Source organism: Ambystoma mexicanum, chromosome 1p, assembly GCF_040938575.1.
Source record: "Ambystoma mexicanum isolate Mex_15411 chromosome 1p, UKY_AmexF1_1, whole genome shotgun sequence".
Taxonomy (NCBI): Eukaryota; Metazoa; Chordata; class Amphibia; order Caudata; family Ambystomatidae; genus Ambystoma; species Ambystoma mexicanum.
Window position 1 is genome coordinate 530,954,527 of NC_090921.1, and position 144,179 is coordinate 531,098,705.

Genomic DNA, 144,179 nt, shown 5'->3' on the forward strand with positions numbered 1-144,179 from the left:
GGATGGCCGGCTCTATTTCCATTCAGCAGTGCTTCATCAGCCCCCTTAAATCTTCATATTCTGACTGTCAGTGAACAATATAACTGGCGTAAACATGTCAGTGAACAAGAAAAGTGGCCCAGATATGTGATGTCATCAATGACATTTGTGATGTCATCTTTGATGTCCTGGGTGTTAGTCGGTGGTGGTGCAAGTTATGGTTGCTTAGCTTACCATAACTGGCAAAATTCTGTGGATTTTTGGTTTTACTTGTAACCATACCTCCCCTTTAACAACGTTTTATTCACAGAATTTCATAGGTTTTTATTAGTGCAACTTAACCATAATGTCCCTTTTATGAGTGAAAATATTTCATGACGTTAAACCACTGTATATAAGTTATTAATAAATACTCTTAACATATATGAAAGAACTGTAAACCTCCTTTAACAAACATTTTTTGCAAGGCATACTGATGTGTGTCGTTATCAGCAGTGCATGCTGGGGTTGCAAATCATGGTTGAAGTGACTAGGGCATGAGGCTCGACCATGACCCCAGTCCCACCAAATCACCTGCGTTATCCACTGCACTTACCCTGCATCCTAGTTCAGTGTCCACTATACCCTCATAATGTGACCGATGGCCAGTGATCATGGCTTGCAGCCATGCCCACTCTCCACAATATATGGGGTACGCTTCGGCCATGCCACACTCCTGAATAGGCAAATCAAAGTATACATTTATCCTTGCTGAGGGCCAGGCCCACTGCCCAGGCAGCAAATTTATATCACTATTTTTAGTACTTACTTGTTGACACTTTGAAAAAATTAAAACACAGGACAGATTTTCAAAAGAATGCTTTCAACTTCTTTCTGATACTCCGTGCGCAGGTTTGCTTCAATCCTGTCCAGCACTTCGGGCTGCAGCCGCAAGCAGAATATATTTTCTGATTCAAACCTAGGGCTTTGGCCATGCTGCACGCCCCAATAAGCAAATTACTTTACACATTTGTCCTTGCACAGGGCTAGGCCCATTGACCAGGAACCAAAGGTATATCAAGATTTTTTATACTTACATTTTGACACTTTAGAAAAAATAAAACACAGGACAGATTTGCAAAATCAAGCTTTGAGGTCCTTGCTGATGCTCCTCGCAAATGTTTGCTGCAATCCTGTCCAGCATTTCGGGCTGTATCCACAAGTAGAATTTCTTTTCCCACACAAACCTAGATTTAGAAAAACTTTACCACATAGCCGGTCCCCAGTGGCGATGCACACTTTAACTCCATTGCTGGTCCCTCTTGGTTATGGCCAGTAGCCAGATGGTCCGGGACCCGGATAATCTTGCCACTGCCTAAGGCCACAGGCTATACCTCAGTCACCAAAGGTTTATCACTATTTTTTGTACCTACATTATGACATTTTAAAAAAAATAAAACACAGACACATTTGCAAAACAATGCTTTTGAGTCTTTGTCAATGCTCCTTGGACAAATTTGCTGCAAATCCGTTGATGTTTTATTTTTTGAAAAGTGTCAAAATATATATACAAAAAATAGTCCTATAACTTAGCCCCCACTTGGCAAAATCAATTCAGACTTTACACAAACATTCAAGGTTGGGTCTACAATATTTCGGAAAACGTTTGTGCAGATTTGTCAAACAGCAAAAAAAGTTATAAGCCATCTAAAAATGTTAAGACCTCCCCCTCTAATTTTGCCCCCTCTTGACAAAATCTCACCACACTTTGCAAAAACATTCAAATCTGGTTCTAAAAGCTTTTTGCAAACCTTTGTGCACATTCATCAAACGGCACCAAAATGTATAAGCCTTTCACATTTCTTGGTTCCCTCCCTCTAATTTTGACCCTCTTGGCGAAACAGCAACAAACTCTGCAGAACCATTCAGGGTGAGGACTAAAATCATATTGCAACATTTCATGCAGTATCATTGAGTGGCGCAAAAGTTATAAGCCATCCAAAAACTGCATTTCACCGACCCTATAACGCAGAAATATTCATGGATGTCCCCGAATATCCGGGAAGTTTGGGGACTTTGTAGAAGAAAAAACACCCAACTTTTGACTTTTTATGGCCAAATTACATCCAATCATCATAACCCCTCACCTCCCCAGAAATAGTTTCATTAGTTTGACAAGTGCAATGTTGTGTTTTTTAATATGTTTTTACTGTGATGTCCATGGACTACGGGCGCTGTTTTTCCGAATCCAACATGCCTTCTGTTTCAAAAATGTTAACGTACCTCATGTTTTTAATTGAGCAAACAGTGAGCACGTATGATGTCTGCGAACATCACGCTGCTCTCTGATTGGTCTAGAGGCCCCAGCGGTCCTTGAATCGGGAAGTGAGTCCACGGATCAGACCCAGATATCACGAATAAACATGCCCCTTCTCCTGGTGCAAATTTGGTAAAAATCCATCCAGAGGTTTGGGCTGTAGGCGTGAGCAACATTTGTTTTCCATTACACCTTTGAGGATTACAACAAATGTTGGGACTCCCCCTGTAACTTTGTCCCCCCCTGTACATAACCACACCAAAGATCATTCTGAGGGGGCTATGTATGTTTTTTGAAAAGTTTGGTTAGGATTTGTCCAAGGAGGGGGGCAAAGTTAAAAGCCACCCAAAAAGCGCTACTTCTATGAGTTGAGTAACTTAACCAAAACTACAGGGCTGCTACCGCAGGCCCTGTAACATATGGATTAAAGTTTAAGCAATGTAAACAATTGACCGTTTTTTGTTAGTTTTTCACAGAGTGGTTGCAAACTTGCCAAATTCTGATTCTTGATATACAACCCCTCCCACATGTTGTTGTTAGCCTAGGGAAGTAAGTAGAAGGGCTTTGCTATTTGTGTTTTCTTGGACATGGCTTCAACATGCAAAAAACTGTGTTACTGTTAGCTAGTATCATGCGCCCTTATCATGTTGGAGAAAAAGAAAGACAACCACTGCCTTATTATTCTCCAAGTTGTAAGCTTTGAGCTTTTAATTGTGCATTGATTCGAAAGGTTGCCCTTTAAGATTACACGTGTTTCGATGTCTGCGTCTTTTTCAAATCTGGCCTAATTAAATTCCATTAACAAAAATATCATATTCATTACAGATGTCAAAAGAAAAAGGAATACACACTAGTCAGTTCGGTTTGCAATTCATAAGTTTAATACTCAGATTGGATAGTCATGGGTTAAATCCCTGTTTTTCAGCGTGTGCCGTTTCAACGAATCCCCGTTTGTTCTGAACTAAATTTTTGTTAATGGAATTAAAAGCTCAAAGCTTACAACTTGGAGAATAATAAGGCAGTGGTTGTCTTTCTGTTTCTCCAACATGATAAGGGTGCATGATACTAGCTAACAGTAACACAGTTTTTTGCATCTTGATTTCAAACGGAGTAAGGGAGCCAGCAATCTCCGTTGTTACTCAGTCATGCGACCGTGACTTTTAAGTCAACAATCATTAAGGAGGGCGGTGAGGTCCACTGGGGTAGTGACCCAACAAAACAGGCTCCTTTATTACAAGAGAATGGCTTCAACATGCACAGGCTCACCGTACAGTGAGTACACTTCAGTCATACATACTGGTGCAGGAAACACCTCTCTCCAGCTGTCTCCCCTTTCGGCGCTACACCCCATAGAATACAGTTGAGTCCCAGGATTCAGTTGGTCCAGTTCTACACATAGCTCCTCCACCTTTTCCTTCTCATGCCTTCTGGAACAGCTTATCCATTCCTCGCCCTCAGCCCAACTATCTTCCCAACTTTGCCCCTCCATAATTCTACTGAATGTTCTATCATACTGCTCCTTTACCAACCTGACAGTTAAAAGCGCTTCAACGCCATAACCGATGGGAGGAGGTGCTATACAAAGGCAAGATAACATAACATAATAACTGGGTACCTATTTATTTATGCAGTGGACCCCCAATACAGTAAGTGCTTCTTGGTTTGGTGGATATTTATCCTGATCATATCTAAGTAAAATATATTGAAAATCAAAGTGACCATAATCAGAGGTTTTTTACCTTGGCGAGAAACACAGGAACATTACATTCAGAGTTTCTTTCTAAAGCTGATAAACACTGGGATAGAAAATGAGTGAAATATGTGGGAGAATTTGCTTAATCACTCCCCATCGTCTGGGTCTTCTTAGAAAGGAACAGAGTTTGCTTACTTTCTTACTGCCAAAAAAGGCAAGGAATGCAGTCCCTTATGCATGCACAGGGTCTCAATTGAGCCATACGGAAGGTCAGATCACATGCCAATCAGATGAGTGAAGCTTCAACGGGAGTGCAGCTGCAGATGCCCTGAAAATGAGTCAAGTCCTGATTAGCCTTTTCCTACCTAGCCTGTATCCCCTCCCTGACACCCTCTATATCCCTTCTTTCCGAGTGTATAGTTAGTAGTCTGTCCTTCTAATGGTATGCATATTATTGTACTGAGTGCTTTAAGTGGTATGAATACTAGAGCAGGGGCTCTGACGGGGGCATGGCCAAAAAGGGTCATGGATGTCAGGGGTCATGGCTGTCAGGGGTCATGCAGCAATTAAGAGGCAACACTTCCCTGACCTGAATGCCACCTGTTATGCTACGCCCCTTTTTGACCACGGGCCGGCTCGATTTTGTAAAAAGGACTCTGTCCTAACAGGCGGAAATGTGTTTCACCTTCATTGTTGCGCCGATCCCCTGCAGGGCACCCCTTTGCTTCGATCAACACCCTTGCACCTGGGGTGTGAGGGAGATGATCCCAGCATCAATATTTAAAGCGGGGGGCACGGGTGAGGGTCTGCTCCACAAAGGATGAAAAGGCTCATTTTTTTTTCTAAAGCCTGAATCTCTAGCATATACACAAGAGCAACAGGCTTTACAAAAAATGGCTTGTGGCTGGCATTACCAGGGGACATAAGGAGGGCCCTGGCAGGGCCCTGTCTCCAGCACAATTTTCACGGACTGCTGGGACTCTCCCCGGGTAGCCCCAGCCCTCTTAAATCCCCTAATACCCTAATACTGCATCCCCTTATTCTGCAGTGCCACACAAAACGAAGCAAGTCTTCTGTAGGGCGTATATAAATGTCATAATAAAGAGCGCTCATGTTGCCATAAGTGCCTAAATATGTACCCTAGAATGGGGTGGAACAGTTGAAATCTGTGTGCCCCTGAGTAACAGGGACCCCCGGAGTTACATTTTGTTTTTACCTGCACCATTGTGGGTGTCCAAGGGCCAGGGCACTGGAAGTGTTATTATATGCCTGCTATTTGCAACATTGGGGCCAGATTCATGGATTATTTGCACGGTTCAAAGTGAATTTGCACTGCTGAAAAGTGACTTTGCACTGCTGACACAAACCCTGTTTCATGGAACTGTGCAAAGTGTATTTTTGCAGTGCAAAGTCCGAGCAAAGTCATTTTGAACTGCAAAAATGACTATGCACCAGTGGTCGAGGTGTACGAAAAGAAGTAGTTGTAGAGTTAGTGCCAAGTAGTTGAATCGGGCCCTAAGTGTGTTCCAGGTTGAAGACAGGTTCCTGGGCGAAGAAGCTGCACGTTCATCCATAGTGCAGACGTGAAAACTCTACATTGTGGTGTTTGGCTATTTCCATTTAGTCACTACTAATACTAGAATTGTGTAAAATTGTTGAACTTCGTCTGGTTAGAAATTCACAAAACTAAGGAATCATTAAATTGAAACAGAGCAAACAGTTTTATAATAGGTTAAAGTAAAGTGCATGACCCCCAATGTGAATTAAACAAATTACTTTAAGTAAAAGTCTCCATCAGATGTAGGAGAGTGGAGGGGGACAGCCCCACAATCGCGGGAATTCAGTTATAATGAAATAAATTGAACCTAAACAATACATTCTTTAGTGTGATACATATTTAGTATCCACTGAAAGGTTTGCATTATTGTAAAACAAATAAGAGGTTCCTTTTAAAACGGCAAAGGAAATTGTAAATTAAAATGTACACGAGAATCAATTGAATTGCTTCTGCCAAGGAACAATTTGGAGATCAGCAGCAAAGAGTAAAAGTTGCACAATAATGTTTTACCTAATACATTATTCTAGTTTTCTGCCCACCAGGTGAGACGTGGTCCACCAAGTTCTGACCAGCTGTTTATGGAGCTTTCCCTGACGCTATGCTGGTGTCACTGCGTGAAACTGACATCAACCATTCATGGAACTGACCTGGTGACCTCTTCTCTAAGAGCATAATTGAAGTGCCGCTCACCCAGAGGTTCTCAACCAGCAACATCACTATACAATAGTCTACGTACGAGGTGGAGTGGCTCCCCACTTTGCTTTGGAGTGAAGGGTCTGTTGCATTGCTGTAAGCACCGAATGGTGTGCCACACGTTGACAAATAACCAGTGGTCGAAGTGTACGAAAAGAAGGAGAGAAACTATGTTCCCTGCTGGTCTGCCCCTGCTCTCCACAAAACCAATCACTCTGCCCCCTCCCACACACAATCCAAACCCCCAAACAAACATCTGCTAATTAAGTGAATGTTCAGTGAAGTGCAAGCTTCAACTTCTTCCTACACTTTCATTTTAAAACAAAACCATTCCAGAACGGTTTCTTTTTAAAATAAAAGTATTGGAACAGTGAAACTTAAAAATAAAAAGTATAGAAGCACCGCTCCCAACCGCTGCCGCCCACTTTGACCTCTGCAAATAACCTTGCCGTGCCATGAGCATTTCCTGGGTGAGCAGTGCCATGATTGGCCATTCTCTGGTTGACTGAGACTGGATCCAGCTCCTGTGCCAGGGAGTCGCGCAGCTGCTTTATTTGCACCAATGTCGTAAATATAGTGGTCTTGGTAGGGCCTGGACGGGCAGCAAAGCAGTGGACTCTGCAGTAAAGGCTGGGATTCGGGCAGTATCCTGGCCCAGTGGCTGGGATGAGTGGGACTGACAGGCTCAGCCAGCCCCAGCCAACCTGGGGGGGCTCTGACAGCACTTCCCTACATGACCTTCTTAATGGCACTCACATTACTCCCATCACTGGGCCAATGAGCGTGTTTCAACTGGTTTTAGTGCTGGTACAGTGAGTGGATTTGCGCTGGTTGCAGTGCCAATACAATGTCTAAATATGCCTGGACCTTGCACAGGTGTTTGGGTTCACACTGTTGGGAGCGCACGAGCATAATTCATGTGTTTCTGAGAGGTACCAAAACAGCACAGATCGGGTCACTGCAACTGCTTTGTTATCTGCAGTTGAAACACGTGGATCAGGAAAGGCAGGTCTTTGCCCTGTTCCACCAGCAATAGCCCTGCAACTAGTACCAGTGAAAATGTGACAGTGCTGCAATTTGAGGCAAATCCTTCCATTGTACCAGACACTGGCTTCTGATGATCTTTTCATCATATTATTATGGCTCGTATGTGACAGCAGGAGGCAGGCATGCATGTGGCATGCTTCACTATAACATAAAATGGATGGCTAGCAACCGTGCTTCCGGTACCACTTGATTTGACATGCAAGTGTCTCCTTATTTGATGCTTTTCTGCACTCCCCCATTCTTCTATTCTTCTCCTAATGACTTGCAGTCCCTTTTCCAGATTCACTGTCAGGGTCTCTACACCATTTATCACCGGCTAAAAGGTATTCACTGTATAAAGTGATTTTAATATGGCTTGAAGGCTCTTCAAATACTGTTCACCAAAATCGTTTGGTCACCTTTACCCACACCTGTATTTTTGACATTTGCCTCTATTGTGGTAGGCACGTGTTAGAGACCACGTGCTGATCTTGGTACCGGGTCGCATCGCCTACCATTTATTTTTATTGTTCAGGCAGTAGACGTAAGGATCACTCCTGGTCATTAGACAATGATAAAATATGCATGATCCTGAATTGATAAATGGCTGAGAACACCTCCCTTCTAATCCTTCTAGGATTAGTTCCAAAAGCATATGGTGCCCGCGGTTAATAGAATCTCTGCAAAATGGTTCTCTGGCATCCTCAGGCATCTTAGGGCTAAATTAATATCTCATGAAAGAGCTTGGCAACATGTAAATAACATCGAGAACAAGAACATTTATTTTGCTAATGTGAAAATCTATGAAATAGCTATTAAATAAATTGAGCAGTGACATTTCTCAGAACACATTGCCAATGCCTCTTACCAGCATGAAGAACTTTCTGAAATAGTTTATGAGCTGAGAAATTCATTGGCACTGGCCCAGGGCATTACTCCATCTCAGACCTCCTGTGATAGATTAGCTTAAGAACTTCACGGCAAAAATACAAAACATTTATAAGCACTTTACTGGTTAGAAAAGCCATTTTATCACTCTTCCATCACTGTAGCCCCTATGTAGACACCCAGAACTAGTCCCATTCCTAGTATTCAGCTTTGCTCACCACTATGTCCTGGTCCACCCAATGTCTTCAGAAAGGTCACACAAGAGCTATCGATCACACCGGCCTTCAGAATGGCAAAAGCCCTATGCAACTATAATGCAGTGGTTTTATCCCTTCTAAAAATTGCTAACCTCTTTGGAGGAGCTTGTCAGTTTTCATCCCACTTCAAACATCCATTACCTAGCCAATCTGACTGAAAGCCCATTGTCCAGAACAGATATACAGAGAGGAACAAGACATTCAAGACCCTCCTGAGGCGTTTCTACGTCCTGGGAGGGAAAAATAACTAATTGTAATGGCTGCACTGGATGACATCTGATAAGAACTGGTTAGTAGGCGAGTGGTCGTCCTGGTTCTATTGGATCTTTCAGCTGCATTCCACACATTGTAACAGGCCACCCTTCTTCCTCAGCTGCAACAAGAAGGATAGAAAAGTTAACAGACACCGCCTTCGCATCGTGGTACAGGGTGTTCTAATCCTAACCCTCTCAATCTGCCACTAACACCATAAAATGTGCAGCCTTATTCATTGACCCGTAGGGCTCTCCTCACCTTTTTAGTTTTTGGTCATCTTTCAGGAGAATGCCGCAGATGTGTAGAGAAGACAGATGGCATATCGGCAGTTGATGTAAATCCTGGGTGTTGTTTGGCTGCACTTTATTGCGTCTCAGCTGCCATTTTAGGGACAGTCATGTTGTGCGTTTCATATTCGCATAGGCCTTTTTTTTTAATCTTTGGGGTTCATTTGAGAAGAAATGGCAACTGCATTAGTGGGGACCACGTCATTAGCATTTCTTTACAGAAGATCCAATATGTGCAATTTTGAACTTTTCCTCCAGGTAGTGGAAATGTGAGATGAAAAGCAGAGCTGGATTACCCTGTACACCTCACCTTTCCACAGCGCTTGTTTTAAAGTGCAAATGCCTTCTGCAATTTACATGCAACCTGCTTGCTTTTACCAGGTATAAATGACAGGTGGGTGCCATAGGTGGGACAAGAGCTAGAACTGGAAGACAACATGATCGCATTGCTTGACCACGTCAGCAATGTAATGACCCTCGCAGTGGAAGAGTCTGGAGAAGCAAACGGGGAAGACATGATCCCAGCAGACGTCTGGGATCTCATGAAGCCTTGGCCTCCAGTGAAGCAGCTTGGGGAGAGCCTCACGCCCTTCCATAGGGTAGCTGATTAACTCGGCACAGATGGACAAACAGTTCTTAGGAACCAGCAATCATTCCTTCCTCCAACTTAGGCAAGATGATCACAGAGGTCCACAAAGGCATGAGACTAACCGACCTAGATCAAGCTTTTGTCTTAACCCCCTCAATAGTGATGGTGTGCCACAAGTAATCCACTTGATGAAAAAAAGAGCTTGCATTTTTCTTCTTTTAACGTTATCCCCCTTTCCTGGAGAATCATGAGCACATTTTTCAGTGTCCGAAGTTCTTCAACAGGCTCCAAGAAGAAACGAATGCCTCTGGGGGAACCAAAATGTCTGCCATTCTAAAATCTAAAAGAGTTTTACCCAACCAATCACTGGAACACCACGGCCATGTTTGCCAACCAGAATGGCATATGAAGATACTCGAAGGTTTGCAATGGTGTTAAATAAGTGGTTTTCTGCTGTCATTCAGTCATGATTCCAATTGGTGGAATGCAGCTTTTAAGACCCGCAAATATACATCCCCTTCACAAATCCACACCCTGAAATGATGTCTCTCCACCATCCCCACCTGGACGGTCAGATCACTCCTTCAAAAAGAGAATGCCCCATCATCTCCCCAACCCCCCAAGGCACAAATGCAACCTCATCCCTTGGATCAATAAACTCACCACAGACAACCCACACATATCCCTCTTCACACCTGTCCAATCCCACGGCTTCACAATGAACCCTTACCTTTCCATCACACACCACATAGCTGCTGTCACCAAAACAACAATCCACAACTACACCTCCTATGCAAGGTCAGACACATGCTTCCCATAATGACTTCCACAACACAGTCCAATCACTGGTTCGATAAGCAACCCTAACCAAACATTCACGCATCGCCCAAGCTCTCACCCTAATCTACTGCCTCTCCGTTACACTGAGAATTGCCTTGAAAGGACTCTACATTGTATTCAAAGTCATGTACCTCAAAGCTACCTCTTCCCTTATGACAACCTCAAACCAAACAACCACACAAACACCAGACATGCAAACCAGCACCTTCTACATATTCCATGCTCCAAAGAAACATGCACACAAAAACAAGCAATTACTCAATTAGTGAGCGGACCATGACACCCTACCACTTCACAACCATGTGGCACACTCTATTACTTTCTGAACAAGCTGTTTCAAAACATACCTGTTTCCCGATACATAATCAAGCCCCCCACCTCTCCTGCTACCACTTGTCTATCATAATATTCCTACCTTATTGTGCTATTTTTTGTAACTACTTTTTCACCTCCCACCTTTTCAACCTTTGAACCTTGTAAGGCGTTCTGGGATCCTACTGGTAGGACCATCGCTGAATAAGAAAATTGAAAAAATAAATAAAATTAGTGTGGCGAACACCCTCACTTGAACAATGATACTTGAACAATGATCCAGACAATCTTGTTAATGTTCGGCAAGTTGCTGGGAGTTAATCAGTATATCCTTCTTTTGTGGCCTTAGTCCATGTACAACCTGATTCCGTCTGTGCTGGCCTTACATGCTTACACTATAATTGCTTGATGATCTCTCCTTGGAAACCCTACAAAGGCTAGCTGTAACAGGTTGTGCATGTCTCAAGATCAACTTGCAGTCTGTTCGACATTTACAACAAAGGGACTGGTACCCAGGGACGTCATTTCACCAAAATGCCTGTGGTAGCGGAAGTGACATCACATGACCTTTGACCTCATTTGACCCCAGCCCAAAGTGACATTACGGGAAGTAATGGAACATGACCTTTCACCCCTTGACAAAACAGGAAGTTGCCTCAAATAGCATTGTTCCTAACACTGTAATTAGATATACATTACATATAAGAATGGATCACCATACGTATCGTTATTATCAGTGTGTCTAATCCCACATTAACAAATTACTATGAATGCAAACAGATGTCCAAGGCCAAATGATAATGAGGTGTTATTATTTAGCACGTGAAACGTATGAAATGGGTGGAACCAGCTAAGTGGATGAACGTGTGAAGACGACGTATGTGGATGGATGATGCATGAAGAAAGGATAAGGTGGCTAGAACGAATGAAGGAGCAATGCATAAATTGGTTGGAGTACATTAAACGGTTGAAGTGCTTCGACCGGGTTGCAGTGGGCTCGATCTACATATTCTCATCTCCACGCTTACTCTCTTCTTTACACCACCACTCAAATAGAACACAGCGATACTATGACACCATTCGGTATGGCTGTTCTAATACCATCATTTGCCACATACTCCCCATCACTCTAACTAAACACTGCTGGTTACCCACCCTCCAGCCTAGGTGTTCTCGTCAGGCCTAACACAGCCAAAATTGGTCTGGATAACAACCTGCCAGAACAAACACATACTCCTGATCCCTCAACCTCCACACCTACCGCTAAGAAGCAGCTATCACACGAATGCCACACCAGCTGCACACATATCCGGTGCTCACACGCACCTTTGACTCTCTATTCTCTCTACTGACCTGAACTTCGGTTCCCGAGGGCGTTTGACTTACCAGCACCTTGAGACCATACCAATGGTACATAAGGTGCTATATAAATGCAAAGTAACATAACATAACATAACTTATGCTTAAGCGCTTTAGTTTATAAAGAACACATATAGATACTATATCACCAAACATGTGTTGGTACTCATTTATCAACCTCAGTAGGATGAAAGGCTGCAGATCACACACACATCTCAGCAGCGAGCGCTCAACCCACTGAGCTGTCTTACCGGCTATAGTAAAATGAGCAATTATATGTCTGAATGTTCTCAAAGTCAGAAAGCAAATTACACTCTGTAGTGGCTATCATTAAACTGTAACTGAGATTTAACAGCAGGCCAGTTCATCTGCAGGTCTGGTGCAAAGGTGGCCACATGTCAAGTCTGCGTGGATCTACTTTACAGGCTTCAGAGGTTGGCAAAATAGATACCATTGCGAGGGTTCAGAAGTGTGCATAAAAGACATTAGAGTAGCGCAGGGAAAGCAGCACACTCACACGGCATGCCATAGTCTGGGCACTCGTTACCTCATACATGCAAACAAACAACCTGAACAGCATGCTAGGAAAGATAGACACATTACAACAAAGCATTAATTGAGACACAATGAAATCAAGGGACATGTTATGTGCTATGGTCAAACATTTCTGCACTGTATACAAGCTTTTAGGCACAAGGATTTTGTTAAGTGACCAAGGACACCAAGATAGAATGTTTTGTGGTGATCGTAACAGAGACAACACCAAAAAAAAAACGTGCTAAAATTGCAACGTGTGGAAAGCAAAATGCATAGTCCGAAATAGGTGCTTATTCTACTCATAGAATTCAGCGCACAAGTGGCGCACGCGGCTGGCGCACAGTGTGCGCGTGCGAATCCCTGCGCCAGCCGCATGCGCAAGAATCCATTTCCGTGCACAGCGTATTCATGGATTCCAGCCACTATAACCAGCCGTGGTGCACAGTGGTGCAGCGACCCTGCAGCAGCGCCAGTTACGCCCCCAAGAACGCCTCTCGCGCAGGGAAAAGCCATCAATATACCCAATCCAGCGCAAAGCGCTGCGCTAACCCTGTACCAGCACAGCAAGCGGGCTACGTGTATCACTGGGGTGCGCGGGAAGTACCTCACGCGATTGGCCCCGTGCGTGCAGGGTACGCGTATTTCAGGGGTGCGCGGGAAGTTCCACACGCGATTTCATCATGGTACGTGTATTTCAGGGGTGCGTGGGAATTTCCACACGCGATTGGGCCCGTGCGAGCAGGGTACACGTATCTCAGGGGTGCGCGGGAAGTTCCACACGTGATTCCATCAGGGTACGTTTATTTCGGGGTGCGCGTGAAGTTCCACACGCGATATCAGCAGGGTACGTGTATTACAGGGTGCAGGGGAAGTGACACACGCGATTCCAGCAGGGTACGTGTATTTCAGGGGTGCGCGGGAATTTCCACACGCGATTGGGCCCGTGCGAGCAGGGTACGCGTATCTCAGGGGTGCACGGGAAGTTCCACACACGATTCCTTCAGGGTACGTGTATTTCGGGGTGCGCGTGAAGTTCCACACGCGATTCCATCAGGGTACGTGTATTTCGGGGTGCGCGTGAAGTTCCACACGCGATATCAGCAGGGTACGTGTATTCCAGGGGTGCGCGGAAAGTACCACACGCGATTCCATCAGGGTACGTGTATTTCAGGGTGCAGGTGGAGTTACACACGCAATTTCATCATGGTACGTGTATTTCAGGGGTGCGCGGGAATTTCCACACGCATTTGGGCCCGTGCGAGCAGGGTACGTGCATCTCAGGGGTGCGCGGGAAGTTCCACACGCGATTTCAGCAGGGTACGTGTATTCCAGGGGTGCGCGGGAAGTTCCACACGCGATTCCATCAGGGTACGTGTATTTCAGGGTGCAGGGGAAGTTGCACACGCCATTTCAGCAGGGTACGTGTATTCCAGGGGTGCGCGGGAAGTTCCACACGCGATTCCATCAGGGTACGTGTATTTCAGGGTGCAGGGGAAGTTCCACACGCGATTTCAGCAGGGTACGTGTATTCCAAGGGTGCGCGGGAAGTTCCACACGCGATTCCATCAGGGTACGTGTATTTCAGGGTGCAGGGGAAGTTCCACACGCGATTTCAGCAGGGTATGTGTATTTCAGGGGTGCGCGTGAAGTTACACACGCGATATCAGCAGGGTACGTGTATTTCAGGGTGCAGGGGAAGTTACACACGCGATTTCAGCAGGGTACGTGTATTCCAGGGGTGCGCGGGAAGTTCCACACGCGATTCCATCATGGTACGTGTATTTCAGGGTGCAGGGGAAGTTCCAGACGCGATTTCAGCAGGGTACGTGTATTTCAGGGGTGCGTGTGAAGTTCCACACTCGATATCAGCAGGGTACGTGTATTTCAGGGTGCAGGGGAAGTTACACACGCGAAATCAGCAGGGTACGTGTATTCCAGGGGTGCGCGGGAAGTTCCACACGCAATTCCATCAGGGTACGTGTATTTCGGGGTGCGGGGGAAGTTCCACACGTGATTCCATCAGGGTACGTGTATTACAGGGGTGCGCGGGTAGCACCACACGTGAATTGCACGTGTGGGCCCTCCCAGGTGTTCCCTCTACACCCTCCACGGCACCTGCAGGGGGCTCACACCACAGGGGCCTACCCTGCACATGTCCTGCAGGCACCCCATCCACCATGGCCATGCCCCCCAGCCAACCCACATGTCAACTTGCACTACTGCCCACCAACGCATGTCCCCCTGCACCCCCAGCCACCAGGGGCACCAACCACCAGGCCCCCACCCATGTCTCCCACCACCCCCACCCCCCCAGTCACCAGGGGCAGCCTCCACCAGGCCCCCACCCATGTCTCCCACCACCCCCACCCCCCAGCCTACCAGGGGCAGCCTCCACCAGGCCCCCACCCATGTCTCCCAGCACCCACACCCCCCAGCAGTGCAGGGGCACCCACCACCAGGCCCCCACCCATGTCTCCCACCACCCCCACCCCCCAGCCACCAGGGGCAGCCTCCACCAGGCCCCCACCCATGTCTATCAGCACCCCCACCCCCCAGCACTGTGGGGCACCTGCCAGCAGGCCCCCACCCATGTGCAACTCATGTACCCCTGCACCCCCACCCCCCAGCACTGTGGGGCACCTGCCAGCAGGCCCCACCCATGTCTCCCACCACCCCCACCCCCCAGCAGTGCAGGGGCAGCCTCCACCAGGCCCCCACCCATGTCTCCCACCACCCCCACCCCCCACTCCCCAGGGCCAGCCTCCACCAGGCCCCCACCCATGTCTCCCACCACCCCCACACCCCCATTCACCAGGGGCAGCCTCCACCAGGCCCCCACCCATGTCTCCCACCACCCCCAACCCCCAGCCACCAGGGGCAGCCTCCACCAGGCCCCCACCCATGTCTCCCAGCACCCCCACCCCCCAGCAGTGCAGGGGCACCCACCATCAGGCCCCCACCCATGTCTCCCACCACCCCCACCCCCCAGCCACCAGGGGCACCAACCACCAGGCCCCCACCCATGTCTCCCACCACCCCCACCCCCCCAGTCACCAGGGGCAGCCTCCACCAGGCCCCCACCCATGTCTCCCACCACCCCCACCCCCCAGCCACCAGGGGCAGCCTCCACCAGGCCCCACCCATGTCTCCCAGCACCCCCACCCCCCAGCACTGTGGGGCACCTGCCAGCAGGCCCCCACCCATGTGCAACTCATGTACCCCTGCACCCCCACCACTGTGGGGCACCTGCCAGCAGGCCCCCACCCATGTCCAACTCATGTTCCCCACCACCCCCACCCCCCAGCACTGTGGGGCACCTGCCAGCAGGCCCCCACCCATGTCCAACTCATGTTCCCCACCACCCCCACCCCCCAGCACTGTGGGGCACCTGCCAGCAGGCCCCCACCCATGTCCAACTCATGTTCCCCACCACCCCCACCCCCCAGCACTGTGGGGCACCTTCCAGCAGGCCCCACCCATGTCTCCCACCACCCCCACCCCCCAGCAGTGCAGGGGCAGCCTCCACCAGGCCCCCACCCATGTCTCCCACCCCCCCCACCCCCCAGCCACCATGGCCAGCCCCCACCAGGCCCCCACTCATGTCCCCTATCACCCCACCCCCCAGCCACCATGGGCAGCCTCCACCAGGTCCTCACAATCCCCAATCATGTGCGTTATGGTCAGCCTCCACAGCCAAAAAGCCCTACCAAGTAACCCATTCACCCACATGGAAATGGAAATTACATGTTACACCCCCAATGTTCATAAAGCAAATGAACCCATGTCCGTCACACACAATGGTTGCAATTGAATGGGAAAACACCCAACATGACATGCATGAAACCAATGAGATGATACCACACAGTGAAGTATGAAAACAAAATTGTATTAAAAAAAAAAAGAATGCAAAAGAAATGAAACAAACTACAATGGCAATGAAAAAAAGATAAGCTGCATGTCCGTTTAAAAAAATAAAAACACCAAATCCTAATCCATAAAAATGTTGTCCAAAGTCAAATGAAAAATAAAATCAATCCAATGAAGAACTATGTACAAAACATCCAATGGTCCATGAGCCCAACTGAACAAAGGAAACCTACAAAAAACCCTAACTAAAATGCAACTATATACAAAAAGTGGAGCAGTGTCCGTCGACTCAAAATCATAAGAACAAACAAAGGAAACCTAAAACTAAAGAACTATATACAAAGGCGGCGGGCAAGTCCAGCGGCTCACTCCGTGGTGTTCCGGGCCAGGGCATCATCGAACTCCTGTTCGATGTCCCGGAGGCGGTCCTGTTCCATGGCCCCGAGGGTCCGCAGGGACGACGCCGTGTCCTCCTCCAACCCCCTGCGGATTGCCTCGAGGCACTCGGCCCGCCTCAGGGCCCTCCGCATGGAGTTCTCCGCCCTGACCATTGTGAGCCGCGCCTCTTCCGCCCGCCGCCGCTCCGCACCTATCTGCTGGCCCAACCGCTGCCACACAGAAGACACACCCCGACCTGGGTCAACCTGCCCTCCGGCCGATGCCTGCCCCTCCGATGTTGAAGGCCCTGAGCCTTCATGGCTCCCACCACGTTGCTGCTGCTGCTGTGCCTCTGCCCGTGCACTGCCTCCTGCTGCCTGCACATCCTCCGCCGGCTGGGGTGCAGTTGTTGATGTGGCCACCCCTGCTGGACGTCCGACTCCCGACTGTGGCAGGGATGCCTCCTCCACCAGCCTGGCTGCACCGTCAGAGGCAGCTCCACAGGGCACCCAGGTGACTGATGGGTGGGAAGATGGCACAGAGGACGACTGGCGCGTAGGGGGTCCAGTTGAGGAGGGGGTCGGAGCAAGCCCCATCAGACGGAGGAATCCGGCCTGGGTGACCTGTCCCAGCAGGCTGATGTGGTCAACAAGCCATTCAAGATGACGTGCAGTCTCTCCATGAAAAGACTGCAGGTCGCCTCGCATGGCCCGTTGACGCAACGCCACACCAGCCAGGACAGGCTCAACCCGGACCTGGATAGCCACGTCCGCAGGCAGAGGAAGGCCAGTTGACGTCAGCTCATCCCCTGCCTGAAAACGGGTCTGGGCGTAGGCATCCCTGCTGGTGCAAGATGATGCAGGGACAGGATCGGGGACAGGATTGCACACAGGCACCTCCGCAGAGGCCTGTGCTTCCTCCTGTCCCTGGTCCTGCACTGCACCACTAGCACCAGTGGGATCCCCACCTCCAGACCCCGTCTCTGGTGCTTGCACGGCCTCCTCCTCCACCAAACCCCCCACCAACCTGGATGACTCCGTGCCATCTTCCCCTGTTGGGCCCTGTGGGGTCCCAGCTGCCCCTTCTGCTGCCGAGGAGTCCAACTCCAACCTCTGCCTCTTGGACCTCCACCCGGCAGCTGCGGCCTGAGACGCGGCACCGGACTCCTCACTCCCCGACGAGATGACAACACGGGAGGGGAGCCGGGCCTTGCGTCCTGCGCTGGCGGTGGGATCCCCGCCGCTGTGCTTCACAGCACCTTCTCCACCCTCTTCATCAGTTGACGCTGCAGACAGGGAGAAACAAAACACAGGCATCAGGGCACTGTACAATGGACACATACACACATGACAGTTGCACATGAGTGGCATTGGCAAACCTCAGACATGTCATCACAATCCCCAACACACATGTCATTACAACTCACACACATGAGCCATACCACAGCCATATCGCAACTGCCACCACCATCCATACACATACAACAGCATGAGCAGCCAAAGGTGAGCCAGACATCACATGCAACACAGGACGTGCACCACACATATACACACACCACCACACTTGCATGCATGGGTACACCTCTGCCAAGTGTCGCACTGTTCAGACAGGCATCCATGTCACATCTGCCAATCAGGCTTCCACATGCCGCTGTCACATGCATCCATGTTGCATCACTGTTACACCCTTGTCAAATACACACACATGCACATGTACACAGTGCTGATACATGCAGCCGAAAACAACATACATGCGTGACATCACGGACATGTCTACTTACATACACATTCATCCAAACATGTGTGCCCACACAACTGCATTTGGCATGCAAGCCTACACACACAAGCACCATCCATGTCTCACACATTACAGCCCTCGCATGTGTCAGCCCCACGGCCCTGTACACCCCCACCCATATTCGACCCCATACAAACAGATGTGCAACCTGCACACTACCGAATAATCACCACACGCACTGCTCACAATCAGGATGCATGTACACTCACCGCTCGACTCCAGACGGGTCTGCTTCTCTAGGACCTGGACGTGGAGCGCTGGGGATATGCGTTCCAGGACCCTCATCTGTTCTTCCGACAAGTGGCCCCGGCGCCCCTTGGCATCCGCTGCCTTCAAGAGGCGCCGGGCCTTGTTCAGGGTCCTGGACCTGAGGTCCTCCCAGCGCTTCCTGACATGTTGTAAGTCGCGGACTGCCACCCCCTCCGCGTTGATGGCAGTCACGATGTCAGTCCAGATCCGAGTCCGTCCTTCCTTGTCGGCGCGGGAACTTCCGAAGAGGGCATCATACTGCCCCAGGACTTGCTCCACCAGGACACCAACTTCGGTGGCACTGAAGCTGGTGCCCCTCTGCCTCTCTGGCCGGGGGTTGTCAGTGGTCACAGATGGTGTTTGCCCCGACATGACAACCCCAGAGGCAGGAGTGGGTGGGCAACTGGGTCCTGGGGCTGGGCTGTGGAGCGATGGAATCCCAGTCGGGAGTCTTCGGTTCCAGCAGGGGTGGTCACAGCAACAGCACCCCTGGCTGATGTGCAGGCAGCAAATGGCAGTGCACGTGGGCAGCAGGCAGTCAGGCAGCAGCAGATGGCAGGTGGGAGCGTGCTCGGGGCTCTGGGGGGCAGTAGTTCGGCCTTCTGGGCAGGAGCGTGGTCTTCAGTGTGCATACGCATGGCCAGCTTGATACGGAGTGATTTGGCACGTGAAAAATCTACACGTCAGCGTGTAATTCGAGGAAAGGCCCTTAGCGCGTAGGCGCGTCTGCACGCATACGCATTTTCATTGGACAGAAGGCCCCTCAAGCGCAAGCGCCCCTGTGACGTGACGCGTACAGACGTGCATGCGCATTTCAGCGCGCGTGAAAAACTGCACGTCCGCGTGTAATACGAGGAAAGGGCCATGCGCGTAAGTGCGCGTGGAAACTGCACGTCCGCATGTAATACGAGGAAAGGGTCTATGCGCGTAAGTGACGTGACGCGCGCGTGCGTTTCCCTCAGCACGGGTTAAAGGTGAGCGGGCCCAGCAGTTCGCTGTACGTGCCTTTCGTGGAGACCGACGTGTGTTGCTGTTTCCTGTTTCGCGCGCCATCACAACTTCACAGCTATGAAGGACGTATCTCTTCTTTTGGCGGGGGTATTGGCTACGCGTGTTTTTCTGCATCGCGCTAGTCAGACGGTCACACACGCTCTTTTTCCCACTGCGGGTGCCCCTGTGTATCGCACCCATTTTCGATGTCATAGTAGCCTGCGTGTCCCACGCATATGCGTTATTCGTGTTACTGGGTGCCACCGCGTACTGCGGGAGGTTGAATCCACGCACGTAGGCTGCAGGGTTGCGTGCACGGTTTTACTGCAGTTTTGGGGTGCCTGAGCGTTGCGTGACCCGTCACCACATCACCGGGGTCACATACAGCCTTGCAGGTGCAGGGGGGCTGTTAACATCTTGCTTCCCACCCCCTTCAACCCAATTGCCCAGGTCAATTGTGGTGTACACCTCCCATTGGCACCACTCCATCTGTGCCAGCACTACTACATCTGTGCCATGGTTGGGAGGCCACCAAAGGTGAGGGGCACCTCAGCTGGGTGTACTCCTCGTGGCGGGCGTGGTCGGGGACGTGGCCGTGGTGACCAGGGAGTAGGGGGACTCCAGGGTGTCCAGGGCAGCCACAGAGGGGGAAGAGGCAGGGGTGCGCCACTTGAGCACAATGTTGTGCCATGTGTCGGTGCAGCCATGCCACCACCCCCTGTGGTTCCGGGGGATGCAGCTCCTGCATCTGGCACTGGCACCCATATGACCCAGCAGTCCGTTCCATCGACTGCCACGGGCCCAAGGGTGGTGGTAGCTGCAGGTGCAGCTGTGGACGCCGCCACCCAGGCTCAGGGTCTGCCAGCGCAGGCTGCGTTGGCACTTGAAGAGCCCTTGGTAGATCTCCAACAGGCCAGGGGGGAAACCATAGGGGCAGGCCGGGCTGCTCAGACCAAGACACGTGTCCCTGGGGCAGTCATGTCATCTGCTGCCCCGAACAGCCGGGTGTTGGCAAGTGCAGGGGCAGATGCACCGAACAGCACCCCGGTTGTGAGTCTGCCAACCAGGACCGTTGCGGCCAACCACCCTGCCACAGCTGATGTTGCTGCGCAGGGTCCATTAGTGGGCACCCAGCTGCCACTGACAAAAGTCAGGCCTCTGGTCATCCCTCCACCTGCCACTCCCTTGGCTCAATCCACCGAACCCACTGGCCATGCTGGTCAGGGCGGCATTAGCCAGCCAGGGTCTGCGCCACAGTCCAAGAGGAGGAAGTTTGCACCTGCAGCACAGGCTGAGACCCCACACACAGCCACGACCTCCTGCACGTCGAGGAAGAAGCCTTTCTGTAAGCAGAAACTGGACTTCCTCGTGGACTACATGCGGGGCCATAGCCGTGACATGCTAGTGGGTGCCAATAGTCAGACCACGGCTGCCCAACGTGACACCCACTGGAAGCATGTTGCGGAACATGTCAGTTCATTCGGCCATGAGGTGCGCACGGCGCAGAAGTGCAAAAAGCGTTGGAATGACATCAAGCGCAGCACTAAGGCCAAGCGTGCCTCAAATTACAACTTGACTCTGGTGACTGGCGGTGGGCCTGCACCAGAGGAGGAAGAACTCACTCCGCATGAGGATCTCGTTGCGGAGTTCATACCACCTGAATTGGTCGAAGGAGTGGGAGAGAAGCTGGACTTTGATGCCCAGTCCAGTGAGTGTTGATGCGTGTTTGTTGAGGACGTGTGTGTTTCACTTGTGGGATGTGTTGTGCATGATTGCTGCTACATGTGACGTGTACATGGTTCTGATGTGTAAGTAATGCAATGCTACCGTCATGCATGTCTCCTCTGCCTGCATGCGGGACTCCATGTAGGCATGCTCCCTTGCCCCTCCTCCGCCACTCTGCACCCCAGTTCCACCTTTGCACTGTTCTGCTCCAATCTTGCCAATGTGTACTTTCTTGTTCATGTGTCCTGTGTAGATGCTAACTTCCAGCATGGAATCTGCCAGACATATGCCATGTGGTACAGCCTTAGTACTCGATGCAGGGTATCTCACTTGTACTGTGCATGGGTCAGATGTCCCGCAGGGACATGAGTGCCCATTCATGCTCCATGTGCATTGCACGCATGCCCCTATGTGTCCTTGACTGGATGATCACTGTAATATAAGTCCTTGGTTACATACATTGCCTGCCATCTCATCAGCCTTCCCATGTCAACTGTGCCTCAGTCCTGCGTTGCACACATGTTTAGGCTCTGACAATCTGTGTGGCTCACAGGCCTCAGCCTGTTCAATGGCCAATGACTCTGTCCAACTCTTGTTGTGTCTTCTTCACACGTGGGCGGCCTCCGGAGTTTCCATCATGTGTCCTGCCCACTGTCCCAGCATCATTTGCAGTGTTGTAATTTGAATCACATGAAGCTGTTGATGCCAGTCAACACTGCCTGTCAATACACAGGTGTATGGTCAGCCTTTTGATACCATGCTAGGCATCCCTGCTTTGGTACTGGGGTGGAGGGGTGCTTGGCTTCTAGGCATGGTACACATTGAATGCACAATGCACGTGATGTCTGATTTTGACATTGCACTGCCTTCACATTTCCTGGCACACACCATGTAGTGCTTGTACATGTAGGTAGTGAGTGGCGTACACATTTTCTGCACTGCATAGCCCCACTTCCATGGAAACTGCCACCTTTCAACAGGTCTGATAACAGAAGCTATTCAAAGTAGACCCAGCATGCATGCCAGGTCATATGTTGTGTGTCACATGTCTGCCTGATGCCTTTGCTGTCAGTGTGTGTGTGTGTGTGTGTCGTGTGCTTCTGACATGTGTATTGACCTTTTCCTCTCTATTTTTCAGGTGATGAGGCAATGGAGGCAGAGGATGGTGTTGTCATGCCAGACACAGGGTTGGTAACGCCACATCAACCCGGCACTAGTGGGGGTCGTGGGGTGGTAGGCCACGAAAACCCCCAAGTGCTGCAGTCCATCTTGTCTCTGGCTGCCTATGAGTCCAGCCTTGATGACGACTCCGACGTCCATGTTGAGTTGGATGACCATCAAGTCCATGTGTCAGGGGTGAGTGATTCTGATGTGGACACTCCTCTGTCTGCGACCCCTGCACTGAGGGATCAGACAGTCTTGGTTCCTCCGCCTGTGGTGGATCGGGACGCAGGGTCACCCTCCACACCAGTCACTGATGTGCCTGGGACATCACGTCGACGGGGGCATGTAGTCGTGCAGCCGCAGGCGGTGCCAACACAGCGAGGACCCCCGGTCCTTGGGTCCCGCAGGGGTCAAGCCCGGCAACGCGGTCGCCGCGCGCAACCGCTGTATACTGAGTGGGAGCAAGACATGACTGCCAATTCCGAACGGCAGGGGGCAGCAATGGAGAGCATCGCTGAGAGCATGGAGCGTGTGGCCCGATCTGTGCTCCCCACTGCTAGGCAGGTGCTTCTCCAGCAGCAGGCGGCACGGTCCACGGCCCGCTCGCTCAGGCTGGGCATGGCGGCCTCAGACAGGGCACGCCAGGCTGAAATGTCGTCTCTGCGTCAAGCAATTGCTGCTCACGCAGAGGCGCACATGGATGCCTTGAGGGAGGAGTATGCTTCCCTCAGATCCACTCTGGGTGTCCTTATGATGTCCAAGAGGCAGCAGGCAGAGGAGAGTTTGCACAGCTTGAGCGTACCATCTCGGCTGAGCTACAGGCTTGCCGGGAGGTGCAGCGGTTGTCCAGCCAGGCCTTGCAGGAGGAACTCTGTGTTACACGTGCTACCTTGCAAGAGGAAGCACGTGTATCACGGGAGGTTCTGCATGCAGACATACGTCACATCGCCACACAGAACCAGGCTCACCTGTCCGGCAGACTTGCTGCCGACGAGGGGCAAGCTGCGGCTAGGCGTGGCCAGGCTACTGTGCCACGTCCTCCTTTCCAGGATGAGCCAGACTCGGACGACCATCTATCTCCCACATAGGTCGTGCTGTGAAGGCGTTGAGCCCATGCAGGATTTTTTTTTGGCTCTGCATCATCGCATGTGGATGTTGAGCAGCACCCTGTACCTCCCCCCTCCTGGGTGCCCCCTCCCCCCCGGGTCGTATGTGGCCATTTTTGATTTTTCTTTTAGTTTAGTTAGTTAAGTTTCTGTTTGATAGTTAGTTTAAATAGGTAATGTAGGTTTTCCATAGTTAGTGTAATTAGTTAATAGTTGATTTAGTTTAAAATTGCTAGTCTATTGTGCTTTCATGTGACGGTGCAGTGCTTTGTGGCTTTTGAAGGCATCCACTGTCTGTTCCAGCTGGGCCCTTCATGGTTGTCTTGTGTATGTGTTTGCTGCTTGGTTTCCTTGACTCACATATGCCACTCCAGCCTCCCTTATCCATGGGCTCGCAAGGATGGTTCGGTGTTACAGCATTTTACACAAGGGCATTGGACTGTCATATCTGTGGCATGTCTGGTGCTGTGTGACTTGTGTTGACACCCCTAGTGGGGATGATTTAGGTGTCATTGTCCACTGTTCAGCTTTTGCTAGATGGGGTGTGTCATGATTAATGTGGACATTGATTGCTATGCATTGTGTAGTATGTTTCTTATCTTTCCTGTACATGTGCTTGTTGCAATTCATGCTGTAGATAGTGTTCCACACTTTGGAGGTGAAAGACGGACTGATGGTGTGATTTGTGATGTGACTCTCTGACATGGTCAAGTAATGAGATGCCTGATGAGACACACACAGATGACTTTGAAGCATTAATCATGTGTTTCATGCCCTTTCTGCAGGGGGATGAGCCTCCAGAGCACCTTTGCCAGCAGACATGTCCCATTGGACGATGGAATTCTGGACCCGTTTGTTGGTGCCCACATGCACATGTGTGGAGAAGCAGAGGCACAGTGATTGCAGACCCACATCCTAGAACTGCTGACATGTTCCAAGGAACTCCAGGCAAGGTGAGCATCACAGGGGGGCCACGACACAGCAAAGCTTGCACCAGGCGAGTTGCACATGCAGGCTTAGTCACAGCACTGAGGGTGAGCTTAGACGAATATTGGTGTTGAAGCACACAATGCAGCTCAGATGTGTTTGTGGACTGATGGCTGCTGATAGTAGGGTTGTCTGGGACACATGCAGGGGCAGTGGCACATACCCTCCGGTACACCAAGGTCCATTGAGGCACTTGTATCAACCATGTAGCCTTCCGAGACATGGAAAGGGGCAGCTCACAGGGACATGCAGCAAGGGACATACTCGGGTGCAGTGCATGTCTTTTCCACGTACTTCATGATAAATGCACTGCCAACTTTGTTTTGGTCATGGTGGTACGCAACTTGCTCTGTAGTCATGGCTTGCTATATGGGTCTGTCTGCTTACCCAGGGAACATTGCATGTTGTGTGAATTGTGACACATTGGTGTTCCATTTGCCACGCACCCAGCAGCGGCTGCCCTACTGCATTGACTGTGTATGACCCGTCACAGGGATGATGTTATATATGGGTACAAAGCATCAACCACAGATTGTCTGTTTGTAGAGTAGTCTGTTGCTATGGGGCATGATTGGTGTTGTGTTTTTGTGCAATTGGCACGTACAGGTTGTTGACTGTGTCTCTCTTTGCAGCATTGCAGTGCTCCTGTAACCGGACCCGAGAGTGCGCAAGCAGGAGGCCATCACTCAAAACCAGAGCTAAGTGTCTTGTTGTTTTTCTTACAAACTGCTCTGCATAGGCTTGCTGGGGATTGTACTGATGCATGGATGTATGTGTGGTTCAATTTGGTATGTTTTTTTCTCCCTAATCACCCGTGATCCTATGCAATTTTGAAACCTGTACCCTCTACCCGGTGTTCCTGCTTCCCGTGCCTATCCAAGCAACGTTCCCTGACCCTCTTTCCCCACTGGGGTTGCGGATGCCTGTGTAAGCCCCGAACTTGCAGGCGCCAAAACCCTAGAGGGGGTGGTTGGTTCGTACCACTCCTGAGCCTGGACTACAGAAGGCCATGACAATGATGTCCAAGTCTGTTTGGATTGTGTATGTGTTCATGCAGGTTGTACATTTTCGTGCATTCCCTAGTTTCATGTGTCATTCCTCCTCCCCTCTCCTGCCGCTCATTCCAGTCATCCAGTGTGTCAACACCTGTCCCGACTGCATATCCCTGAACCTCCTTCCCCCCCAGGGTCTCAGGGGCCTGTGTGAGTTTGACCTTGCAGGCACCTGGGACATGGTGGGGGTGGTAGTTTCGCGACACTCCCGCGCCTGTACAGGGGACCTCTGACAGTACACATCCATTCATGGTGCATTATCCTATGTCATGTACCACACATGTCTCACATCCTGTCGTGACATTGTTTTGCTGTGCTACCTTGGTTGTTGCATCATTGTGGTAGTACTTGGTCTTTGTGAGGTACTGCTACGTCAAGTCATCTACTGGAGGGTGTTTGGGTTCGTTTTTATGCCTTGGATTTTGTGAATTCGGAAATGAGTGTGGATTCTGAGGGTTCAGGCATCTTTTTACACACAAGGTGGGAGATGGTGACGAAGGGTAAAGGTGATCCTGTGGCCAGGTGGAATTGAGGTTTGGAGGCTCCATGACCCAGGTGCAGTTGTTCAGTGGGTCATGGTCATTTGTGAGGGAGGGGGGGGGGTTGTTGTTGATAGTTGCCTTGCCCTGCAGTGTGATGGGAACTCTGACATAGTAATGGTGGTATCCCATGTACATGTTGTGTTCTGCTGATCAATGCCTGTTCATGTGTTGTGTTTTCCTTTCAGGTGCGAGGGGATAGTTGTGGTTTGACATGCTGGGGTGTACACATGGTGGATGTTCACATGTGATGTGATGTGTAGGGAACACTGATGGTCACTTGAGTGCACATGCATATGTGGAGTGCATGTCCTTGCAGAACCACACACTTGCACTCTGATGCACTACATGTACTCCCACCCTTTCATATACACGTGTACACTGTTTGCCTTCTGGTGCCCACTGTGTCCCGGCAGCACATGTTCTGTGACCGATCATGGATCCAGTACATGCCTAATTTGATGTTTGACGTGGTCTGTCGCTTAGATGTGATGCTCAGGGTGTGCATCACACACAATGCCTGTTCACTGTGCTGTGCGCTGAGCAGTGTGATGCAGGAGTAGGACACTGCACACATGAGCTGCAGTGTTGATTTTGCAATGCATAATGTGCATGTAGACAGGCATTCATTGTGATGTTACGTCTACGACTGTTGTAATGCATTTGGAAATGACTTATTTTGGGTGTGAGGTTGTTGGTCTGTCATTTCATCTGATTCCTGGTCAGGCAGCAGTGTCCGATGCCACTGTGCATTTAGGACATGGCAATGTGTACCTTATCGTTACTGCATTGGTGTATGGGTATTGCGTGCCATGTCATGTTGATGTTTGGGAGGGTTTGAGTGACATGACAGTGATGGCCATGGCCTGGTTTGCAGGTGTGTGTGATGCACACCTTGCATGTCCGTGTCATCCGCTTCTCGGAGCAACTAGCTCGGGGTAGATTTCTCTCCGCAGCAGGGCCCTCTTGAACTTGAGGGGAATCATCTCCAGTTCTGGAAGCACCTCAAGACCTTCCTCTTTGCTTCTGCTTACTGTCTGCCTCTCCCTTGCAGAATTCTCCACTGGAACTGGGCCACTCTCACCGACCTCGGTCCCTGGCCCAGCCACTCTCCACTTGCACTGCCTCCCTGGCAACCCCTGCACTGCAGTACTGTCTCTCTATCCCTACAGCCCTCCCTTCCCAGCACTTTTCTGCACTTACCTTTGTAGTTGCCACCAGGCGACCTATGTATTATTTTTTTGGGCTACTTCCCCTGTACTGGACTCCCCCCCACCCTTCCCCTTGCACTTTTCCCATTCCCCCTACCCCTGCACTTGCACGATCCTAATGACACCTGGCCTAGTAGTACCGTTCTCTGTGTTCCCTTGTTCCCCCCTCCCTGCCTCATTGCGCCTTGGAATACTTGTGTATGGCCCATATCATGTCATATGTCATATGTGTGCCTTTTGGTCACACAGGATAGCTTGTGTTTAAGTAGCTAGGGATGCAGACAATGTGGCACTTCCATGGCAACTATCTCAGGGTGGTAAGGTTGTGACAGTTGACTGTCTCTTTGTCATCATCGATTGTCACCTGGTATGTGCCAGGCCTGTGTGCACTCCGCAGGGGTGGGAGTTTAGGTGAAAAATGTGGCCACAAGCTGGGTCCGGGCTTCCTCGCCACGTGCCCTGTCCCCTCCCATGGGCAGCGCCTGTGGTTGGGGATGTGGGGGCACCACCATGTCCACCGGGACGCCCTGCCGTGTTGCAACATTGTGCAGGACACATGCTGCCACAATGATCCTGCACACTACTGGTGGTGCATAGAGTAGTTGCCCACCAGAGCGGTCAAGGGAGTGGAAACGTGACTTGAGCACTCCGAATGTGCACTCCACTATGCCCCTGGTTGCAATATGGGCGGCGTTGTATCTTACCTGGGGTGGTGTGGTGGGGTTCCGGATTGGCGTCATCATGTGGTTGCTCAGAGGGTAGGCACTGTCTTCTGGGGAGATGATAATAGTTGAGATTATTAGGGTTTGGATATTTGTCTGTGTGTGACTTGCATGCATGTGCAAGGGCATTTGTACTGACCTAGGAGCCATGTGTCGCCATGCTGCCCAGCTTCCAGGGCCCGGCTCAGGGCGGACATTCTGTATATGAAATTGTCATGGGTGGAGCCAGGGTAGTTTGCATAGACAGAGGTGATGATTCCCTTTGCATCACATACCACCTGTACATTGATGGAATGCCAGTGCTTGCGGTTTCGGTAAATGTGCTCAATGGCCCTAGGTGGACGTAGGGCCACATGGGTGCAATCTATGGCACCGAGCACTTTGGGGAAGTGTGCCACCCTGAAAAAATCCAGGACAACGGCCTGCCTTTCTGCGGGTGTTCTGGGCATGTATATGTGCCTGCGGACTGAGGGGCGCGCTGTCATGATTGCCAGTACCTGGTGTAGGCAGCGTGACTGCGTGGCCTGTGAGCCCCCCCCCCACTATGGCAGTGGTCCGCTGAAATGACCCAGTGGCCAAAAAATGCAGGACATTGAGCAGCTTCTCCACGGGGCTCAATGCTTGGGAGCAAAGGGTGGGGGATGTGAGGTCATCTTCCCACTCCCTGACCAGGTCTAGGATGATATGGGGTGGAAACCTATACCTGCCATAGACCTGGTCGTCAGGCACCCCAAAAAGGCTTGTCCGTGGTGCGAAAATGCGTGCCCTGGCTATTCTCCTCCTCCTGCGGTGTCCCACGATCAGTGCAGCGACAAATGGGGCATTCATCGTAGCTGTATATACGCGTTTGTTGTTTGCGCGCACTTTTATGCTGTGCGCGGGGACGCTTCCGCCTGCCTTCGTGTGGCAGACGCGTTGACGCCTATGCACGTCTTTTGCCGTGCGCAGGTTTCCCGTATTCGGATACGGTCCGAGTGTCATCGCGTGTGATCGGAAGGGAGTGTGCGTACACGCAACTGGCCTGGGTACGTGTGTTTCGGGGTGCGCGGGAAGTTCCACACGCGATTAGCCTGGGTACGTGTGTTCCGGGGTGCCGGGAACTTTCACACGCGATTGGTGGAAATCCACTTGTGTTCTGTCATCACGTGCAATGAGGGAAACACCTGCGCGTGTCACGTCACAGACGCGCTCACGCGCTAAGGGCCTTTGGTCCATGAAATCGCATATGCGTGCTGCCGTGCAAACGCGCATGGCCCTTTCCTCGAATTACACGCTGACGTGCAGATTTTTCACGTGCCAAATCACTCCGTATCAAGCTGGCCACGCGTATGCACACGGAAGACCACGCTCCGGCCCAGAAGGCCGAACTACTGCCCCCCAGAGCCCCGAGCACGCTCCCACCTGCCATCTGCTGCTGCCTGACTGCCTGCTGCCCACGTGCACTGCCATTTGCTGCCTGCACATCAGCCAGGGGTGCTGTTGCTGTGACCACCCCTGCTGGAACCGAAGACTCCCGACTGGGATTCCATCGCTCCACAGCCCAGCCCCAGGACCCAGTTGCCCACCCACTCCTGCCTCTGGGGTTGTCATGTCGGGGCAAACACCATCTGTGACCACTGACAACCCCCGGCCAGAGAGGCAGAGGGGCACCAGCTTCAGTGCCACCGAAGTTGGTGTCCTGGTGGAGCAAGTCCTGGGGCAGTATGATGCCCTCTTCGGAAGTTCCCACGCCGACAAGGAAGGACGGACTCGGATCTGGACTGACATCGTGACTGCCATCAACGCGGAGGGGGTGGCAGTCCGCGACTTACAACATATCAGGAAGCGCTGGGAGGACTTCAGGTCCAGGACCCTGAACAAGGCCCGGCGCCTCTTGAAGGCAGCGGATGCCAAGGGGCGCCGGGGCCACTTGTCGGAAGAACAGATGAGGGTCCTGGAACGCATATCCCCAGCGCTCCACGTCCAGGTCCTAGAGAAGCAGACCCGTCTGGAGTCGAGCAATGAGTGTACATGCATCCTGATTGTGAGCAGTGCGTGTGGTGATTATTCGGTAGTGTGCAGATTGCACATCTGTTTGTATGGGGTCGAGTATGGGTGGGGGTGTACAGGGCCGTGGGGCTGACACATGCGAGGGCTGTAATGTGTGAGACATGGATGGTGCCTGTGTGTGTAGGCTTGCATGCCAAATGCAGTTGTGTGGGCACACATGTTTGGATGAATGTGTATGTAAGTAGACATGTCCGTGATGTCACGCATGTATGTTGTTTTCGGCTGCATGTATCAGCACTGTGTACATGTGCATGTGTGTGTATTTGACAAGGGTGCAACAGTGATGCAACATGGATGCATGTGACAGCGGTATGTGGAAGCCTGATTGGCAGATGTGACATGGATGCCCGTCTGAACAGTGCGACACTTGGCAGAGGTGTACACATGCATGCAAGTGTGGTGGTGTGTGTACATGTGTGGTGCACTTCCTGTGTTGCATGTGATGTCTGGCTCACCTTTGGCTGCTCATGCTGTTGTATGTGTATGGATGGTGGTGGCAGTTGCGATATGGCTGTGGTATGGCTCATGTGTGCGAGTTGTAATGACATGTGTGTTGGGGATTGTGATGACATGTCTGAGGTTTGCCAATGCCACTCATGTGCAACTGTCATGTGTGTATGTGTCCATTGTACAGTGCCCTGATGCCTGTGTTTTGTTTCTCCCTGTCTGCAGCGTCAACTGATGAAGAGGGCGGAGAAGGTGCTGTGGAGCACAGCGGCGGGGATCCCACCGCCAGCCGGAGACGCAAAGGCCCGGCTCCCCTCCCGTGATGTCATCTCGTCGGGGAGTGAGGAGTCCGGTGCTGCGTCCCAGGCCGCAGCTGCCGGGGGGAGGTCCAAGAGACGGAGGTTGGAGTTGGACTCCTCGGCAGCAGAAGGGGCAGCTGGGACCCCACAGGGCCCAACAGGGGAAGATGGCACGGAGTCATCCAGGTTGGTGGGGGGTTTGGTGGAGGAGGAGGCCGTGCAAGCACCAGTGACGGGGTCTGGAGGTGGGGATCCCACTGGTGCTAGTGGTGCAGTGCAGGACCAGGGACAGGAGGCAGCACAGGCCACCGCGGAGGTGCCTGTGTGCAATCCTGTCCCCGACCCTGTCCCTGCATCATCTTGCACCAGCAGGGATGCCTACGTCCAGACCCGTTTTCAGGCAGGGGATGAGCTCACGTCAACTGGCCTTCCTCTGCCTGCGGACGTGGCTATCCAGGTCCGGGTTGAGCCTGTCCTGGCTGGTGTGGCGTTGCGTCAACGGGCCATGCGAGGTGACCTGCAGTCTTTTCATGGAGAGACTGCACGTCATCTCGAATGGCTCGTTGACCACGTCAGCCTGCTGGGACAGGTCACCCAGGCCGGATTCCTCCGTCTGATGGGGCTTGCTCTGACCCCCTCCTCAACTGGACCCCCTACGCGCCAGTCGTCCTCTGTGCCATCTTCCCACCCATCAGTCACCTGGGTGCCCTGTGGTGCTGCCTCTGACGGTGCGGCCAGGCTGGTGGAGGAGGCATCCCTGCTACAGTCGGGAGCCGGACGTCCAGCAGGGGTGGCCACATCTACGACTGCACCCCAGCCGGCGGAGGATGTGCAGGCAGCAGGAGGCAGTGCACGGGCAGAGGCAGAGCAGCAGCAGCAACATGGTGGGAGCCATGAAGGCTCGGGGCCTTCGACATCGGAGGGGCAGGCATCGGCCGGAGGGCAGGAGGACCCAGGACAGAGAGTGTCTTCCGTGTGGCAGCGGTTGGGCCACGCCATAGATGCGGAGCGGCAGCGGGCGGAAGAGGCACGGCTCACAATGGTCAGGGCGGAGAACTCCATGCAGAGGGCCCTGAGGAGGGCCGAGTGCCTCGAGGCAATCCGCAGAGGTTTGGAGGTGGACACGGCGACGGCCCTGTGGACCCTCGGGGCCATGGAGGAGGACCGCCTCCGGGACATTGAGGAGGAGTTCCATGATGCCCTGGCCCGTAACATCCACAAGTGAGCCGTGAAACTAGCCCGCTGCCATTGTACATAGTTTCTAGGTAGTGTTAGGTTTCATTTTTGTTTTTATTTTATTTGGACCTTTCGAACATTGTCCACATTTTTGTATATAGTTTTTTTTATTTGTTAGTGTAGTTAGATAGGTTTCCTTTATTTTGTTGGGATAATGGACCTTGGATTGTTCCCATGTACATAGCTGACAGTTGGATTGTATTTTATTTTTCTATTTTTGACCATGGAGCAATGGCTTTCTTTTTCATTTCCCATTGGGTTTTGTTTTGTGGACATCGACTTTGGACATTACTTTGGATTTTTATTTTTGGTTTTGCTTTTTTTGATGGACATGCTTCTTTTCATTTTTGTACATTCACGTTTCTGTTTCTTCTTTTTTTATTCTATTGATGTTTCCTTTAATATATATTTTTTTGGTTAACTTCAATGTGTGGTATCTCATTGGTTTCATGCATTTCATGATATGTGTTTTGAGATTCACTGACACCCATTGGGTGTATGTGAGGGAAATGTGTTTGTTTCGGAACTTGCCATTGGTGTTCTGTGATGTAATTGCAAATTATGAGTGGGTGGATGCAATACTCGGGTGGGTGTTTTGCATTTGGAGGCTGACCATAGGGACCAGGGATCTAGATTGTGATGACATGTTGGCTGGCGAACATGAGTTGCACATGGGTGGGGGCCTGCTGGCAGGTGCCCCACAGTGCTGGGGGGTGGGGGTGGTGGGGAACATGAGTTGGACATGGGTGGGGGCCTGCTGGCAGGTGCCCCACAGTGCTGGGGGGTGGGGGTGGTGGGGAACATGAGTTGGACATGGGTGGGGGCCTGCTGGCAGGTGCCCCACAGTGCTGGAGGGTGGGGGTGGTGTGAGACATGGGTGTGGGCCTGGTGGATGCTGCCCCTGGTGGCTGGGGGGTGGGGGTGGTGGGAGACATGGGTGGGGGCCTGGTGGTGGGTGCCCCTGCACTGCTGGGGGGTGGGGGTGGTGGGAGACAGGGGGGGCTGGTGGAGGCTGCCCCTGCACTGCTGGGGGGTGGGGGTGGTGGGGAACATGAGTTGGACATGGGTGGGGGCCTGCTGGCAGGTGCCCCACAGTGCTGGTGGGTGGGGGTGGTGGGGAACATGAGTTGGACATGGGTGGGGGCCTGCTAGCAGGTGCCCCACAGTGCTGGGGGGTGGGGGTGGTGGGGAACATGAGTTGGACATGGGGGGGCCTGGTGGAGGCTGCCCCACAGTGCTGGGGGGTGGGGGTGGTGGGGAACATGAGTTGGACATGGGTGGGGGCCTGCTGGCAGGTGCCCCACAGTGCTGGGGGGTGGGGGTGGTGGGGAACATGAGGTGGACATGGGTGGGGGCCTGCTGGCAGGTGCCCCACAGTGCTGGGGGGTGGGGGTGGTGGGAGACATGGGTGGGGGCCTGGTGGTGGGTGCCCCTGCACTGCTGGGGGGTGGGGGCGGTGTGAGACATGGGTGGGGGCCTGGTGGTGGGTGCCCCTGCACTGCTGGGGGGTGGGGATGGTGGGAGACATGGCGGGGGCCTGGTGGAGGCTGCCCCTGCACTGCTGGGGGGTGGGGGTGGTGGGGAACATGAGTTGGACATGGGTGGGGGCCTGCTGGCAGGTGCCCCACAGTGCTGGTGGGTGGGGGTGGTGGGGAACATGAGTTGGACATGGGTGGGGGCCTGCTGGCAGGTGCCCCACAGTGCTGGGGGGTGGGGGTGGTGGGGAACATGAGTTGGACATGGGTGGGGGCCTGCTGGCAGGTGCCCCACAGTGCTGGGGGGTGGGGGTGGTGTGAGACATGGGTGTGGGCCTGGTGGATGCTGCCCCTGGTGGCTGGGGGGTGGGGTTGGTGGGAGACATGGGTGCGGGCCTGGTGGTGGGTGCCCCTGCACTGCTGGGGGGTGGGGGTGGTGGGAGACATGGGGGGGCTGGTGGAGGCTGCCCCTGCACTGCTGGGTGGTGGGGGTGGTGTGAGACATGGGTGTGGGCCTGGTGGATGCTGCCCCTGGTGGCTGGGGGGTGGGGGTGGTGGAAGACATGGGTGGGGGCCTGGTGGTGGGTGTCCCTGTACTGCTGGGGGGTGGGGGTGGTGGGGAACATGAGTTGGACATGGGTGGGGGCCTGCTGGCAGGTGCCCCACAGTGCTGGGGGTGGGGGTGGTGGGGAACATGAGTTGGACATGGGTGGGGGCCTGCTGGCAGGTGCCCCACAGTGCTGGGGGGTGGGGGTGGTGGGAGACATGGGTGGGGGCCTGGTGGTGGGTGCCCCTGCACTGCTGGGGGGTGGGGGTGGTGTGAGACATGGGTGGGGGCCTGGTGGTGGGTGCCCCTGCACTGCTGGGGGGTGGGGGCGGTGTGAGACATGGGTGGGGGCCTGGTGGTGGGTGCCCCTGCACTGCTGGGGGGTGGGGGTGGTGGGAGACATGGCGGGGGCCTGGTGGAGGCTGCCCCTGCACTGCTGGGGGGTGGGGGTGGTGGGGAACATGAGTTGGACATGGGTGGGGGCCTGCTGGCAGGTGCCCCACAGTGCTGGTGGGTGGGGGTGGTGGGGAACATGAGTTGGACATGGGTGGGGGCCTGCTGGCAGGTGCCCCACAGTGCTGGGGGGTGGGGGTGGTGGGGAACATGAGTTGGACATGGGTGGGGGCCTGCTGGCAGGTACCCCACAGTGCTGGGGGGTGGGGGTGGTGGGGAACATGAGTTGGACATGGGTGGGGGCCTGCTGGCAGGTGCCCCACAGTGCTGGGGGGTGGGGGTGGTGTGAGACATGGGTGTGGGCCTGCTGGATGCTGCCCCTGGTGGCTGGGGAGTGGGGTTGGTGGGAGACATGGGTGGGGGCCTGGTGGTGGGTGCCCCTGCACTGCTGGGGGGTGGGGGTGGTGGGAGACATGGGGGGGCTGGTGGAGGCTGCCCCTGCACTGCTGGGTGGTGGGGGTGGTGTGAGACATGGGTGTGGGCCTGGTGGATGCTGCCCCTGGTGGCTGGGGGGTGGGGGAAGACATGGGTGGGGGCCTGGTGGTGGGTGCCCCTGTACTGCTGGGGGGTGGGGGTGGTGGGAGACATGGGTGGGGGCCTGGTGGTGGGTGCCCCTGCACTGCTGGGGGTGGTGTGAGACATGGGTGGGGGCCTGGTGGTGGGTGCCCCTGCACGGCTGGGGGGTGGGGGTGGTGGGAGACATGGGGGGGCCTGGTGGAGGCTGCCCCTGCACTGCTGGGGGGTGGGGGTGGTGGGGAACATGAGTTGGACATGGGTGAGGCCTGCTGGCAGGTGCCCCACAGTGCTGGTGGGTGGGGGTGTTGGGGAACATGAGTTGGACATGGGTGGGGGCCTGCTGGCAGGTGCCCCACAGTGCTGGGGGGTGGGGGTGGTGGGGAACATTCGTTGGACATGGGTGGGGGCCTGCTGGCAGGTGCCCCACAGTGGTGGGGGTGGTGGGGAACATGAGTTGGACATGGGTGGGGGCCTGCTGGCAGGTGCCCCACAGTGCTGGTGGGTGGGGGTGGTGGGGAACATGAGTTGGACATGGGTGGGGGCCTGCTGGCAGGTGCCCCACAGTGCTGGGGGGTGGGGTGGTGGGGAACATGAGTTGGACATGGGTGGGGGCCTGCTGGCAGGTGCCCCACAGTGCTGGGGGGTTGGGGTGGTGTGAGACATGGGTGTGGGCCTGGTGGATGCTGCCCCTGGTGGCTGGGGGGTGGGGGTGGTGGGAGACATGGGTGGGGGCCTGGTGGTTGGTGCCCCTGCACTGCTGGGGGGTGGGGGTGGTGGGAGACATGGGGGGCCTGGTGGAGGCTGCCCCTGCACTGCTGGGGGGTGGGGGTGGTGGGGAACATGAGTTGGACATGGGTGGGGGCCTGCTGGCAGGTGCCCCACAGTGCTGGTGGGTGGGGGTGGTGGGGAACATGAGTTGGACATGGGTGGGGGCCTGCTGGCAGGTGCCCCACAGTGCTGGGGGGTGGGGGTGGTGGGGAACATGAGTTGGACATGGGTGGGGGCCTGCTGGCAGGTGCCCCACAGTGCTGGGGGGTGGGGGTGGTGGGGAACATGAGTTGGACATGGGGGGGCCTGGTGGAGGCTGCCCCTGCACTGCTGGGGGGTGGGGGTGGTGTGAGACATGGGTGTGGGCCTGGTGGATGCTGCCCCTGGGGGTGGGGGTGGTGGGAGACATGGGTGGGGGCCTGGTGGAGGCTGCCCCTGCACTGCTGGGGGGTGGGGGTGGTGGGGAACATGAGTTGGACATGGGTGGGGGCCTGCTGGCAGGTGCCCCACAGTGCTGGGGGGTGGGGGTGGTGGGGAACATGAGTTGGACATGGGTGGGGGCCTGCTGGCAGGTGCCCCACAGTGCTGGGGGGTGGGGGTGGTGGGGAACATGAGTTGGACATGGGTGGGGGTCTGCTGGCAGGTGCCCCACAGTGCTGGGGGTGGGGTGGTGGGGAACATGAGTTGGACATGGGGGGGCCTGGTGGAGGCTGCCCCTGCACTGCTGGGGGGTGGGGGTGGTGTGAGACATGGGTGTGGGCCTGGTGGATGCTACCCATGGTGGCTGGGGGGTGGAGGTGGTGGGATACATGGGTGGGGGCCTGGTGGTGGGTGCCCCTGCACTGCTGGGGGGCAGGGGTGGTGGGAGACATGGGGGGGCCTGGTGGAGGCTGCCCCTGCACTGCTGGGGGGTGGGGGTGGTGGGGAACATGAGTTGGACATGGGTGGGGGGCTGCTGGCAGGTGCCCCACAGTGCTGGGGGGTGGAGGTGGTGGGGAACATGAGTTGGACATGGGTGGGGGCCTGCTGGCAGGTGCCCCACAGTGCTGGGGGTGGGGTGGTGGGGAACATGAGTTGGACATGGGTGGGGGCCTGCTGGCAGGTGCCCCACAGTGCTGGGGGGTGGGGGGGTGGGGAACATGAGTTGGACATGGGGGGGCCTGGTGGAGGCTGCCCCTGCACTGCTGGGGGGTGGGGGTGGTGTGAGACATGGGTGTGGGCCTGGTGGATGCTGCCCCTGGTGGCTGGGGGGTGGGGGTGGTGGGAGACATGGGTGGGGGCCTGGTGGTGGGTGCCCCTGCACTGCTGGGGGGTGGGGTGGTGGGAGACATGGGGGGGGCCTGGTGGAGGCTGCCCCTGCACTGCTGGGGTGTGGAGGTGGTGGGGAACATGAGTTGGACATGGGTGGGGGCCTGCTGGCAGGTGCCCCACAGTGCTGGGGGGTGGGGGTGGTGTGGAACATGAGTTGGACATGGGTGGGGGCCTGCTGGCAGGTGCCCCACAGTGCTGGGGGGTGGGGGTGGTGGGCGACATGGGTGGGGGCCTGGCGGAGGCTACCCCTGGTGGCTGGGGGGTGGGAGTGGTGTGAGACATGGGTGGGGGCCTGGTGGAGGCTGCCCCTGGGGGGTGGGGGGTGGGGGTGGTGTGAGACATGGGTGGGGGCCTGGTGGAGGCTGCCCCTGGTGGCTGGGGGGTGGGGGTGGTGGGAGACATGGGTGGGGGCCTGGTGGTGGGTGCCCCTGCACTGCTGGAGGGGTGGGGGTGATGTGAGACATGATTGGGTGCCTGGTGGAGGCTGCCCCTGGTGGCTGGGGGGTGGGGTGGTGGGGAACATGAGTTGGACATGGGTGGGGGCCTGCTGGCAGGTGCCCCACAGTGCTGGTGGGTGGGGGTGGTGGGGAACATGAGTTGGACATGGGTGGGGGCCTGCTGGCAGGTGCCCCTGGTGACTGGGGGGTGGGGGTGGTGGGAGACATGGGTGGGGGCCTGGTGGAGGCTGCCCCTGGTGGCTTGGGGTGCAGGGGGACATGCGTTGGGGGGGAATAGTGCAAGTTGACATGTGGGTTGGCTGGTGGGCATGGGCATGGTGGGTGGGGTGCCTGCATGACATGTGCTGGGTAGGCCCCTGTGGTGTGAGCCACCTGCAGGGGCCATGGAGGGTGTAGAGGGAACACCTGGGAGGACCCACACGTGCAATTCATGTGTGCTGCTCCCCGCGCACCCCTGTAATACACGTACCCTGTTGATATTGCGCACACCTGTAATACACGTACCCTGATGGAATTGAGTGTGTAACTTCCCGCGCACCCCCGAAATACACGTACCCCGCTCAATCGCGTGTGTAACTTCCCGCGCACCCCCGAAATACACGTACCCCGCTCAATCGCGTGTGTCACTTCCCGCGCGCCCGCGCAACCCCGAAATACACGTACCCCGCTCAATCGCGTGTGTAACTTCCCGCGCACCCCCGAAATACACGTACCCCGCTCAATCGCGTGTGTCACTTCCTGCGCGCCCCCGAAATACGCGTAGCCCGCTCCCCCAGGCCCGATCGCGTGTAAATGTTCACGCGAATCCCTGAAATACACGTAGCCCGCTCCTCCAGGCCCGATCGCGTGTAGAAGTTCACACGAACCCCTGTAATACACGTAGCCCGCTCCCCCAGGCCCGATCGCGTGAAAATGTTCACGCGAACCCCTGAAATACACGTAGCCCGCTCCCCCAGGCCAGATCGCGTGTGTGACTTCCCGCGAACCCCCGGAATACACGTACCCCGCTCAATCGCATGTGTAACTTCCCGCGCAACCCCGAAATACACGTGCCCCGCTCGCACAATTGCTGTATGTTGCCACTTTTGTAATGCGCAGGGACGCTACAGCCTGCCTTCGTGTGGCGGACGTGTATCGGCTTGTGCGTGTCTTTCGCTGTGTGTGCCCTATTCGATTCCATGAATACGTGTGGTTCGGGTGCGTGTGGGCGTTCCGTCTGCTTCCCTGCAGTACATCCCCAGTTACGCCCTTGTTTTCGCGAGTTGTTCCCCATTCCGCGCGTTACGCCCCGTGTTCCGCCCACTTTCTAGTGTATGCGCCGAGGTTGTGCGCTTTCACTGTGCGCGTCGCGCACGTCTTTCGGGATGTTGCAGTGACGTGTGCGCCATGCACGGGTTTGGCGCACATCCTGAGGTAAACACGCGCAGGGACTTCCATGATTCGCACACGTGCGCGTGCGCCTGTTTTTTTCCGCTTGCGCCTGCTTGCGCGAAGATTTTCGGCACACGTTTGTTCCATGAATCGCCCCCTAAATCTTTTTTGGACGTTTTTTTCTGCATTGTGAATTTGAGCTGTTTAAGAACAGACGTCTAGCTATTATTGTATAGAATTCCAGAAAGACAAATTATTTGTTATTCCTATTCTTTCTTACTTATTGTCACTGCTCAGTGTTACCCTTGTGGAATCCCCTGTTTTTTTTTAATAGGCCTGAACATGAAAGGCAGTCACTCCAGAAACAAGGAGCCATTTGGTGCTGGTCACAGCCCAGGAAAAAGTATTTTTATTTGTTTAGGGGTAGCAAGGTAGACCTCAAGGGGTTACGATTGCGACCCCTGGTGACCCCCAAATTACATCCCTGAAAGTACCCTTCTGAGGCCACATATATTCTGCCCCCTCTTTCTCTCTCTTTTCAGTGCATGGATGCCAGGATGCCAGGAACTATCCCCGAATGTCCATTTCATGTCTGGAGCAAGCCCTTGGAAGTCTTCCTGAGATAACAGGGAGATAATTTAATTTTTTTCATTTTTTGTCAAATATTTCATACAATATGACTTTGTAGAGGGACCCTCAGGCAGCCAGGCATGTAATCTGGATTCTGGTGATTTTGACAGGCATGTGGGGTGTGGTGGTCTGTGATATTCTTCCAGATCTAGTACTATGAGTATAGTATCTCAAGGCTCTTCTCCGAGGTCTTCCACATCGTAGTCCCTCAAGTCATCTAGTAATGCACCAAAGGTTCTATTGGGCTGTTGTCAGACTTGGGCAATTTGGTTGTTTCTTCCTCATGCTGAACACCGTTTTCCCAATGCCAGACAGTTCTTTGGCAAAATGTTGTGCATCTTGCAGCCACATGCGGATCATATCTTTCTATTGTCAAGCTGGTTCAAGTCCTCTGGAGATTTGTGGGTAGTGGATTTATTGAGGGATGGCACTCTCTGCAACATATCCAGATCCTCCCCCGGTTCTACAGACCGACACCATGCTGGATGATTATTCATGTACAACTGCTGCCTTTTGAAGTTCCTTCTCCCAGTCTACAAAGCAATCAAATGTCTGGCTCCTCAGTACCTGTCCGACTGTATGTCTGTCTAGTAATCATTTGGTTACCTCCGCTCCTCCTCCACACTCAACCTCACTATTCCATGCCTCCCTGTGTCTCCTCTCACTTCTGCTTTTTATTCTTAAACCTCACGCTCCATTGGAAACCGCAGCCCATCACAATCAAAGTCAGCCCAACAGTGGCTCTCTTCACAGCGTGGCTTAAACATCACATACTTGCTCAAGAGGAATCTCCCCATGATCTCTCCCCTATCATCCCCACCTGAACCCCACCCCTCCCTCCAGTGCCACGTGATAATGTAATATATATTTCTACAGTAGTCTTCATTAGTTTGTGGCAGTTGCTCCACCAGGTTAATGTAATCTTTGTAACTCACCTGTTTCTCACATTTATTTTGTTTGGTTTGTTTTGACCCTGGTCTATTTCACATCCTCAAAAAATGTCTCACTTGTTTTTATTTGCATAATGCAGGTTGGCACTACCGAGGGCTTTGAAGTAGCAAAGTATGGTAAAAGCCATAGTTGGGCTTCACAGCCCCCTAGGTCATTCCAAGTCTGTTTCTTTGATGTCTTATCTTTGACTATTGGGCTGGGGGAAACACGTGCGAATTGGAGAGTGCTAATGGCCCTTTCCCTGCCAAGTCACAGCTCACTCGGAAGGGGCCATAAGCATTGAAAAACCCCTCTTACTGCCTATTCTCCACAGTAAATGGAAGCAGCACATAAGCCTGAAACAGTGTCCTGTATGCACACCTGCACATATTATTCAGAAGGTGCTTGTGGAAAACAATTCTGTGATCTGATGACAAGCAGGGCAATATACAGAGATGTCTGGTTGTCTTGTGCAGGTAAGACATTTTCAAGCATCAGGGTGTTGTAAATGTTTGCTCAGGGTGTTGTAAATGTTTGCAGCCTCTTTGACTTCGAGAATAAGGGGTGATTAAAATGAATGTTGAAAACAAGGAAAGTGGGTGCTTTAAAAGAATTGAGACGAGCATGGGTACCCCATTCAACTGAAAGTGCCACCGTTGGGCACCGAAGGGGGCGAGGAGAGGAAGAGGTGGAAGGAAAGTGAATGTTTTATAATTTTATTAAATGTTTGTGGGTGGAAATTAGGAAAGCATGGAGTGTCCATAGGGAGCCAGTGCTGCAAAGAGCTTAGTTGGAATACAGGTTTATACCATTAGATTATGTCTATGCGCCAAGCAACTCGATTGGCTGCTGAGCTACTCCTTTTTCTCTGGCATTCTTTTTTCGACCAATATTGAGAACAAGAAAGACTGTGAGGGGGAAAGGAGAGCCAAAGTCTATGTGGGAGGTCTCACCGCAATTTCTTGGCCACTGGCTGCCTAGAAAACTGCATCGAGCACCCACCGAGAAAAGTGTAGAAAATCAATAGACTTCAGATGTGTACTCTGGAAAGTTCTCAAGCACTTTCATCCTTATACAAATTCCAATTCATTTCACTGCCCTTAACTTTGTTGTTGTCATCTGCTTAGATGTGGCTGTGCTCTCACTTTGGTTATGTGTTTCTCCTTGTTATGGTAATATGAATGCATAGGCGTTTGCAAGAAATGCATGCACCAACTTTCTGTTATCATGAAAAACACATAGAGCCACGGAAACCGACAGGAAATATCAAATTCCCGAAAGCCTGCGAGTTTGTTTATTGCACTCCCTAGTTTCACAGCTGAGACTCGACTTGGTCTCCATCTGTAGCCTCATTTAAAAAATGGTAAATATGCAATTGGAATCTAGAATTACAAAACCCTAAAGCTAGATGATTTGTATTCTAAATTAAAAACTAAAGATTGTATTCTCGATTGAAGCACCTGCTCCTCTCCATCCCCCTTCCTCCAGACAGCCAGGATCTGCCATCACCTGCCTCCACAATCAAGAGACCAATTATTAACATTACCTCTCCCAGAAATCCACATTGCAGAAAGCAGGGCTAAACATTATTGCTCCCAGACTTCCACAATTGTCAGGGCTCACCCCCAAAGCCTGAACCCACCTTGTCCCCCTCCTCACCCCAGAACCAAGAGACAGCAAGTGGCAGGCCTATATGGGGCCCCTTAGTTGCTTCACCCCTGGGCAGGCATAGAGCATAACAAGGGGCGCCTTTTAGTGGTAGTGGGGAAGCCATTGAGGTCCCCTGTACTGAAATATAGGACTGGGACTTCAACTTCCAGAATGCCTGGTGCAGTGGCCACGGAGCACCGCAAGTAATCTACGTACGCAGAAGACTTTTCTTGTTCCCAAGAACCCACCCACCCAAGAAAAGAAGGAGAAAAAGGGAGAAGAAAAGAAGTACAGGGCAACAAATGGGCCCACGTTGTTCTGGGAAGAGGACGGCACGGGCCAGGGGGAACAACCCTGGACTTTGTGTCCAAAAGTGTACATTAGGTATGATATGGTTATTATTATTATTACTATTATGTTGTGTAATATTACATAATGTGCAATAAAAAACCACTGCCATTTTATTGCCAAACACACAATGTTTCAGTGATCATTGGTGAAGCACAATATGGGTAACGGTTACCAACCTCTTGGCTCCGCTGGTTATGAGGGAAACACAGGGCTTAGCACAATTCCCTTGTCTGTGTGGTGCTGCGGGGCTTGATGTTGCCAGCGTGCCCCGTGGATGATTGCCCGCTGTCTGTCGGCTACTGTGTCCTTGCTGTGCAGAATGTGTTAGGAGGCATGTCTACTTCGGGAGGAGGCTGTGACAGCAAGCAGTGTGCACAGGGAGTGGCTGGTGCTTCTCTTCTGCATATGCGGGTTAATTGCGGTGCTCCGTACGGAGTACCAAGGATTGTGCCGGCAACCCCTTATATCTTAGCAGATCAGCCCTAGTCTATGCATGTTTGTGGGGGAGGCTTTCCGTGCCCCCAGCCGGCTGGCGCCAACAGCAGTTAGCACCTCATGATGACCATTGCTGGTCACCTGCTGTTACTTCCTGCAACCCTGATCTCTTGTGTGGGTCTGGCACAAGCTAATGTGTGTTGGCACCCTGCTATGGCCCTCATCCTGCCTGTCCCTTTGTAGTTGGGTGAGAGGGGAGGAGTTTGGGCAGGGACGTCATTTCACCAAAATGCCCGGGGTAGCGGAAGTGACATCACAATGTCACGCCCCAAGAGTGACATTACAGGAAGTGATGTCATTGGAGCCCGCCCCAGTGTGATATCACAGGAAGTGATGTCATTTGACCATGCCCGCGCGATCACAGGAAGTGGCATCATAAAGCATTACCCCTCAGTAGACTAACAAAAATATGGTTACGATATCACTGTATTGTGACATTTCATACAAGAATGGATCATCGTATGTAGCAGTGTCTCAAGGCCCATGTTGCCATGGGAAGTGTATGAACCCAAATACCCTCTTTATGTGGATACGCCCTGTTATTTCAACAGGATTACTGAAACACTTGTGTATAGGCGCGTTACAAATGCCATATCATATCATATCATATCATTAAATAGCAAAATCACATTCTGGGGGAAAGGGGCAGATAGGCTGGTGTAGGGGTATGGGAAAGCCAGGATAAAAGGGGAGAGGGAGAATATTTCACCAGAGAACATGTATTCTTCTAGTCGATGGCCTCCACAGTCTTCAATGATTTTGGCACTTACCGCATTTTCTTCTGATTCGACAAGTTACCTTCAGTGTTGTGTTACGATATCACTGTAAAGTGATATACATTTCATACAAGAATGGATCACCATATGCATCATTCATATCAGTGCGTATAGGCCCATATTAACAAATCACTGTGAATACAAGCAGACGTCCAAGGCCAAACGAAAATGATGTGTTATTACATAGCACTTACGCTTAAGCGCTTCCTACAGAACAAATATACATACAATGTCACCCCACCTGTGTTGGTACTCATTTATCAACCTTAGCAGGATGAAAGGCTGAGTTGTCCTTCTTGGGAGATGCACCTGCAACCTGCAGATCACACACACATTGCAGACGCCAGCACTCAAAGCAATGAGCTATCTTACCGGCTTCTTAGTGGCATTCATCTGCCAATGTTCAGTTCAGCTCTGCTTGTGTGTTGCCAGAGCTCCCAGAACTAGGGCGGTCTTACTGCTTGCCGGGCTCAGGATGCCTCTACGGCTAAGGTGGTCTTTGAGGTGATGACAAGTGGGGTAAAAGACCTCCCTTCTTGGTTCTGTGTTTTTCTCACAGGCACGGAGCACAAGAGGGTGGGCAGTAGGGATGGACCCAAGCTGCATACCTCCCCCGGATAGCACTTCACAGCACTTGTAGGCAACCACCACACCCAGGGCACCCCAAACTACCTACTGCAGTCTTGCTAATGGAAGGCTGTGAGCAAAGGTTCTTAACATCAAGCAAAAGGCACCTTTCCCGAAGCCAGAAACAATTAATAAACAAACAAGTTGTGGGGACATCACGTGATCGCGGGAGCGCGGTCTCGTGAGATCGCGGCCCAACGCGATCTCACGGACCCGCGCTCCGGGACTTTGGCGCCAGTATGAGGCTGGAAGAGCACCAGACAAGTCGGTCTGGATAGCGCTGCTCCTAATGAGGAGCCAACGTGACTGAAGGCCCCGAACCAGTGCCAGTTTGCTTCCAGGGCATAAACCCAATGCCAAGGGAGGCCTCATGGGGGCTCTGGAAGTATACAGCGTGCAGCGCAAATGCACACCCTGCCTCCAGTGAAGATAACTGGAAGGCCCAGCTAAGACTGTGAGTACATGCCCCGTCCCGCGCATGGACTATTGAAGCCACGCGTTCTGTTAAGCAATAAAGGCAGTTATAATTACCCAGGCGTCCTGTCGTCCTTAGAGGCCACAAAATAAGTACCCAGATGCATATTCCCTTGCAGTACTCCAAAGCACACAGTCCCACTTCAACATTCCACTGAGTCCTTAAGTGCAAAGCTCTCACCGGCTTGAGATGAAAGACTAGTAATTGGCACCAGGTGTGTTTAACAAATATGCTGGAAATTACTAATGCAGCACAGCTGGTAGTTCTGACTGGGTCGGACTGTTCGAGCATTGTGAGTCAGTGCTGGGCACTACCATACGCTGGTTGGAAAAAATCATTAACTGGAGGGCAACGAGCTTATGAATAAAAATAGTATTTTTGCATGTTTGCTCAACACTACTGTGCATACTCCACCTAGTCAGTGCCTTAATGTTCATGATCCTACGTGATTTTGGTAACTTACCGCTGGCGCCAGTCTAGCATGATATTGTACAAAGTGCAAAAGTACTGCATGGAAGTAACATGTATTTGCAGTAGAGCTATGTTTACCATAGTGCAAATGCCATGCGAAGCTGAACCTGAACTTGTGCCAGATTTCTGTAATTCAGGGCTTGATCTCTGTTGTCTTACAGGATATTCAAACCTTACCTCCTGCACCAGTCCTGCCACACTGCTTTCAAGCTCAGCTCACTCTGTCGCGCCAGCGCACCGTCCTCAGCTGCTGCTACAGTCATCGCTCTTCTCTGGGCCCGGACGAGCTATGGTTGCTAAGCAACCATAGCTCGCCTAATAGACCTGAAGGCACGAGCAGTGGCGCATGCCTGGGGTGGTGTCAGGAGCTTGCTCGTTTTTTATAAATAGTTTAACAAACTTTTTATAAAAAATGCAGGCTCCAGACAAGGCCAGAGGTCGCAAAACTATTCCAGCGGTCGCTGGGGAAAAGGAAGAGGTCGCTCTTGTGACCTCTGGCGACCACCAATTGACATCCCTGGGTTTGGGGCTGACCATGTGCCTGCAGCATGTGTTTTGCCCCTTCCCCTGTGGCCTCCTTGCCCCCCACGTTACTTGTCTGCGCTTTCGAGTTGCAGGGTGCCCTCTACGCAGCGCTGCCTGTAACCAGCCCTATTGTGTTTGCCCAATGATCACTTAAACATTTTGTAAGTGTTTGGCAATGAAAAGGCAGTGGTTTTTTATTGCACATTATGTAATATTACACAACATAATAGTAATAATAATACTAACCATATCATACATAATGTACGCTTTTGGACACAAAGTCCAGGGTTGTGCCCCCTCGCCCGTGCCGTCTTCTTCCCATGACGACATGTGCCCATTCGTTGGCCTGTTCTTCTTTTCTTCTCCCTTTTCTCCTTCTTTTCCCTTTTCTCCTTCTTTTCTTCGGTGGGTGGGTTCTTGGGAACAAGAAAAGTCTTCTGCGTACGCAGATTACTTGCGTTGCTTCGTACGGGGTACCAAGGATTGTGTTTCTTGCTGCTCAGGCAGCCCCTTATATTTTTGCAGATTAGCCCTAGTATATGCATGTTTGCGGGGGGGCGGCTTTTCCGCTCCCCTGCCGGCTGGTGCTGAGGGCAGTTAGCATGTCATGGTGGCCATTGTTGGTCACCTGCTGTTACTTCCTGCCTCCCTGATCTCTTGTGTGGCACATGCTAATGTGCTTTGGCACCCTGCTATGACACTCATCCTGCCTGTCCCTTTGTAGCTGGGTGAGATGGGGCTGACCATGTGTCTGCAGCATGTGTTCTGCCCCTTCCCCAGTGGCCTCCTTACTCCCAAGGTTACTTGCCAGCGATTTCGAGCCCCCTCCACAGCGCTGCCTGTAAGCAGTGGAGCCAAGAGGTTGGTGATCATTACCCATATTGTGCTTCCCCAACGATCACTTAAACATTGTGTAAGTGTTTGGCAATAAAAAGGCAGTGGTTTCTTATTGCACATTATGTGATATTACACAACATAATAGTAATAATAACAACTATATCATACATAATGTACACTTTTGGGCAAGCCGTCCAGGGTTGTGCCCCCTGGCCCGTGCAGCCAAACCAGGATGAGTTACCAGCCTTCCAGGTTCCCTCCAAAAAGTTACTTATCTACCTCTTCCTACGGCCAGACTGTCTACCGTTTCTGAATGAAATAGTCTCAGGAGGATAGCTCAGGGGTAACATGCTCGTCTAGAAAGCAAGACGACACGGAGCACCACAGATTTGATCCCCGGGTCCGCGCTTAGAAACCTCTGGGTATTAAGCGCGTTATAAATAGCCTATCATATCATATCATTCCTTTGTCTGGTAACTGTGACCCCCTGCTAATTACCTGGTATTGTGCATGAGGGAATGACTTCCTCCCTTGGTGCAGTCATTTTCCACCCCTTTATTGATCTTGTTCCTTGCTATGTCTATATCTTTGTATGATTTTACCCCATATCTATTGAGCTCTCTTTGGCACCTGTTTCGGGTGTCTGCCCTTCTACTGACATACTGTCTGTTTTAAATTGAATATCCCATTTGTCCCAATATGAAATGGTAAATGTTACTCTAACCGGTGCTGTTCCATACGGTTCTGGGCACCCTCTATCCATCAAACTTGTTAGAGTTCCCCTTCTGTCAAACTTCAAACAGGGTCCTCTCGTCCTTCTGCGGACCTTTCAACTTTCCTTCACCCTTTCCCTGCGCCCTTTATAAATGCACTGCGGGTTGGGGTTGCCCCACTTTGACTTTTACTGTTTCGATTTGTGATAGCCCTGTGCCTTTTATTAGTTTTAGTAGTACCGTTTTCAGCCACTCACTATATTGCGTTGGGTGCTGTTCGCCAATGCATTCTTAGCGAGACCCTATCATACTCACCCTTGCTTTCAGTAGTACTGTTTCCAGCCACTTACTATATTGCGCTGGCTGGTGTTCGCAAATGCTGTCTCAGCGAGCCCCTTGTAATAACAACCTTGTTTTCAGGGTCTCTGCTGCTGTTCTTAGAACTTCCGTCGGTGTCTTGCGCGCCTTTGATGGACCATACTCCACTAAACTTCGAGATACTGTTATCTGACTTGTTATCGTCTGCGTGGGGTCTTTTTACTCATTTCCCCCTCTCATAATAGTTTTCCCTAAATTATTATTTGTATTCTTACAGCTCTGTTATCATGTGTCTAAATACCCGTGAATGGTTTCTTAGCATGGGCTCATGATTCGCACCTATGTTATGCCACCTTGTTTTGCATAACCAGACAAACGTGTTGCTTCTGAGGTATCCCCCCCCCACACCGAAATGCAGTGGTTCTGGGGTTGTTTTCCTACCCTACAGCACATCTATGTGCCATCCTAGGCGCCCTGCTGCTTATGCCTGTCAGTGTTGGGACAAATTCCTTACCCCGTCTGCTCTAACCAGCTTCTACTTGTAGCGTGCAGGGTTGTTTGGCATACCCCTTCTCGTCTCTCTTGGCTGTATTTCTGAAAGAAACAAATGCACTCAATGTTGTGCATTTGTGCAATGCTCCCGGTGAGGGTTACTTGTAATCACTCCCCATTTTGTGTTTTCATCACAATATATAATTATCTGCGCTGCCCTTTTAAGCTTGGCGTACTCTTTACCGTATTTCCTCACCCAAACTTCCCAACATTTTCAGCTATAACGCTGTTTCCCTGTGTTTTCGCCCCAGTTAGCTTGCTATGCTAACAGTAATAACGTCTATCATGTACTATCCCCTGCAAATATTATTATGTTATCTACTGGCCTATTTTAACTTGCCCCGAGCCAATCTGTCACTCACTTAAGGTGCTCCATGTGGAGTACCAGTGACTTCATTTCTCTTTCCCCCAGTGGCTCCATTTACCCATAGCTTCGGCCTGGGCTACGCATATGTTTGTGGGGGCTTCCTAGTTCCCCGGCCAACTGGCGCCGATGGCCTTCAACACCTTGTAGTGCCCTTTGTTGGCCATTTGCTCTCTTCCTGCTTTTCTCTTGGCTGTGGGAGGGGCACTTGTAAATGTGCGTTAGCACCCTGGTGTGGAAAACACCCATCCCATGCGCCCGCCTGGACTAGTAACAGTAGATAGTGGCATGGAAAGAAACACTGTGTTTTTTGGTGGGCTCGGGCTTGTACCCCCCTTTTGGCCCCTATTATACTTGGCTAATTACCCTCTTAGCTCACTACCACCTTGTGACTGCTGGATGCCAGGATGGTTTCTGTGTGCCTTTGTCGGACTACTGATGCACTGTTGCGTGCCCCCGTTGTTGCTTATGCAGTATTCGGTGTACCCAGTATACTTTTGCTGCACTCCATTCGGAATGTGTTGTGTGAACTGGATTCCCCTTCTATCAGGTTCTCCTTGATTGAAAACAGCACCCTGCTGTGTTCTCGCTGCTGAAACAGCACTGTGCAGTTTTCTTGTTGTTGTATTTTCCCTATTCTGCGTGCGCAGAATAATTTCGCTGTGTTTTGTTCGGAGTGCTGTGTGAACTGGAGTCCCCTTCTTACGGGTTCTTCCTTTATTTGCCTCCCCTTGTCTGGCTGGCTTTCTCTGCGCTTTTTGTTCCCCTATTTGTTGGGGAATTCTTTGATGCGTGTTTGTTCCCTTGTTGTTGATTCTGTAGCTGCCTTCTGCCATGGATTTTGACCACTGCAGTCCACTTCTTGTACCGCCCTCAACGTTTAATGTAGGGGTCTGTCAGGTTTGTTTAGCTTATCTGTGAGCTTCCCACTCCTGGTAACCGACAGCCTCCTATGGCTTATTAACCTGGTGTGTTCTGCAGCTTCCTTCCACTGTTTTCCTCACTATGCTGTCGACTCTTGCCCTGTGTGCATGGTGCTATGACTGAAATATCTTCACCCGTACTTATGTTGTATAGTTCTGATGCTTAATTCCACAGCGTGCGCTGTGTTGTGAAACGATTCTGGTGTCTTCCAAACCTGAAAATTGACAATGTATTTTGTCTTCTTTTCTCCCCTTATTGCTATTGATTGGTTTCCTAACAGCTAAACCGTGCGGGTTATGCTGCTGCTGCCTCAAATCGAGTTGCAGTGACGATGCTGTTGTAGGGGGACGTCAGTCTTTTTTTCTGTTCATACATTGTTGCTGTCATTTCTGAAGTCCATTTGATCTCCTGCTAACATACTCTTTAATAAAATAGTTATTGGTACTTAAAATGTCAATTTAAATATCTCTTGTGTCATCAATAAAAAACCTACATTTCTCAAGTTTAAAAAGTGGGGGATATCGTTATTTGCCCAAAGTCCCTAGCATTGCCTGGATAACCTATTCACAATGGTAGCCTGCACGTGCATTGTGCCGTAGCAGCCCGTGCAGCCTTTTTCTGATTATCCACCCAGGGAGAAAATACTCCCTTGAAACCTTGGTCAGTCTATTCCTCAGCATGCCGGGAATTAGAAAAATCTTGTATTTCTTTGTTTCCCTGGTCCCGTCGGTATCGTTGGGGTAGTCCCAGGTCTTAAACCAATTTGGTCTATTGTGTCACTTATTTGAGCTGTTTACCGCACTGAGGAGCCCTAAGCCTATGACCATACGTCAGTTATAATAACCCCAGGCTTCAAAGTCCTAAAACCTTAACCTCATCTTCTGATTTTACAACAGGCACGCATGGCTGTTATAGCAATACGCCCAGCTGCAGTTTTATTTAGTTCCTATTAAGAGTGATTTCATACTAACGTTCTAGTAAGGGAGGGGTGTCCGTTCCTGTGGCTAGGTTCACCTTGAGGTGTGCACACCTGTCAACTATTTGCCCCTGTAAAATGTTCACCTCCATAGGAAAGACCTGCTTTGCTTATTTTAACAGTGCGTAGTTCCTGAAAGCAACACGTATTTTCTTTCGCTTATCATCAGGATTCTATTTAATTTGTTTTAAAGAAATTTGTTTTTGATATAAATCATGGTTTCTATATAAATTGTAATCTCCGCCTCTCCTATGTCCATTTCCCTTGGAGCGTTTTCATGCTCGTGCGCGCTGTTAGGGCAACCCTGGCCGTGCACCTATCTTTGCATACTCAGAGGCCGATTCATGGAATAATTAGCGCGGCGCAAGTGGCCAAAAACGTGCGAATCGCAGTGGATTAGCGAAAATCGCAGTGCAAGTGCGAAAATCGCACGAAAAGCAGCGCACATCGATTCATGGAAGGCCGTGCGCGAGAAAACCATCGGATGTGCGATAATAAAGTGCGCGGCGCCCTTAGCGCACAGGCCATCTAACTGCGTGCGCCAGGTCACAGCGAAAATCGCACAGGCCACAGCGAAAATCGCACATAGCGCGGCGCACGCTACAAAAGTAGGCGGAACACGGGGCGTAACACTCGGAATGGGGAACAACTTGCCAAAATGTGGGCGTCACGGGGGAAGTACAGGGTACAAGTGCGCGGAACGCCCACACGCTCGCCTACAACACGTATTCATGGAATAGAATAGGGCAAAAAAGCGCACGCTCAAATCAGCGCACAGGCACAAACACAACCGCCACAAGAAAGCAGGCGGTAGCGTCTCTGCGCCTGTAAAATATGTGCGCCAAAAGGTGCGGCAAAAAATAGCACCTATATACTGCCATGATGAATGTCCCATACTGTGGCCCTCCAGGACAAATGACGTGCAAAGGGGTACCCACAAACACGGACACCCGCTGACAAAAAAATACGTGTGCGTGTATACCGGGGTGCGCAGGAAGTCTCACACGCGAATTGGCAGGGCATGTGAATTCCAGGGGTTTGCGGGAAGTTCCACACGCGATTTGTCAGGGTACGTGGATTACAGGGGTGCGCGGGAAGTTCCACACGCGATTTGGCCGTGTACGTGGATTACAGGGGTGCGCGGGAAGTTCCACACGCGATTTGGCCGGGTACGTGGATTTCAGGGGTGCGCGGGAAGTTCCACACGCGATTTGTCAGGGTACGTGGATTTCAGTGGTGCGTGGGAAGTTCCACACACGATTTGGCCGTGTACGTGGATTTCAGTGGTGCGCGGGAAGTACCACACGCGATTTGGCCGGGTACGTGGATTTCAGAGGTGCGCGGGAAGTTCCACACGCGATTTGTCAGGGTACGTGGATTTCAGGGGTGCGCGGGAAGTTACACACGCGATTTGGCCGTGTACGTGGATTTCAGGGGTGCGCGGGAAGTCCCACACGCGATTTGGCCGGGTAAGTGGATTTCAGGTGTGCGCGGGAAGTTCCACACGCAATTTGTCAGGGCACGTGGATTTCAGTTGTGCGCGGGAAATTCCACAAGCGATTTGGCTGTGTGCTCCCAGGTATTCCCTGTACACCCTCCACGGCCCCTGCAGGCAGCACACACCACAGGGGACTACCCTGCACACCTGCTCATGTCACCCAGCACCCCCACCCCCCAGCATCCAGGGGCACCCTCCACCAGGCCCCCACTCATGTCCCCCTGCACCCCTACCCCCCAGCATCCAGGGGCACCCTCCACCAGGCCCCCACTCATGTCTCCCACCCACCCCCCAGCCACCAGGGGCAGCCTCCACCAGGCCCCCACTCATGTCCCCCTGCACCCCCACCCCCCAGCATCCAGGGGCACCCTCCACCAGGCCCCCACTCATGTCTCCCAACCACCCCCACCCCCCAGCCACCATGGGCAGCCCCCACCAGGCCCCCACTCATGTCTCCCAGCATCCCCACCCCCCAGCCACTATGGGCAGCCCCCACCAGGCCCCCACTCATGTCTCCCACCACCCCCACCCCCCAGCCACCATGGGCAGCCCCACCAGGCTCCCACTCATGTCTCCCACCCACCCCCACCCCCCAGCCACCCTGGGCAGCCCCCACCAGGCCCCCACTCATGTCTCCCACCACCCCCACCCCCCAGCCACCATGGGCAGCCCCCACCAGGCCCCCACTCATGTCTCCCACCACCCGCACCCCAGAGCAGTGCAGGGACAGCCTCCACCAGGCCCCCATTCATGTCTCCCACCACCCCCACCCCCCAGCAGTGCAGGGGCACCCTCCACCAGGCCCCCACTCATGGCCCCTATCACCCCCACCCCCCCGCCACCAGGGGCAGCCTCCACCAGGCACCCACTCATGTCTCCCACCACCCCCACCCCCCAGCAGTGCAAGGGCACCCTCCACCAGGCCCCCACTCATGTCTCCCACCACCCCCACCCCCCAGCACTGCAGGGGCACCCTCCACCAGGCCCCCACTCATGTCTCCCACCACCCCCACCCCCCAGCCACCAGGGGCACCCTCCACCAGGCCCCCACTCATGTCCCCCTGCACCCCCACCACCCAGCATCCAGGGGCACCCTCCACCAGGCCCCCACTCATGGCCCCTATCACCCCCACCCCCCAGCCACCATGGGCAGCCCCCAACAGGCCCCCACTCATGTCTCCCACCCACCCCCACCCCCCCAGCCACCATGGGCAGCCCCCACCAGGCCCCCACTCATGTCTCCCACCCGCCCCCACCCCCCAGCCACCATGGGCAGCCCCCACCAGGCCCCCACTCATGTCCCCTATCACCCCCTACCCCCCAGCCACCAGGGGCACCCTCCACCAGGCCCCCACTCATGTCTCCCACCACCCCCACCCCCCAGCAGTGCAGAGGCAGCCTCCACCAGGCCCCCACTCATGTCTCCCACCACGCCCACCCCCCAGCCACCAAGGGGCACCCTCCACCAGGCCCCCACTCATGTCTCCCACCACCCCCACCCCCAGCAGTGCAGGGGCACCCTCCACCAGGCCCCCACTCATGTCCCCCTGCACCCCCACCCCCCAGCATCCAGGGGCACCCTCCACCAGGCCCCCACTCATGTCTCCCACCACCCCCACCTCCCAGCAGTGCAGGGGCACCCTCCACCAGGCCCCCACTCATGTCTCCCACCACCCCCACCCCCAGCAGTGCAGGGGCACCCTCCACCAGGCCCACACTCATGTCTCCCACCACCCCCACCACCCAGCCACCAGGGGCACCCTCCACCAGGCCCCCACTCATGTCTCCCACCACCCCCACCCCCTAGCCACCATGGGCAGCCCCCACCAGGCCCCCACTCATGTCCCCTATCACCCCCACCCCCCAGCCACCAGGGGCACCCTCCACCAGGCCCCCACTCATGTCTCCCACCACCCCCACCCCCCAGCAGTGCAGGGGCAGCCTCCACCAGGCCTCCACTCATGTCTCCCACCACCCCCACCCCCCAGCCACTAGGGGCACCCTCCACCAGGCCCCCACTCATGTCTCCTACCACCCCCACCCCCCAGCATCCAGGGGCACCCTCCACCAGGCCCCCACTCATGGCCCCTATCACCCCCACCCCCCAGCATCCAGGGGCACCCTCCACCAGGCCCCACTCATGGCCCCCATCACCCCCACCCCCCGCCACCAGGGGCAGCCTCCACCAGGCCCCCACCCATGTCTCCCACCACCCCCACCCCCCAGCCACCATGGGCAGCCCCCACCAGGCCCCCACTCATGTCTCCCACCCACCCCCACCCCCCAGCCACCATGGGCAGCCCCCACCAGGCCCCCACTCATGTCCCCTATCACCCCCACCCCCCAGCAGTGCAGGGGCACCCTCCACCAGGCCCCCACTCATGTCCCCCTGCACCCCCACCCCCCAGCATCCAGGGGCACCCTCCACCAGGCCCCCACTCATGTCCCCTATCACCCCCACCCCCCAGCAGTGCAGGGGCACCCTCCACCAGGCCCCCACTCATGTCCCCCTGCACCCCCACCCCCCAGCAGTGCAGGGGCACCCTCCACCAGGCCCCCACTCATGTCCCCCTGCACCCCCACCCCCCAGCATCCAGGGGCACCCTCCACCAGGCCCCCACTCATGTCTCCCACCCACCCCCACCCCCCAGCCACCAGGGGCAGCCTCCACCAGGCCCCCACTCATGTCCCCCTGCACCCCCACCCCCCAGCATCCAGGGGCACCCTTCACCAGGCCCCCACTCATGTCTCCCACCACCCTCACCCCCAGCCACCAGGGGCAGCCTCCACCAGGCCCCCACTCATGTCTACCACCACCCCCACCCCCCAGCCACCAGGGGCAGCTCCCACCAGGCCCCCACTCATGTCTCCCACCCACCCCCACCCCCCAGCCACCATGGGCAGCACCCACCAGGCCCCCACTCATGTCTCCCACCCACCCCCACCCCCCAGCCACCATGGGCAGCCTCCACCAAGCCCCCACTCATGTCCCCCTGCACCCAGGTCCTCACAATCACCAACCATGTGCGTAATGGTCAGCCTCCACAGCCAAAAGGCCCTACCAAGTAACCCATTCACCCACATGGAAATGAAATTTACATGTTACACCCCCAACGTACATAAAGCAAATGAACCCATGTCTGTCACACACAATGGTTGTAAATGAATTTGAAAACACCCAACATGACATGCATGAAACCAATGAGATGATACCACACAGTGAAGTATGAAAACAAAAATGTATTTTAAAAATATGAATGCAAATGAAATGAAACAAACTACAATGCCAATGAAAAAAAGAAAAGGTGCATGTCCGTCCCAAAAAATGAAAAACACAAAATCCAAAAAAAATGTACTTCAAAGTCACATTAAAAATGAAATCAATGCGACAGAAAAAAAATAAAATCCAAACACCATTGCTCCATGGAGAAGAAAAAATAAAATTAAAAAATAAAACAATCCAATGAAGAACTATGTACACAATATGCAAGGGTCCATGAGCCCAACTGAACAAAGGAAACCTACTAAAAACCCTAACAAAAAAGCAACTATACACAAAAAGTGGAGCTGTGTCCGTCGACTCCAAATCATAAGAATAAACAAAGGAAACCTAAAACTAAAGAACTATATACAAAGGCGGCGGGCAAGTCCAGCGGCTCACTCCGTAGTGTTCCGGGCCAGGGCATCATCAAACTCCTCGTCTATGTCCCGGAGGCGGTCCTGTTCCATGGCCCCGAGGGTCCGCAGGGACGACGCCATCTGCTCCTCCAACCCCCTGCAGATTGCCTCGAGGCACTCGGCCCGCCTCAGGGCCCTCCGCATGGAGTTCTCCGCCCTGACCATCGTGAGCCGCTCCTCTTCCGCCCGCCGCCGCTCCGCACCTATCTGCTGGCCCAACCGCAGCCACACGGAAGACACTTCCTGTCCTGGGTCCTCCTGCCCTCCGGCCGATGCCTGCCCCTCCGATGTTGATGGCCCCGAGCCATGATGCCTCCCACGTTGACTCTGCTGCTGCCTCCGACGCAACTGCCTCTGCCAGCACAACGCCATCCAGGCTGATGGAATCCACCGACGCCGTCGTGCACGTGCCCTGCCTGATGATGCCGGCACATCCTCCATCTGCTGGGGTACAGTTACTGTAGTGTCCACCCCTGCTTGACCTCCGACTCCCGACTGTGGCAGGGATGGGATCCCCACCGAGCTGGCTGCATAGGTCAGGGCAGGTCCACAGGGGGCCCTGGTGGCATCTGGGCCGGAAGACGGCAAGGAGAACGACTGGCGGATAGCCTCCACAGAGGAGGAGAGGGCCGCCAGATTGGCCGACACATGCAGGAAACCCCCGAACATGGAAGATCCCAATTGGGCCATGTCGGCATGGTGCTCTTCGTGAGGATGTGCGTGCTCCTCCCGGGAAGCACGCATGTCATCACGAATTGCACCCGCGCGCATCGCAACCCCAATCAGGACCTTCTCCATACGGACACAGGTCCCCTCGTCCGCAGGTGGAGGGGAGTCAGGTGACATGGACATCCCCTCTACCTGCGGACGGGCCTGGGACGGGGCATCCCTGCTGGTGCATGGTGGTGCACTCACAGGGTCAGGGACAGCGACATGCACAGGCCCCTCCACGGTGACCTGTGCTGCCTCCTGCCCCTGGCCCTGGACTGCACCACTTGCACCAGCAGGGATGCCCCCAACAGGCCCCATGTGTGCCCCTGTGGCGGCCTCCTCCTCCTCCTCTGTGGAAACCACCAACCTGGATGGCTCCTCACCGTCTTCCACCGTAGCAGGCCCCTGTGGGGGCTCACCCACCCCTTCCGCTGCAGCCGTGGGGGCATCCCCGACGCCTTGCTCCACAGCGCCGTCTCCGCCCTCTTCTTCACTAGCCGCTGCGTAGAGGGAGACAAAGAACACAAGCATCAGGGTACTGTACAATGGTCCCCTAGACAGGAAGCAATAGCAGATGAGTACCACTGTCAAAGTACACTTCCATCATGTCCCTCCACAACACATGGGTCAGTCCAGGCAATACACACACAGTAACAGGCATGGTGCATGCCATGGACATTTCCATACATGTCCAATGGACTCTTGAAACATACAATGATATGGAACTCACATGCATCAAGGGTCATGCCTATCACATGCACACACTTCACCTCAGTCACATCCATCTGGCCCCATACACCCCAAACACAGCGGATACAAGGGTAACTAGGCTGCATCAGTGAATCTGTGCATTGTCACACACATGTGTCATGCATCCATGGCATGCACAAGACACAGACACGCAGGTCAGGCACACAGACATGGCTACCATATATGTACCTGCCATCAGCACCCATCCCTCACCCCCACCCATGTCCAGGAACAGAGACTGGCATGCTCTCATGTCTAAAATCTGCATAGGGCTCCCCATGTGGCATTTAAACACATGCAACAACCATGTGGTTCACACATCACTGGTCGCACATGCATTACCATGATGTCCCTGCACACATACATGCATACATGGCCTATGTCACACCTACAGGCAAGTATCAGAGAACCAGCACACCGCAACATGCCCCGTCTCACACAGCAATGCTTGGACACTTACCACTCAACTCCAGACGGGTCTCCCTCTCAAGGCTCTGGGCGTGGAGTGCTGGGCGTACGCGTTCCAGGACCCTCATCTGGATGGAACTCATGCGGCCCCGGCCCCCCTCCACGAGGCGCCAGGCCTTCACGAGGGTCCTTGACCTCAAGTCTTCCCAGCGCTTCTTGATCTTCTGGACGTCGCGGGTTGCCACCCCCTCCGCGTTGATGGCAACCACACAGTCGGCCCAGATCCTCTCCCGTCCTTCCTTGCTGGCGCGGGACGATCCAAAGAGGGCATCATACTGCCCCAGGACATGCTCCACCAGGACACCAACTTCGGTGGCAGTGAAGCTGGTGCCCCTCTGCCCCTCTGGCCTGGGGTTGCCACTGGTGCCAGATGTGGAAGTGCCCGACATGGCAACCCCAGAGGCAGGTGTGGGTGGGCAACTGGGTCCTGGGGCTGGGCTGTGGAGCGATGTAATCCCAGTCGGGAGTCTTCAGTTCCAGCAGTTGTGGACACAGCAACTGGACCCCTGCAGATGGCTGATGTGCAGGCACCAAATGGCAGGGCACGGTGGCAGCAGGCAGGCAGCAGCAGATGGCACGTGGGAGGCTGCTCGGGGCACTGGGGGGCAAAATTCGGCCTTCTGGGCAGGAGCGTGGTCTTCCGTGTGTTTTCGCGTGGCCAGCTTGATACGGAGTGATTTGGCACGTGAAAATCCTGCACGTCAGCGTGAAATTCGAGGAAAGGCCCTTAGCGCGTAAGCGCGTCAGCACGCATACGCGATTCTATTGGACCAAAGGCCCTCAGCGCGTAAGCGCGTCTGTGACGTGACCCGCACGGGTGTTTCCCACACAGCACGTGATGACAGAGCACACGTGGAAAGACTGCACGTCAGAGTGTCATCGCGTGTAATTGGACAAAAGTGCGCGTACACGCGATTGGCCTATGTACGTGTATATCAGGGGTGCGCGGGCACTTACACACGCAAGTACGTCAGCACACCTGTATCCCGGGGTGCGCGGGAATTTCCACACGCTATTGGACTGGGTACTGGATTTCAGGGGTGCGCGGGTCACACGCTCGCCTACAACACCCGCAACGCATAAATTTGCGCGCTAACAAAATAACAAGCTCAGAGCCAGGATGAACATACCGTTCCTAGCAGCAGTGGGCGTGGGCTACCAAAGGAGGAGGAGGAGGATAGTCGGACCAGAATATTCACACCCAGAACCAGCCTTTTCGGGATGCCTGATGACCAGATGTATGGGAGGTACAGGTTTCCACCACACATAATACTGGACCTGGTGAGTGAGTGGGAGGATGACCTCACATCACCCACCGTGTGCTCCCAAGCACTCAGCCCCCTGGAGAAGGTCCTCAATGTACTGCACTTCTTAGCCACTGGATCATTTCAGCGGACAAGTGCCATAGTGGGTGGGGTATCACAGGCCACCCAGTCACGCTGCCTACACCAGGTCTTGAACATCATCACTGCACGCCCCATCAGTCCGCAGGCACATATACCTGCCCAGAACACCTGCAGAAAGGCATGCTGCCACCCTGGATTTTTACGGTGTGGCACGATTCCCCAAAGTGCTAGGTGCCATCGACTGCACCCATGTGGCTCTACGTCCCCCCAGGGCATCAGAGCACACCTATAGGAACCGCAAGCACTGGCATTCCATCAAGGTGCAGGTAGTATGTAATGCCAAGGGAATCATCACCTCAGTATATGCCAACTATCCCGGCTCCACCCATGACAGCTTCATTTACCGAATGTCCACCCTAAGCCGGGACCTAGAAGCTGGGCGGCATGGCGATACATGGCTGCTTGGTGAGTATGAATGCCACTGCACATGCATGCATGTCAGATACTGAGCAAGGTCACAACCCCACCAATGATACCAATCACCACCTCCACAGGGGGGCAGTGCCTACCCTCTCAGCCCCCACATGATGACGCCAATTCGGAACCCCACCACGCCACCCCAGGTAAGATATAACACAGCCCACATTACAACCCGGGGCATAGTGGAGCGCACATTCGGAGTGCTAAAGTCACGCTTTCGCTCCCTTGACCATTCTGGCGGGCAGCTGTTGTACGCTCCCCCAGTAGTGTGCAGGATCATAGTGGCAGCATGTGTCCTGCACAACGTTGCAACACGCCGGGGCCTCGCCGTGGACATGGTGGTGGCCCCACATACCCAACCACATGCACAGCCGCTGCGCATGGGAGGGGAAAGGGCACGGGGGGAGGCAGCCCATACACAGCTAGTGGCTAATTACTTCACATAGAAATCACACCCCTGTGGAGTGCACACTGCCCTGGCACATTCCATCTGACAATCAATGATGACTCAACCTGACACTGATCCTGAATGTCTGGAGAATCAACCGTGAAAACCATATCAGCCTGAGATTGTTCACCTGGAAGTGTTACAATGTGTGCATCCCTACCCACACAGACACCACCAATGCAGTTTTGTGAAGAAACACATTCAAGCAGCTAAAATGAATACTCACTTGCAAAATGCAACAAGAGGATAGTGCCATGTCAGCCAACACCGCCACACGACACACACGACACACCGTGCCATGTCATGCTATTTGCAGGTAAACAAAGTAATCCCCACAACATGACACTAGTGTCACAATGTACAGTGTCCCTAATTGAAACTTGCAACACCTGAAATGCTCACAGTAATGCAGGACCAACAACAAACTTGAGCAGGTACTACCATTAACATGACATCACAAATGTAATAAATTAGTAGTGTCACCACCTGGAAATGCCTGCACTCCCAGCACTACCAACTGTGCAGTGTTGGCGCCATGTAGAGTTGTAGGTGCACTGCTGCCAACATGGACCCCATCTCCAAACTAGAGGGCCTTGTGTAGACATGAGGAAGGGACCTGCAAATTGGGAGGTAGTCACAGATGATGAGTTACACATCAATGCAACATGCATTGTACAACACAACAGCAATATGCACTAGGAATGTATACACAGTATTGACTAGACTACCCACACATGTAGTGGGAGTCCAATGTCACCATGTACGTCAATGTCACTTGGGCACACCCTTTGCAAGCCCATGGAAACGGGAAGCAGGAGGGGTGTGTGTGACTCAAACCCAAGCATCTGAACCAAATACATGACAAGCTTGCATGTGCCCAGCCACAATGCAGCGTATGCCCACAGGAACCACGGAAGGCAACAAATTGTCCCAAAAAAATTGGGAAAAATAAAAATAAAAATAAAAATAAAGAAAAATCAAAAATGGCCATTGATGGGCCCGGGGGGGTTGGGGAGGCCACCCAGGAGGTCCGAGGACAGGGTGCACATCAAAACCCACCTGTGTGGATCCTGGGAAAAAAAAACACCTCCATGAGCTCATGGCCCACACGGCTACCCTATTGTGGGAGTATCACTGCTGTCGCTATTATCACCCTGTGCAGCTGCATCCGGAGGTGGTTGCACTATGGGAGGCAGCCCACGCAGGACCTAGTCTGCTCCTCCATGGCTGCAAGCATGCGGGTGTGGTAGGTCTCGTTCTGGAGGATGAGTGTGCGGAGGTCCCCATGCAACAACTCACGGGATGCCCGGACCTCCGCCCTCGTTGCCTGCATCTCAGCTGAGAGCGTACGGGTGAGACGCTCTAGCTGCTGTTCTGTCCTTTGGTGTGTTGAAGCCTCAAGCTCAACAAGAGTCGTCCTGAGGTGAAGGAGCTCCTGCCTCAGGGCTTCCCTGTGGCGCTGGGACTCTATGGAGATGGCCTCCTGCAGAGTCGCCAGTGCCGCCCGCCTGTCCCTGTTGGACGCCAACATGTCCTCCCTGTGTGACTGGCAGATGGAGTCGGTTGCCTGCTGTAGTCGCTCTATCAGCCTTTCAGGGGGGACAATGGAAGTGGCCACCCTATCCATGGCCTGAGCCATCATCTAGGATGATGCTGCCTGTTGGGTTGCCATACCGTAAATGGATTGCTCCCATGCGGTATTGCCAGGTGGCGTACGACCACCACGTCGGCGGGCACCACACCTGTCTGGGGCAAGGCGAACTGCGCCTTGCTGTGCCGGTACTGCCTGAGGCTGCAGGACTGCATTCCCCCTCTGATCTGCTGGCCCAGGAACAGGATCAGATGTCGCGGAGTGTGACCCTGCATCCGTAACCACCAAAGGCGAAGCTGCCAACACTGACATCCCCATTGAGGGTTCTGACCCTGGTGCAGGTGGGTGGGACAGAACAGAATCCCTCCCTGGAACACTCACCTGCGACGGCACGTAGGTCTCATCATCCGAATCAACACCTGAGTACAGCTCGGGGGAGGTGCAGCCAGAGACACCCCTTGAGAGCACGACCTGCAGCACTTGTGGGTTCTCACCCACCACCACACCACGTCCCTCACTGATGGTTGGTCGGCCCTCGGACCCCTCCTGGGTCTGCACCATCTCCACAACCCCAGAAGTATCAGGTGCGTCTTCCCCTGCAAAGACATAAAAACAAAGAAATGGAAACAGGCATTAGCACCATGGCACACAATGAGGGCTGAGAAGCAAGAGAACCAGTACTTGATTGACACATGTTCCACATGACTAAAACCCTCCCATGCATGCACCCTCATGGCGTATGAAGGGGAGGCAAATGGCACACATTGATGACACCAAGATGGAAGATGAACACATTTTCTGCATGCTGCCTGGCAGTGGCATCACACATTGGCCTGTGATTGCCAGGTGAAACACACATGCCATCACAGAGATGGCATGTACCATTGCTATTGAGTGAAGATGGAGAGGAGGGCAGCACCTATTCATTCAGTCCAGTTCCCGCATGTAATAGCTTTTCTAATTCAAACAGGTCAGATTTTTCACCTGGAGCTGCCAGTCCAAAATGGTCCAATTGCACAGGGACATGTGTGAACAAATGATATCCAGGTAACAAAGTCTCTCCACTTTACCATAGCCATGTCAGACATGTGACTAGAGGACTGCGAAATGCCTAGTAAAAGTGGTGGAATGCAAACAATCTGACTGAATGAACAGTGAAAAATAAGCAACAATGTTGTGGCAAGGTGACACTTCAAGGGCAACTGGCGCGCAGTTGGGCTAGATGTCTACTGTTGGCAGAAGGGATACTGCTATGGCCAAATGTAGCTGCGCAGGATGTATTGCATGAAGCACATGGGTGACCCATATGACTCAGGCGCACACACTCTCCCCTGGCACACAAACAGAAGCCCTCACACACACACCATGCACATGGATGACACACACATGCATGTGCACTCACCGGACAATGCCTCGTAATCAGGCAGATCTCCCACGCCTTGGATCTGTTCCTCCGTGACGTACGTCCCAGCGACTGACTCATGTGGAGTGAGTTCCATGTCTACTACTGGAGACCCACCTCCAGTCACTAGAGTTGCGGCATGACTTGAGGCCAGCTTACTCTTTGCCCTGCGCTTTAGGTCATTCCAGCGCTTATAGCAATCATTGGCTGTGCGCCTCACGATTCCAAGGGCACTTACGATGTCCGCAACGGTCTGCCAGTGTGCCTGGCGTTGTGCAGGTGTGGTCTTGGATCCTGCAACAATGACCTTCTCGTTATCATGTGCGGACACATACTCGACAAGTGCATTCAGTTCGTCATCCGTGAAGCTGGGCTTCCTCGACGGGCCGGACTGTGTAGCCGTGTCTGGGGCATCAGCCTGTGCCGGACGAGCACTCTTCCTCTTCCGCTTGGAAGGTGGTGGTGATCCTGAGTGTCCTGCGCCGCTCTGGACACTAGGGGCAGGAGCCCTGGTGGACTCTGTATCAGGAGTGTGGTATTGCACACTCAGCATGGGAGTTGGTGCAGGCATTGGCTCAAGTGTAATGGTGTCAAGGGGAATGTCAGCAGGATGGACTAGGACCGACACTGTCCTGGCTGGGTGTGTGAGAGCTGGGGTGGATGGAGCCGCAGCTGGCCCTGCAGCCTCTCCGCCCTGCCTAATTGGGGCAGCAGATGACCTTGCTGCCCCAGATGCACGTGGCATGATGACATCAACGTGCACCAGCGCACGTGTCATAGGCCTGCTGACCTGGAAGTCAGCCATGGAGTCAGCCAGGTCTGGTGCCACAATGGGCTGGTCCAACGAGGGCTGAGCATGGATGGTGTCAGCCACATCAGCCTCAACTGGAGGGGGGGGATTATGGGTGCCCTTGACTGGTCCTCCACACATGGGGGGACAGGCTCCCCCTGCAAGTAACAACCACGTCCCCTACCGGATCCACCACGGCCACCACTTGTGGCTCTTCCACCTTTGCCACCCTTACGGAATCCTCGCCTCCCAGCCATGGCACTGATGTTAATGTGCGTATGGGAGTGGCTGTAAACTATTGTCCTGGGCAATTGGGGGTCAAAGGGGTTGGGTACCAGATGGTAATTGTACCCTAGTGCTCTAGCAAGGCTGAATGTAACCCCTGGGGAAAGATGACGGGTCACGCTACGCACAGGAGCCCCAAAAAAGGGAGATGACGTGCACGCAACCCCTCCTAGACCACCTGTGCAGAAAGAAAAACCTGCACTACGCTGTGGCACCCAGTAACACAAGAATGAACGTATGCGTGTCACACACAGCCTAGAATGACCTTTGAAGGGGTAGGCTACACACGGGGCAAGCACAGATGTTAGATACGTGCGTGAATCACCGTCTGCCAGGTAAAAGAGGAAAAAAGGAGCGCGTTTGGTTGGCAACACCCCCGCCAAAAGAAGATTTGTACGCTGTCTGAGGAGACAGGACAACAGTAGAAGGGAACACTGTTTGAGGGAACAGGCCCAGGTAAACCAGTAAAAGAGAAAAAAGAGAAAAAGCTGTCAGAGGTAACAGGGAATACGAACTTGAAACGCCGTGAAGTAAATCGCGTGTGAAACGACAAGAAGTACAGAATTCACCCACTCGCTCTCCACGAAAAGCACGTACAAGGAAATGGTGTTCTACACGTACCTTTTATACAGGCCCACACGTCCAGCGTCACTTACGCGGCGTGTACGTGCTAGGGCCATTTCCACCAATCACATGCTTTGTCACTGCCGCGTGTACGCGCTAGGCCTATTCCCACCAATTACACGCTATGACACTCGGACGTGTCTTTCATTTTTTTAACACGCAACATTTTCAAACGTGTGCCCAATTCAACGTACACGTGACTTCATAGACGCGCATACGCTGGCGACGCCTTTACGCGCTAAGGGCCTTTGGTCCAATGACATCGCATATGCGTGCTGCCGTGCGTACGCGCATGGCCCTTTCCTCGTATTACACGGGGACGTGCAGTTTTTCACGCGCTGAAATGCGCATGCACGTCTGTACGCATCACGTCACAGGGGTCTTGCGCTTGAGGGGCCTTCTGTCCAATGAAAATGCGTATGCGTGCAGACGCGCTTACGCGCTAAGGGCCTTTCCTCGAATTACACGCTGACGTGCAGATTTTTCACGTGCCAAATCACTCCGTATCAAGCTGGCCACGCATATGCACACGGAAGACCACGCTCCTGCCCAGAAGGCAGAACTACTGCCCACCAGAGCCCCGAGCATGCTCCCACCTGTCATCTGCTGCTGCCTGACTGCCTGCTGCCCACGTGCACTGCCATTTGCTTCCTGCACATCAGCCAGGGGTGCTGTTGCTGTGACCACCCCTGCTGGAACTGAAGACTCCCGACTGGGATTCCATCGCTCCAAAGCCCAGCCCCAGGACCCAGCTGCCCACCCACTCCTGCCTCTGGGGTTGTCATGTCGGGGCAAACACCATCTGTGACCACTGACAACCCCTGTCCAGAGAGGCAGAGGGGCACCAGCTTCAGTGCCACCGAAGTTGGTGTCCTGGTGGAGCAAGTCCTGGGGCAGTATGATGCCCTCTTCGGAAGTTCCCGCGCCGACAAGGAAGGACGGACTCGGTTCTGGACTGACATCGTGACTGCCATCAACGCGGAGGGGGTGGCAGTCCGCGACTTACAACATGTCAGGAAGCGCTGGGAGGACTTCAGGTCCAGGACCCTGAACAAGGCCCTGCGCCTCTTGAAGGCAGCGGATGCCAAGGGGCGCCGGGGCCACTTGTCGGAAGAACAGATGAGGGTCCTGGAACGCATATCCCCAGCGCTCCACGTCCAGGTCCTAGAGAAGCAGACCTGTCTGGAGTCGAGCGGTGAGTGTACATGCATCCTGATTGTGAGCAGTGCGTGTGGTGATTATTCGGTAGTGTGCAGGTTGCACATCTGTTTGTATGGGGTCGAGTATGGCTGGGGGTGTACAAGGCCGTGGGGCTGACACATGCGAGGGCTGTAATGTGTGAGACATGGATGGTGCTTGTGTGTGTAGGCTTGCATGCCAAATGCAGTTGTGTGGGCACACATGTTTGGATGAATGTGTATGTAAGTAGACATGTCCGTGATGTCACGCATGTATGTTGTTTTCGGCTGCATGTATCAGCACTGTGTACATGTGCATGTGTGTGTATTTGACAAGGGTGCAACAGTGATGCAACATGGATGCATGTGACAGCGGTATGTGGAAGCCTGATTGGCAGATGTGACATGGATGCCCGTCTGAACAGTGCGACACTTGGCAGAGGTGTACACATGCATGCAAGTGTGGTGGTGTGTGTACATGTGTGGTGCACTTCCTGTGTTGCATGTGATGTCGGGCTCACCTTTGGCTGCTCATGCTGGTGTATGTGTAGGGATGGTGGTGGCAGTTGCGATATGGCTGTGGTATGGCTCATGTGTGCGAGTTGTAATGACATGTGTGTTGGGGATTGTGATGACATGTCTGAGGTTTGCCAATGCCACTCATGTGCAACTGTCATGTGTGTATGTGTCCATTGTACAGTGCCCTGATGCCTGTGTTTTGTTTCTCCCTGTCTGCAGCGTCAACTGATGAAGAGGGCGGAGAAGGTGCTGTGGAGCACAGCGGCGGGGATCCCACCGCCAGACGGAGACGCAAGGCCCGGCTCCCGTCCCGTGTTTTCATCTCGTCGGGGAGTGAGGAGTCCGGTGCCGCGTCCCAGGCCGCAGCTGCCGGGGGGAGGTCCAAGAGGCGGAGGTTGGAGTTGGGCTCCTCGGCAGCAGAAGGGGCAGCTGGGACCCCACAGGGCCCAACAGGGGAAGATGGCACGGAGTCATCCAGGTTGGTGGGGGGTTTGGTGGAGGAGGAGGCCGTGCAAGCACCAGAGATGGGGTCTGGAGGTGGGGATCCCACTGGTGCTAGTGGTGCAATGCAGGACCAAGGACAGGAGGCAGCACAGGCCGCCGCGGATGTGCCTGTGTGCAATCCTGTCCCCGATCCTGTCCCTGCATCATCTTGCACAAGCAGGGAGGCCTACATCCAGAACCGTGTTCGGGCAGGGGATGAGCTGACGTCAACTGGCCTTCCTCTGCCTGCGGACGTGGCTATCCAGGTCCGGGTTGAGCCTGTCCTGGCTGGTGTGGCGTTGTGTCAACGGGCCATGCGAGGTGACCTGCAGTCTTTTCATGGAGAGACTGCACGTCATCTCGAATGGCTCGTTGACCACGTCAGCCTTCTGGGACAGGTCACCCAGGCCGGATTCCTCCGTCTGATGGGGCTTGCTCCGACCCCCTCCTCAACTGGACCCCCTACGCGCCAGTCGTCCTCTGTGCCATCTTCCCACCCATCAGTCACCTGGGTGCCCTGTGGAGCTGCCTCTGACGGTGCGGCCAGGCTGGTGGAGGAGGCATCCCTGCCACAGTTGGGAGTCGGACGTCCAGCAGGGGTGGCCACATCTACGACTGCACCCCAGCCGGCGGAGGATGTGCAGGCAACAGGAGGCAGTGCACGGGCAGAGGCAGAGCAGCAGCAGCAACATGGTGGGAGCCATGAAGGCTCGGGGCCTTCGACATCTGAGGGGCAGGCATCGGCCGGAGGGCAGGAGGACCCAGGACAGAGAGTGTCTTCCGTGTGGCAGCGGTTGGGCAACGCCATAGATGGGGAGCGGCGGCGGGCGGAAGAGGCGCGGCTCACAATGGTCAGGGCGGAGAACTCCATGCGGAGGGCCCTGAGGCGGGCCGAGTGCCTCGAGGCAATCCGCAGGGGGTTGGAGGAGGACACGGCGTCGTCCCTGAGGACCCTCAGGCCCATGGAACAGGACCGCCTCCGGGACATCGAACAGGAGTTCGATGATGCCCTCGCCCGGAACACCACAGAGTGAGCCGCTGGACTTGCCCGCCCCCTTTGTATATAGTTCTTTAGTTTTAGGTTTCCTTTGTTTGTTCTTATGATTTGGAGTCGACGGACACTGCTCCACTTTTTGTATATAGTTGCATTTTAGTTAGGGTTTTTTGTAGGTTTCCTTTGTTCAGTTGGGCTCATGGACCCTTGGAAGTATTGTACATAGTTCTTCATTGGATTGATTTTATTTTTCATTTGACTTTGGACAGCATTTTTTTGGATTAGGATTTGGTGTTTTTATTTTTTTAAACGCACATGCAGCTTATCTTTTTTCATTGCCATTGTAGTTTGTTTCACTTCTTTTGCATTCTTATTTTTTTTAATACAATTTTGTTTTCATACTTCACTGTGTGGTATCATCTCATTGGTTTCATGCATGTCATGTTGGGTGTTTTCCCATTCAATTGCAATCATTGTGTGTGACGGACATGGGTTCATTAGCTTTATGAACATTGGGGGTGTAACATGTAATTTCCATTTCCATGTGGGTGAATGGGTTACTTGGTAGGGCTTTTTGGCTGTGGATGCTGACCATAACGCACATGATTGGGGATTGTGAGGACCTGGTGGAGGCTGCCCATGGTGGCTGGGTGGTGGGAGACATGAGTGGGGGCCTGGTGGAGGCTGCCCCTGGTGGCTGGGGGGTGGGGGTGGTGGGAGACATGAGTGGGGGCCTGGTGGAGGGTGCCCCTGGTGGCTGGGGGGTGGGGGTGGTGGGAGACATGAGTGGGGGCCTGGTGGAGGGTGCCCCTGGTGGCTGGGGGGTGGGGGTGGTGGGAGACATGGGTGGGGGCCTGGTGGAGGGTGCCCCTGCACTGCTGGGGGGTGGGGGTGGTGGGAGACATGAGTGGGGGCCTGGTGGAGGGTGCCCCTGCACTGCTGGGGGGGTGGAGGTGATAGGGGACATGGGTGGGGGCCTGGTGGAGGGTGCCCCTGGTGGCTGGGGGTGCAGGGGGACATGAGTGGGGGCCTGGTGGAGGCTGCCCCTGGTGGCTGGGGGGTGGGGGTGGTGGAGACATGAGTGGGGGCCTGGTGGAGGGTGCCCCTGGTGGCTGGGGGTGATAGGGGCCATGGGTGGGGGCCTGGTGGAGGGTGCCCCTGGATGCTGGGGGATGGGGGTGCAGGGGGACATGAGTGGGGGCCTGGTGGAGGCTGCCCCTGCACTGCTGGGGGGTGGGGTGGTGGGAGACACGGGTGGGGGCCTGGTGGAGGGTGCCCCTGGTGGCTGGGGGGTGGGGGTGGTGGGAGACATGAGTGGGGGCTTGGTGGAGGCTGCCCCTGGTGGCTGGGGGGTGGGGGTGGTGGGAGACATGAGTGGGGGCCTGGTGGAGGGTGCCCCTGGTGGCTGGGTGGTGGGGGGGTGGGAGACATGAGTGGGGGCCTGGTGGAGGGTGCCCCTGCACTGCTGGGGGGTGGGGGTGGTGGGAGACATGAGTGGGGGCCTGGTGGAGGGTGTCCCTGCACTGCTGGGGGGTGGGGGTGGTGGGAGACATGAGTGGGGGCCTGGTGGAGGGTGCCCCTGCACTGCTGGGGGTTGGTGGGAGACATGAGTGGGGGCCTGGTGGAGGGTGCCCCTGGTGGCTGGGGGGTGGGGGTGGTGGGAGACATGAGTAGGGGCCTGGTGGAGGCTGCCCCTGCACTGCTGGGGGGTGGGGGTGGTGGGAGACATGCATTGTTGATCAGTAGTGCAAGGTGACATGTGGGTTGGCTGGGGGGCATGCCCATGGTGGATGGGCTGCCTGGGGGACATGAGCAGGGGTGCAGGGTAGTCCCCCGTGGTGTGGGCTGCCTGCAGGGGCCGTGGAGGTTGTGGAGCGTACACCTGGGAGGACCCACACGGCCAATTCACGTGTAGTACTCCCCAGAACCCCTGAAATACACATACCCTGCTGAAATGGCGTGTGGAACTTCCCGCGCACCCCTGAAATACACGTACCCTGCTGAAATCGCGTGTGGAACTTCCCGCGCACCCATGGAATACACGTACCCTGCTCGCACTGGGCCAATCGCGTGTGGAACTTCCCGCGCAGCCCTGAAATACACGTACCCTGCTGGAATCGCGTGTGGAACTTCCCGCGCATCCCTGCAATACACGTACCCTGCTGAAATCGCGTGTGGTACTTCCCGCGCACCCATGGAATACACGTACCCTGCTCGCACTGGCCCAATCGCGTGTGGAACTTCCCGCGCACCCCTGAAATACACGTACCCTGCTGAAATCGCGTGTGGAACTTCCCGCGCACCCCTGGAATACACGTACTCTGCTGAAATCGCGTGTGGAACTTCCCGCGCACCCCTGGAATACATGTACCCTGCTGAAATTGCGTGTGGTACTTCCCGCGCACCCATGGAATACACGTACCCTGCTCGCACTGGCCCAATCGCGTGTGGAACTTCCCGCGCACCCCTGAAATACACGTACCCTGCTGTAATCGCGTGTGGAACTTCCCGCGCACCCCTGGAATACACGTACCCTGCTGAAATCGCGTGTGGAACTTCCCGCGCACCGATGGAATACAAGTACCCTGCTTGCACGGGGCCAAACGCGTGTGGAACTTCCCGCGCAGCCCTGAAATAAACGTTCCCCGCTTGGCGTTTGCTGTTTGCCAGCCCGGTGAACCGGTCCAGGGTTAGCGCAGCCCTTTGCGATGATTTAGCGATTTTGATGGCTTTTCCTTGCGCGAGGGTGTTCTTGGGGGCGTTACTGGCGCTGCTGCAGGGTCGCTGCGATTCTCTGCGCCACGGCTGGTTTGGGAGCCCAAAATCCATGAATACGCTGTGCGCGGAAATCGGTTTTAGCGCACGTGCCTGGCGCAGACAATCGCACGCGGACACTCTGCGCCAGCCGCTTGCGACACTTTTCTGCGAAATTCTATGAATTACCCTGAAAATGTGTCCATTACTTCTCTTGCTCGCCCGTTTGTATGCTCCTGTTGTCCCGGCGACCCCTGCTCGGCTTCCTCTGTCAGTTTCAGCTCAGGCCGTAATCTTTTCACTGTTGCTTGCAACCCGTATTGTCTGCAGCCCTGTCACTCCAATCTGTTGGTTCTTTGACTTTGCCGGCCGCGTTCCTGTGTTTGTGGTGAGAGGGCTCCTCCTCACCAGTTCTCTGCTCTTAAAAGCGTCCTCCACCAGCGATGCTGCTTCCTTGGCGTTGATCCCTCACGTTGCTTCCTGCGGCTCCGGGCTTTCTCCCACATTCTTCAGGCCCTTCCAGTGAGTTATTTCTTCACGTCTGCTCCCCGCGTCCTGCTGACACCCCAATTGACCTTCTCAGAAAGACTTCTTCTTTCTCGCCCAAAATCCGCCTGAGCATGGTGAAGCTCATGGCTTTGGGAGATTTTCAAAGTGGTATTTTGTCGATCTGCACCAGTTGAAAGCTCTCAAAAGTCTATTGCGTAGGCAGATTACTTGCGGTGCTATTACGGACTTCCAAGGATTGTGTTTCTTGCTGCTCAGGAAGCTCCTTATATCTTAGCAGATTAGCCCTAGGCTATGCATGTTTGAGGGGCAGCTTTCCACATCCCCGGCTGGCTTGCGCTGACAGCAGTTAGCACCTCATGGTGACCATTGTTGGTCCCCTGCTGTTACTTCCTGCCTCCCTGATCTCTTGTCTGGGTGTGGCACATGCTAATGTGCTTTGGCACCCTGCTATGGCCCTCATTCTGCATGTCCCTTTGTAGCTGGGTGAGAGGGCAGGGGTTTGGGTCTGCCCATGTGTCTGTAGCATGTGTTCTGCCCTTACACCTGTGGCCTCCTTGCCCCCCAGGTTACCTGTCTGCGCTTACAAGCTGCGGGGTGCCCCTTCCACAGCGCTGCCTATTTTCTGTGCTGTGAACAACATGCTGCCATAGCTACCGTGCCGCCAAGGGCACCCTTCCATTTTGGTGCTGTTAAGCATATGCTTAACTCTCGGTGCTGCTAAAAGCACAACAGCGTTGCCAAGAGCACACCCTTACCGCAGAGGTTGATGGTTGTAAATGCTCATGACCACTCATTCAGATTGATGTCCTTTCCCAACCCCTCCAGATAAGCATTCTTGGTTTTGAGCTGAACTGACCTATACTGTGTACTAATGTTGACTCACATGTTCATGTACTAACGTGTGCTGGTTCTAATGACTAAATCATCACAGCTGGTGGCTAATGGGCAAGGGGCTAGTGAAGGAACTAGCCTTTGGGTGTTGGTGAGAACAACCATCATCGAGTACATTGAGTGAGTGGTTTAACCCAAGAGTGTGCTGGCGCTGAGGATGCTAAATACTCACGACCTGGGGGCATGATAGTGAGGAGTGCTTGAGGTGTGTTTATGTACATGTAGTATGGTTAGACAAGAAGAGAAACACTGAGTGCAACTTACCCTCCTTTCCCCACCTATCCACAACAGCTTCCTAACCCTCTTCCTGGTTACCCTAAAAAATAAAACGACCCAGTCAAAGACACCCTAATCCTCTTCCCCCTGGGAGTCATCTGGCCCTCCAGTGTCACCATCTATCCTGCTGGGGTATCTCTTGAGGGGTGGTTGGTAGTGGTGCATCCTACTTCTGCCAAGAATGACTTGGAGATTCTATCAACAATATAACAAGGATAACCATTCCTGTACCTAGACCACCACAATCCAGACACCATAGACAGGCATTCCCACTCCCAGACCTCCACATTCCCAGGAGCAAGGATAACCATTCCCACTCCTTGACATATGTAACTAAGCCTGAGTGAATTAAGTCAGCTGTACTACAAATGTTCACTGCATTGTGTGTGATTCGGGTTCAGGGGAAGGTTTAAGAGATTTGGGTAACAGATTCCAGTTAAGCTCATGACAATTATATGCTAATGAAATGTTGCTATAACATTGCCATGAATATGTCAGACCCCCCAGCACATGATCAAAGCAAACTGAGTATAACGTTAATGGAATAGGTGAGAACCTTTCCTGATAGGGATGCCTAAAGAACAATATGAGCCAAATTCTCAAATCTTTTTTTTGCTGCAAGTGAGGCGATGCGCTCACTTCGGATTCGGTGTCCACAGATGCCTCTGAACCAATCAGGGAGCTGCATAAGGTCAGCGGACATTGCGTAAAAGGCACTGATTGGTCACTTAAGAAATACAAGTTACATCAAAGATTTTGAAATTGTTGCCATGTTGGATTCAGGAGCTGCGCCTGTGGTCCCTGAACAGCGCAGTGATAAAATATTAAAAAAACACAACCACACACTTGCAGGGACAAAATAAGGATTTGATGAGCAGGAGCTAAAAGCAGTTCCATGCTATCAGGCATCAGCCTGCATACTTGTTGTAGGCCCCTGCGCAATGAAGTGAGGCTTTCTTAATTGTGCACCCTTACCAATGTCGATTTTCACCTTACTGTATCTGCATACTTGATGTAGCCCCCCACCTGAGGTGAGGCTTTCCAAATTGTGCACCCTTACCAATGTCGATTTTCACCTTACTGTATCTGCATACTTGATGTAGCCCCCCACCTGAGGTGAGGCTTTCCAAATTGTGCACCCTTACCAATGTTGCTTTTTACCAACCTGCAACTGCATGCTTGATGTAGCCCCCGCACCATGAGGTGAGGCTTTCCAAATTGTGCGCCATTACCAATGTCGCTCTATACACACCTGCAACTGCATGCCTGATGTAGCTACCCACACCATGATGCAAGGCTTTGCCAGTCTTTTTACACACACCAATGCTGTCCATAAACTTTATGTGTTTTTCTTGCACTTCACTATGTACTATGTACTTTCTGTAACTAGCACCTAGATGCCTCTGGGTTTTATGCACTGAAATAAATGCAAAAATAAATAAAATAAATAAATACATATGCAATAGCTACCGCTGGGGAACTAGAACAGAGCAAATCACAAATCTAACCTCCACACTATAACTGTTTGTCCATTTTGCATGACAAAATATGCATTAACTGTCTCCTTTATACACATTCCCAAACTCGAAGAGTTGATGTCGGGAACATATGTTTGAATCATACCAGCTAGCCTGGGGAGGCAAACGTAGCTCCTGGTGGCTATTTGCTTGAAGTTAACCAGGCTCGTTTGGGCTACACGCAGGAGAGAAATAGCCCCCAGCTCCTGGCAATTTCAACCCGGCATTGTATTGCAAATGAAACAACCTTTGGGAAGGTGAGGGGGGTGAGGATGGGGGTTTGTAAATTGCAACCTTGCCAATCAGGGCTTTAGATGACAGCATTAGCCGCTGAAAGCCAATAGTGTATTCAAAGTGTGTGCTAAAAATGCTGACAGTAGTCTGTTGTAGCACTTCCATTATGCAGTAGTGAGCTACAAGGAATATGCAGGCCTAGTATGAAATAGGTCACATTAAGCATTGTTGATAGACAGGCAGGGAGGACCCCTAGCTCTGTACCTAATAGGTATTTTTGGAGTGTTTGGAACATCATGGCACCTATATAGCGCTTAGATAGCCAGTCTTAAGCGCTATAAACACTAAGCTATGAGTGCATGCCTTTTAGAGCTTGCAGATGGGGTTAATACATCCCTGCTTCCCTTAGAATATTCAGCCTCACTAACGGTAGCCCTGGCTCCAAGCTAATCTTCCTTTTCTCTGGGAAGGTACTGATAAGACATTCCTCAGCCAGCGCAGATGGGAACCAAGGGAGGGGGTAGGAGCGAGCAGGGAGCATCTCAGAGAGAGCTGGGTTTTTTCCATGAACCAGCCTCACAGGGAAAGTTCTGGAACTATGCGTCATGGTGACTGACAGCAAGAGATTATAAAATATCCATGCACACATGGGATCAGGGGGAGATCGTCCTGTGGACTTGATTCGTGTACAGTCAGGTGCCCGGCATTGGCTCTCACGGTGTCCTCCAGCCTTGTTTTTTCTATGAAAAACCCAGGTCTCCCAGGGATGATTAAGGGACGTAAGACTGTGTTTCTCTATGTTTCTCTATATTTCTCTATGTTTCTCTATGTTTATCTAAGTTCCATGTTTCACTATATTTTGCATTGTTCTTTGTTTTATGCTTTGTAATATTCTCTAACTTGAATCCCAAATGTATATGAAATTCACTGCTTAGAATAAATATGCTAAAACTTTGAGGGTGTCATTTGTCACTAGCATGAGATCACTGCTCAGCACAATAGAACCTGTATTTTGGGCTGAATTGGGTATTTTTGCTCTCAAAGGGCTGGCCCCGCGGAAGATTTTGCCCATATCAAGACATTTGGTGGCAGCTTTGTGGGATTTGTGAAGAGCAGTGCCATGCTGACATGACAAATGGTGTGAGAGAACACAGTGTAGAGTGGGGAGCAGGCTGTCGCATTTCCTTGATGGTCTCACTGCAGCTCTGAGACTTCAAAAGGCAGCAATGTTGTGTCGGCTTGCCGTGGCCGATAGCTTGTGTGGTTAAGACTCCCTTCAGTAAATCAGTCGTGACTGACTTATTGCATGGGATTGGTGCCAGGGAGTACAAGGCGATAAACGAGCGGGAAATGGCTTTGTTTAAAGCACTCCGATGAATGGTTAAGAAAGATGTATGCTCAATTAGAAAAAAGAATTTTATCATGCGGTTTCCCAAGTTTAAAGTTGTAATTTGGAATGCATAGTGAGACGGAGTTCTCATCTCTATTCTGTCATGAGGGCAGGAAAAAAAATAATTGCAGGGATTTGACATGCAAATTGTGAATAGTGATTTAACCATTGACTCAGCCCCAGTGTGCTAGCGAGTGGGGGCTGTAATGTTCGGAGGCGAAGGTTCGCTTTTTTGATGTATGCTTTTGAATGTTGGCATTCCTGAATAATGAGGAGCCATGCTTAGGAGAATGAGTAATATCTGTGCTGAGAGCCTAAAGAGTTTTTTTCTTTCTTTTGGCAACTGTAAAATTCCATGTGCTAATGGTGGCAAATTCTGTTTAAAGGAAACACACTAAAATGGTTATATTGCATTTTAAGCTGTGCCATGCTTTTAATGGGTGAGAGACTCACTTAAAAAGAAAGTGAGTGAATGTTATTTGGATTTTCGATTTTTGTGTATTGATTTGAATTTGCAGAATCAGCTTGCAATGGTTTGGGGGGAAAAACAATTTATATTTTTCTAAATTGCCCCTGGAGTATTTTTGATCCCATGCTATGCCATGGATTTGTGCTGTTGCCTTATAAGTGATGTATGATTTGGAAATAGTGTCCTGTTGACTGTGATACATGGGGAAAAATGTTGTTGACACATTAAACAGCCCACAAGCAATAGAGTGTGGGTTGCTCTTGCAGAAAAAAAAAAAACGTGCAGGGAGCTGCAAACTAAATATGGCATTTTTTATTTTTTAAATGCACTGAAATGAGTGGTTATAGTTTGGCAATGGTACAACAGAATTGACATCTGTGTGTGATAAGATAGCACAAAGATTTAATGGGTTGTGAGTTCTCTTGAAAGATCGCACATTACAAGAAAAAAAAACGTATGCTTTTAAATGTGACATTTTGCAAAATTACATGGAGTAGAATCTGGATGAACTGTCTGAAACGAGTGCTTCCCATTGAAGCCGCCACAGTATAAGAGTTATAGGCAAAAGAGATAAGCTGCGTGCTCATGGCGCTGCCAGGTGCACACGAAAGATAAACATGCCTGCATTCCTGAGGAAGGGGGAGCAAAAAGAGAGAGCTGTTCAAAAAGTAAAGAATTTGCCCAGTAAACTGTGGTAGGGAACAAAGGCTTCATGCAGGATGGCAGACGGGCACATCACATCTGAACATTTACCTATGCATCTGTGAATGGGCCAAGAAAAGACAGCTGCCCATTCCAACAGACATTACTGTGCAAACCACATTCCCATGTGATGTGATGTGAAGTGAAGTGAAACGCTATTGCTGTGCAAGCTGCATTCCAATGCTCCATGTGATGTGAACTGAAGTAAAGCGCTGTGCACTGGAGAAGAAACCTCTAGGCGCTTTGAGAAGAGAAAATACACATCTGGCAAACTGCAAGCTACATTGCCAGGGGATGGAGTAACTGACAAAGACATTATGGCATTCCAGATGGAAGCAAAACTGACAAAAAGTGCTTAGCCGTTTTGCAAGAGACAACATGCAGAGCGGGGCTTTAAAGTACAACATGAACACTGCACATTAGCCATGATCCAGAAGCCACACGGCTTAGTGCAAGAATGAATGATTTGTTGAAGCAACAAAAGAAACTGACTTAGACTATCGCACTCAAAGGGGTGGTTCAGGAAACAGCAAACACCCTTTGGAAAAAATGACAAGTGAAAAAACCAGAGGCCTGAAAAACACTGCCTGTATGAAGAATAGACAGCTGCTTGTGCAACTGCAAGCGGTATTGGACTGAAAGACTTTACCTTTGAAAAATGGAGTGATGCCAGCAGGGCAACCTAAACCAAGATCATGAGACACTGGAAGCAAGTTGGCGCCTGGCATTTGTGATCGCTTTGGTGGAAAAAGAAAAGCATTGTGCGACCTGGGTACTTACTATATGGCTTTGTAAAAGCACAGATCAGTCTGAGGTACCATTGACCAGCTATGATTGCATTGCACAAATAAGTTTGTGATTAGGCAGTTACACCCCGTATGGTTGAGTGTAAATAAGCCCCCAGAAACATGCAGAAAGGTGATAAATAATTGCAGTAGCAATGATAAAGTGTGTAGTTACCTGATGAGACTTTTTGAAGATGGGGGTGGTATTATGGGAAGGGGTGGATAACGCTGATATTGAAGTTTTTGATGACATCCTAACATGAAGAATAATGATATTGAACTTTTGATGAAATCCTAACATTTTTGTTTGTATTTTTGCCTAGGCAAAAAAGACCAGGCATTTCACAATATCAGAAAGTTAATATGCAGTTTGTGGGTGACACTGATCAAAGAAGGGTCAGACGCATTCTCAGAGAAAGCGAGCCACTGCGACATGCTATTTCAACTTTAACGTGCCCTGCACCGCACAACGCTGCTGCAACCTGCGAAAAGTGTCCAACAGAGTAATAACTTTTGCTGAACTGGCACGATGCAGACTTGGCTAATTATCAAGTATTTGATGCTACACATTCAAATGACTCAGTTGCTGGAAATAACTTAATTGACATGTTTTGCCCTTTCTTGTTTAAAGGACCATGGACAATGAATTGTGGACTGTAACATCAGGCACCACATACAGCTGTGTGACACAGCAATTGAATGCTAACACATTGAAAAATGGTTTTTAAATGCACTGTTGAGATGAATCTGAAAAAACGAAATGGTTTTACTCTTCCAACTGAATGGCTTTAACCAGAGATGTTTTGTTTTTTTTTGAAGAAAAAAAAATATTCTACATTGCACGTAGGCAGGAGAATGATTTATGAACTGTTGGGGCAGCAGAATTATGCAAGCAGGAGCGTAATTTATTTTGAGATAAGATGAGTGCGCACATCAAAGTCACCTGTGCGTAGGTTAAGATTCTTAATTGAAGTAATGCTGCCAAGTGTGTGAGCTATAATTTGAAATGGTAATCTTTGAAACACTGGATACTTTTACAGCCAGCTTAAGGCAGGTAAATGAAACCATGACTGACTTGATGTTTGATTTTATGACACAGAGTGTGACACGGTTTTTGTTAAACCAACCAGTTTCATGTTTTTGTGGGGACAGCTGTCTCCAGCACACTAATGCAAAGAGTCACCTTTGATTGTAGACATTTGGAATAATTCTTTGGAAAAGCGCTACAAATGAGTATCCACATGGAATTGCTAGTGTATTGGCCAGGCACATTGTCGGGCATCTTTTGTCACTGAATGGATACCATTTGTTTAATTTGTCTAATGTGATGTTTTTCTGACCAAGAACTGCAGCGAGTGTTCTCGCCAAGATTTTATGGACTATAACTTGACTAAATGAATTTTACCATGGTGTGATGAAACAGCCACTGCCGGATAGTAGTATGGTGTTTGTGGCTAAAGTTAATATTGTATATGGTAGATATCCCACTTGAAGAAGAGTATTCTCCAAGTCACAATAGGTAGACTGGTAATGCACACCTCCATTATTACAGTGATACACTTAGACATAGATTTATCATGAGGCAATGTTTCCTTAGTACTACCAAGCTGCTACAAATGGAGTCCATTTCTATGGCCCATCACTAGAGTGCGCGTAGCTAGGAAGCTAGATTCATTAATTGCAGGAGCAGCGGGGAGTAACAGGAGCTTTATATGCTTGTGACATAGAAACTGTGCACTATAAGCTAGCCACTATGGGTTCTGATGCCAGCTCTGCTATAGAACTTCTGGCCTAGTGGGGCCCATTGATATGCCCAGCACTGCTACAAGTATTGACAGCCAATTGAAGATGACAGAATTTTAGACATGAAGACATTTTTGTCTGCCATAGGGCAGGTCAACAAGACTGCTAAATACACACGATGCATTGTATGGCAAACATTGTTAAATCAGCAGGTGTTGGCTTTTTACTGGGTGGGGGCAACCATCCTCCACACACTGGCACGCAGAGCTACAGTTACCAGCATACATATGGATTGAATTGCTTGCTTTTGATTGCATGAATAACACATGCCATGCTTTGATGTAAATTAGTAGAATTGTTTTTATTTAGATAACCTGGTGCCCATGGGTTCACCTTGTTCACGAAATTAGATGGTTTCTGGTTGGGTTCCACCTACCTGGGGGAAGTGTCTAGTCACACAGCCCATAGTCACGCTTGAATGCCCTGGGATCAGGGGGAGGGTAGGCCCTTAGGGTGAAAGGCTGCCAGGTTTTAGAATTGGTAACCATACATAAATGCAATAGTGCATTGTAGATTAGACTACACTGGATTGCCTTGACATTTTAACTGCATGCTGCTTTTTAACTGACAATCAGTTATACAAAATTGATTTAGGTATTTTTGTGTAGGCCAGGTTTTGGCTAGAGTAAATGTCCATGTTCACTTGGCGTAGGTATTTTTGTGTAGGCCAGGTTTTGGCAAGGGTATATGTCACTGTTCACTTTGTGTACATTTTTGTTTAGGTAGTGTTTTACCTTGCATGCCACGCTAACTAACCGCTAGAAGATAGTTTGCTTAAACCTCTTGCAAAGCCCCAAGGTCTTTATCACTGCACTAAATACTATATTGATAGGTATTAGTCAGCATTGTGTCGCACACACGTTGAATAGGGGTGGAATGTAGTGATACACGAAATTGCAACCTTGCCAATCAGGGCTTTAGATGACAGCATTAGTCGCTGAAAGCCAATAGTGTATTCAAAGTGTGTGCTAAAAATGCTGACAGTAGTCTGTTGTAGCACTTCCATTATGCAGTAGTGAGCTACAAGGAATATGCAGGCCTAGTATGAAATAGGTCACATTAAGCATTGTTGATAGACAGGCAGGGAGGACCCCTAGCTCTGTACCTAATAGGTATTTTTGGAGTGTTTGGAACATCATGGCACCTATATAGCGCTTAGATAGCCAGTCTTAAGCGCTATAAACACTAAGCTATGAGTGCATGCCTTTTAGAGCTTGCAGATGGGGTTAATACATCCCTGCTTCCCTTAGAATATTCAGCCTCACTAACGGTAGCCCTGGCTCCAAGCTAATCTTCCTTTTCTCTGGGAAGGTACTGATAAGACATTCCTCAGCCAGCGCAGATGGGAACCAAGGGAGGGGGTAGGAGCGAGCAGGGAGCATCTCAGAGAGAGCTGGGTTTTTTCCATGAACCAGCCTCACAGGGAAAGTTCTGGAACTATGCGTCATGGTGACTGACAGCAAGAGATTATAAAATATCCATGCACACATGGGATCAGGGGGAGATCGTCCTGTGGACTTGATTCGTGTACAGTCAGGTGCCCGGCATTGGCTCTCACGGTGTCCTCCAGCCTTGTTTTTTCTATGAAAAACCCAGGTCTCCCAGGGCTGATTAAGGGACGTAAGACTGTGTTTCTCTATGTTTCTCTATATTTCTCTATGTTTCTCTATGTTTATCTAAGTTCCATGTTTCACTATATTTTGCATTGTTCTTTGTTTTATGCTTTGTAATATTCTCTAACTTGAATCCCAAATGTATATGAAATTCACTGCTTAGAATAAATATGCTAAAACTTTGAGGGTGTCATTTGTCACTAGCATGAGATCACTGCTCAGCACAATAGAACCTGTATTTTGGGCTGAATTGGGTATTTTTGCTCTCAAAGGGCTGGCCCCGAGGAAGATTTTGCCCATATCAAGACAGGGTTAAATATGTCTGCAAAGGTGCAAAAAACGGGTATTGTTTCTTTTCTGATGTCCGCAAACATCTCAGACGTTCTGGGACATTGATGTTCGTGAACTTGACAAATGCTCTAGAACATCCATAGATATTCATAAGTATAAATCTAGTTATGGTTGCATTTCCCATAGGAAGAACACTATATGGGAGGATAATAACTTTTGCGCCGTTTGACAAATCTTCACAAAACTTTCCCCAAAATGTACAGACCCAAATCTTTGGAAAAGTTTGAAGTGATTTCATCAAGGTGGCGCAGTCATAGGGAGGTCCCACAAGTTTCAAAATTTGGATTTACTTGAATGGGAAAGAAATTTCCATTTCATCTACAGCCTGACCCGCTGGTTGGATTTTCACCAAACTTGCATGAGGAGTTTCAGCCAGGCCCCGAAATCGTGCTTTGCAAATTTGGAGTTAATCCATTTTTTTTGTTCAAGTGCCCAAAACTAAGTTGAATAAATAGTGATATAACTTTTGTGCCTGAGGCATGGCTGGCAATGGTGTTTCTGTGGGCACTGGGCTTGGCCTGCGGCAAGGCCAAATGTCTACTCTTGGATACTTTGCGGCCCTTCCAACATGGCTGAAGCCCATGCCTCAGGGATTGGGGCCACAGGCCATTGCTGCAAGCCATGGACAGTGGTCCACGGCCCCATTATGGGGGTATAGTTGCCACTGGGCCAAGCTACAAGCCACGGTCAACGTTTGCTAAGGGTGGATTCATGTGGCAGGCAACATGGCAGAATCTCATGGTTATACAGGGTGGCCAGTAGCCAGAGCCACACATCATTGACAGTGGCTCACAGTCCCACAATCGGTCTGTATAATGGCAGTGACCCAGGCTGCAGGCTAGGCCCAATATCTACTGTGGGGTGCTTCAAGGGCCAGACAACACGCCTGAATATCACGCCCCATACACTACAGCCACAAGCTGCATGCCCAGCGTGAATTCCTCAAAGTGGCACACATAATTGTGTGCTGCAAAATATATGTTAAAGAAACTTTATAGTTATTTCATACATTTTACATACAGTGCTGGGAAAAATATGAAACATCTTCAGTTATAAAAAATCATTGAAATTCGCTAAAATAACTTTGTTAGAAGCATGTTATGGTTAAGTTACCCTGCCCAATTTCTGCTGTATATTGGTTGGTTGGGTCTTCAAAATGGTAAAACCCCATGCCACAACGCATTATGGGGGTATAGTGAAAAGTGGACCACACTGTAGGCTAGTTCCAGTGGATATTGAGTCTGGTTTGGTGGGGCCGTGGTCACAGTTGAGCCTCATGCCTAGAAAAGGCCTAGCACATGTAACCATGACTTGCATCCCCAGCATATGCTGCTTAAAGTGACAGACATCAGCATGCACTGCAAACAAATGTGTTTGTTAATGGAGCTTTATAGTTCTTTCAAATATGTTAAAACAGAAATTATTAATAAAGTCCATACAGCGCAGGAACATCATGAAACATCTTCATTTTTAAAAACTGTTTGTAGAGGAGCAGATGTATACATCCACAGGAGATCCTACCCGCCTACATTCCCTGTATTGGAGCCATAAAACCATTCCCTGTCTATCTTCAGCTACTGTACCAATAATACAGCGAGCATATGGAAGAAGGAATCCATTAAGATGACCATGTCCAATGTACCTTCCAGTTGACAATAGTCTACAGGAGGAAGAGCTAAGAAGATGAACTGATGACATCATAAGAAAGTGTGCACAACGTCCCGAGGTGCTGAATGAAGATGATGTATGGATCCTAGAGGACAAATGACGAACTAAAGAATCGAGTGAACCATCAAAGTGGAAAAGAAAAAGATTACACATTAACAAAGTCTGCAGAAAACAGAAATGTTATGAATGTACAGACGCCGAAACACAAGATATATTAAGTCATTGTATAGGCTAGCTGTAAGTTGCGAGTAGAATGTAGGCGAAGCCGCCATTGTATAGAAACTGGACATTGCTATCATGAAATAGCAAGCCAAAGAATCATTTTGAATGTATGGAAAACTCTGTCACAGTAGAATAGCAGGCTAGTGGAGCTGTGTGGAGAGGCTGTCTGGCCTGAAGTCAAGAACTAAGAAGTCGAGGTCAGCTATCTAGTCTGAAGAAGAATGAGTGTGCGGAGGATGAATCCTCTCATATTAAGGTGCAAGAAAGAACACAAAGGATGCCATGTTTTAATTCATTTAAAGCATTTAAAAGCTTGCAGAATTAAACAAATTGTGATCTCTTGTCATGTGAACTGAGAACGGAAATAGAGTTTTAACTTGGAGTTCCAGACACGATAGCGAGTGCCCTCACTCCTGTGCATTCCCAGGACGAGAAAACTCTGCAAGGCCATGTACAAAGACAATGTCATGGCAGAAGGCATGGGTGATGAGAGATGCTGGGCTATTTGGGTGATGAGGTAGCTTCATGTCCTATCTCCCTGCACCTGGGTCTTTGCATACGTGATGCAAAATGAACCGAATGTTCCAGACATGGCACAAGTGTGCCAACCAATTGTATTAGTCGGTATAATTAAGGACCTTATAGCTTGAGAGACCAATGAAACAGTCTGTATCTGATTTTTCTGAAATTACATGTTTGAAGAGGTAGGCATAAGTTGTCTACCTGATAAAGGACAGCCAATAACAATCCTGGCTCCTATATGATTTGTATTGAATGTATTATATTTTATATAGCGCTTTTCACCAAAGCGCTTCACATAGAACAGTCAGCAGTACATTCAAATCAGAATTAGAAGGCGGTGTTCAGAATCAACCTGTAACAATTAAACAGATGACTGACGTAAATGAGTTATTAAGGAAGAGCGAAACAGAGAATAGGAGGTAATGGAGCGGAAAGATAGAGGAAGGAGGTTCCAGTGAAGGGGGACGAGAAGTTGCAAAGATCGAAAGCGGGATTGCACACAAGGGGCACGAGGAACATTAAGTCGGAAAAGTCCAGCAGAATGGTGAGGCAGAGGGGCAGAGTAGATGAGAGAAGAGAAGCAAGGTGCTCAGGGGCAAGACCATAGACAGATTTGAATACTAAACAGAGGAAGTTGTATATGAGCTGGGAATGAAAAGAAAGCCATCCGAGATAGTCCAGGGAAGAGGAAATTGAGTCTCGGTAAGAGAGCAGACAAAGTGAGCAAATTTTAGAGTGATAAATTGATTTAAGAGGGGCAAGACGAGAACAAGGAAGACCAAAGAATAGAACAGAACAGTAGAAAAGTTGAGAAAAGACTATTGAGGAAACCAGAAGCTTAGCAGCATGAAAAGTGAGAAAAGGGCGAATTTTACGTATATTGTAGAGATGAAAATGACAGGCGTGTGAATTGAGGGAGGTATGATGGGGAAAGGAAAGATTAGAGTCAAAGTAGAGACCAAGATTGTGAGCTGTGGGGGAAATAGAGAGATTAGAAGGAGGAGAGGGGATAGAAGGAGGAAAAGGCAGGGCTGGAAGAACATTAGCGGGAAAGAAAAGGACTTCGGTCTTATCAGTGTTTAGGGTAAGAAAGTGAGATGTCATCCACGACTTGATGGCAGTGAGGCAAGTTGAGAGGGGAGCTGGATGTCAGGTGTGAAAGATGAGAAAGAAACAAAAAGCTGAGTATCATCAGCATAGATGTGATGTGATACTCTAAAGGAAGAAATAGTAGGAGCGAGAAAAGAGGTGTACAAGGAAAAAAGAAAAGGTCCAAGAAAAGACCCTGTGGGACTCTGATCGAGAGAAAGAGGAGAGGTATTGCCACCCCAGGATACGGCAAAAGTTTGATTAGATGAGTAAGAAGGGAACCAGGATAGAACAGAACCACAGAAACCAAAAGAGGAAAAAGAGTCAAGAAGCAAAGAGTGGTCCACTGTGTTGAAAGCAGCAGAATGGTGAAGAAGAATAAGGATAGAAGAATGTTTTGAGTAACAAGCAGTGAGAAGAGAGTTGAGTATAGAAGTCAGGGCTGTTTCAGTAGAATAACGGGGCCAGAAACCCGACTGAGGGGTGGGAAGAAGGGATAGACCAGATACAAAAGATGAGATTTGTGAATAGACAATACGCTCAAGAAGCTTGGATAGGAAGGGTAGACGAGATATAGGACGAATATTTGACACAAGAAGAGGATTTGATGTGGGTTTCTTAAAAATAGAAATGATGGTATATCCAAATGTTTCCCTTAACCAATCCCAACCTCTGATAGGATTTTACTATTGCCATGTAGTAGGACGTCACTCTAATACATAATGAAGTATAAAACATTTCTTTTTGGTGAAATCACTGAGGGACTGACCGTCCGTTGATGTTCGTTGTAACCTCCCTGTTTTAGATAATTGTTAATAAAACAGTAACTTGCCATCTTCTTGAGTTTGTCCGGTTATCTGGACTCAGAATTATTTTGGTGTAATCCCACCCAGTAACGGATGCATGTTCCAAGGGCCTTAAACTCATGTTGAAATTCAGTGAACAAAACGGTGTTAAAGGGACTTTATGGTCAAGTTGCTCTAATAAAAACCTTTCAAATTCAGTAAAAGATCTGTGTTACAGGGACGTCATGGTTAAGTTGCTTTAATTTTTTAAAAAATTAATACAGAGAAAATATGCTGTATATTAGGTGCATAATGCAATAGTTTAATCATGCCCCCAAAATGCATACCTGTACTGTCACACTAAATCACACTGAGAAGTCTGTGTACATAATGTATGCTAGCATTGCCTCTTTAAATAAGCTTTATGACACAGCACACACTATGTATGCCAGCATGTACATTGTAAATCACTTTTATGAAGCAGCATACACAATATCAAGTCATCATTGCCACCTAAATTACTTTCTTTAAGCTTTGTGAATGTGCCAGCATTGCCTTTGTCAATAACCTCCATGTAGCTGCACCCACAATGTATATCAGCATTGCCACTGTAAATTACTTTCAAGAAACTGCATCAAAATATGCCAACATTGCCTATGTAAATAAGGTTAATGAAGCTGTGCCCACAAAATATACAAACATTTCCACTTTATATCAGTATCATGGTACTACACCTACAATATATGCAAACATTTACAGTTTAAATCACTTTCATGTCGGTGTACAATTTATGGCAATAATTGCTCAGTAAATTATGTTCATAGTGCAGCATCCAAACCCAACCAAACATGTGCGATGCATGCATGTGTTTGACGGGGGTTGAAGGTTGCATTATGAAAGTTATTTACTGTGGACATGCATCACACTTAAGCATTCATGCACACAAATGTACACACACACCAATACATTCAAACACTTTTTTTTTTAAATTGTACCTTTACATGTAGTATTTATCTGCTGAATTTTCTCTAAGGGCGAGTCAGCAGGAGGAAAGGGATTAAGGGCAAGCAGCGACCATGAGGACTGGATCAACAAGAGCTGTGCTTGCTGCTCAAGCAGGCAATACGGCTTGGTTGCATAGCACTGTGGGATGGGAGGCAGCATGCAGCACCTGTTGTCATTACATGCAGAGCTAATTTCTGTACGTATTTTTTTTAAATAAATGTTTTAGTATTATGGCCAACTTTACAAAATGGTTTCCCCATATGCAGAAGTGTGTCAGAAGCACTCCAGTGTGCACACGGTTTCTTACAACTCATTAAACGCTAGAAGGTAACCATGGCGCTATTAGCTACCGCCTTCTGCGTCCGGGTAGGCGGTATGGGGACTTACCGGGACATTCCGATCCTGGAGGACCCAGTAAGTCCCCATGCCAATTACCATTCCCCATTCCCATTCGAGCCCCCATAGGGCTCAATGGGAATGGGGAAGGAGCTAATAACGGTACCGCTATTAGCGGTACCGTTATTAGCTCTGAAGTCCCTCAGCGGGTCCCGTCCTTAACGTGTGGTCTCACCACACGTTAAGGACGGGACCCGCTGAGGGACCTCATAGTAGGGCGTTAAGGGATTACCGGCACCGGAGCCTTTACCGGTGCCGGTAATCCCTTACCGCCTACCGTGTAATGAGGCCCTATGTCATTCAAACTACCCTTTTGTCCACTAATCCACATTTTAATAACATTTCTGGCAAATGGCATTTTAACCTACGCACAGCACTTCAAGAACCTCAGTACTGTTATGCATATAGGACCCTGACCTGTTAGATTTGGCATGCTAGATTTTTCTCCAAGGCTGCCACTAGGGTTTCTGGGGACCTGTGCAGCAAGGGGCATGCAGCCGCCTACTTTGCATACGTATTGAAATCCCCAAAGTGACATCTCAGAAAAGTACATTAAAAGGTGTATCATCAGTCTTTGATACTCCAAGGTATCATGGACAGTGGCACAACAATAGTTTGCCACTTTGTGGTGTACAATATGTGAAAGCTCACTATTTTATTACATATGGAGCAATACCAAAGTGAACCCTGATTTACCCTTTTTAATGGTGTACACTGCTAAGTGAATCATTTCTAGGGACTCCACATCTTGGCAGACAAGACACAGGAAGAATAAAGGATTGAACTAGATCTCACACATTGTCCAAGTTGTGACACCGGGCAGGGGAGTTGCTAGGTCTGGAAAAGACCCGGGGCTAAGCTGATGTCGGAACTGTTGGGACTGGGGGCTAGCTAGTCTTTTGGCTGTAGCTCCTGAGATTCTATCCGGGGCTACAACCAAAAGATCAGGGGCTATAGCCCCCTTAGCCCTCCCCTAGCAACGCCCCTGACACCGGGATTTGATCACACCCGGCGCTTCAGCTCAACCACGTATTTTGCCAGCTTTAGATTTTACAAATATGTGTTAAGGTTTGCATTTCGACCAGGGGTCGAAGTATATGAAAAGAAGTAGTGGAACTATGTTCCCTGCTGGCCTGCACCCACTCCTCACAAACCCCATCACCACGCACCCTCCCACACACAATATAAACCCCCAAACACATGTGCGTGCTGTTTAAGGGAATGCTCAGTGCAGTGCACTAAAAAGTGTAGGTTTCAACTTCTTCCTACAATTATTTTAAAATGAAACCATTCCGGAACAGTTTCTTTTTAAAATAAATGTATAGGAACAGTAAAACTTAATTTTAAAAAGTAGAGGAGCACCGCTCCCAACCGCTCCCGCTCACTTCGACCACTGATTTCGACAGCTTAAATAATACTTAGTTTTATAGAAATGCCTTCAAAAGTACACCAAATGCTTAATGAACTAATTATAGATTCATGTTCCCATCATGAAAGGAATTTTCAATACCAGGATTAGTGTAAGCCTAAACAAATGTCTTTTGTGTTTCAAAACTATTTTATTGACACTTAGACATACACTAAAGAAAAGATGCATGATACGGCCACCTGCATGTAGTTATGTTTTCGCAGAGTGTGCAGATATATGCACTCCCCGTTTCTAATTTACCCACGATTCTCCCCTCTTCGGGTACACTCCTCACCCTGAGTGATCCGATCACTCAGGTGTCTGCGGCCATCTTTCTCTCATCGGTACTGTTTTAAGGATGTGCAGTGCTAGGAAGCTGTTTGCCAGAACACAGTCAGAACCATTGTGCTGCCTTGTACTTGAAATAACACAGTGAAGTATGCAGTGGTCTTCAATGTGTGCTCTGAGTGCCGGGAACTCAATGAACAGCTGGTCATGCAGCAGACACGTCAACTAAAGTCTGTTCCCTCTCCCCGACAGGCTGTGAAAGGGACGCAGGAGAGAAGCCAGAAACGCATGACAGTCACGCAAACTACAGGGTAGTTGGCCATCCTATTGGGGCGCCTGTAAGATATTTTGCAGATTTGCTTCAGTGTCCCGCAGCGCTTCACCTACAAATGATAAGCTCCACAACGAAATGGCTTGCATTGAACCCAAGCAAACACTGAAAATCACAAGTCACAAAGGATGGACGGGCATCTCCTATGGCTGTCTACACAGAGGAGATGAGATTGTGGGAAAAGTGCCTACGCCTCTTCTTTCGTCTGAACACTCAAACAACCCCACTGCACAGCACGGTGCAAACCTGGAAACCATCAGAAACATCCTCATGGGCTCATGTTCCAGAATTGCATTAGTTGCAGTGTCTGCCGGTTAAGTATGCACTTAAGTGCAGACAGATTCCCTCCAGGAAATGTTTGCCAAATTTGCCTTTTCTCCTTCTTGTAGAGCAAATTGTCTAAAGGCTGCCTGCCGTTTGCTCATGGCTGGCAGAAATTACAATGGATTTGTTTTAGAATCCTCCTGCTTTTAAGCAAGCAGATTCATTGGGAATCCATTTCATGGTGTCCAGTCAAAGTTTCGACAAACAATAAGTTTCGACAAAAAAGTGGCAAAAAAAAGTTTCGATTTTTTTTATGTTAAAGTTTTTTTTAAATTTCGTATTGTAAAAGAAGTGTTTTTTTTTTTTTTAATGGGGATTGGGAGGAACCCCCCCCCCAAAAAAAAATAAATCCAACCTTTTTGTTCCGGCACTTTTGTGTTGGAACTATTGGCATTCAGAACTTTGAATGTCGAAACTATAACTAGGAACCCCATTGCATTACCCCAGCATGAAAATATCATGTTGGCAGTAATGCATGTAGATTTGCATGGCACAGCGGATGGGAGATGGGGAAGAGATAATTCAGCTCTGCCCCCCCCAACCCCCGCCATAAAGGTTTTATGCATGTTTTTTTACTCTACTCCAAAACAGAAATGACCCCTTCTTATATCTATAAGTCCCACTTGACTGCCCCCATTCAAATTGGACCCACTGAATTGGGCATTCATGCTGCCCCGGTGAAGTTCCTGCCATAGTGGGCCCTCTTTTCCTTACAATGGGATACTGTTTGATGGTTTCAATGCCAAAATTGTGCCGCCTGCTGCCTTGGAATTACATCTAAGCATCATAAATTATGTCAATGGGTGTGAATGTAGATTAAGCATTATTTGGCGAAAAAAAATGAAATTATATATTTTATTTTTTCACTAATTTTTTTAACATCATATCAAGCAATAAGCAAAAAATGAATTACAGATTCTATGAAATAAAATAAAATCACTCTACTGAACAACATGAACCTATAGTTAAAAAATAAGATAATTAATAAAAGGAGCTAGATAAAATATTCAAAAATAGAAACAGAGATAAAGAAGAGAAACAAAAAGAGAAAAAAGAAGAAAGAAATGAAGACACAAATACATTAATAAAGTACCATCATGCATAGAAACCGAAGCTCATTCATTAGCTAGCAGTTTAACAACAACAACAAAAAAATCATCCATAAAGATCATTAAAGGTTAACCACACGTTGGCGATATTTAGACAATATGTGGTTTGAAAAATGTTACTCCCTCATTTGTAGTTTTACTTCAAAACTGAAGTACTCTACTTGACTACTTCCCTCTACTGGCCCCTCTTCTTTTTGTTACCCATTTCCTTTCCCCTTGACCTCCTCTGACCATCAGACAGGGTTAACCCCCTAAACATCCAGAACATGTTTCTACACCTTACTTATCGCTCCACTAAAACCTTGATTTCTGACCTTGCTCTCAGTTGTGCCGCTACTGCTCCTTCTTCTCCTGGGCCTACACTCTGCTCCTTCGCTTCCCTCAACAAAGTACAGTGCTTTTCTACCGGCATACCCTGTAACCTCACCAATCGTCTCCCACATCTTCTCATTGTCTCCATGCCAGGAGGCTCTTCATGGGCTACCAATCCCTCTTCAAATTCCTCCTCCTGCTCTTCAAATCTGCCCACCGACTGACCCCCCCCTCATTTGACAAAGTCCATTTTCTACTTGCAGTTTTTGCTTCGAAGCACTACTCAATCTGTCACCTGGACACGAGTGCTGTCTCCAGTTTCGCTCCTTTTCACCCCTGCAGTTCCCTTGATGGCATTCCCTAAACACAGAAGTCAAAAATACTTTCATCACTGTCAAAGAATTCAAAATACCTCTAAAGAAACACCCACTTGACTGAGGGTCTGCCCCAGACATCATCCAACACCATTACCCCTGCTTGGTCCCACTGTAGCCCCTTTATATTGTGCTTAGCAGGTTATCTTCAACATGGTATCACCCCTAGTCTAGGAATTAATGTGCCTCCTTCCTCAGCTGGCCCTGTTACCAAAATGCTGTTTACCAATACCATTGCAAAGCAGCCTGCTATGGGTATTTATTAACATTACTTTGGGACATTGACAGCATCCTATATATTAATTCATTCATTTTGCCATCTGTTATAGCGCCTTTCATAATAATTACGGTCCCAAAGCGCTTTAAGTTTAACGTCCACGGAGGGACCGGAGCCCAAAAATGTGGGAGAATTTGGGAGGTGCTATTATGCTTTTGTGCTTTTCAGCCATTAAAGACTTTCTGCTAGAAGCACTCTGCCCCGATCACCAATACACACACACTAGAAATACGGACAGAAGAGGTAACTTTGATGTATTTATATAAACTATGATCCCGCACATTGTTCTGAAAGAATGAGTGCACTCTATGTGTGGGTATTTGAACAAGGCTGGAAAGGCAGGTTGATGAGTTCCGTGATCTCATGAGACCTCTGGAGACCTCTGGGTACATAGGTTGGTGGTTGTGAGGATCAATGCTTCTTTGTGAGCTCCACCTGCTTAGACACACTTTTCTTCTGAGTTTACGCTATCCTCCATGCCCACACTTAGTAGACAGAAAGGACACCCTTGGCTTCACAGTGGATCATTATGACCACTCTTCACTGGCAAACATCTCACAGTACATGGGCTCTTTAAATGGCTGACCTGCACAGTCCAACACAAAGCACAACACTGGCTGAAACTCGGTCTGTCTAGAGGCAAGGAAAATCAGAAACCTTGCTAACGTGCCCCGATTTTTGACATGTTTAGATGCTCTGCAATGAGTCCTAGACCTGTCCAAATAAACTTATTTCATCTCCATCCCACATAGAATTGTGGTCAACTTCTGCTTTAGTCGTAATCGGTTGGCAGCTGTGTTTATGGTTATAGATAAAGTGTTATGATTGCCTAAGTTGAGGACTTGGAGGGAAGGGTTTTGTGTACAATATTGCCTACAGATGAGAAGGCCTATACGGCGTGGACTACATCAGGTGACCAACTAATGTATGCCTGCAAGCCCAGCAGATGTACAGGGAATCCGTATAAAAAATCAAATTTGTAAAACCTAATGGGAGATTTAATCGAATTTCAGCTGAAAATTTTGTATAGCCAAAAATCTGGATCAAGTCTCCCATTCTGTGGAAAACCGTGAACTACGGTAGCGAGGGATGCGGGGGATAGCCCCTGCATCCTTGACCTTTTCTTAAACATGTTTTTATTGATTTGGTTGAATTGAATCAACCTTTCAAATTTTTCACATCTTTAAAACCAGAACAACAATACAAAACGAGATAAAAGCAAAACAAACAAGTTAAAATATTCACAAAATAAGGCTCCACATAGTGGTACAAAATGCACAAATGAAGACATTTAAAAGACCCAACAAAACAAGGCAAAAACAGCACGAGAAAAGTGTAACAGACTCCGTATAAAACTTTTAGGTCAGTGAACACAATAGAAAATGGACAACATCATTATTTGTCAGATGCAGAGATATCATTCCCAATTTCCAAATGCAAGCTTTCCAAAAAAATTAACTGCAGCTATTTGAATCGGAAGATAAGAACTACTCAGTATCACTGACCAACATTGCACCATTTCCAGATTACCTAGATATTGACAGTGTCTTGTAAAGTGTGTGCTTCTAGCAGCCCACAGATCCAGACATTGAGTTATCAAATGTTCCAACGTCTCTTGCATTTCTAAATTTTTACGAAAGCGGGAATAATTTTCTTCAACTGATTCGTTAAAAGAGCTCTAGTTGGCCAGAAATTGAAACGTAATCGCAAAATTGCAGATCAGTATTTTACTGATCGAGCTCTATTAATATATGCTGGTAGAGAGCAAATTTATTTGGGTGGAAAGTGCTGTAAATCCCCATCTACATACAGCAGACACAATTCACACGTCTTGATCCAATCAATATTGTACATTTGGACTTTCACCTCATCTGGATTATTGATCAACATGTCGACTGGGACGTCCGCATTAGTCAGAATAGTGTACACTGAAGTGGTCCATAGCAGGATAAACCTATGTCTGGTTGTAAACATGTACGCAGATAATTCTTTCAAGATCACATTATTTCCTGTTGATATTAAACATTTCCTAAACAATGAGCACAGTTGCCAATTATATAGAGCTTGGAGTGAGATCAGACCCAGCTCATAACGAAGCCAGGAGCATGGGAGGGACAACGGTAAAGATAAAACCTTTTTCCAAAATTTGGCCTCCCATTTATCAAATGTGAATTTAGAATTTACAGGTGAGGTTTCCAGACCATACAAGATGCTCGGCGCTGCTTTCTGGTCCCAAAAGGACCAAGCAGGTCTAATGGAGAATTTCCCATACCTATGCATAATTATCCTGGTTTGTGATATTTCTGTGTCTAATTTCTTCTCCACTTTCTCAAGATGTGCTTTAGGTTGGCTTGTGCCTTCAAAGATCATACCCAGATAGATGTATTGTGGTACTATATTTAGCTTTGTTTGACTTATGGACCACGAAAATTCATCATGTCCATTTCTTTTGGGTGAATAAAGAATTATTTGAGTTTTATTTGTGTTAACCTTTATTTCATTCCATACTATATAGTCATTAAAGGCTGACAAAGGTTCTCTAGGCCCCGCTGAGTTTTTGAAATAAGTACCATATCATCAGCGTACATCAGGGTTTTAACTTGATGATTATTAATTTTTGGAGAATCAGAAATCACCTTCTGAAAAATATATCTTGTGCCATGGATGAACTAATTGAAGATGGAAGATGCTAATAAGCAACCTTGCTTCAGCCCACGAGCTGTTGGATGGAAGATGATAACACCCCATCCAGAGATAGACGAACACAAATCGAAGTATCTGAATGCAAGGTGAGAATAATCTCAAACAGAGTTGCTGGGCAATGATCGCGCCTCATCTTTTCGAAAAGAAGCACCTGTGAGACAGAGTCAAATGCAGAGTGCAAGTCAACAAACGCCAGATACAACACTTGCTTAGTGTCTTGACAGTGCGCTTTAATTGCATTTAAGGCTATTAAATTAATCTGACTGCCCATCCCCGCAATGAACCCTGTCTGCTGTGGATCACGAAGATCATTTGTCTGTGTCCACTCATTGAAATCATGCTGTACTGTTTTCGAAAAGATCTTCCCTGGAGAATCTAGTAGCGCAATAGGCCGGTAATTCTGTGCCAACTTTCTATCCCCCTTTTTAAAATTTGGGATCATGACTGAGGATTGCCACGACGAGGGAACAGATCGTGAGGCCACCACTGTTTGGAAAATATGATCTAAAATGTGTGCCCACTCAACTGGATTACTTTTGAGCATAGCATTTGAGACACCATCCGGGCCGGCCGCCTTAGATGAGCTAGCGTTTTTGATGATTTCTTCAATGCATGCTGGCGTAAATTTAAGGTGCTACCTATCCACCAAACGTTGCAAATATTTAAATTTATCAAATTTGGTATCAGCATAAAGAATAGTATAGTATGCAACCCATTGAAGTTCACTGACTGCATTTAACTGCGCATCCGCCTGTCTGTTAATCAGCTGATTACTAAGAAGATGCCACATTTCAGCAGAATTCTTGGCAATCATTGCATTCGCCATTTGTTCCTTATCTCGTTGGAACATTTTTGATTTGTTACTCTGTACCCAATTTCTATACCAGGTTTTAGCCTGTTTTTGTTCCTGCCAACGACTACTGTTCTGTGAGGCTGAAATCATTCTCTTTATCTGCCTGAATTCTTTCCGTTTGGCTTGTATTTCCTGGTCGAAGGCATGTCTATGTTTTATATGAGCTTAAATTGATATCGTAATCGTATGCGCAAAGGGCACTAGTAGCTCTGTGTATTGGACCCCAATTGTTGCCATGTTTCTCTGTACTAAGCGCTCACATTCAAGAACTTTTGCATTGGACCATTTCAATCTTGTCCTTGCGGCATTAACCACAAATCCACTGTTCATCGTTAGTTCTCTGGGTTTTGGCACATTCCAGGTAATGAAAGAGCGAGCAGCTTCTGATCACTATGTGATTGTGCACTAATGTCTAATGTCTGTACCTGTCGGAAAAGACTCTGATCAACATGGATATAATCAAGAGTGCTACCACTATTATTGCGGAACCACATGGTTTGTGCTGGTATATCACCCACAACTGCCCCATTAAACATTTGAAAGTTGCTTTCTGACATACATTTCTTCCAAGTAACTACTTCTTGAGTTTTGCACTTAGGACCGCAACAGTCTAAATTCAAGTCTCCCATGATGATGGTATGCGAGATATATTAATCAACTCCAGTAGTCTGTTTAATCCGATATAAAAAGCTTCATCTACCCAAACAATTAAATTTCTCAAGAAATGTAACACTGCCAGTGTCTGCTCTGCAATTGTAACTTTAACCAGTTGGAGATGAATGTTTTCAGACGCCCAAGGTGCGATGGAAAGCCCCATTTGGAAATTGACGGCCACATGAAGCCCTGAAGAGGGTCTCCCTCTGGTTATGAATGCTGGTAATAGAACAACATCATAGCCATCCCATATTGGAGGAGTAAACATGTTTCTTGCAGGGCCATTATGTGGAATTGGAAAGGCAGGTTCCGAACAGAAGTTTGGAGATGTGTATTATCTCTCGTGTTCCAACTTGCAATATTTAAAACCTGTTGGCAGTCTGCCGTTAATGGTTAATTTCTGAGGGCAAATTGGGTTCCTGAAATACCTGTAGAGCTTGCCTGTGCACTATGATATATATTGGGTTTAGGAATTGTGCCCTTGGTTTGATTTGGAATACTTTTTGGATCCTGTGCCAGCAGAAAACCCATCTCAAACAAAGACATTTTCGCCTGCCAAAGGGTATTCGCAACAACCCCTGACAGGATCCCTAGCCTGACAATTGAACGAGACACATCAGAAATGAACTCAATGTAATCTATGTCTCTTGAGGTCACGTCTTGTAGCTCGGCCACATTTTTAAAGATGTTTAAAACACTGCTTCTATAGAGATCATATGCCGGAAAATTCCCTTCTCTACATTTTAAAATAAAGGAGAAGAACGATGAATTCAGCATTTGTGGATGTGTCTGTGTGTTGCTGGATGTACGTTCGCTACTCAAGCTTTTCATGCGCGACTTGCCTGTAATTGTGTGCTGAGTATTCTGCACCATCCCTTCATTCGTGTATGTGTCTTGCTTTTTGTGTAGTGAAGGGGCAGAATTGAACTCAGGGTGCATATCATGGCACCTGGAATAAGTACTGGGTGCGCCAATGATATTTTTTGGTCATTCAAGCGAGGTAGACGTTCCAACAGGTAGGCATTAACCACTTTTTTTAATTGGGATATAGCCACTTGACTCTGCTCTTAATATAATAATGATAAAGGAGGTTCAGTAGGCTTAAAGGTAACGCCTTTCTCGTGAGTCAATTTACTTGGGAGATCATGAAGACCAGACTCTGTTTGTTCAATTGCCTCTACAAGTGTATCTAAGGGCGAGCATTCAAGTATTTTCTTTTGTGCTACGTCCTGTGGTATGGCCGACTCATTTACAAGATCATTAGTAGGAAGTAAATCCTTCTGTGGGGGTTTCACAACATCCGCCAAAAATACCAAAGCTGGCGACTGAGTATGTTCTGAGTGAGCCAATGGAACAGAGCCTCCAATCGCTTTAAAGAAGACATTGAGAGTACTTTTAACGCCTCTTCGGGCCGGCAAGTTCTTGGATTTTTTCAGAGAAGACAACTGTTTTTTAACTTGTTGTCGTTGAGGTCTTTTACCCCTGGATCCTAGAACCTGCCGCCCCATCAGAGCATGATCATTAACATCCAATTGTCCAATAGGCAACCCTTCTGGAATTACTTTGGTTTCCCCCGCATACAGACTGTTATTGTCCATTGATTCTTCAACTGGACAAATGATATCAATAAACAGTGGTAATTGTGCAATTACTTGAGGTATGGTTTGGTCCGAAATAGTGCATTTAGTATGGGCCCACGTCATAGACAAACTGCACTTTGCCTGTTTAGAGAATGCAGGCGTTGTGACTAACTCAGCCTGGGGTTTAACCGCTCCTATTTTGGTGGTGTTCGAGCGCCTGTTTAGCTCCATGGAGTTAGAGGAGTGGCAAGGGGATGCATGTTGCTGTGAGGTACACCTTTATACCTTGGGGAAAGAGTAAATGGGGGAAGTTGGGACTGAAACATTTGCGGTATAGCACATGGTACTCGTGGTAGCTCAATATTATCAGGCATGTTGGTTTTGAGTGAATAAGCTACAAACACCATGGGCAAAGGACCGGACAACCCAGCTGCCAAATAAACAAATCAAACAGTTACCTTTAGCTTAGCGCTAAAAGTGAAACTAAAAATAAGCGTCACAGCGATGTTTTACACTCACCACCAGGCATAGATTACCCACAAAGAAGAAAACCACTTGCTGCAACGTCACGGCAAAGCGGCAAAGCAGTACTTAAACGTTTACTTGCTTGTGCGTGCACGTTGTGTGCATGCCTGCCGGTTTTATGGCAAGCCAACCCCCACAGTTCCTAGGCGGGGCTCGTGTTACTGTCAATCACAATCAATCACAGTAGTCCCAGTGCAAAGTAACAAACAAAGCGATCAGTATCACAAACGTGGGCAGGGACACCAACGTGGCACGTTCACTCGATTCACCTGCAGCAATTTGATTGGAGACTTGAATGGAGACTCTAGCAGCAATGTCAATCCAATGTCCACAGGGAAACAGTCCTTCAACAGACCTTCTGAGCGGCAAAGCAGTACTTAAATGTGTACTTGCTTGTCCGTGTGCGTGCGCGTGCCGGTTTTATGGCAAGCCAACACCCGCAGTTCCTGGGCGGGACTTGCATTACTGTCAATCACAGTCAATCACAGTAGTCCCACTGCAGCAATTTGATTGGAGACTTAAATGGAGACTCCAGCAGCAATGTCAATCCATTGTCCACAGGGAAACAGGCTTCAACAGACCTTCTGAGCGGCAAAGCGGTACTTAAACGTGTACTTGCTTGTGCAACCTTGTTCACTGTAATGGCTTCGGGGGTTGCAGGGGAGTCCCCCAAGTAGAACAGGCGGCTTAGGGACACAGCTAGTCGGTGGCATGCAGCGAAGTGTGCCGCCGAAGTGTAAGGAAGGCGGTGGGTGGGAGCGGGTTGTGAGAAATGTCTGCTGGAGGTAAAACCTGAAATTTATTTTTGAACAAATAACTTTAGTATTTTTCTGCCTCTGTCATTTCAGATTTGAATAAATCATGGACATCCAATGTCCAGCACTCTCTACTTTCCCACTGCTGGGTTCACACTCAATAAATCCTATATGGCTAATGGGGAGATGGGCAGCAGAGGCGCGATTTAAGAATGAGACTTGGCTGCATTTTTCAAAATGTGTACTATGCAGCCATATAGCCGCTCTTGAAAAGGAACAAAATAAATACGTTTTTCTTTTCACAAATGGCAAATGTGGTTGGAAATGCCATACACTTGCTATTATGCCAGAAAGCAAATTAGTGAGGATTTTCTGGCAGATTGGTTCCTAACTTGAGGTTTTATTTATTTATTAAAATTATTTCTTCTGTCACAAATTTTGTATAAGAATTATTTTGTTTTGTTAAGAAATGCTTACTATTAGAAAGGATCAATCATTTGTTTTCACAGGTTTGCCTTTTTTTTTTTGTATACTGCCTATCTGAAGTCGCAATCGATTTGTGGCTGCTTCTTTGCCGGGATGAATATTTTAGGTGACATCTTTTTCTCACAGTTGGCAAGCAATGCACATTTTGCTCAAAAATCCCCAATTCATTTCTGGATGAATTACATTCTTCCAGGTCTGCTCTGCTGTAGTTTCCATGCAGATTCATGGCAGCACCTCTGAACTCCAAGCTTACAGGCTCAAACATGCCATACTGGGCTCAAGACATGTCTGTAAGCACCCAGGGTCCAGACTAGAACAAGGGAGTAGGTGGAAGACAGAAAACACATCTTGGGTGTAGGCTAAGCTAAACAGTCTGCATCATCACTCCTGTGAAGACCACCAGAATAGATGAAGACCCCAATACTAAGTGAGCAGGACATTTAGCAAGTAGAACTTCATGCTTCATCTAGTGATAGCCAAGAATCTCCTGGCTCACCTTCCCCATGATGTGGTGCTGTTTACCTCCAGGCAACCACAGAGGAAAGAGAGCAGTACAGGGCCAGTCCACTGACCTGCTTGAAGGTGAAGTGAAACACTGCTCAGCGAAAAGCATCAACCAGGTCACCATCCTGACCGACTGAGAGAAGACAGAATGCCATCATATTCTTTGCTGCATGGTTCCAACATTTAACAGGTTACATTTTGGGAGAGGAAGTCATACAATTATGTGTCTGTAAACTTGGAAGTTATTTGTTTTATTGTAAATCAAAACACTTTCAGGCTTGGAATTTAGACAGTAAATGACTTGCATGAGAGAATCCCCTTGACTTATGTGTTTTATGTCTGAGACAAAGAGAAAGGAAGAGCAGGCACTCTAGGCAGCGGAAGTGGATGGAGGGATGTCCGGTGATGTTCAAGGGCAAAGAACTGCCCATAGGACTATGCAGGCATGCTTCGACAAAGCTCCACAGCGGGAAGTAGTGCTTTATACACTGAGCATTCTATGGAAGTCTTTGACTTCCTGGATCAAAATGTTGAGGTTTGCCCACAACTAAAAACGTCCAAATGGGGCTTAACTGGTGCAGAGGGCAGGCCTCCTTTAACTCGGGCCTGACTGTTAGCAGTACCCAAGCCCTGGAAGGAGAGTGGGCCATTTCCAAACGAGGTTATCAGGTTGGGGCCTTCACCAAGACCAAGGTGGAGAAAAGACCTCTTCAGCCATGAAATTCAGATATCCATCAAATATTTAATCTCAAGGAAGAACCAAAGAAATAGTCATAAATCAGAGCTGTTGAACACATATACAGGTTTATCTACTGGACCTTCTGTTGTCCATGAAATCAGTTTCATTGGTGAGTGGGAATTGCAATGTAAGTAGGATGACCAGACATCTGGGTTTTCCCGCGACAGTCCGGGGAAATCACCCGATGTCCCGGGGTCCCAGAAGTTTTTTAATTTATTAACTCCGTCCGGATTTCGTCTATGGTCCCTTGTTTTGCCGGGACCCCATTTCGAAATCCCGAAATCGGGTCCCGTGTGCAAATCATTTTGCGCAAATGGGAGCGTGAAATGCTTTTCACGCCCCCATTTCCACCCCCTTCCCCTCCCCGGCGCTCTCCTCCAATGAAAGGAGTGTGCATGTAAGCACACTCCCGCCCCCAACAGGCCAGGGACATAGAAGTAGGACTAAAGTTGTATGTGTATTTAACTTAGTCCTACTTCTATTTCGATGGGCCGTCCGGGTTTCTTTTTTTAAAAATCTGGTCACCCTAAATGTAAGGGAAGCAGATACATCAACATGGAGCCCCTTTACACAAGCGAAGACCCCACACCCCGCATGATTCAGCAGTAGAGTGCGCCGGTCCGGAAACAATAGTCCCAGTAAGCCTACCAGCACTGTTGTTTCCGGACCAGCACACTACGGCTCTGCGGGCGGGTGCCGTCTCGCCCGGCAGGGTCGGACCTGGCGGGCGTACCGGCACCCGTCCGCAGAGTTTCATTAATACACCGGCATCATTATTTACGGTGCTGGTGCTCCCATGGTCCCCATTCCCATTGAATCCTATGTACCACCATGGCAATGGGGACTTACAAAATGACTGGCGCCTGACTTCCCGGCCACCAGGGTTGTAATACCCCGGTGTTACCGGGAAGTCAGGCACCGGTAATCTTTTTCGAGTCTAGCGCCAAGCCACCGGTATCACCGGCAGGTTTACCACCATACTCAAAATGAGGCCCATAAACTTGATTGGGCGCAGTGACATTGGTGAACGTCCGATTTTGCGGCCTCTGTGTTGCAGATTTACGTTTTTTAATGAGTTAAAAATCGAAGATTGATTTATATTGCTTTGCTTTAGCTGCCAAACACATCTGCAGCGTGACGTCTTATGTGTAATGACGTGGATTCGGCAATGCTTCCAGTGTCTGACCACATTGCTACTGTGGTAGAACAAGCTCACAATCCTCAGGGTCTGAGGATACCTAAAAGAGGAAGTTAGTTTCAACAGCACACATCAAGCATTGACACAAAGTAGGATCTACAGCCGACGTAGTTCCCGATACTGCATTAGTAATCATATGGAGATGACCAGGTCTGAGGTGGCAGTAAGGGTGCCTTCTATCACCTGGCCCCATTCAAGCTTGTGCTCCAGAGGCCCAACTGCAGAGCTGGTGTGCTCCATCGTCTTTACTTCTCTGCTCTCGTGCCATTTGCATTAGAGGGCCTTAGACACCGGCTTTCCTACAAGTGCACCGTGTACAGTGCACAGAGGTGTTGTACAGGCCAACCTGGCCTATCTCTCCAAAATGTCACTCTACATTCTTGAATCAGTTGAATTGATATTGCCATCTCTGTGTCTCATTAACTCAATGAGAGCGTCTTGGTAAAAGAAATGTTTTGGGGAATAAAGTATTCAGACCCTAGCATAAGCTGGCAGAGTGTTTTAATTGCCAAGAGTGGCTTTGATGCCAATTCCAATAGAACCTGTAGATTAGATGTTCATTTGGGAACTCCCAATGGAACTTTCAGATAACCTTAAAAGTATTTGGGTGGTATTAAGCACTATGTAAGCAACCTAACATAAACACAGACAAATTTCAATTTTTGTATAAGCCCTAGAGGGGGCATTTGCATATTTCATAAGCGAACAGGCTGGTAGGTATCAGCTTGCTGGTGTACACTTTTAGCTTTAGCACAGGTGGAAGCAACATGACCTTAACATCTGTCATTGAAACCCTATGAGGGCCCTACCAATTGGGCCATTGCAATTTCTCAATATGTTACACCCATAATCCTTTCTACCACACTTTTGGTCATTAGCCCCCATTGATGGGCAGTGGAGAGCAGAGCTATTAGTTTAAGGCTGGTGGACTGAAGGCTTTTGTCCAGTGGAGAATAAAGGATTCTCACAACTGAAACCGGTAATAAAGGCTATTCCCACATTCTAGATGAAAACAAAACTACAAACTCGCCATCAGGGAAACACGGATTACCTTAATGGCCAAATGTGCGCTCCACAGATGCTGAAAGGCAGGTCATCTGTAAGAAATCCAAGTAAAAACATTTTATGTGTAAAGGAATGCTTCCCTGGTCATAACCCCAGGACAGATTTGCAATTTGTAACAATGTGGACTCGTCATCAACACACCTGAGCCAGCAGGTAAGTTATATGGGTTTATTAGTTCATAAGTACAGCAGGAAAGCACCGGCACATCTTAGCCAGCCAGCTCTCTGTCTCCAACCGTCCCCTATGGAACACTATTCAGATGACAACACACTGAACACTCTGAGCACAGTGACCTCACCACATTCCACTGACATCACCTCACCCTGCAAGGAAGACACAGAGGGAAGACACTCATTATAACACTCCTCCCTCTCTTAATTAAATAAAGGTGGTTCCTATATGCCACACTCATTATAACACTCCTCCCTCTCTTAATTTAACAAAAAGGTGATTCCTAACGCAAGTACCATCCTACACGAAACGATACAAATACGCGTGGCCACCACGTATCTGCCCATCAACACCCAAACTAATATGAACACGCTACCCAAACCCCAGGAAACGGTCCACATGAGTCCATTCACACACCAAGGCCAACATCGGAGCACAAACACTCCACCCTCCATAAAGGTAAAAGCGCACTGAGACCATTGAAACTATCTCCCACTAATAAAACCCAAGGCACTAAACCGGTGGAAACATAACCTTGCAAGGTGACTACCACTCAAACGAAACACAGATAGAACCTACAACACCTCACCTACCTTCTATCCACCAATAACTCACCAAAGAGGAACCCACCGACATGGATAAAGGGCTGCACCTCCCCTCAACTGAACTGGAATACATATCGAGGAACAAAACAAAAACAAGAACTCCACCTGCCTCAAGCTGCCCCTTGAGGCCTAGGGCCTGCCACACCCCAGCGTCCCTTAAAACGGATATACCACTGACAACCGAAACCCCTCAGTGCACCTACAACCTTCCACCCTGGTCCGCCACCCCAGGGTACCAGGGCTGCCACCCCTGGGCACTAACCCAACTCAAAAGAGGAACCACCGGGCACTAACCCAACTCTGATGGGCACCACAAGCACAACTGACAACATCAGCTCCAACACTCTAAAATATAGAGAACAGCTTTACCTCCGCACATAATCCAACCTCAAGATAACATACACATAAAGTCCCTGTGAGCACACACCTAGCACACAGGGACCCTAGTTCCTACCGAAACACCGCTACACCCATGGGACCCCTAGTCCCTGCCAACAAACACCTCTACACCCTGGGACCCCTATTCCCTGCCAAAACACCTCTACACCCTGGGACCCCTAGTCCCTGCCAAAACACCGCTACACCAGTGGGACCCTTAGTCCCTGCCAAAACGACACACCTCTACATGCCCCAGGACCCCTAGTCCTTGCCTAAAACACCTCCAAACCAATGGGACCCCAGATCCCTGCCAGAAACAACACACAACCCCTAATGTGGGACCCCCAGCACCAGCCAGGCTACCATGGTGGTCATTGACACACACACACACCACCTTCATAATGTGGGACCCCCAGCACCAACCAGGCTACCACAAAGGTCACACTCCCATTTCACAAGCTGCCACGAGACAGAGGACTCACAGAAGTAAACTCTGACAGCATGGCAAAATAAAACCAAAATTGATACAAAGTAACTTATCTTCCTGAAAGGTGTAATTGCTGCAATGGTACAACGATGCAACACTAGAACCATGTTATTCCATCGCAGTTCATTAGGGAATAGTATCCTGTAATACCACACAAACATCCATGTTTCCACTTAGCGACACAAGCTTCACAATCCAACATGAGCCCCGACCACCCGTGAGTCCATGTCCCACCCGCAAGTCCATGTCCACCAAGACACGACCCCACCTAAAAGGAAAAATACATTGAGCAGCACAAAACAAGGAAATAAACTCATCAATACTATATTTACCAAGGACACAGCGGGCCACGACACGAACACACATACTCATGCACACAGGCCCGTAACACGTACACCGGAGAGAGCACAGACAGGCCACAACACTACACATAACATCACACATACTGGCCTGACACGATTAGGTCCTAATTCATTGAAGATATGTTCCGCCATAACAGGAAACCTCCTCCTTGACACCGGGCACCGAAGACCAACACCAAACTCCTCCATGACCCCGGGAACACAGTAACACAATTGTAGAGCCCAGGTAGAAACTCCTCTGCTCCTGAAAAAATGAGAACGCTTCCTCTTGCTCCATCAGGAATGTACGTACCGACTCACAATCCACAGAGCATTCCAGGGCGATTCCTGCAGTTCTTCCCACACGCTCCAACACAGGGGTGTGCTTCTCTCGGTGAACAATCCCCTTGCCAAGACAAAATTTGTTTTTGCCAACGTTGCCGGACCGACAAGACTCCCTTCCGGCAACTGAAGGGACGACGCAAACACGTTCCCTGCGCCAGAAGTATGTGACGCATTCCAAAGTCGCTGTGCGTTCCAGCTCCACACAGTTGCGCTGGGACGCTCTTTTCCGGCGTGCCCACGTCATCAGTCCATCACCGGCGCCACTGAGGATGGACCTCCAGTATCCTACGATAGGGCAAACACGCACGAAACACGGACGCCTATCCTTCATCACAGGCGATCCCTCCGTGACCAGGCCGCCCGCAGAGCAACTTTGACTGATGGCCATAATGCGCCTATCCGCGCGCCTATCAAGATCAGCACCGCTACCAGGGCACTTCTGCTCGCCCCAACTCCCGGACCTGTGCCCAGCCTCCCGTGCACCACCACGATGCGCGTTGCGAACTGGGCACTCGTCCTCACGCAAACAGCTGGATCTCGGCCATCAACGTGCGCCGCCGCTCCCGAACACCTCCTTCACTCCTCTGCAAGGAGGTAACCGCCGCCGCGCTTGGCCCACTAATTGCAGCGGGAGCACGGGCGGCTCACTCCCCAAGACTCTCAGGACAGCTTCCCTGAGACACGACACACCGGTTCTGGGCCCAGGGATAAACTTCCCTGCTACAGACTACCAGCTCTTCCGACCCTAGTCTTCAGGGGCCCGGCTCCTTCCGTATCGGAGCCTCCTTCCCAGCACCACCCGGCCTGCTGGACTGCAACTCTGGTCCAGACCTCCAGAGCTGCACAGCTGGTCTGTTTCTGAGGATGTGGTCACCTGGAGGGCGGTGTCCTGTTCAGCTGCTGTCCCCTCCACGACAGGATCCCATCCTCGTCGCCAGTGTAACAATGTGGACTCGTCATCAACACACCTGAGCCAGCAAGTAAGTTATATGGGTTTATTAGTTCATAAGTACAGCAGGAAAGCACCGGCACATCCTAGCCAGCCAGCTCTCTGTCTCCAACCGTCCCCTATGGAACACTATTCAGATGATAACACACTGAACACTCTGAGCACAATGACCTCACCACATTCCACTGACATCACCTCACCCTGCAAGGAAGACACAGGAGGGAAGACACACATTATAACACTCCTCCCTCTCTTAATTAAATAAAGGTGGTTCCTATATGCCACACTCATTATAACACAATTCAACTAACCTGCTGTGAGCGGGTGTAGAGATTCTGCAGAGAAAGCCATCTTCTTGTGTATTGATGTTGTCCTGGTAACCGCTGGTGTTGTGACGTCACATAGCCGGGGTCATGGCAATGTCACAGGCACCTCGCATCCTGGACCTTTTGTGGAAACACAGAACGGTCAGGAGAGGTGGGCACAACTGTGAAAAAAAATTGAAAAAATGGAAGGCACCACATTATGGGTAAATGGAATTCTAACCAAAAGAAACCATCAACCATGCTCGTACAGGAGAAAATATCAAATTGAAGAACAATGCCACTTGCAACACCTCAAATATTATCTACTCTATTAAATGCCCTTGTGGACAATACTACATTGGCCAGCATCTGTGGAGCGTACATTTGGCCATTAAGGTAATCCTAGTTTCCCTGATCGCTTATAGCGAACAGTTATTTTCATGCATTATTCTACATGCACTTAACACAAGCTAATTCATTTAATTTTCTCACTCTGTCTCAGAGGTCCACACACTAAGGTACTGCACATCAAATTTCATTAGAATTCTTTCTCTGCTATGATCAGGACTTAATTGAACATAACATTTACAGATATTTCTTTTGTTAGTTGTTTTCCCCTCCCTCCCTCCATACTTACAAACAATATGGGATGTATGGCCATGTTTTCGGGATATTGCTTACTGTTTGAATGTGTTTTTTGATTACACGTTCTGCTGCACACTCGTCATGCCTGTGCATGATATTTATGTTTGAAATAACAGGTTCTCATCCCTGAAGAAGGAGTTCCCTCTGAAAGGCATTGGCACATGAGCCACATTGATGAGGATGCTGTTTGCCTCCATTTTTCTATTATTAAAAATATTTTTATGATGCAAAAATGTTTTGTAACTTTGATAACTACTACTTATGGAGCTACCGATTGATTACATTTCTACATCTGGAGAATTTATGTTGTAATATACCCTGAATTAACATAGCAGCTCTTTGGAGAGAGCAGTGTGTGAGTATCTGGATAACTGTGTGGGTCCACCCAGTTTTCTTCTGTTAATCTGGATTTTGGATCCCTGTGTCACTGGCTCTTGCTGCCAGACTGCTCCTTTAAATGTATTCACACCAGCAACCTGAATGTTTGTGAGATATCTACCTGTATTCATTATTTCAGTGGTGGCCACCTAACCTCTATACAAATTTGCCAGGCCCTTACATAAAGATGTACCTTCTTGTTGAAGAACCAGGGGCCATTAAATCCCTGTTTGTTAGGGGATGGCTGAGGTTCTGTATTGTATCATATTGTATTTTTATTGAGGGTATATGGCTGTGCCTTTTCTCTGGACGTAGATGTCATTTGCAAATGTGGAGACACTTTGACAAAGTACAATTCTTAGTAGTCTGACAAAGAAATTGGTAGGCACACGATGTGGAAGAGGATGTGACATTAATTTGGTTTCTATGATCCTAATAGTGTCTTCTTGGGGGATATTAGTGTATAATGCTGACATATCACAAGTTACCAAGTTATGCTCGTCATTAAACTGTATACCTTCCACAAAGTTGATGGTTAGTATCTTTTAGATAAGAACAGGACTCTCGGACGAATGGATGTAAAAAACATCAAATATTTAAGGTAGTACTCAATTTGACAGAAGGAAAATCGATCGAATGGTATATTTGACCGATTCCGCCAGTACCATTCAATCGTTTTTAAAAATACAAACATGTGGTGCAGGGGTTTCGGGGGTGTCTCCCGCTTCCCATGTTCAGTCATTTTGGGCTTAAAGGGATGCATGGGGTTCCCGGCTTCCTCAACATTGGAGGCGGGGGACCAAAAAAAAGAAAAAAGAAAAAGAAACCCTGCGGCGTCAGATCCGACTCGTGTTAGACGGACGGATCTGACGTTGCAGGGGTGCAGGAGAAGCAGTGGCGGCGAGCAAACATGTTAGTAGGGGAAGGGTGAAAAGGTGGAGCCAAGTACCCCCACCCAAAGTTCCTCCCCCATGTTGCATATATGTTGGGAGCCAGAGTGTGAGACACGTGCAGTACCAGTGAGAGTACCCATACCGAAAAGGATCATAGAATTAAGGTTCCCATTGAGAAAGCCATACATGCATACACGACATATGATGGCCATCTGAATTTAATCCCAAAGGAAGTGGGAAAGATGAGCGAAGTGCACATTGATGACGTCATAAAGGAGAAAAGCTGATGCACCCAGAGGAGATGCAGAGATGAGAGAACATATATATTCTATAGGCACCCAAGAAGAAGTGATAAAGATGAACAATATTTCGGGTTCGAGGTGAATATGTTCATGCTACAGAAACAATGAAGAAGATATTAAGTGTTTTTTTTACGAATGTACAGTCGCAGCAACGCAAGTAGATAAAGTATTCTTTAAGGCTGGCTATATAGTGAATAGATTGCAGTGAGGCGTCAACATATGTGCATAGGAAATGTATAGACTATGGACGATTCCACAATGTATTTTAGCAGAGCTGGATACCGTGAGCAGAAAGGATTTTCCAGTGTGATGCAGTTAGAAATTGAAAGCTTAACCATGGAGGTGAATCAATGAAAGGCTTGGTTGGCCCAGTATCAGGAAGTCAAGGCCATCACGTACAAGCCAGGATGTTCTTACAGAAGCTACGAAACGTGTGAAGGGAGTGAACTCTTGGATGTTTAATAAAGTTTAATACAGCAAAAGGCAGAAAACATGGTCTGCACGTGGTTGGATGAAAATAGACACTAGGATCAGTTGCATTGAAATCAAGAAGATGCAGCCTGCCTAAACTCCCTCTTATTCTGAAGCACAGAGAACATTTTCAAGGCCGAGTTCAAAGCCTTAATTGATTAGCAGACTGCAAGGGTGATGATGGATGACAAGCTAATTGGTGGGAAGCTATGGTTATGACCAGCCCACCAAGCACCTGGCTGCCAGCCTGCGTGCTGCTTGCGTGTGTGGAATATTACAGGGTGATACAAGGGTGCCAACCAATTATAGAGGGACACATAATAGAGAGCCCTATAGTTTGTATAACCAATTGGACGTTGTGTATTTGATGACATTCATAGTGACCTGCACTAAGGGAGGGCTTAGTTGCTCACCTGATCTTAGATATCTAATCACCTTCCCTGACAAGGATGGAACGTACACCTAGATGTTCCCTGTAAGCCTATCACATCCCCAAGTAGATATTTGTAGTTTGCCACGTAGATTAACATCATTGATGACGAGTTCTTAGTATAAAAAAGACTCCTTTTTTTAAATGCTTTGAGTGAGAAGATCAAGCGAGTTTGTTGATGTTCACTGTAACTCCCTGTTTTAGATAATTGACATTAAAACAGATGTACTTTGCCAACTTCCTGAGTCAGTTTTATTATTGATGTTTGAGTATATTCTGCATCACCATCCATCTCAAATTATTGCTACCTCATCTTAAAGGACTGTATTGGACACACCAGTTCACATGGTAGCAGAGTTGATGGTCAAAATCCATCGATCTAGTAAGCTTTGGGGTCCCGGTAACATCAGACGTCCTCTGCCATTTAGCTGAAAGAATGTGAAGCTCCTTGTAGATTGCGGCTGTTAGTTTAAAATAAATCTTGCAACTACAGGTGGGACGGGCCTCTCATTTTCAAGCAGAATTCCCCTCCCGACTTCTACAGGAAGCTGAATGAACTGAAGGCTAAAGCGGCTGGTTGAGGAGGAGACGATCCTGAAGGTCAGAAGTTGAAAAAGCGAATGGTGAGTAGGCTGAGTGAGGTGGCAAACTGAATGAGCAGTGAGTGGGGAAGAGTGATAAATGAGAATAGAGTAATGGAGGGTTGGTTGGGGTATTTTATTTTTAAATAAGATGAAGAGCATCACAATTTAAGGTATATAGACGAGGAGCGTTCTATATAATGAGCCCAGAATCCTACGTCAAGGACGTTTAGAAGGAACCTGTCCTAAAGTCCATGTGGACGTATCTAGGCTACAAACTATCAAGGTATAAATAAAGAGGACGGTTCATACTCCATCAGAGTCCTTTTTAGGGGCAGAGGAAAGGTCACGAGGAGCGTGGGCCAAAGTATATATGGGCCCGCCAGTCTGTCAAGTTTTGTCTCTCGGTCTGTCTGTATATTTTATGTTGCATATGGTAAAGAAATGAAATATTGAGAAACAAGGAAGAAATAGACTTTGGTGGAAATCTTGAGATTTGAGATTTAGTAATTTATGTATGATATGATATGATTGGTTATTTATAACGCGCTTAATACCCAGAGGTTTCTAAGCGCAGAACCAGGAATCTAACCTGTGTTGCTTCGTGTCATCTTGCATCCAAGGCAAGCACGTTTCTATCCTCCCGAGATGGTATCAGGTAATATTATCCCCATATATATGGTCGCCGTATATAATATCGCCGGGAAAAGGTAGTGACGATATTATATGGGTGACCATATACATGGGGACAGGGGTAGCAAATGTTCCATGCAATAATGTCCCCACAAAAAACGGCCGTTTATCACGGACATTTTTACATGGCGATATTTTTGAGGGGACATTATTACATGGAACCCCCGAGACATGTATAAAAATTGACTATTGATGTACAGTGAATAAGTAGATTGAAACAACGTGATATAGAGGCTTGGAGCAGCAACAATTGGTGCATGCTCATATTGTATTATTTTTGTGAAAAGCATCTATCTGTGTGAAATAACAATAAAACTGTGATAGTTAATTGCGGTTAAAATCATGATGGAGGACATTACTCTGCTTGTACATTTGTGCAGATAGCTGCCAAAACACGCACCTGAACTTAAGCAGTACAGTGCGGAATGGGTTAAAGGTACGGCAGATAAAATGTTCATGCCGTGGCCACAAGGGGGATCACTGTCTGAAGCAGTTTTGCAGCATATGCTGACATATTTGCATGCAGCATATGCTGGGGGAAAAGTTAGAAAAAAGTCTAGCGATCTTAGAGCTCTGGAAAATGTACGAGGAGGGTGTAAAGTTGGGGGTGAAGAGCATTCTGGCCCTTCCTACTGCGCCTGAGATAAATGGCGATAGTACGAAAGATGAAGCAGTATATCCTTTAAGAGAGTTTAAGGCAGTGACAGGATATAGCAACCCAACGTATAGGTCACCTGCATGCAGCAGCGACAAGAGTCCCGAAAACATTCCAGAGAGGGATGTGATCCCTAAAACCCCAGGGGACAAGGAGACAAGGGACAAATCAGGTATGCCTTTGGACATAGAGAGAGAATTAAAGAGATGGAAAGGAGAGAAAGACAAACCTGACGAGATAGCGCTAGTCCAGAATGAATGGATGGGAGGTCAGATACTGCTCAAACTTGATGGAAAGAGCATAGTGGATGTTAGACAACAAGAAGATCAGGACGAACAAGATAAGAAAGATAAAGAAAGAGAGAAACAATTGAAAGAAGACAAGGCCAAAAGTAAGAGTAGACGACAAAGGCAAGAACAGCTGTATCAAGATGTACAGCTACAAAAAAAACAGAAAGAGCAGAGGAGCAGAGAATGCATGATAACAGGAAGAGAGCAATCAAAGAACGAGATAGGCTAGAGAAGAGAAGAAGAAGAACAGAAATTAAGAGATAAAAGAATTCAAAGACGCAGAAATTAAGAAGTGTGTAGAGCAAACGAGAGAAGAGAGATGAAAAGACAGGAAGGGGACCAGACTAGAGAAGAATAAAAAAGTGCAGGGAAGTCGATGAAGAAATGGAATAAAAGAGAAGGCAAAGGGCACATAACATTGATCGCATGGAGAAGGAGTTAATGGACCCTAATCCAGTAGTGGCATGGGAGGACCTAGAGGAATTCTTCCTGACACATGAACCATTACCAGGACCATCTAGGGAGGACCTAGAGGATAATTTTGACATAAGAACTATAGGAGAGAACATTGATAAGGTCTATCATGAAATGAGGACCAAAAGTGAATAAAAAGGGAAAAAATGTATTGTTTTGAAAGTATGCAGTAGCAAGGCAAAGGGGAGGTTTATTCAGCCTCGAGCACAGAGCCTTGTCTTTGGACAAACTAACGTTAAACAGAGATGAGAAAGAGGGAAGCCACACCAGTTGGGGACAGGATATGTCAGACGAAGACAGAGAAACCTTCCGTGGAGAGGAGGGAGCTACTACATATGGTCACGAGGGGTATTCTCTGACAGACAGGAAAGTGAGATGGTTGGATCTAGACCTACCTAAACAGAGGACGCCAGAACCACTGGCGTGGCTAGATCGACCTAAAGGGCGATACCATAGTTTGAGGGGGGACTCGCCACCCTATGTGAGCAAGTTAAGGTCATTACCAGGAAGAAGACGGTGCAGAACCATTTTCCCTGCTTTGGACAGGCAGATGATGGGGGATGAATGCAATTTTGGGATCTTGCAATTCCTGTTGTTAGAGAAAGGAGGGGTCAGACCACAGTATATACCATGGCCCCAGATGGATAAGGATAATTTAAGGTGTAAACGACATTTTTGCATGGAGACATTTTTGCATGGCGATATTGCATGGGTGCCGGAAAATTCGATCTATGAATTAGAGAAAATGACAGGAGGAAATGTCTGGCTATATGGGACATTAAGGGCCTTCTAGCAGCTATATTTGGGGAGAGAGCTGATGACATTTGGTCGAGAGCAGGACACGCAGGTGTCACAGCTCAGAACACTGCTCATGATGGAACACTGTTTTATAATAGCAGAGCGGCAGTCTTGAACGCGCTTCGAGTACAGTGTCCAGACATGTCAGATATGGGAGCTATAATGGCACGAAAGATGCGGGAAGGGGAGGATCCGTTGATTTACATTCAAAATGTCCAAGAGCAGTGGAGTTTGGAAACGCGGGAGCCGTGGGGAAAATCTATAACTGTATTCTATCTTATATTATGTCAGGGGCTAACCTACAAGGTACAGAGGCAGCTCAAGAAGCTGGTGGGTATGGAGGTGAAACCATGGCCAGAAATACAGCTGACCATTGTGCATCATTGCCGATTGTTGCAAGAGAAAAAACAAAAGAGAGAAGATATTAGGAAGCTTGAGGAGGTACAGACAAAGCTATCAAATTATGCTATAGAAGGGGCAATGTTAACTAATGGAGAGGGGCTAGGAGCACAGCAAGCAGCAGGTATGCCACAGGTGAATAACCAACGGCGGTTTGATCAAAGAGGTAATGATTTATATCACGAGGCAGGGAAAACCTCCACCGAAGAGGAGGTTTTCAGAATAATCAGAGAAACCAAGGTGGGTTTCAATCTATAGATAATGACAATTAGGGCATGCAGGGAGGGCAGATTCGAAGACTTCCTCCTGTATGTTGGACATGTGGAATGACAGGACATATAGCGCAAACATGTGGAAGCCAAGGATATGTACAGAATGGGCAATTCTCAAGGGGGGGGGACAGTTTATCCTCCCGCATACAGCTCACAAGATAGGGATGGGTTTGCCCAAGATCAAACAGTGTACCAAGCACAAGCGCCGAGAATGCAACAGGCTTTGCAATCACAGCAAGCACCATTGAATCTGCCATAAGGGCAGTCACAGCATGTGCCCATGCAAATACAGCAGAGCGCGAACACAGGACAGTTATTGATTCCTAGGATAGGGGGCATCACCGTTGAGGGTGGGAATCCTTTCACGGCCACAGGAATACGTATGTACCCACAATAGGAACGCTCACTGGGTGACTTGATGTGTTCAGTACTATCCGTAACACCTAATCCTCAGGAGGAACCAAGAGTTGATGTCACGATAGGAAGCAAATCCTTTTCTCTTTTAGTAGACACAGGAGCATCTTGTTCATGTATACGAGAGGAAAACATTTTTATGTCGGGAAAGGCCATGAATGCTCAGGGTTTCACAGGAGCTACAAGAAGAGTTCCTTTTACTGAAAAATTGCCAGTCGCTATAGGAGAATGTGATATGTCTGTTCCATTGTTGTATTCAAAACAGATGCCAGTTAATATGCTGAGCCGAGATTTATTGACAAAGCTGAATATGACGATTTCCTTTACTGACGAAGGCATAGTGTGTTCAACACCAAGAATACATTATTTAAATGTGAGCGAGTTTATCATGGCATTTACAGGACAAATAGCCATACGATGAGTACCATTATGAGCCAGAATTCTTTCATTATGGGGTGCACATTCTGTTAACATGGTTGCCTAGTCTAGTGGGTAAGATTATGAGAGTAACTGATGAATTTCTCTTTAGGCCAGAGATGCCTATGGACGAAGAGGGGGCACTAATATTTCCCTTGGAGTTACAAGCAGCTGTAATACGAGGAGTCTTGGCTATGCTCATAGGATTTGATGATAAAGGTAGATCATGGAGTACAGTGATCACCATTGGAGAAGATTACAGATTAACTGACCTCACTGATGAGGATATATTTAAAGATGACCCATTTGATTACGAAGTAGTGTTTGAAATTAGCATTACATATTGGGTAAGGGCAGAAAAATGCGAGGTGCCCCAGAAAATGATGATAGTAAGACAGCGTCCTGCATTTTTTTATGAAGACATGGCGAAGGTGCCAGTTTCTTTATTGACCACAAGCCTCTTTGATGTAGGCCTATTAAAGGGAGTTGGAGAAGTTAAGATTAAACTGAAACCAGGAGCAATTTTACCTCGAGCACGACAGTATCCCATGTCTCGAGAGGCAGACAAGGGTATTTTTAAGACGATAGCCGCCATGTTGGATCAAGGCATTTTACTGACGTCAGAGTCACCCTGCAATAACGTGGTGTATCCGGTCAAAAAATGGAAGGGGGGGTCATGGCGTTTAGTGCAAGACATGCCCCCAATTAACCAGATTGTAGAGGCCGAGTTTCCTCTAGTTCCTAACCCTTCGACAATTCTACGTAGTATCCCTGTTGAGGTGCGATATTTCACTGTGATTGGTTTGAAAAATGTATTTTTCTCAATCCCGTTGCATAAAGATTCTCAGAATCTGACGTCATTTACATTTCGTCAGACTAAGTTGAAAAGCAAAAGATTACCTCAAGGGTACCATGAGTCGCCATCGATTTTCAATAGAGTCCTGCAAATGGACTTAAGCAATATTAATTTGCCAAGTGTCGTGCTGCAATATCTAGATGATATTTTGGTCTGCAGCATGTCAGAAGAAGAGTGCAGACGTGACTCAGTTCAGCTAATAATTATTCTAGCAGAGAAAGGATATAAGGTGGACAAGGATAAATTGTAGTACTGTCAGACAAAAGTGTTATATATAGGCCAGTTAATCATGCATGAAGGAAAGAAAGTCACACCTGAAAGGGCTGAGGCCATTTGGAAAACTGCAAAACCGCACACGATAAAGCACATGCAACAATTTTTGGGACTGAAATTATGTGAGAGCATGGGTCTTTGATTATAGTTCACACGCAAGGCCATTGTTGCAGGCCCTGAAAAAGTCTCAAGCGAGTCAGGACAACATTATATGGACTGAGGAAATGGAGGAAGGGTTCGATGAGCTAAAGAAAGCAATTTCTATTGCTCCAGCTCTAGGGATTCCTAATTATTCGGAGGAATTATTTTTATTCTCGCACACAAACGGAACAGTTTGACAGCAGTGCTTACACAGAGCACTACGTTTGGGTACAAGCCCCTAGCATATTACAATGGGACTTTGGACCCAGCAGTGAGGGGTCACTTCCCTTGCGAACAATCACTGGCAGCCGCCGCGTTCACCATTGAGAAGTCGACTAGCAACAATGGGGTGTTCCATGACGATGTTTGTTGAGCATGCATTATTTGCTGTTTTAGAAAAACCCAAGGATACAGACATCTCAAAGAGCTTCTGCTTATGAGGTGGTAATATCGAATTCAGCAATCAAAATAGTCAGATGTAAAATAGTGAACCCTGCCACGTTTGTACTTGAACCACTGGCAGAAGACGAGCATGCACTTGATTGCTCAAACTATCAAGAGTTCTATGATGAGATCCCGGGGGTGAAAGGAAATGCTTTGGCAGCTGGGGAGATTCTCTTTATTGATGGTTTTTCAAAAATCGATCAAACTGATGGTCAGAGATATTCAGGTGCTGCTGCAGTAAGGCACACGGCTAATGAGGAATTTGAAGTAATGACAAGTGCACGTCTACCTTCTCACTTTTAAATACAGCTGCAGAATTAGTGGAGCTGATTGTCGCGCTTGAGAATCACGCAGACCAGGAAGTGACCGTGTACAGTGACACCGCCTATGTGACTTGTACAGTACATATACTTATAGTTAAGTGCGCAGCGCACACTAAGAGAGCAGACTTTATCTCACGCAGACAAAGAAGCAAAAAGAATTGCATATTCAGAGGATATTGAGAGATTTGACATGCCAGATGTAAATGAAAGAATGGTGGTGATGATGATTGTAAATGAAAGCTTTAATAATTTATTGAAAACGCAATTGATGGAAGCACCACAGAATGGGAAATATCTGTGGACACGGAGGGGGTATTCTCTGTCCCCTTCCGCGGCACTGTGGCGACAGGAAAGCACTGGTAAACCAGTGATGCCTGTAGCCTTATTAAGGGTGGCGTTGGAACAGCTACACTACCCTGCCCATGTCACTAGAGAAAGCCTTGCAGCAACAATTGCAGAGGACTGGTTCGTACCAGATTTGTTAGAACACATTACATTTTATGTAGTAAATTGCATCGTATGTCAAAAGTTTACTGCTGGGCACAGGCTGCGAACAGTCAGAGGTGCTATCCCTCGACCGAATGGTCCACTTCAGCATTTACATATTGACTACGTTGAGATGCTGCAGGTCTATAATAGTTACAGATATATGATAGTGGTAGTGTGCCCCTTCGAAAGGTGGATCGAAGCTGGTCCGTGCACACATCCAGATGCCACTTGCTCTTGTTTAGTTCCGAGAAGTATTTCCTAGATGGGATATATGTGAGGTATTGAGATCAGATAATGGCCCACATTTTGTGAATGAATTGTTTGAACAAATCAGCTTATTGCTCAGTATAAAGCATACGTTTTCCTCAGCTTATCACCCGCAAGCGAATGGGATCTGTGAGAGGCTCAACGGTCTGCTCAAAGAGAGACTAGCCAAACTTAAGTTAACATTGAAAAAGGATGGCTGCATTGCCTGCCTCTTTCATTATATGCATTGAGACATCAACCAGGCTGTGACCATCATCTTACGACCCATGAACTAGTAACGGGGAGGCGAATGAGAACGCCTCTCACTCCTCCATCGAGGACTAGAAGTGATGCCCATACAACAGCAGAATTGTTAGGAGATGAACTATGTGCGTACTTAATATGTATGACTACAAGTGTCTCTGTCATTTCAGAACAAGTCAAGCGGACGGGGTGCAGGTCTCAGAATACAGATGAAGACCATACAGCAACCGGGTCAAAGGAACTATTATTGGCAAAATTGTTCCCCGGGGATCAAATATTGATCAGGAATGTTGTCCGCAATGGCCATCAACCCAGGTTTAACGGTGCTTTTGTCGTAGAGTACGTTACTCCATCGGCAGGGAAGGTGTTAGGGAGACACGCTTGGATATTTCTTGGTGTTGTGAAGATCTACACCGGCGAGACCACCACACCCCCACCCCATTCAGAAGCAAGCATTGGAGAAGTTCAGCATGTGCAGACTAGATCGATGACGAGGAAGAAGGATGCAGAGACTGCCCAGTAGACAGATAAAATGTTTATTGGACTGTGGTTCGTTTGAGACACTCTTTGTAGCTGCTAAGCAAGGAGTGAAAAAACGTATTGCTCTTGAGTCACAGAAGAGTGCTAATCAGATACTTTTGGGATGAAGCAAAGAATGCCAAAGTTGGATTCTCGTGCCAGCAATTGGAAGAGGGAACAATATCCTGATTCCTTTCTTACTGAGTTTCCCCTTGGAAGTGCCCATGGTGGTGCCTAATGGCAATGTTCATTGGATTATCTTTGCTGTTTTTCTGTTCATTCTTTGTAAATATCCTGCAATGGTTGAGAGTACTGTTGACGTTCAGGTGTTCCTGCAAGATCCTAAAAAGGGTCCAATCCCGAGGAGATCGCTCACAGCTATAATTTAGCAAATTTTCCAATTTCCTGCATATTGTATGGAAAATACAAATGCCCCTGTCTGATGACGACGCTCATAGACTAGTTGAAATGGTCTTTTATTACTTAATTGAAGAATGCCTGCATCTTGTTGGAAGATAAACTGACGTTTGTTCATTCCTGAGAGATCCTAGGAATTAAGTTGCAATCAATCAATTGCTATCTGATATATTTGAGCAAGTCAGTCTCATGTCTGAGACAACACAACACATTTTCTGATGGTGTTATCACCTGGTGACATTCACAATGTATTACCTTTAACTTTTTACTATTTGCTGGAAGTTCATTCTCATTTGGTTTGGCAAACTACTCTTTTGTGTTCATCCAGGAGCCTTTCAATCGTCCTGCATTCAGCCAGCAGATTGTGGAGCTTGTGAAGCAGATCCTGCAGTTGCAAGAAAATTTCATGAGAGTACCCAATTAAAGTTTGGTTTTTCCTTCCTTAAAAGTAATTATAAGCATTATTGGACAATTGATAGCAATAACAATGTGCCAACCATCGAGAGAGTGCCACAACGTGCAAGAAGCTATTGTTGTATCAGGTGGACCTACTGCTACATAGAGTACACATGCATTATGTTCATTGTCATTCTTCTTTCTCTCACGATACGTACTGTCGATTATGTAGATCCAAACAAGGCAGTAGTTCCTGTATATCTTCCTATACAGTAGGAGGGCACAGATGTGGCAACTACAAGGCAGCCAATTTTTTTTTTGATTTTTCCTACTCCAAAGGTGCATATGAAAAAACCTAGTACTGGGACAGATAGGTCTAAGCATCCTTATGGAGTGAGGACAAGGTTGCAAGTTTTTCATGATGTTTGGTTATCCTCATATAATGCCAAAAGAAAGACACATTTTGGAACTGATCCTACACCAGTAGACATGTAACAACACCAATTACACTGACAAATGTCTCTCTGATTCCCTCATTGAGTAGGAATTATGGTGATATACTTCATGAGATGATCATAAGAGCTCATGAGGCGAGAAGGATACCTAAGAGAAGTTCAAAAGAAGATGATCATGACCTAAATGATTATCTAAACAGCACAGCACATTTGGGGAATAACATGTGGTATCATCACACGAAAGAGGTAGGAAGGAGGACCTCAGAGGAGGAATGCTATGTATGTGCACTCCTGTCTTAAAGTCTAAGACATTCACAGCTATTGAAATAGGTGTTAGGACCGCGTACGGTTATTCTCACATTGCACTCTGCAGAACAAGAGGTCAGTTTATGGGCCGAACCGCGTATTTAGCATGGGCAACAGAATGGACAGATCCAGATGAAGATGATTATGTGCACGATACAAAGACAAGAGCAAGAGCTCACACCAAGAATTGCGTGATAAGATACAAACAGCCTGGAGTGAAAAGAGCAGGAATCAGATGGGAAGTGAATAGAAGACTTGAAAGTCCAGGAAAATCAGTAGAAGATATCCAAAGATGGAACAGCATAGGCCAAATGCAGATTTGTGGATCAGTACTTTCTCCAGATGGATGGGACGAAGGAGTGGTCATCTGCAGAGCATAGGTAGTAATTGGATTCTACAAACCGACCATTGACAGGTTACAGAATGGATGCAACCCTCCATAGCCGAGACTTGCTAAACTACTGACATGGGTCAAAGATAAAGGAGGACCCTTGCAGATAGTCCTCTGGAAAGTGCAAAGCTGTGCTTCAGAAATAATGGTAAAAGAAAACTTTGAGAAAATCAGAATTGTGGTTGAATCTTTGACGCACCAGGAATGAGCCTTGGAACAGCAGTGATAATGGCTCACTACTGGGCTTGTGGATCCAGAGCTTACATGAAGCTGCCCAAAGGTTGGAGAGGACTTTGTACTATAGTAAACATCCATGTTGCAGAATTGGTGATTCCTAGAAGTGACCTGGACATTGATGAGTTCCCAAAGGCAGGCGCTCACCTGAGGAAGAAGAGATCTGCTGAACTCCTGAATCGAATAAAGAGAGAGAACTATTTCTCAGCCAAGTCAATAGAAGCTTTTGATGCTATCCCATATGAGCACAGATTGTTCATCAAGACTTCATCGATATTCACAATAATCTTCATGCCCAGGATCCAGATGGATGCAAACACTTAATGGTTACAGATAACCAGATGGGAGCTTCCGCAGACGATTAACACTACCATAAAGGGGTTCAATGCAATCAAGGAAGAGTTGAGAGCCATACGACTGATGACTCTTCAGAACAGGTATGTCATGGACATGATCACAGCTGTGGATGGAGGTATTTGTGCCAGAATTGGAAAATCATGTTGCACATTTATACCTTCTCACGACTACGAGAATGGCACCTTGTCAGAGGCCATATCGATGCTGACACACTTACGCAGCCAGATAATAGATGAAGTGGAAGACATTACTGATGACAGTTGGTTTGGATCAACATTCTCGTGGGTTCCACAATGGATGGCAGATATGTTCACATTCCTAGGAGCCCTGATAGTGATGGTTCTGCTTGGATTTTGTGTGATCAGGATAATAATCTCGCAATGCAAGAAAACTGCAAAGAAAGCTGTGGGAATGAAGATCCTGATTGATGAATCAGGATGGAAGACTAAGGAGCTGACCGATGAAGAAATCAGAAACTACGTGAAGGTCAGCAGTCACACACCTGAGGGAACGAAGTTCCTGTACCCGAAGAACCACAAGAAATATGTGAGGAAGTGGATCTACTGTAGTCCCAGTGGACAATGCACGCCTATGTCCTGGACTACTGATGAGCATGTCAAATGAACAGGATAAAGGATAAAGGATATGGGTCCCGAAGAAGCCTTTCTTCAGACAAGAATGTCTAGATGTGAAGATTGATGAGAGAGTGGTTGATGAATCGCCAAGACGGGGGAGTGTAAAGGTGGAGCCAAGTACCCCCACCCATAGGAAATGAAATCCCAAAGGAAGTGGGCAAGACGAGCGAAAGTGCAGATTGGTGATGTCATAAAGGAGCAAAGCTGATGCACCCAGAGGAGATGCAGAGATGAGAGAACATGAATATTCTATAGGCACCCAAGAACAAGTGATAAAGATGTTCATGCTACAGAAACAATGAAGAAGATAGAATGTACAGTTGCAGAAACGCAAATAGATAAAGTATTCTTTAAGGCTGGTTATATAGTGAATAGATTGCGGTGATGTGCCAACATATGTGCATAGGAAATGTATGGACTATGGACGATTCCACAACGTATTTTAGTAGAGCTGGATGCCGTGAGCAGAAAGGATTTTACAGTGTGTCGCAGTTCGAAATTGAAAGCTTAACCATGGAGGTGAATCAAGGAAAGGCTTGGTTGGCCCAGTATCAAGAAGTCAAGGCCACCACAATCCAGCATGTTCTTACAGAAGATACAAAACGTGTGAAGGAAGTGAACTCTTGGACGAAGTAAGAGGTGAGAACATTGCAGTTGTCAGAGGTTCTTTATTTAATAGAGTTTAATACAGCAAAAGGCTCAAAATCATGGTCTGCTGACACATGGTTGGATGAAAATAGACACTGGGATGAGCTGCATTGAAATCAAGAAGACAGAGCCTGCTTATAGTCCCTCTTATTCCCAAACACAGAGAACATTTCCAAGGCCGAGTTCAAAGCCTTAATTGACTAGCAGACTGCAAGGGTGATGATGGATGACAAGCTAATTGGTGGGAAGCCATGGTTATGACCAGCCCACCAAGCACCTGGCTGCCAGCCTGCGTGCTGCTTGCGTGTGTGGAATATTACAGGGGGGTACAAGGATGCCAACCAATTATACGTAAAGGAGAGCCCTAGAGTTTACATAACCAATGGAACGTTGTGTGTTTGATGAGGTTCATAGTGACCTGCACTATGGGAGGGTTTAGTTGTCCACCTGATGTTAGATAGCCAATCACCTTCCCTGACAAGTATAGAACATATATGGAGATGTTCCCTGTAAGCCTATCACATCCCCAAGTAGGTTTTTGTAGTTTGCCATGTAGATTAACATCATTGATGATGAGTTCTTAGTATAAAAGTAACTTTTTAATGAAATGCTTCTAGTGAGAAGATCTAGCGAGTTTGTTTATATTTGTTGTAACTCCCTGTTTTAGATAATTGATATTAAAACAAATGTACTTTGCCAACTTCATGAGTCAGTTTTATTATTGATGTTTGGGTGTATTCTCCATCACCATCCATCTCAAAGTATTGCTACCTCGTCTTAAAGGGCTGGGTTGGCCACCCCAGTTCAAGTGGGCGGGGGGCTGGGGTAGGGCAACATTTGGTTTGTTTGGCTGAAGTAAAAAGCAATTTGCGGCAAAATTGACTATTGTCAATTCTGCCGCAAATAATTGTACTATGGTCAAAAAATCCAAATCCATCTTTACTACTTGGCTTGAGCACTGATCCACACACTGACACAATATCATCCTGAGCGAAGTGACCATCCCAGTTTGTCAGTTAAATGTGAGGTGTATTTATATTGTATATATGTCATCCACTCTTTAGACAGCATTTGAGATGATTGATTAACTTACGTTGACATTTCTATACTATTTAACCAATTTTGAGAGTTTTGATAGCAGACTCTGCACATAATAATTGTTTCCCTTACACTAATGTCAGACCGATCCAGGGCCTACAGTCCCTATGCATCTCCCTCTTACACTTCATGATTTATTTTATATCACATTATGGTTTCTGAAAAATGCGTGAGGGGAAATAAGGTGTTGTCTAGTTCCGACATCTCATTAGTATCAACAAAGCAATTTTTTAGCATCTTTCCAGTCAGCCTGATATTTCTAGCTGACCAATTAATAACTTTTCGGTTACTGTTTATAACTAATATTCCTAGGTTAGCTGTGTTGTCCCTCAAGCTTATAAGTACACCTGCTTTCAATATTACGGGTGCATGGTTGAAGTGCTCTATGTATGGAGTGTCTCCACCTTTTTTATATTTCCACTGATGTGACTATAAAATCCACTGTGGATTTATGTGCCCTATTCATCCAAGTCCATTTCCTCTGAACATCGCCTTTAGTGCAACCATTTAACACAAGTAAATTCCATTGATCGAATAATTCAGCCCACATTTTTTCTTCCCAGTTGTCCTCCTTGTGAGGTAAATTTGCTTGCAGTATTTCCATGTTAGTGTCACAAAAATAGTGGTTCACATCTTCTGTCATGTCTGCAAAGAGAGCATTGAGATCTCCTACCAAAATGTTGTTTGTACCTGAAATCTGAAGACCACTCTTCTAACAACGTAACAACTGCATTCAGTGCCTTCTTACTCCAACCCCATGATGGCTGACTGTATATATTAACTATAAGATAGTCAACTGTAGATGATAAATTGTGCCAGGTTAAATGCATCTCCAAAACATTTGAACATTGTTTTGTTATTTCCACAGACTTGATTTATTTTATCACACAGGACCGCTATAGCTAGGCTGCCAGGTGGCCGGACCCTCAGTCCCTTGTAGGCAGGTTTGACAGCAGTATAAAACCCATTCAACTATTGGGGGACACTCATTCAAGTTCTTTGCAAAGATATAATCTCATGCAAAGAAAGGTATTATAATACAGCCTGAGAATTAAAAAAAAGTTATTATGAACCCTTGTGTTCCATCTTATTAATTTAAGTTCAGTATTAGGAACTCTTTGAGGAGAGTGGCTGAAGGGTGTTAGGAAGCCATGACCAGTCAACACTCTCTCTTTGTACTGGCAAACAAAGAGCCTGTGCGAAACATCTTTTGTTGCTTTATGGGTCAAATTATCACCTGGTCCAATCTTTTTTTCCCCATCAATATTAGTTATGGGTGCGTTTAAAATTATTTTGTTACATTTACTGTGACCCTTAAACCTAGACACAGCATATCCCATCTTTCTCAAAGAACAAGATTCCTTCACGATCATCTCGGCCACAATGTACTAAGATGCAGAGAGATCATCCTCATCTGTAAATTCAATATACTCAATATCTGAGGTTAATCATGTAATAATGAAAGAATAGCTGTCCTATTAAGAGGAATATGTTGAGATTGAAACCAAGAGATCTTCAGTGTCTATAGTCAAACAGTCAGCCATTACCATTTCTGAATTATTTAGTCCATCTTCTCCAACAATTTGCTCTTAACAGCTCTATAGCGCTATTGATTGATCAAGGATATCAACTGTTAAACGGGAAATCATATCGGGCCTCCTTTCTTGTATATGTTGGCCTAAGCCCAGTCGCTCTGCGAAGAAAACCGCATTGCAAAGTTCTGATTTAGATCGACTTCGATGCCATTTTAGGTTAATCCGCCATTTTGATTTCTGTTCAAATGTAACTCTGTGTTCTAAATGGTGGACAGTGTTTCCAACTTGTAACCGAGCCTTCCTGAACCTTACATCATAGTTAATGTTTAGACTGTCTGTTGGCCGAATGTTTAGGCTGAGTAAAGAGACCTTGTCCCATGCCTGACTTGTAGGATTGTCTGCACCAATAAATCTGATCCACGTGTCAGTCTAGAAAAATGGATACCTCTCATGATTGATGGCAAACGTATTTTGGTGGCCATGGGCCAACCATCTCATGCACGATACGATAGAAATACAGGTTTCCGTGGCTACCAATGAACAGCCATTTTGATGTAACAAGGATCGCCATTTTATTTCCTAACAATTGCTCATTGCTTTCTGTTCTTATTGCTTCGCAGCACATTTTCTGCTTACACTGCTCGACTGTTAACATTGTTGTCTGAAATGTGAAAGGACAAGGCCGCAGGGCCGCAAGGCTAATAAAAGTTTGTTGAAACACAACGTAGGCAGCGCCAGGAAGGAATGCCCGGCTCCCTCCCGAATGTAGCCTTGAAGGAGAGCCGCAGGGCATTTAATCATTTCACAACTGCCAGCCAATCTCGTTATATGGTAGAATATGTTAGAATTAAGCAGCTAAAGGCTTGAATTATGCTCTTCTTACGGCCTCCCTTTACCAAGCCCTGTATAGCGTGTCGGCTCCCAGGACACGAATAGCACCTCATAGATAGCAAGGTCTGGAATGTGACTCTTCCCCCGTATGTAGCTCGCTTACAAGAACAGAAGCACTGTGTTCTGTTCAACAGCTAAAAGATGCCTCCGCACTTGCAAATTGCATATTGTTACTAGAATAGATATTCAAAGGTGTCATAATTGTCAAAAGTGTCCATCATCACACCGAGTTCAAAGAAACCCAATAAAGGGGGGTGTTAAACATGTCATAGCTGATTGTATGATATGCATTTTGTATATATGTAACTGATGTACGTAATTCACTCTCTTGCGTCCCTCGAGGTCTAGAGATACACGTCGCGGGGCGTGAGACCGAGTTGGCCAACTGAGACTATTTGCTTTGCAATAAACCCTAGCTTTGGGAATACAAACCTTGTGTCTGGCGTATCTATCGTGTGTGGTGACTTGCCTTGTTTCCAAAAATGTAAGGGACCCCTAGGGGCCCCTTTCAAGATGGCGCCCGAATAGGGACCCTCCCTCACTTGTTCCATCGTATACGTTGTAATTGAGTAAAGGCGGAGAACGGCGAGGATGGGACGATCGAGCCGGGATCAAGAGGTGTTCGGGGCACCCTGTAGAAGAGATGAGAGATTCCTTTGCAGATCTGCACACGTCTGATCTCTGATCGACGTACCCGGCTAGAGAACAAGGAGGCGAGGGTCCCGAAATGAGGCGGAAGCCAAGAAACGCAGACACAACGTCATTGGTTGCATCAGTATACAGACGACTTGTGTCCTGAAGGACAAATTGATTTATCAGGTGAGTCATTCCCCAATTCAAAGTAATCCTGATATTGGTTGAGAGTTGACTTTGCAAAATCAAACGCCCTAGGTAAGGTTGATTAATCAGGGGGAAGGTTGAAACATGCCTGGGGTATTGTCCACCCTAGCAGGGTTTTTCCGCTGTGGTAGACAATCTTTGGAAGATGGCCAAATTGCACCACCTGGGGGAACGCCGGCATATGAGATGTATGTTAAGTATGGAGTGGGTGCAATAATATTCTGTGAGACTTGGCATAGGCAAACCAGAAAGCAACAAGACCATCAGTGGACAATTAATGTTAGCTTTGAGATAGCGAGAATAGATAACCTGGAAAGGGTGTTGATAAGAAAGAAAACACGTCCTGCAGCATTTGATATTGTTAAGGACTGGAGAAGGGAAGCAAAGCTCCGACTTAGAAGTAGAGCGAAGCATGCACGCAAGCATAAATCGAAAGGTGAAGTAGCGGAGGAAAAAGAGGAGGAGGAGTGGACTGAGAGTCTAAGGAGGTCAGGTAGACGTGACCAGTTGAATATAGAAAAAATGTATCCACAAAGAGAATTGCACATATCAGATGAATTGATAGAAAACATATTGATCCATACAAAACAGGGCCCAAGATCAGGAGAGAGGCCAAGCACTTCAGTAAATATTGCTCAAACCCCTCCCGAAGCCCAAACTCTCCCTCCCATAGCTCAAGCCCTCCCACAGCCACAGACCGCGCATGTAACACTTCCTATTAGCCTACCAGGCCCACAGCAGACACTCCCCGCTTCTGTTGTCCCATCCGCACCTCCCACCTTAGATACAGACTCGGTACTGTCCGTCCCTCCCGGGGGTGAAATAGAAACCACAGGGGCGAGAGGCGGGACAGAACAAAGTAGATGCACGAGGGTAACTCGCAGTGCGATCAGCAAAGAAAGGAAGGTGGAATTACAGCAACAGGCAGAAATGTATATAGACGGGAATGATGGGACGACAACATTGGCTTTGATATATGACTTCCGAAGAAGCAACGAAAGACAGGTAGTGTTGGAATGTATGGGTGAATATTTGGTGGAAAGATGGAAACAGTTAATTGGGAAAATACCACCGCAGTGATTGTTAGATTTGAATGCATTAGCACGCTGTAGAGAGAGAGATGAAGAAGTGAGAGAACATTTATATGGACTTTTTGAACTTAAAAATGAATTAGATAATGATTATGCTGAAATGTTTACTGCACGTGGGTACAGGGGTAAGGATATCGGGAGGCATAGGAAGGATGCGGAAGAGCCATATATACAACAACGACATTCAATGTCGTCAGTACAGAGGGCCGACAAATTGAAAGTATGTATACGAGAAGCGTTTAGATGGATGTCGGATCCCAGTATCCCCACAATGGAGATACATGAGACATTTGATGAATATTCCATGCCCATGAAAAGAAAGGCACTGCAGTCGATGGCTGAACATTTACTAGACAAAGATATAAAAAACGACAAGGCCAGCTCACCCGAAATAATGGCAGTATATAAGAGAGCACTAGAGCGAGGGACAGGAGAAACAGCCCTATCGCTTGATCTGGGAATATTATTGTACATGAGAGAAGGGGGAGGGACAGTAAGTGCAGTATTTCCATTGAGAGAGGTCCCACCTACCTTTGTGCCCAAATCAGAGGTTCCCGCAACGGGCAACATAGTGGCGCAGGTAACAACAGCCCATTATACCGCCCAATATGTGCATGTCCTCTTTTCCAGACAGGAGGTGAACAACATAAAGCAGACGATTCCTGATATAAGAAAGAATCCTGCAGGGTTTTACAAGGAAGTAGAGTCTTGCCTACAATCATCCGTGCTTACCATGGGTGACATAGACCTAATATTCCCAGTGATCCGGCCAACAGACATATGGAAGCAAATAAGAAAGGTGGATGACGTAATGACCTTTGGCGCCACATGGGCGGATTTGATAATAGAAGACAGGAATAAAGCGGTTGGAGGAACACCGGGAGCGAACCTGGTAGCATTACCAGCACGCATAGTACAGAAATTAAAAGAAATTGTCCCAGAGAAAAGAATTCAATGGGACAAATTGACTGCATGTGTACAAGGCAAGGATGAGTTAACTACAGATTATTTTAATAGGTTTGAAGAAGTATTTACAGACTTCAGTGGGCAGGATGTGATCTCGGAAGCGGGAAAGAGGTTATTTGTTGACAAATATGTAAGGGGGTTAAAACTTCCAATCCAGAACCTAATAATGACATCAGAGAGTGCATGGCAAGCAAAAACGCTGGGCGAAGTATTGCACATGGCCCAATATTATGCGAACAGAGTGACTGCGGAGAAAGAAAAAGAGGAGAAGAATAGGGTAAATCTGAAGACACGGGTGCTACTGCAGCAAGTAGCAGGACATAAAAGAGGGAGAGGGAATGCACAAGGAAGGAGTAATTCGAATATGGATGGGGGGTCATTGGGACCAAATCAGTGTGCCTACTGTAAGGAGGAAGGACACTGGCGAGCGCAATGTCCACATCTTCAGAATAGAAATGGGTCTGGTCAGAGAAGACAGCACAGAGGGCACCAAGGAGCGAATGGACCAAATAGGAATAGTATGCAGCAGCACCACAATAATGGAGGTAATCAAAACCAAGCCCAAAACCAAAGTGCTCCTAACCAGAGTCATGGTCAACAAAACCAACAGTATAATGGAAATCAGAGGGGGGAAATAGAGGGAAGAGTGGGAATGTTTTTGATACACAGCCAAATACGTATTATAGTAATAGTAGTGATTACACATCGGACAATGTGTTATTTCCCCAATAGGACAGCCCAGGACAGGGGTGGGAACCAGTGTCCATTCCCGTGAATCAGAGAGGACCCTACGTAGAAATGAGAGTCGGGAAAAGTGTTCAATAGACCATCACTTGGTTCCGGAGATACCACTGTCAGGGTAAAAGAATGTTTCCGTAGGGTTCGCAGGTACACCAGTCATAAACCCAGTGTCCCAACCAGTCCCAGTTACAATATGACCATTCGCTGAACATTGTCCTTTCCTTTTAACAGAAAATTGTGGGGAGAACCTATTGGGATTAAATTTGTTGAAAAAGTTAGGTGCAGTTATAAATTGCACAGCAGACGGGGTGTTCCTGACGATTTGGCCACAGGATGTCCCTGTGTCCGAATTTATGTCTGAAACTTTACCAGGAGAGCTAAGTAAAGTGCCAACCTGCATATGGGCAATGCATGACAACGATGTAGGATGTTTGAAAATAGAGCCAGTAAAGATCCTTTTGAAAAAGGGTGTTAGACTACCACGAATTCCCCAATACAGAATTTCGGCTGAAGGTTAGATAGGATTGAAGAGTATTGTTACAGATTTGGTGAAATTAGGGGTGATTGAAGAAATTACAGGCAGTACATGCAACAGACTGATTCTTCCAGTTCATAAAAAAGGAGGCAATGAAGTACCATACCGTTTCATAATTGATTTGCGCGCACTAAACAAAGTAGTAGATCCACAATTTCCTTTAGTTCCAGATGTCACTCCAATATTGACAATGATACCTGTCTCAGCAGAATACTTTAGTGGTGCAGTTGATCTAAAAAATGCGTTCTTTAGCATTCTATAGCTGGTCAAGTGGCACAGCAGGTAGAGCGCTCGCTTTGACATCCGTGCAGAGTCTGCTAACGCAGGTTCGAATCCCGGCGGGGCCATACTCAGCCTTTCATCCTTCCGAGGTCGATAAATGAGCCCCACACACCGTGGGTAACAATAAGCAGCGCTCAGATATCTTAGGGTTCGTAGCGCTATATAAGTGCCAAATTATTATTATTATTATTCCGGTGGACAAAGACAGCAGATATTTGTTCGTGTTCACATTAGGAGGACGATCATTTACATTTACGCGGATTCCGCAAGGATACACGGAAAGTCAAAGTATTTACAGTAGAGCATTGAAAGAGCAGCTAGACATGCTAGAATTACCAGTGGGTTGCGTACTCTTGCAATACATATATGATCTATTGTTAGCTGCTGACACAGAGGAGATTTGTAAAGAAAGCCCTGTATTACTACTGTCACACCTAGTGGCACATGGCCATAAAGCTAGTTTGAAGAAGTTTCAATATAATCGAAAGGAGGTAGCTTATTTGGGCTACCTACTTTCGAAAGAGGGGAGAAGGCTAACGCCAGAACGTATAGAAAGTATTTCTTGTATGCCTATTCCAAAGACACAGAAAGGAGCCAGAGCCATAATAGGCATGGCTTCGTATTGCCGACAATGGATCGGTAATTTTGCGTTAATTGTGAAACCGATGGTGAATTTGACTAGAAAGGATGCGGTTATGCCTTTGCAGTGGGATGAGGAATGTCAGAGAGCGTTTGATCAATTGAAAACTGCATTATGTTCTGCTTCAGTTTTGGGCACACCAAATTATGAAAAGGTTTTTAGACTATTTGTGTGTGAAAATGAAGGATGTGCATTGGCGGTTTTGACGCAGGAACAAGGTGGAAGAAATAGGCCGTGCGGCTATTTCTCTTCCGCGCTGGATTTTGTAGCGCACGCACTACCACAATGTTTGCGATCTGTCGCGGCGGCTGCTGCGTCGGTGAAACAAACGGAAGGGATGGTATTGGGGCATACTTTAATTCTGATGGTGCCACATGCCATCGACGTCCTATTAAATAGGACACAGACGCAACACCTCACCTCTGCTAGATTGACAAGATATGAGATTATCTTGTTCGCACCCTATATCCAAATTCTGAGGTGTAGCGCTTTGAATCCTGCAGTATTAATGCCACTGCCCATAGAAGAAATTGGTGACAACGAATCACCCCCCCCCCATGATTGCTTAATGGTCACTGAGGAAGAAACGAAGGGGAGAGTTGATTTAAGTGACACCCCACAGAAAGAGTCAGATGGAGAGTTATTTTGTGACGACTCTTGTTTCAAATTACCTGATGGCACAACAACTGCCGCCTATGCTATCACTACCCTAGAGAGCATTGTAGAAAGCAAAAGAATCCCCTACAATTCGGCACAAGCCGCAGAAATAATAGCATTGACCAGAGCCTGCGAGATTTCTGAAAATTTGAATGTGAATATATATACTGATAGTCAGTATGCTTTTGGGGTGGTTAATAACTTTGGTCGACTCTGGGCTGGGTTTTTTGACATCACATGGTGCCAGAATTCAACATGGCCCTTTGATTGTACGATTACTATCTGCACTCACGTTTCCAAAACGCCTACCATTAGTGAAATGCGAGGCACATAAGAAGGTAACATGCAAAGTCGGAGAGGGGAACGCGTTTGCAGACAGAATTGCGAAACAAACTGCCACTGATTTAAATGCTAAGATGATGACAGTCCAGACCGAGGAAGTACCCTGTATGATAGAAAATGGAATTGCCACTGTCAAAGAAATGCAGGCCGAAGCCACGGCCGATGAAATACAAGGGTGGGAAGAGGGCTCTGCTGAGTTAGATCTGGAGGGTTGTTGGGTGGACAAGGGAACTAGAAACTGGATGTTGCCAATTTCTTATGTGACTGCAATGGTCACAATGGCCCACAGCCCTACTCACATCTGTGCGAAAAAGATAATACAGCAGCTATCCACAGTATGGCAGAATGTAAACATAAAGAAGAATGCAGAGAGGTTGGTGCGGAACTGTATCACGTGTTTACAACACAATGTAGGTAAGGGAACAGTGACTCCAATAGGCAGTTTTGGCCCGCCCTCTATGCCTTTTGAGGTAATCCATTTTGATTTCATAGAGATGGAGGGATGCCAAAACTTGAAATATGTCTTAGTGGTGATCTGTGCATTCAGCAAGTGGGTGGAGGCATATCACTTAAAAGATTGCACAGCAATAAGTACGGCAAAAGTAATGCTTAAAGAATATTTTTCTCGTTTTGGCTTGCCCCGTGTCCTATGGTCAGATAATGGCCCACATTTTGTGGGCGCAGTAGTGTTACAGATATGTGCAGGTCTTCAGATTGATAAGAGATTCCATAGTTCAAGGCATCCGAGTTCGGCCGGTCTTGTGGAGAGGCACAACGGGATCCTTAAGTCAAAAATAAGAAAGATATGTGCAGGAAGCAAGTTCAGTTGGGTGGATGCATTACCAATAGCGCTATTATGCATACGTACGTCTGTACAGGCTAGAACTGGGCTCTCCCTGTACGAAATCATAATGGGGAGGCCGGCGAATGTTTGGTGCGCACCTCAGCCAAAACAACTTAGCGAGGTAGAACATCCTGTGCTTAGTACTTATTGTGGCCTTTTAATGCAGAAATTGCGTTTGATTCATCAGCAGGTGCAGGAGGCTCTACCAGTGAGATACACCGGTCCGGGGCACGCGCTGGAGCCAGGCGACTGGGTGCTGCTAAACATTTTTTAAAGAAAATCATCGTTAGCACCCAGGTGGCGCGGCCCCTATCAAGTACTCTTGGCAACGCAGACGGCGATACGGGTGGATGGACGGAAGTCGTGGATCCATGCCACCCATGCCAAAAAGATCCCATCTTCACTGAAAGACTTGCCTGACCCAGACGACCGGAAAGAGACAGCGGTCCCTGAAACGAAAGAAACTGTTGCCAGTAAGCTGCCACCAAATCTGTCCGCACGAGAAGTGAAACTCGAAACAAAGCCTGAAACGATTGTCAAAAAGAGGGAAGGACAAAGAGTTCCCCAACGTTGCCCAACAGAATCTACATCACTGTTGGCTGACACAAAATCTGCATTGCAAATACCGGCAGACACTAAACGTGTACCCCTTTGGCGCCCACCAGCACTTGCCAACATGCCAAAGACCGAATCTGCATCACTGGCGCGGCGCACACAAGCACCTGCAGTAGCGCCACAGGCTGACTTTGAGCCTGAATCTGGAAGTGCACCGGCACTGTTCACAGATCACACAATACCAGGAGTGAGGCGATATGATTTACGGCCTCGAAAGACAAAGTGATCCACAGTTCTTTGGCGTTTATGCTAACCTCTGGTTCCGCTCATGGACGGAGAAAGAACTAGAGGTGTAGAGGAGAGAAGCATGAGAATTGTTCAAATCGGACAATTCAAGACTCGCGGCTCCTCGGTGCGATGATAAAAAGTACATGTGTCTGGAACCAGAGCGGACAAGCTGGGCGCACATGGTAGGAAGGCAATCGATAACTGATCAAAAGTCCTCTGAGCAGTATGAGAAAGGACAAGTGATCTTGCCTAAAAACAAATAAGCAAATCCAGGCTATAAAGGACTGGCAGAACTGAACTGTGACAATTCCGTTGAACTTATTGACATCAGAACAAGTGCAACAAAGAGAGATATCCACGACGAACTCTGATAAGGAAGAAGAAGGACGATGAGAAACATGTCGGGACCGGTTTCAGCCTCCTCTTGCACCGCTGCTGAGAATAAGTTGATTGTAAAGACTGTAAGGTTAAGGAAAATGCATGGTAAAAAGAATTGTATGCTGGCACTGACAATAATCATGTGCATCATGAGTGTGGCAGCACCAATAACGACAGCCTTAGTACTATGGTATGTGGAATCGATACACTCATTGGGAATGTTTTTTCCAATAGTTAATATATCCACTACTGAAAGCCCGGTTCAGGTGATTACTTATACCTTGTCCCCGATGGAAGAAAGAAACAGGGAAGGGTATGGGAACAACACGCTGTTATTGATCATGATTATGACACATGCAATTCTAAAGAAAACAAATTGCTGGGTATGTGCCCATTTACCGCAGCATGCTGGGAAAGGAATAGGTTGGTATGTACAACCATTACCATTAAGTTCTGCATGTAGTGCATCTTTAGATGCAATGTTCTATGGGAAATGGAATAAGAGTGGTACTGGTCAATTAGACAGAACAAACATGAATGAGTTTGAGGAAATAATTATGAGGCCTGTGGGTTGTTCCATATTCCATAAAGCACAAGTGATGACCCCAGTACCCACAAGGAAAAGTACGCGAATTATAACACGACTGAATAGACAAGATAGATTGTCCCCACCAGTTAAAACATCTGTGATGACGTTTCGTGTAAGAACAGACGGGAACAAAGATGCAGTTCCCCCTTCTTACACAGTGAATTATAACCCAAGAACTGTCACTTTTTGTCTAAAAAAGAAAGGCTTCTATTCAGTCGGAACATTTACTGGATGCATGAATACAGTGGTATTAAAATGGGAAATAGAACCAGTATATGTGGGAGATCCAGTTTATTTTATATGTGGAGAAAAGGCATATCCTTGGTTGCCCAGAAACTGGGGAAGTACATGTTACCTAGGTCTACTGTTCCCAGGAGTGTTCCTCTTAGAAACAGCAGACATGGCCAGATCTAGAACAAAGGAGTAGCGAAGGTGTTTTGATAGCGACTGATGTAGCAAAATCATTTATTCCATTCTTGTCCCAGATAGTGAACTCCTATAACATAAGGCAGCTGTCCAGAATACTAAAAGATACCATGAACACAACGACAGATATACTATTTAACATGACGTTGGAAGAAAAAGGAATTAGGTTAATGACACTGCAAAATAGAATGGTTCTCGATGTGATCCTGGTTGATCGTGGGGGAATTTGCAAGATTGTGGGATCAGCGTGCTGTGTATTTGTAGATGACTATTCCCCTACGATTTGTGAAGCAATAAAGAAAATGCATGTCCCAAGCTCCGAACTCCCTACTGGAGAAGAGGGCTCGGGAATAGAGTCCTGGTTCTGGGGAATATTGCGTTCTAGGGGGTGGCAGTTGATCTCGATATTAGTAGTGGTGTTTGGAATATTCATAATGTGCTGTTGTTGCATACACTGCCTACCGTTAGTTTGCACTGAGGTAACTGAGGGATGTACGAAGGGATGTATGCATATGATGACAAGAAGAAAACAAACTTATGGTCGGGATGACAGAGACACAAATGAAATAAAAACAGTGAAAGGATTAATGGCTATAGATATAGATGGAGATGGTGATGCTTATAGCAGCATGCAAAACTCAGACATAAGTGCTTTAGACTTATCGTCATCAGAGGAGGATACAATAAATGAATGAGACATTTGGCATACGGCCAAACGAGGGTTTGTCAGTCTAGAAAAATGGATACCTCTCATGATTGATGGGAAACGTATTTTGGTGGCCATGGGCCATCCGTCTCATGCACGATACGATAGAAATACAGGTTTCCGAGGCTATCAATGAATGGCCATTTTGATGTAACAAGGATCGCCATTTTGTTTCCTAACAATTGCTCATTGCTTTCTGTTCTTATTGCTTCGCAGCACATTTTCTGCTTACACTACTCGACTGTTAACATTGTTGTCTGAAACGTGAAAGGACAAGACCGCAGGGCCGCGAGGCTAATAAGAGTTTGTTGAAACACAACGTAGGCAGCGCCAAGAAGGAATGCCCGGCTCCCTCCCGAATGTAGCCTTGAAGCAGAGACGCAGGGCATTTAATCATTTCACAGCTGCCAGCCAGTCTCGTTATAGGTAGAATATGTTAGAATAAAGCAGCTAAAGGCTTGAATTATGCTCTTCTTACGGCCCCCCTTTACCGAGCCCTGTAGAGCGTGTCGGCTCCCAGGACAGGAATAGCACCTCATAGATAGCAAGGTCTGGAGTGTGACTCTTCCCCAGTATGTAGCTCGCTTCCAAGAACAGAAGCACTGTGTTCTGTTCAACAACTAAAAGATGCCTCCGCACTTGCAAATTGCATATTGTTATTAGAATAGATATTCGAATGTGTCATAATTGTCGAAAGTGTCCATCATCACACCGAGTTCAAAGAAACCCAATAAAGGGGGGTGTTAAACATGTCATAGCTGCTTGTATGATATGCATTTTGTATATATGTAACTGATGTACGTAATTCACTATCTTGCGTCCCTCGAGGTCTGGAGATACACGTCGCGAGGCGTGAGACCGAGTAGGCCAACTGAGACTATTTGCTTTGCAATAAACCCTAGCTTTGGGAATACAACCTCGTGTCTGGCGTATCTATCGTGTGTGGTAACTTGCCTTGTTTCCATAGATGTAAGGGACCCCTAGGGGCCTCTTTCACACGGACATACATCGAACACAATGGCACTCATTACAACTCAGGCGTTAAGGGTTAACGCCACCGTTAACCCTTAACGCCTGATTCCCACCTTAACGCCTGCTTTTTGCAGGCGTTAAGTTCCATGGTGCTAAGGCACCTTGGTGCTAATTACGGCACCGTAATTTACGGTGCCGTAATTAGCGCCTTCCCCACTCCCATTATGCCCTATGGGGCAAAAATGGGAATGGGGAAGGGAAAATGGGAAATGGGGATTTACCGCCCCACTCACCTTGTAATGGGGCGGTAAATCCGCCATCCACCATGGTGTAAACGTAGTTTACACCATGGTGGTAAAGTTGGTGCACTTAGCACCTCAGTTGTAATGAGGGCCAATGTTAAGCAAATATCGACCGTGGACACTTGCTGAACTGCATTGTGAGGGACATGTGCTAAGGCTTACTGTTAAATCCAAGAATACACTGTTGCCATTGTAACTTGTTTGTATGTAAACTGAAGATAATCTGTGTGCATATTGGCGCACAAGCCATAAGTGAACTCGGCACAAACTCTAGACCATGGATTATTAACTTGGCTGGACATTATTACCGAAAATGTATAAAATGCACGAATGTCTAGATGTCCAGTACCTCTCACTTCTCACACTGAAGGGCTGGTATTCACTGTGATGTACTGAGGGCCAGATAGCTATCTGTATCTGTTTTGTTTCTTTGTAACTGCGCAGTAATAGAATAAAGATTTGTGAATCTTTATAAGCCCGTGTTTGGTGTATTTCCTTTTGTGGTACTCAGCCTCCATATTTCCTTGCTGTTACAGATGGCGCCCGAATAGGGACACTCAAGATTGATGTCATCTCGTTGAAGGTTGACGCGGCTATCGGACCGGGATCGGACGGTGAAAAAGGGGGCCCCTTTCTTGGATGAGAAGCGATGCCTCAACAGTACTGCACGACCCGATCCCTGGACGGTGAGCCTGCGGTCCGAGACAGCATCTTGACGAGGGTCCATATACCGAGGCGGGCGGATCTCACCAACCTCGTGGGTCCTTTGATTCCTTAGAAATCTGATCGGACCTCCTTAGTACTTTGATCAGGTGAGTTGTGACCCGATTCTTAAGTATCCTGATAATTTGTTTTGGCGTATTGCACTTGCAAGTACAATTACTGACCAGGTAACATCAGTAATCTGATATGCCTCGGAAATTGTCTGCCTGCTTCAGGGCGTTATTCCGCAGTGACAGACAATCTTTGGGATTTGGCCGACAGGCGCTAATGGAGGGGTCGCCGGCATGAACTATGCACTGTAAGCACGGCATTGGTAGTATAGTGTTTAATGATATTTGACACAGACAAACTAGACATGCTTCCGAACTTCGGTGGCCAATCAATGGTAGTTTTGAAATTCCTCGCATAGAATACTAAGAATCTATATTATTAAAGAAAAGGCTAGATCTGCAGCATTTGATGTATTACAGAATTGGAAGAAAGAAGCAATGCAGCAACTTAAAAGTAGGGAAAAACATGCGCGCCGTCATATGACCAACGCCGAAAAAGCGTTGTTGTATGATCAAAATAAACAGTCTCGGCCTCATTACAACCCAGGCGGTAAGGGGTTAACGGCGGCGTAAAAGGTGTCGTGCCGTTAAACCCTTACTGCCTAATTACGAGGTCCCTTTGCGGGTCCCGACCTTAATGGCTGGTTTTACCAGCCGTTAAGGTAGGAACCCGCAAAGGGACTTTTGAGGTAATTATGGTACCGCAATTTGCGGTACCGTAATTACCGCCTTCCCCATTCCCATTGAGCCCTATGGGGGCAAAAATGGGAATGGGGAAGGGCCAATGGTGAATGGGGAATTACCGCCCCACCAACCTTGGAATGGGGCAGTAATTCCGCCATTCACCATGGCGGAGTTGGTAAAATACCGGCATCAACCATGGCGCTAAGAGCGCCATGGTCAACGCCAGGGTTGTAATGAGGCCCTCTGAGTCAGTTAAGAATATGGATAGGGCTTTTTCACTGGGTTTTCAGAAAATGTATCCGTCTAAAGACTTTCACGTATCTGATGAGTTGATTGACAAATTCCTAAATGAACGGAGGCCTGGTGCCACTGTGTCACCTCCGTATGTTCCTATTCCTTCTGTTCTGCCTCTTCCTGCTGTTATTCCTCCTCCCATAGTTCTTCCTGCTCCTCCTATCATTCCTCTTGTTGTTCCTCTTCCTCCGGCTGTTGTTCCTCCTCTTATTGTTGTTCCTCCACCTGCTCCTCCACCGTTGCCTGGTGTTACGGGTCTGGTAGGTTTGCCTACTGCACCAGTGATAGCACCTTTGTTACCAAATGAACAAGATTTGTCTACTCTCCCTCTTCCAAGTGGTTCTATACCGCTTGTAGTTGATAAGGGAGCGGGATCAAAGATTGTAAATCGTAATACTGTGTCTAAAGAGAGAAAGCGCGATTTGACTGCATGGGCTAGACAGTGCATGGAGAAGGGTGAACAAGCTGATGTTTTTGCCACACTCTCTAATTTAGATAATTTTCCTGAGAAAAACATTTTTATTGAAGGGTTGGGAATTCATTTACGTATAATGTGGAACAGATTAGATGATATAGATCTCCCACAAGGGTTGAGGGATCTGAATGTTTTAGCATATTCAAGAGATACTGCGGAGAAAGTGCATGAGCACGTCGAGAGGGTTTTTGAGTTTAGAAGGGAGTTGGAAAGGTTGCGGAATGAAGATATTGATGGTGATAGTTTGGATGCTATGTTTGTACAGAAACAGTTCTTTCCTGTCGTAAATCGATAAATGAGGAAACACGAATTTGCACAAAGGATGCGATTAGGTGGATTTCAGACATGTCGATAACTCCCGTAGAATCATATGACACGTATAGTCTGTATACGCTAGAAATGCAGAAGAAAGTGATACAGGTAATGGTAGAATACCTGCAGGATGAATGCATAAAAAGAAAAAATGTGTTGTCCTGCAGAATTATTGAATATCTACAAGAGAGCTTTTTCGTTTGGCACTCCTTCAGCTGCTCTAGTGCTCAATTTAGCTCTATTGCTCAATAAGTGTTCGACATTACCTACTTTTCAGTTCCCTATGAGATAGGTTCCTCCGACATTTGTCCCAAAAGTCGAGGTTCCAGCTGATCCTGGAACGGGTGCACTTGCCTATGATATTCCTGCACATTATGTGTCGCAGTTTGTTCACGTCCCGTTCTCAAGACAGGAAGTGAACACCATTAAACAATCCATTCCTGATATTAGAAAGAATCCGACAGGGTTCTACAAAGAGATAGAATCTGTCTTGCAGTCATCAGTATTTACTTTGAGCGATATTGATTTGTTATTTCCCGTGCTGCTACTTGTCGATTTGTGGAAACAGATTAGGACTGAAGACGATGCAGCAGGGTTAGGAGACATATGGACAAATATAGTTCGATTAGATAGAGAAAGGCCAGCTGGCGAGAGACCGCAACAGGTAATACTGACTTTGCCAGATAGAATAGTTACAAAATTGAAAACTATAATTCCTGAAAGAAGGATTATTTGGGACAAATTTACTGCTTGTGTCCAAGGGAAGTCTGTCGGTGCTACCGAATTCTTTAATCAGTTCGAACAAGTGTTCTCAGATTACAGTGGACAAGATTTGAGCACAGAATCTGGAAAACGACTATTTGTGGACAAATTTGTGCGTGGATTGTTGCCTGACATCCAGTCGCAAATGATGTCGTCAGAGAGCGCTTGGCAAGCTAAATCTCAGTCGGAAGTATTGCATATGGCTCAGTACTATGAGAACCGTGCCAATAACGAAAAAGAAAGAATTGAAAAAAGAAAGGGAGACCTGAAAACAAAAGTTCTATTACAGCAAGTTGTTAGAGGCCCTAGAGGGGGTCATTCACAATTTAGGGGACAGTATGCTCCACAGGGAAATGCGCCATTGGGTCCTGTAAACGTGAACCAGTGTGCTTATTGCAGACAAGAGGGTCACTGGCATGCACAATGCCGATCCTCCACCAGAGGTCGAATAATGCACTTAGTAACATGGGTATACGGTCCAGAGGCCGCCCTGGGATAGGGGTCCTGGTAGAAGTCAGTTTTCACAAAATGTGCAACCTTTTTTGCAGGATAATCAGGCACCGAGTGTGGATAATAGAAACATTTTCTGATCATCCTTCTGCTGCTTACCTCTCTGAAGAACTTCCCTTTGAGGAAATTCAGTTTCGCTAGGATTGCCCGAAGCAGGGTTTGGAACCAATGCCTATTCCCAGTAATCAGAAAGGTCCCTACGTTGAGATGATAGTGGGAAATAGGAAACATCTATTCTTGATAGATACAGGAGCACAGAAGTGTTCCATTGACCATTCATGGGTTCCAAACATTCCACTGTCAGGGCAAACCAACGTTTCGATAGGTTTTTCTGGCACACCAATAGTCTGTCTGGTTTCTTTAACCGGTACCGATTACATTGGGTCTATTCACGGACCACTGTCCATTTCTTTTGACTATGAATTGTGGAGAGAATTTGTTGGGGTTGAATCTGCTGAAGGAATTAAATGAGGTAATTCATTGTTCTTCGGACGGAGTGCGTTTGACGATTTCACCACAGCAACTTTCTGTCTCTCAGTTCTTGACTAGACCTTTGCCACCAGAATTTAGTGATGTTCCGGAGTGTTTGTGGGAAATTGATGATAATGATGTCAATGTTCTGCAAATTGAGCCTGTTAAGATTGTTTTGAAACATGGAGTAAAGTTGCCACATATTCCCCAGTATAAAATTTCGGTTGATGGTGAGCAAGCTTTGAAATGCATAGTCTCCGATTTTGTGCATGGTGGGGTAATTTTTACCCGTGTACAAAAATTGCGATAAATCAATTCCTTTTCATTTCATTATTGATTTACGTGCCATTAATAAGATTGTTGCTCCACAATTTCCCATTGTGCCTGATGTGACGACAATATTGACCATGATTCCGGCTTCTGCTACTTACTTTAGTGTTGTGGATCTTAACAACGCTTTCTTTAGTATTCCTATACACAAAGATAGTAGATATCTGTTCGCGTTCACCTTAGGGGGACGGTCGTTTACCTTTACCCGTGCGCCGCAAGGTTACATGGAAAGTCCTAGCATCTATAGTAGGGCTTTGGAAGAGCAGCTCGATACACTCGAGTTGCCCACCACTTGTACACTGCTTCAATATGTAGACGATATACTTTTAGCTGCTGACTCAGAGAGTGCCTGTAAGGAAGGCACCGTGTTGTTGCTTATTCACCTAGCAAAGCATGGACACAAAGCTTCACTTAAAAAGATTACTGTCGACAGGAGGTCGCCTATTTAGGCTATCTGCTGTCAAAAGAGGGAAGAAGGTTGACGCCTGAGCGGATAAAAATCATTTCTAGCATGTCTGTCCAAAATACACAGAAGGAAGTCAGAGCCTTGGAATGGCTTCTTAATGTAGGCAGTGCATCCCCAACTTCTCGTTAACGATTAAACCAATGTTGCATGAACGTGATGGATGTGCTTTGGCTGTATTAACGCAGGAACATGGAGGGAAGAATAGGCTGTGCGGCTACTTTTCTTCCGCCCTTGATCCTGTTGCATGCACTTTGCCAAGATGTTTGAGAGCTGTCGCTGCTGCTGCTGCGTCTATAAAACAGAGCGAGGGAATGGTCCTAGGCCATGATTTAACCCTGATGGCACCTCACTCTGTCTATGTTCTATTAAACAGAACACAAAGCAACACCTCACCTCCGCACGATTAACAAAATACAAATTGATCTTGTTTGCTCCGCACATTAAAATACAGAGGTGTTGTGCTCTGAATCCGGCTGAAAATTTACCTTTCCCGCAAGGTACTGCTTGTAGTGACTAAACATCACATGACTGCCTTTACACCACAGAGCAAGATATAAAAGGCAGAATCGATCTAAAAGATACTCATTTGAACAATCCACAAGGGGAGCTGTTTTGTGATGGCTCCTGTTTCAAACCTCTGGAGGGTCCATCCACGGCTTCTTATGCAATCACCACATTCAGCACGATTGTGGAGACCAAAAGAATCACGCATAACTCTGCGCAGGCCACAGAAATTATAGCATTGACTCAAGCTTGTGAAATTTCCGAAGTGCTTACAGTGAATATATATACTGACAGTCAGTATGCCTTTGGGGTGGTTCACAACTTCGGTAGACTTTGGGCAGAACAAGGTTTCTTGACCTCACATGGCACTAAAATCCAGTATGGCTCCTTGATAGTACGGTTACTCTCAGCGAATGCACTCCCCACTCAATTAGCAATTATGAATTGCGCAGCACATCAGAAGATCATAGATAATGTGGGAAAAGGGAACGCTTTTGCTGACCAGATAGCCAAACAGACTGCCACTGATCTCTATTCAGAAATGAATACTTCAAGGGAAGCCACAAATGTTTGTACTTTGGATGAGGGTATCGAATCTGTGAAAAGTATTCAAGCTGATGCCACATTAGAGGAATCTAAGAAATGGGCTGTGGGTTTGGCAAAATTGGACGATGATGGGTGTTGGGTGGACAAAGTAGAAGGAAAATGGTTGTTGCCTGATGCATACATTACAATGATGGTCGCTATGGCTCATGGTCCCACCCATATTTGTGCACGGAAGGTTATCAAAATGTTGCAAAATGTCTGGGTGAACGATAAAATCTCCAAAGTAGCTGAACGTTTTGTTCAGAGTTGCATGATTTGTTTGCAGCATAATATGGGAAAGGGCACATCGACTCCTAGGGGTCGTTTTGGTCCACCTTCTGTACCGGTACTGGTAAATCCTTACCGCCTTACTACGAGGTCCCTTTGCGGGTTGGGGGATTTAAAAACCAACCCGCAAAGGGACCCAGGGAGCTAATTACGGTACCACAATTTGCGGTACCGTAAATTAGCGCCTTCCCCATTCCCATTGAGCCCTATGGGCCAAAAATGGGAATGGGGAAGGGCAATGGTGGAAGGGGGAATTACCGCCCCGCCAACCTTGGAATGGGGCGGTAATTCCCCTTTCCGCCAAGGCGGTGCCGGTATTTTACCGGCATGAACCATGGCGCTAATAGCGCCATGGTTCTCCGCCATCCATGTAATGAGGCCCTATATGTCCGGTACCTCTCACTTCTCACACTGAAGGGCTGGTATTCGCTGTGATGTACTGCGGGCCAGATAGCTATCTGTATCTGTTTTGTTTATTTGTAACTGCACAGTAATAGAATAAAGATCTGTGAATCTTTATAAGCCTGTGTTTGGTGTATTTCCTTTTGTGGTACCCAGCCTCGATATTTCCTTGCTTTTACACAACTTCCACATCAGACACGTCAGACTCCTTCCTGTATTGTTTGCTAGTGTCTAGTTTGACAAGTTAGTATTCTTCTGTTGTTTTTGCATGGCTGCTGTCGATGTTTCCCTTAGTTCATACTTTTCTGTGGTCATAAATGAGTGAATATGTTTTTAAGCTCTTATTAGATTACAAGTTTGCCGGTCCGGATACAACGGTACCGGTAAGCTTGCCGGTACTGTTGTATCCAGACCGGCAAACTCTGAGTTGTGCTCGAGGGTGCCTTTCATTCTGCCAGGTCTGACCTGGCGGAATGAAAGGCACCCACAAGCACAGCATGCCTGTAGCACAGGTACTGTAATGGTTGGTGCTGGTGCTACAGGCATCCCCATTCCCATTGTGCCCTCTGGAGCTCAATGGGAATGGGGATCACACGATTCCGGCACCCGCGAAAGGCCAAATTACCGGCCCACCCGGTAATTGGCCATTCACGGGTGCCGGATTTTTTTGTAAGTTTGAAGATAGCCTGCCTGTATTAGAGGCAGGCTACCTCTAAACTTGTAATGAAGCCCAGTGTGCCGGTTTGGAAATAAAGTGCCGGTAATAACATGCACTGCCACTTTTCCAAGCTGGAGGTATATCCGCCACCCTTCTGTCAAAAAACTGCTGGTATAGCCGGCATGATAATGTGGGGCACCAGTAATATAGGTAAATCCCCACATGGAGTTCTATGGGACGCCATGGAATGGGGATTTATCAGCATTTCAGTCACTTGGAATCTGCCAG